Source organism: Musca domestica, unplaced genomic scaffold (assembly GCF_030504385.1).
Source record: "Musca domestica strain aabys unplaced genomic scaffold, Musca_domestica.polishedcontigs.V.1.1 18, whole genome shotgun sequence".
Lineage (NCBI taxonomy): Eukaryota > Metazoa > Arthropoda > Insecta > Diptera > Muscidae > Musca > Musca domestica.
Window position 1 is genome coordinate 10,916,073 of NW_026712238.1, and position 118,799 is coordinate 11,034,871.

The 118,799-nt window shown below is 35.1% G+C and overlaps 12 protein-coding genes across 13 annotated transcripts; 8 read left to right on the top strand and 4 right to left on the bottom strand.

Moving 5' to 3' along the window:
• Positions 1-4,425: 4,425 nt before the first annotated feature.
• LOC101901539 (glutamate--cysteine ligase) lies at positions 4,426-11,035 on the bottom strand. Its single transcript, XM_005188243.4, has 4 exons — positions 10,885-11,035; positions 7,292-8,862; positions 4,912-5,093; positions 4,426-4,831 (listed from the first exon to the last, which is right to left on the bottom strand). The coding sequence occupies exons 2-4, from the start codon at positions 8,858-8,860 to the stop codon at positions 4,729-4,731; spliced, it is 1,854 nt and encodes a 617-aa protein (XP_005188300.1). The 5' UTR covers positions 8,861-8,862; positions 10,885-11,035; the 3' UTR covers positions 4,426-4,728.
• Positions 11,036-14,594: 3,559 nt separating this feature from the next.
• LOC101901375 (glutamate--cysteine ligase) lies at positions 14,595-50,054 on the bottom strand. Its single transcript, XM_005188242.4, has 4 exons — positions 49,035-50,054; positions 19,933-21,608; positions 17,598-17,779; positions 14,595-17,521 (listed from the first exon to the last, which is right to left on the bottom strand). The coding sequence occupies exons 2-4, from the start codon at positions 21,604-21,606 to the stop codon at positions 17,344-17,346; spliced, it is 2,034 nt and encodes a 677-aa protein (XP_005188299.1). The 5' UTR covers positions 21,607-21,608; positions 49,035-50,054; the 3' UTR covers positions 14,595-17,343.
• Positions 50,055-52,151: 2,097 nt separating this feature from the next.
• On the top strand, positions 52,152-54,737 carry LOC101889320 (nudC domain-containing protein 1). Its single transcript, XM_005188258.4, has 3 exons — positions 52,152-53,860; positions 53,916-54,126; positions 54,189-54,737. The coding sequence occupies exons 1-3, from the start codon at positions 52,772-52,774 to the stop codon at positions 54,674-54,676; spliced, it is 1,788 nt and encodes a 595-aa protein (XP_005188315.1). The 5' UTR covers positions 52,152-52,771; the 3' UTR covers positions 54,677-54,737.
• A 1,955-nt stretch (positions 54,738-56,692) lies between these two features.
• LOC101901099 (N-chimaerin) lies at positions 56,693-60,272 on the top strand. The gene is made up of 4 exons (XM_005188240.4): positions 56,693-56,941; positions 57,269-58,528; positions 58,614-58,719; positions 59,836-60,272. The coding sequence occupies exons 2-4, from the start codon at positions 57,337-57,339 to the stop codon at positions 59,993-59,995; spliced, it is 1,458 nt and encodes a 485-aa protein (XP_005188297.1). The 5' UTR covers positions 56,693-56,941; positions 57,269-57,336; the 3' UTR covers positions 59,996-60,272.
• Positions 60,273-60,434: 162 nt separating this feature from the next.
• On the bottom strand, positions 60,435-63,823 carry LOC101900920 (serine/threonine-protein phosphatase 6 catalytic subunit). The gene is made up of 5 exons (XM_005188239.4): positions 63,543-63,823; positions 63,352-63,480; positions 63,131-63,289; positions 61,206-61,360; positions 60,435-61,142 (listed from the first exon to the last, which is right to left on the bottom strand). Exons 1-5 carry the CDS (start codon positions 63,705-63,707, stop codon positions 60,839-60,841), a joined length of 912 nt encoding a protein of 303 aa, XP_005188296.1. The 5' UTR covers positions 63,708-63,823; the 3' UTR covers positions 60,435-60,838.
• A 202-nt stretch (positions 63,824-64,025) lies between these two features.
• On the top strand, positions 64,026-66,302 carry LOC101889144 (uncharacterized). Its single transcript, XM_005188257.4, has 3 exons — positions 64,026-64,418; positions 64,514-64,878; positions 64,958-66,302. Exons 1-3 carry the CDS (start codon positions 64,299-64,301, stop codon positions 65,976-65,978), a joined length of 1,506 nt encoding a protein of 501 aa, XP_005188314.1. The 5' UTR covers positions 64,026-64,298; the 3' UTR covers positions 65,979-66,302.
• A 320-nt stretch (positions 66,303-66,622) lies between these two features.
• On the top strand, positions 66,623-74,801 carry LOC101888962 (uncharacterized). Its single transcript, XM_059120828.1, has 10 exons — positions 66,623-67,133; positions 67,728-68,124; positions 68,299-68,507; positions 68,577-69,291; positions 70,844-70,944; positions 71,037-71,463; positions 71,532-71,877; positions 71,946-72,149; positions 73,302-73,872; positions 74,141-74,801. Exons 1-10 carry the CDS (start codon positions 67,005-67,007, stop codon positions 74,699-74,701), a joined length of 3,660 nt encoding a protein of 1,219 aa, XP_058976811.1. The 5' UTR covers positions 66,623-67,004; the 3' UTR covers positions 74,702-74,801.
• LOC101888785 (transcription factor grauzone) lies at positions 70,711-73,946 on the top strand. Its single transcript, XM_011296173.3, has 5 exons — positions 70,711-70,944; positions 71,037-71,463; positions 71,532-71,877; positions 71,946-72,149; positions 73,302-73,946. The coding sequence occupies exons 1-5, from the start codon at positions 70,819-70,821 to the stop codon at positions 73,906-73,908; spliced, it is 1,710 nt and encodes a 569-aa protein (XP_011294475.1). The 5' UTR covers positions 70,711-70,818; the 3' UTR covers positions 73,909-73,946.
• A 2,967-nt stretch (positions 74,802-77,768) lies between the features above and the next one.
• Positions 77,769-81,211, top strand: LOC101888608 (zinc finger protein 888). Of its 2 annotated transcripts, none has more exons than XM_005188254.4 (5): positions 77,769-77,980; positions 79,162-79,492; positions 79,572-79,899; positions 79,969-80,196; positions 80,531-81,211. In XM_005188254.4, exons 1-5 carry the CDS (start codon positions 77,861-77,863, stop codon positions 81,093-81,095), a joined length of 1,572 nt encoding a protein of 523 aa, XP_005188311.1. In that variant the 5' UTR covers positions 77,769-77,860; the 3' UTR covers positions 81,096-81,211. The 2 variants fall into 2 exon arrangements, with proteins under 2 accessions (XP_005188311.1, XP_058976914.1); XM_059120931.1 differs by lacking the exon at positions 77,769-77,980 and adding an exon at positions 78,080-78,900.
• A 1,098-nt stretch (positions 81,212-82,309) lies between these two features.
• LOC101900745 (PHD finger protein 12) lies at positions 82,310-86,322 on the bottom strand. Its single transcript, XM_005188238.4, has 6 exons — positions 86,158-86,322; positions 85,762-85,952; positions 85,221-85,666; positions 84,679-84,938; positions 82,920-84,595; positions 82,310-82,853 (listed from the first exon to the last, which is right to left on the bottom strand). Exons 1-6 carry the CDS (start codon positions 86,203-86,205, stop codon positions 82,679-82,681), a joined length of 2,796 nt encoding a protein of 931 aa, XP_005188295.1. The 5' UTR covers positions 86,206-86,322; the 3' UTR covers positions 82,310-82,678.
• Positions 86,323-87,040: 718 nt separating this feature from the next.
• On the top strand, positions 87,041-87,678 carry LOC101900568 (uncharacterized). Its single transcript, XM_005188237.4, has one exon. It carries the CDS (start codon positions 87,110-87,112, stop codon positions 87,563-87,565), a length of 456 nt encoding a protein of 151 aa, XP_005188294.1. The 5' UTR covers positions 87,041-87,109; the 3' UTR covers positions 87,566-87,678.
• Positions 87,679-90,205: 2,527 nt separating this feature from the next.
• Positions 90,206-94,352, top strand: LOC101900396 (cell cycle control protein 50A). Its single transcript, XM_005188236.4, has 8 exons — positions 90,206-90,328; positions 90,392-90,465; positions 90,631-90,902; positions 92,441-92,648; positions 92,707-92,906; positions 92,963-93,098; positions 93,156-93,321; positions 93,804-94,352. Exons 2-8 carry the CDS (start codon positions 90,408-90,410, stop codon positions 93,847-93,849), a joined length of 1,086 nt encoding a protein of 361 aa, XP_005188293.1. The 5' UTR covers positions 90,206-90,328; positions 90,392-90,407; the 3' UTR covers positions 93,850-94,352.
• Positions 94,353-118,799: the final 24,447 nt, after the last annotated feature.

A 118,799-nucleotide genomic window follows, 5' to 3' on the forward strand; every position in this document is an offset into this window, starting at 1 on the left:
TCCAGATACAGTAGTCCAACGGATTGGTATCCGGAGATTTTGGTGGCCATTGTGCGCTGAAAATGAAGTGAGGAACCTCAATTTGTAACCATTCTTGGGTGGCGCGTGGTGGTGGCGATGGTGCTGAGTCCTTTTGGAATGTCCAAGGTCTACGGCCAATATGTTTGGGTGTCCGAGGCTTTAATACACCCTCCAGAATATTTTCGCGATAATATTCGGCATTTATTCTGATGCCACGGTCGATTAAGTCGAGTTCTGGTGCCCAACCGAAGATGTACATTTTCAGCTGACCTCTTTGGCAATCATTGGGCAACGAATGTTTTCTCATCCGGGAAAACCAACGCTTGTAAAAAATACAATGAGCTGTCACTGGAGCAATTTTAACAGCTGTCGGACAAGTGGCTTAGAAATAACAGCAGTCTGAAGTTGGTTGCAGTTTTTTCATTTCACCTTGTACAGAAAAAATCGGTTATCGGAGTAAAAACTTTTACATTATTGCAATTCTGGAACAGGCAAAATATTTTTCCAATGAAAATAGGGCTCGCTGTGATGGAAAATGTATATATGTACCATGGTAGAATAATACAGGTAGTCGCATCAACACAATGAACTGTCAAACCAATTTTAAAATTGAAAATTTTTAATGAACAATTTTTCACATTTTGAAAAATTAAATTATTAAAAAAACATTTTAAAATTGTTTACATATCAACATTCTTAAGCGTTGATACATCTACTTGTATTATTCTACCACAATATGTACCTTACTAATGTATTTCACAACTAAAATGTTGTCCATGTATCACACGATGTGTGCAACTTCTACATATGGAGCATTTGACACCGCATATGTAAAAAACATATCGTATGATAGAGCCTTTACAGAAGTGTTTGCTACTACCTTAAATAAGTTTATCGTAGGGTTATATATTATTATTTATTGGAGTAATTAGATTTCATGTCTCCAAAAAGTCCTTTCCGGTTCCCATTATTAAAAACATATTATGTTTCAACTATAAAACGTGCAGATTCGACCTTGAATGTTCAGCATCAATTGTTAGACATTGGTCTAGACACATAAAAAATCCCCAAAAATTCATTATTATATGCATTTTATTAGTCACAAGACTCAGAGACAAGACAAAGAATATTAATTTTTTTATAAATAAAACTAGATCTCATTTGAAGTGTATAGACACCATATTATTATTATAATCATTTCTATTTGTTTAATGCTAATGAAAGACACGTTCTGAATCAAGCAACCGTCGTCTATGCAAAGTGCATTGACTTTAATGTTGGCGTTATAGAAAGAGAGCGACAGAGAAAGCGCTTCTTCTTCCATTTAAACTATAATATGTGTCGAAACTAATTTTGGATGCATATAAAAATTAATGTGTCTAGAAGCAGAATTTAATTGCTCTAAATATCACCTGCAAACGAAAGTGTGTTAATAATACTAGTTTAAATATTGGAATTATTGGATAAAATTACTGGATGTTGTTGTTTACGAATTGTGAGTCAATTCTTTCTGTTTACTGATTGGTAAATAATTTATTCGAATAACCAATTTTTTTTTCGTGAAAGGTGTGCTCATATGTTACAACTTGTCCTAATTGAAAAACGAGTTGGGGCTACTGTAAACAGGCCCCTTTTTGTATTGCATGCAATAATATTGGATGTATTGGTTTCATTTCGTTCTATTGTTTGTATAGAGTATATACGAATTAGGCAGGGATTCTAACCGAAAACTTTGATGAAAATTTTAAAATGTTGTCTGTTGCTTGATTGACTGAAAGTGGTGATATCAATGTTTGTGTTTTATGCACCAGCGTAGTAAAAAAACGACAAATAGAACTGTAGAAACATAACTATATGTGAATACGACAAATATAAATAAAACCATTAAAATGGCGGCCAATACCATTTTAGAAGGAACGTGATAATTTTTCAAAAACTTCCGAAAACTGAATGAAAACTGTTATATGGAGACTATACGAAGACGTGATTTTTTTTTGTCATATGCTGTAGTACCAATTACGAACTTTAAATACGAAATTTGTTACAATTCCGGTGAATAATGTCGCACAAATCATAAAAATACCGAGTATTGGGAGCTACCGTCATATGGGGGCTATACGAAGACGTGGGTCTGCATTCAAAAATGTTTGTCATAGCCTTTAGCACCCATTACGTTTTCAAATACGAAATTTGAAATAATTCCGATAAATAATGTCGCTAAAATCATTACTGTCGCTAAAACATTACTAAAATCACTACTGGTAAACTATGCATATATGCAAAATTTTAGCCTTCTATCTCAATTCGTTCGAAAGATAGCGTGATTACAATAGACGGATAGGCAGACAGACGGACATCGCTGGATCTTAGAATTTTACGCTGATCCAGAATATATATACTTAGTAGGGTCTATTACGGAATGACAAAGTTAATATACCCTCCATAGAATGATGGAGGGTATAATGAATCCTTTGCTAAGGAACAGCCTGCCATTTTCTAAAGATTTATTCACATTTAAGTGCTGGAGTGCTCTAAAGACAGCCACTTGTGGTTTTCCAGCCAAATATAAAGAAATCACACTATCACGCTTGAATTCCATTACGAATAACTTTTATTCAGGAAAATTCTCACCAAAATGCTTTTGTATGAAAACTAAGGATTTTTTACTACAAATTTCCTTAATTTTTCTATTGAACTCCTTAGGTACTTAGAATAGATTTTTTCCACAGTCAGGTGCCAAAAAGGGACAATATCGGTCCACTCCATCAAGTACCTCCCCCACAAAGGGTCAAAATTTTGAATGATTCCATTCAGTTTTGGCACATGTCAATATTTCTATCAATACAAGATTTGTTATAAAGAAGGTAGAGATCGGACCATTCCTTCCAGCATCTCCCCCAAAAAGGGTCATTTTTTAATAACCAAAACGATTATATAAATCCGGTTTTCGTATTTTACACATCCCATTATTTCTACTAACACAAGATCTGCAGTGAAGATGGGATATTTCGCTCTACTCCTCCTGATACCTCCCCCACAAAGGGGCAATATTTTTGAATATCCATGAAGCTCATAAAGCGCAAAATTAACACCGATTCCATTCACACTTAGTACATTTCAATATTTTCATCAACACATGATTTGTGATAAAGATGGTAAAGATCGGACCATTCCTTCTAATACCTCCCCCACAAATGGTCAAAGTTCTGAATAACCAAAACCCTTATAAAATCCGAAATAAGCATCCGGTTCTTTTCAAATTTCACACATCCCATTATTTCTGCTAACACAAGATCTGCTGTGAAGATGGAATATATCGGTCCACTCTTTCTGGTATCTCCCCCACAAAGGGTCAAAATTTTGAATATCCATGAAGTTCAGACTTGGCAAATCTCAATATTTTCATCATCACATGTTCTGTGATAAAGATTGTAAAGATCGGACCCTTTCTTCGGGTACCTCCTCCTCATAAGGTTCAAGATTTTGAAAAACAAAACGCTCAAAGAATGCGAAATAAGCATTCAACTCTGTTAAAATTTCACACACCCAACTTTTTTTTGCTAATGCAAGATATGCTGTGAAGATGATATATATCTGCCAACCCCTTTGGGTGCTTCACCAACAATATGTATTTCTGTCATAACTTGCGAAACAAGTCGGCAAGCAATTTGCTATATCTAAATATTTATGTATTAAATAAAGTATAAAATTGGAATACTTCAGTCCGCTATATCTGTTACTACACGCATATTTCCACATTTTCCAAAAATTTGCACATATCTCATATAAAGTATAGGAAGTAGTCGAAATAGCCCAAATCTGGCACGTTGTAATATTTATATCAGTCTTAGATCAGATACGAATTGGTCAATATTGGCCAACTGCTTCGGAACCCCCCTTCATAAAGGGTCAACAGTTTAAATAATCATAACTCAAGGCTAGGAGTATACATCTGTCGGCAAAACCGACTGATACTATTTTACTTGTTAGTATTGAGTGTGGTATTATTTTGTTTTAAGACTATCACTTGAGCTTGATTGGGCGCCAACGGCACATATCAGTCTTAGATTAGATACGAATTGGTCAATATTGGCCAACTGCTTCGGAACCCCCCTTCATAAAGGGTCAACAGTTTAAATAATCATAACTCAAGGCCAGGGGTATACATCTGTCGGCTAAACCTGACTGATACTATTTTACTTGTTAGTATTGAGTGTGGTATTATTTTCTTTTAAGACTATCACTTGAGCTTGATTGGGCGCCAACGGCACAAAATATTTATACTACGAATATTTATACACGAGTATTGATGCCTGGCAAAGTAACCAAGTTGCCAACGAAACCCTTGTATTTTCAATAACTCCCAATTGAATTCAAATTGCAATAAAAAGCGTGTGACGCACATTTACTGGAATAACAAATAATTGTTATTATACATATACATATGTATGAATATATTTTTTTTAAAATTGTATTTGTTAATTCAAACAAGTCTTATACTAATATAAATTTCATTATAGAAAGTATTTACACACAAATACTTAGTATTTACATTAAAATCACGAGACCTTGAAATCTCCAAATTTTGTTCTTAGTAGTAGAGGTTTTTTGTGATTTTCACTTTGATGCGGGGAGGTCACAGCACATCGGGCAAAAGAAGTCATCGAACAAATACCGAAGCAGGGCACAATCCGTAAATTTGCCGTATCAACCAGATCTTAAAATTTGTTCGGCAAATTTTCCATTTTGAAGTTCCTGAATACGTTTCAGAAGATCATAATTTATCCGGTCACTGACAATGGAGTCATGTCTGAAGAAAAAGTGAATTGAAATTATTTAATTAAAATTTTGTAAACATTTTAATATTTTTATAAAAACAAAACAACTTACTTGTACTCTGGATGTTTCAGAACTTGTTCTCGTATCCATTGAGCGCCGGTTAGTATTTCACCCGAAGCCCGTTTTTGTAAATAAGTTAGATATTTTTCTATTGTTCCATAGGTATTGCTGTCAACGTCCATGGTTTCTAAATAACTGAATATTAAGGGTATCAAGCCTGGACATGTGTTGGACTGAAATTGAAAAATAACAAATGTTAAATTAATTAAATTTAAAAACAATAATTAATAAAAGTGGAGAAGCCTGACGTTTACTCGGGTGACTTTTAATAAAATTAAATAAGGGCAGAAATACATAAAGCACATATTTGGCTGGCTTAAGTCATCGGCTGGCTTCCTTGTAGATGAGCAAATGAGTTTTAAGTTGGCTTAGTTCGATTTTGGCCCTAGGCTCCTTTGTTCACTTCCGAAGAAGCCATCGGATGACTTAAGCCAGCCAAATAAGCGCTTTATGTATTCCCACCTTAACTATTCTAATAAAAATACTATTCAATAATTTATGACACATAAAAGTATTGCAAATTGTGACCCTTTGTGTGTGAGGTACCAGAAGGGGTTTGCAGATATATATCATCTTCACAACAGACCTTGTGTTAGAAAAAATGTTTGTTGTTTGTTTGAAATCTGAAGAGAGTTGGATGCTTATTTCGCTTTCTATGGGCGTTTTGTTTTTCAAAATCTTGAATCCTATGTGGGGGAGGTACCAGAAGAAATCGTCCGATCTCTATCATTTTTATATCAGGTCTTGTGTTAATTTCGCATTTTATGAGCTTCGTGAATACTCAAAATACTCTTGTGTTAGCACAAATAATAGGATGTATGAAATATGAAGAGAACGGGAGGCTTATTTCGGATTTTATGATCGTTTTTGTTATTCTAAATTTTGACCCTTTGTGGGGGAGATACCAGAAGGATTGGTCCGATCTCTATCATCTTTAAAAAAGATCTTGTGTTGTTGGAAGTATTTAGATCTGTCAAGTCTGAATGGAATCGGATGTTAATTTCGCATGTTATGAGCTTCATGAATATTCAAAATTTTGACCCTTTGTGGGTGAGGTACCAGAAGGAGTGGACCGATTCATCCCATCTTCACAACAGATCTTGTGTTAGTAGAAATAATGGAATGTGTGAAAGATATGGGGAACCTGATGTTTATTTCGGATTTTATGGTCGTTTTGGTTATTCAAAACTTTGACCCTTTGTGTGGGAGATACCGGAAGAAATGTTCAGATATTTACCATCTTTATAACAGATCTTGTTTTGATGAAAATATTGAGATGTACCAAGTCTGAATGTAATCGGATGTTACTTTAGGATTTTATGAGCTTTATGGATATTCAAAATTATGACCCTTTGTGGGGGAGGTACCAGAAGGAGTGGACCTATATTGCCCATCTTCACACCAGACCTCGGGTTAATAGAAATATTGTGATGTATGTAATTTGAAGACAATCAGACACTTACATGAAATTTTATAAGAGTTATAAATATTCAAAATTTTGACCTTTTGTGGGGGAGGTATTTGATGGCCTGGCCTAGCACTCATGGAAATATTAGGATTTAAAAAGTTGGAGCGAAAGCGGATTATCCTACCTCTTTCTGTGCAAAAAAATATTTTTTGGAAATTTCGACCTTTTGTGGGGGAGGTACCAGAAAGATCGAACCGATGTATTCCATCTTAATACCAGACCTTCGGTTTATAAAAATATTGGGATGTGTGAAATTTGAAGACAATCGGACTCTTACATCAAATTTTATAAGACTTGTAATTATTCGAAATGTTGACCCTTTGTGGGGGAGGTACTTGATGGAGTGCACCGATATTGTCCATTGTCGCACCTGAAGTAGCATTGACGCAAATATTAGGATATGCAAAGTTGGAGATAATTCGGATTATCCTTTCTCTTTCTGTGCAGTAAATTGTTTTCTTTGAACATTTTTACATTTTGTGGGGGAGGTACCAGAAGGAGCGGACCGATATGGCTCATCTCCGAAGCCGATCTCAGTTTGTCAATAATATTACGATGTACCAACTTTGGAACAAATCAGATATTACCTTCCAGAGTTATCGTGCGGATGGACGTAGATCGCTAGATTGACTCCAAATGTCCTGAGACGGATTTGGTCCAAAGAGACCTAGGGTCTAAAACAGTTATTTCGATGAGGCACGTTTTGGCCGTATCAAATGATATATACCCTCTCTAGCCATATGACTGAGGGTATAAAAATTTTTTCAGGAGAGAGTCACGTTCTGACTGACTAGCTTAGTTTCGGCTATTAGATGGTAATTCTGATTGCATTTTCAGCATTGGAATTGAATAACATAAACTCTTAACTACATCCTGAAACCCAATTATTCCATCACAACTCACCTTTCCATTAATAATATCCCCAATTGTCATTAATTCATATTCCTCCTCTTCATCTCTTCCAGCCTCTGTGTGATAACCATTCATAGTCTCGCAACCATTGTCATTACCACATCCATTACTTTCCATGCTGCCAGAAGTATTGAAAATATTACGGCGAAAATAGAATTTTCCCTGCCGGCATGCATCCCTCTTCTGGGCCGTCTTCATGTTTTCATCGACCCGGCTAATGGGCAGCAACAAATTCAGATCATATGCCAATATCACCCGGGTAAGTAGAATAATGAAGCAAACTACAGCGGCATTTTCAAAATCGCTTATTTGTACATCACAGGGACGAAATTCGACTCTCCAGCCAATGGAGGAGTTTGGTGGTGGTGGCTTGAAACGCATTGTCTGCCAATTTGTGGATTGGATATTTTCAAAATGATCGGTGTCCTCCTTGTCGTTCTGATAGACCTTTTCGCTGAGCAAACAAATCGTGTCACGCACAAACAAGTGGGCTATGTGTTGGGCCATTAGGTGGTCGACACCACCCTGTCTCAGGTGTTCATAGTCCCGTTGATGGTATGGCAGTGGTATGTCATTGTACTTTTCACCCTCTCCCGAGAGATATGAACTTATTGAGTCACAACGTGATTTGGGTATAAAGGATTTATCTTCTGGTGTGCGACAATCTACCGAGGAACTTATTATCTGCCAACGACAATCTGTCTCTGTTAAATATCCTCTGTAGATGGGGGCAGCTGCGGTCAGTGCCAACATTATGGGACACATTGTGGCCAATTGATCATATAGCAAACGGCCCTCTTGCATATTTGCCGCCTGAAAAGTGACCTGTAAACAACCACAACCCATGCCCAAACCTGTCGCATCCAGCAACACAACATCTGGTTCATTTATGGGGCTTCCTTCCACTGGATATTTGGTAAATTTATCCTTGAATACTTTAACTTTAATGGCCACCTTTTCACCTCTACGCATTCGAACATTCTTGGCAGCTGTCTTGAAACGTGGATGACCACTAAACGATGCCTCATCGGGATAATATTTTGACATTGTCACCGAATTTGGATTATTCGGTTGTGGTTTATATACTGGATAGGTAAAGTCCTCACAACCCAAACGGGGGAAATTTGTCATCGACAAAATACATTCATCGCGTTCCAAGAGATCCGTGACTTCTTCACGACGATGACGCATATTGGCTTCCAACATTGTGAAATGTGTAAGAAAACCCTCGAATGGTTTTCCCGGAGTACCTTCAATCATATACGCCCCGAACTCAGGACGCCAGAGTGCCTTACAAGCATGTGGATTAGTTTCTTCCTTTTCATTTAAAATATCCAACAATGACTGAGCCTTCAAAGCTACTTGGGCTTTTTTCTGACGTTCATCGAATTTAACTAAAATATATTCGATTTCATCACCCCATTTCAGGGTGTCGCCACTGCGATCCTTGAGTCGATGATAATGATTTATAAATTGTTCAATGCCATGACGACGCACATGATCGGCCAAGGCTTTGGTTTCGGGCCACGAGAGAGGTCTGCCTTCTGTTAAGAGACCCATTTCTGGAAAACAAAATAAAAATAAATAAAGTAAAAGAAAGATAAATTAAATAAAATTTTGATTTTTAAGAAAAAAAGTAGCCTTATTAATGACCAGGAACTACGTGGGAGGATATTTCTACAGAGCAGATGATGGGGACAACACCTGTTATTTCGTTAAATTTTACTCTAGGAAAAATTTTCTTTTACAGAAAAGTACCCCATTATCATCCCAATCATGAATATCCGAGCGGAATTCTATTTCCATTATCATTTTTTGGAGAGATATATGTAATATGCGAATATGGCAACGCGAATGGGTCTTTTTCGTACCTTGTGTATCCTATTTGTTGTATAAATTCGAGTAAATTTGAAGTTCTTTTGTTTTGTATACCCTCCACCATATATATTTAAAAAATATATTTTCTGTACAGAAAGAGAAACGGTAATCCGATTTTGCTCCAACTTTGCAAATATTTGCATCAGTGCTACGCCACGTGCGAAAATGGTCAATATCGGTCCACTCTATCAAGTACATCCCCCACAAATAGTCAAAATTTTGAATAAATACAACTCTTATAAAATGTGATTTATGAGTCCGATTGTCTTCAAATTTCACACATCCAAATATTTTTATTAATCCAATGTCTGGTGTTAAGATAGAATATATCGGTCCACTTCTTCCGGCACCTTCCCCACAAAGGGTCAAAATTTTGAATGTTCATGAAACTCATAAAACACGAAATTAACATTCGATTCCGTTCAGACTTGGCACATCCCATTATTTCTATAATATAATACAAGATCCTCTGTGAATATCGGATATATCGGTCCACTTCTTCTGGTACTTCCCTCACAAAGGATCAAAATTTTGCATATCCACGAAACTTATAAAGGGGCAAAATTTTGAATAATTATATCTCTAATAAAATGTGAAATAAGCATCCGACTCTATTCAAATGTCACACATCCCAAAAATTCTATTAACACAAGATCTGGTGTGAAGATGAGATATATGGATATACACCTCTCCCACAGAGGGATCAAAAATTTTTATAGCCAAACGCCCTTAAAATATGAAAAAGGCTTTCGATTCTTTTTAAACTTCACACATACCAATATTTCTACTAACACAAGATATGGTGTGAAGATGATAGATATCAACATACCCTTGTGGTGAGACCCCTTTTTGCCCGCTCCCTCTGATACCTCCTATTCCACAAAAAGTTGAAATTTTGATTCCAATAAATTTGAAACTAAATGTTCGATTTTCTTTGCATTTTGCAGGTCCCAATATTTTTATTATTATTAGATTAAGTGGAATACTTCGATCCACTATATTTGGCACCCCACGCATATTTCAACATTTTTAAAATAATCACATATCTCATATCAAGTAAATAGTCGCTATAGTCCAAATATGGTACGTTAAAATATTCATATCAGACTTATATCAGAAGGGAGTTGGACAATGTTTCGGAACCTCCCCCATAAAGGCTCAACATTTTGGATAATAAATTCGGATGCCAAAATATGTTTGAATAAAGGGACAATAGCTGAGGGTATACAATCAAAGAGGGAGATTGGAGTTTTATTTCCTTTAAACACCCTCCATTTTCGTTACTTTGCGATGTGAACTTTCAAAACGCCGATACACGTGTCTTCTCGTTTTTATAGCTTTACTTTCTTAATCTACTTCATTTTCTTTGTGATTATTGGAAAAATTCAATTTTGTTAGCACAGTGTTTTAGAATTACTCCCATTTTTATTCTTAAATTTTTAAAAGTATGTGTGGTTTGTAATTATATCTATAATTTTGGTTAGACGTTTTTTTTTTTGATAATGAGATGGCGTATGTATCTAAGTTGTGCAAGTATATATGTTAGTTTGTATTCCCCATGAAATCATCACAACACTCATTAAACCATTATATATTTTTCACTTTCCATGTACGTAATTTTTTCAATATTTAATCAAATAACGATTTCTTCCACATTACATAACATTCACTTAAATATTGTTTTTTTTTTTTTAATAAAAAATTACCTTTATTTCAAACAAAACAAAAAATAAAAAAATCAGTCACAATCTTAGAATTAAATTTATTTTTCAACACTTCAATTTAAATCCAAAGTCCCAGTTCTTGGTTAAAGGCAACACTTCACTTGCATCACTGTCCCTAACTGAAATAAATGATTCGTATCGAATAAATACCAGGTATTTATCTCGAAATTCGGTATTGTTTTCCTACCAATTCAAGATTGCAATTACAACTTGCTTTTGGAAGAATACAGAAATTGGGATATGAATATAAAATTCGGGTGAGTAGAAACACGTTTGGGATTTTAAAAAGAGCAGTCGGCGTCTGCAGCAGTGCATTAGAATGCAAAATAATACCTGCGGTGTTGTCGTCGTCGTGTGTGGTGTTGATGTGTTTTTGTCATCGTCGACGTTGTCGTCGTTTGGGCATTGCATATTGATAGGCAAGATATTGAATTGAAACAATAACAATTATTACTCCTCTCAGTTATATCGTAATTCTTAATTAAATAAAATTAAGAAGATCGGTAATTTTGGCCATGACTTGACAAACATTTTTGGAATAATTTAGCATTTGGCGTTGTTACCAACTGCCACAGATACATATATAAATATTTATTTTAAATTTCAAACATTTTCCAAACGTGTTCAAGAAGTATTCAAGCAATGTAGAAAATCAATAAGCGTGTATGTTTTGATGAGTCGAATAAATGATTTAGATAAGGGACAAAGTCTCCTTAGCGCATCGTATAAAATTCAGGGGCATAACAAAGAAAACACGTTTATTTTCAGTACTGGCTATTAATTAGGTCTGTACGAAGAGAGCTCCAATTATTTTCGGGACGAATTAGTATTCTTTATCGTTCCTTTTTATAAATGAAAAGTTTTTGAAGCTGGCAGTCTTTTACATGCAGTGGCGCCCAACGGAAGTACAAGTGTGAATAGTGAACAAAATATTGTTTTTTTTTTTTATTAAAATTTGCAAACAATTGGACTGTTGCGAATAATTTGTGGGCAATGAACACGGGAAAGTGTACGACAGAACTTCAATCACATATAGGGAAGATGTCGACAGATTTTTATAATTCAATTCGTAGAGTGCCATAACTGGTATCAGTAGTGCCATTCTGTTAGTCTGAAACAGAAGTGAAAGAATGTAAGACTTTTAAGTACCATAACCGATGTTCCCCTTATGATATCGAAAACAAGTAAAAAACGATATTTGAATACCCTTCACTATTTGGAACGATTTTGGCAATACCTAAATGCGAAACTTGAATAAAAAAATTCGGTGAATATTGTCGCTAAAATCATCAAAATTCCGAATATAGGGAGGTACCGTTATATTGGGTCTATACGAAGACGTGGACATGCACATACAATTTTCTGTCATAGGCTGTAGTACCCATTACGAACATCAAACACCAAATTTGAAACAATTCCGGTAAATAATGTAGCACAAATCGTAAAAATGCCGAGTATAGGGAGGTACCGTCATATGGAGCTATACGAAGACGTGGACCTGCATACAAAATATTTGTCATCGGCTGTTTGAACTTCAAATACAAAATTTGAAACAATTCCGATAAATAATGTCGCTAAAATCGTCAAAATGCCGAATATCGGGGGGCACCGTTATATGGGGGCTATACGAAGACGTGGACCTGCATACAACAATTTTTGTCATCGGCTGTAGCACCCATTACGAACTTCAAATACAAAATTTGAAACAATTCCGGTGAATAATGTCGCACAAATCGTCAAAATACCGAATATCGGGGTGCACCGTCATATGGGGGCTATACGAAAACGTGAACCTGCATACAACAATTTTTGTCATCGGCTGTAGCACCCACTACGAACTTCAAATACAAAATTTTAAAAAATTCCGGTGAATGATGTCGCTAAAATCATCAAAGTACCGAATATTTTGAGGTACCGTTCTATGGGGGCTATATGAAATCGAGGACTTGTACGGAAAATTTTCTGTCATACTGTGTACCATCCGTTACGAACTTAAAATACCAAATTTGAAACAATTCTGCTGAATAATGTCGCTAAAATCATCAAAATTTCGAATATTGGGAGGTACCGTTATATGGGGGCTATACGAAGACGTGGACCTGCAAAGACAATTTTCTGTCATAGGCTGCAGTATCCGTTACGAACTTTAAATACCAACTTTAAAACATTTCCGGTGAATAATGTCGCTTTAATAACCAAAATACCGAAAAAGAGAGGTGCCATTATATGGGGGCTATATCAAAACGTGAACCTACATCACCCATTTTCAATACCAAAAGTCCTGCAGACATAATACACATTTGAGAAAAATTTTATCAACCTGCTTTATTTTGTTCGGAAGCTAGAGTGATTTCCACAGACGGACGGACGCAAAATCGGCATAGAATTTTATGCTGATCAAGAATATATATACTTTGTAAGGTCTAAAATGTATATTTCGAGGTGTTACAAATGGAATGACTAACTTAATATAATATAATAAAAAAATTGCAAAACTAGTAGATTACTTCAGGATCTGGAACAGAGCAAATTTGGGTAGAAAATTGCCTTTTTATTGCCCGTGTCTTTCGGTTACTTTTCCCCATTATCAGAAATTAAGAACATCATTGTACGAAATGCCGAAATCTGAAGGTGAGAACACATAGAACAAGTTTTTACTGACTTAATACAACGGCTGGCTTCTTCGTAAAGAAACAAAGGGGCGTAGGATGAAAAACCGAATTTAAAATAAATCCGTTTGTGAGAAGATCTATTTTGTATGGTAAATCTGGTAGAGTTAATCCGGATTAAGCAATAAATCCTAATAATGTGGGTTAATCTGGATAAAATGTTATATCTAAAATATTTCCCAGCAGTTCAATAATCAGTTGTTTTGTAAACAAACTAATTTTTAGCTTTTGATTTTGTTTGTTTACCCAAAGGAAAAGTCCAGCAGATTATAAAAATAGAGTTAAAAAAGGAAGACACGCGTATCGGTGTTTTGAAAGTTTGCATCGCAAAGGAAAATTTCCCCACATTTCTTCTTTTTTGAAATCTTTGGATAAGGATTCAAGGAAATCTCATCCTTAATGCGTTTATCTTAGGTATATAGTTTATTTGGTAATAAAATATGTAGGTAACGCTTACGAAAATACCTATGCAACAAATGGTCACTTGATTTTTTTTTTAACTCGAATTTTTTAAAAACCCCCAAAATTTCGAAAAAGAGTCCATTAGGGGGTATCTTAACTTTCCAAAATGCTACAATTTGTGCTAATACCTTTTCTGGGTCCAGAGATTTCTCTTCTGGGTATTTTCAAACGGGTAAGCGAACTCAAGTTTTCTAAATTTAACTGTTGTTGTAAGTAACAATATTGCCTATATCGGGTAAGTTGATCCGGGTCTAGCCCGGGTCTTGAACCCGGACTTTCCATGTCCATCTCACTCAAGTAAAAATTTTCAAGTAAATTCATTTTTAATTTAATACCAGGCGAATGGAATCGAACAAAAAGTGACCTCAGAATGTTGGCAGCATTACTGTTTATCATTGTTTGGAATAAATGTACTAAACATCAAAGCATGCATTAGGGAGCTTGATAATTTTCACCAAATTCTAATGGCCTGGAAGTATGCTTTGAATTTAATTTCATTTCCGTACTGCATTAGCCCTCAACACTTAAATTTAAATTAATCCAATAAAAACCCCAAGAAAATAGTTTTGTTGCTTTTATTCATTTGTACAAATTTTATTTAGATTTTGTTTACAATGATTTTTTGCTCAGTTTTTAATTTGTGTTTTTTTTTAGTTATTGTTGTTATACCCTACAACACTATGTGTTGAGGGTATTATAAGTTTGATTGGCCCAAAAATTATGTAACACCTCGAAATATTGATTTCCCACATAGGAAAGTATATATGGATCTTCCTAGCTCGCCGAGCTGAGTCGATCTAGCTATGTATGTCCGTCCGTCCGTCTGTCCGTCTGTCCATGTTAATTTGTAATCACTCTACAGGTCGCAATTATGGCCCGATCTCACGAAATTTAGAATGTAGGTGGGGTTTGGACCAGAATAGAACCCTATTGCTTTTGGAGATGATCGCCAAATGTTTAGGGGTTGAAATGGACCAAATACTGAAAAAATGTCGGATTTTGCAGTAGCTATACAGGTCACAATTATAGACCAATCGACGCGAAATTTCGCATGTAGATAGAGTTTAGGGCGGGGAAGAAGCCTACTAATTTGGGTGGTCATCGGATAATATCTAGGTAAAATAGACCATATCTTTTGTGTTGAAAAAAAATCAAAATTTTTCATTTAACCGTGAATATTTTAAATCCCGGCGAAATCACGAAGCCATGACAAGGTTACTTCTGACCTTTACATTGATGTTGACATCCAACAAATCGGATATATAGCTAAATATGTGCGATATATATGTCTATCAAAGAAGATATACTTGAAAGATCTCTTATATGTCGAGAACGGCAGAACTGATTTCGACAATTCTTATTAATTCAGAATGGCCTCTTGGCAGGAAAGAAAAAACGTCTAAAAAAATCGCATAAAAGTATCTCTCTAAAGATGAAAATATTGATTTTGTAAAATTTTCTCATATTTTTTTCAATTTTGTCATATTTTTGGCATATTTTCATTTGGAATTAAACATTTGGTAATATTTCTACAGCTAACAAAACTAAGTAGTTAGGATATCAGGATGTCATATACAGATCGCATTTATGGCCCGATCCTTACGAAATTTTGCATGCAGATAAGATGAGGGTCAGAATAGAAGCCTACTCTTTTTGGAGATGATCGCCATATATTTAGGGGTTGAAATGGACCAAAAAACTGCAAAATTGTCAGCAGGTCGTAATTATCGCCCGATCCTCAGGCACATTTGAATGGCCATCCAAAAATATTCAATGTGTGAAATAGTTTGCCAACTTTTGTAGACAAAGTACGAAAATGTCCATTACGGTGACTTTTTTGGAAATCTCAAATACAGGAAAGACGCACTTCTGACTATTTCGTTAACGCTGATTTCGTTGAAGAATATAATCAAATGTCTGTATCTCATATAGATGCGTTTCAGTCAGAAACCAATAATAAATGTTAATCTTTTGCCACTTCTGGGAGATTATAGGTTTTTGGGTAATATTTGTTCCGGATCTAGGAAGCCATTTAAGTGCAACATCTACCAATAAATTGGAAATGAGCAAATTAGTTTAAGTTGCTATTATTCGAAAATTAGAGAACAAAACCTGATGGTTTTCTTTTATTATTTGTCACAATATCTTGTGGAATTCTTTCGAGTATCTCGCCTATATAAACTTTATCGTTTATTGTAGTGTTGTAGGGTATTCAACGGTCGGCCCCGCTCGACTGTAGCCTTTGCTTACTTGTTTTTGTTTTGATTTATCAAGTTTGTTCATAAGTTCAATTTTGTTTTTATTAAAGTTTTTTTGTTTGTTTTTCTTGGTTATACGTATTCGTGTGACATTGTGTTAAAAATATATAATTTATATAGGAATTATATTTTATTGTTGGTTTGTGTTTTGTTTTTAAGTAAATAAATAAACACTTAATGTTTAAAAGGTTTTAAATGTTTGTTTGTTTCATCGTATCCTGTTGTTGGTTGTTTTTTTTTTTTTCTATGAAATAATTTAACAAATAATAAAAAATTAATAACTAGTATATATGTATGTATGCAGCAATTATGTATGTGTATATAAGAATATATATGTATTTGTATAACTATAACATAAATCCCATCCTTGTTGCTGCTGCCGCCGCTTGCATTCAAATTTCAATCAATTGATCACTTTTGTGAAGGAAAGTTTGCAACGTCCTCTCATCACCAATTATTAGCCTATCAAGACTATATGCAGTTCGTACATTTGCTGATTCCAAGCTTAGGGAGGAGCTTCCAAAGTAGAGAAAAACAAAAAAACCAAACAGAAGACGCTTGGCTTTGTTTCCAACTTCACCACTGTACCTCCTATCCCTCCTGGTTAGCCTTAACTGATATTTCATTTAATTTAAAATAACAGTTATAGTCAGCTGAAGCCAAAATAAATTTGGTGTGCTATCCGTCTTTTGCTTTTTATGTGCGCTCATCACAAACAGGCCAGGCCAAAACAACATTTAACATTTTATCTTGTTTTCCAGCAGTTTCTTCTTGCATTTTCCTAATGTATTCTCTGTTTAAACGTCGTTGCTGTCCAGTTTTGGGGTTTTTCTTTTTTGTTTTTCTAGCATCATTTTGTTTTATGGCAATATTGCCTTTGCTATTTGTATTACGTTTTACTACTACTGGCTACTTGTTGCTTCATTTGTTTTTCCATCACAGTTATCACCTTCCGCTACGTCGTCGTCGTCGTCTTTGTCAGCATCATCAACATCCTCATCATCATAGTGTTTCTTGTCGTTACCATATTTAAAACTATCACCTACATTTGGTCATATGCTTTCACAACAAACATTCAAATGTTTCTGTATGGCCATTGGTATGAAATCTTTTGTTTTTGTATGATTGCCTTGGCCAAGTAAAGTTGGCTCAATAAGATTGCCTTTTTGTATGGCCTCGATTTTCTTAAGAATATCATAATTAATGCTATCGCTAACAATGGAATCTTTTCTGTAAAGTGACAAAGTAGGAAGAAAACAGGGTTATTAGTTTGAATATCAAAAAAAAAAATCTTATTAGGACTTACTTATAGTCAGGATGTTTCAAGACCTGCTCTCTCATCCAGGTGGCCGTTGTCACCAATTCCCCGGAGGCTCGTCGTTCAATAAAACGCAAATATTGTTCAATGGTGCAGTGAGTATCTGTATCGACTTCCATCGATTGTAAGTAACTGCGTATTAGAGGCACCAAACCGGGAAAACCATCAGCCTGAAAAAATAAGGAATTTTTTTATTAGATATTATCCAGAAAACTAACATTAACATATATAACAAGGGCCTCAAATCGCTAGAAATCAGAAAAACTTCCATGACCCCCCTAAAATACAAAATGTTGGTCTTCTACAATATGAATGTGTTTATAGAACTCCTTTCGGAGAACGGCATCATAGCGCTCCCTCATAACACCAGCGGATTTTTGCCAAGAGGGGAGATAAGTCATCCAAACAAAAAAGTATAAAACTCGCCAGCCAGATAGGCATTTCTACAGTGCGATATGAAAAAACTGTAACCAATTTCAGATTGCTGTCATTACTAAGCCACTCGTCCGACAGCTGTTAAAATTATTCTAGTGACAGCTCATTATATTGTTTACAAGCGTACAAAAGCAAAGTGGCAATTTTCCAGATAAAAAGTTATTCGTGATGGAATTCAAGCGTGATAGCGTGATTTCTTTATATTTGGTTGGAAACCCACAAGTGGCTATCGTTAGAGCTCTCCAGCATTTAAATGTGAATAAATCTTTTGCATCTCGTACCATCGCTCGTTACCGTGATACGACGTCAAGGAAGTGGACGGAAGACAACAGCAAAATCAGCAGAAATGGTTCGAAAAGTAAAGAAGCGACTTGATCGAAACCTGCGTCGCTGTGGCCGGAAAATGGCTCGTGAGCTGAACATATCGCAATATTCCATTCGGCAAATATTGAAAAATGAGCTCGGGGTAAAGCCATTGAAATTCTAAAAATTGCAAGAACTTACACCGCAGTAGAAAGAAAATAGACTCAAGAAAGCTAAAGAGTTGCTTCGTTTGGCCGAAAGTGGCGAACTGCCATATTTGTTTTTTTTTTTTTTTTTTCGATGAGAAAACATTCGTTGTTCAGCAGTTTGTAAACAAACAAAATGATCGTGTTAACTTGCCAAAGAGGTCAGCTGAAAATTCTGGAGGGTGTATTAAAGAATGATTACAAAATAAGGTTCCTCGCTTCATTTCCAGCGCACAATGGCCACCATATCCGGATACCAATCCGATGGACTATTGTGTCTGGAGTGTTTTGGAAAGCAAGGTTGGCGCAAAAAAATGCCAAAGTGTTGATCATCTCAAGCAAGCGCTTCGCCGGGAATGGGCCAAAATTCCGCAGAGCAGCATTCGGGCAGCGTGTAACGGTTTCATTGGCCGTTTGAAGGCCATAATTAGTGCCTAAGGTGACCAATTCGAACAAATCTAAACTTATTCTAGAATTTTATGCTATTTCCGACATTTCAACCTCCTCTGGTTAGCAAGAATCTCAGGCATTATACTGAAGAAGGCAAATACAATTAAATGCCACAAAGACCAACAATAGTTTACAGTGGATTTGTGACAATGTGAATTATACCTGTCTACTTGACTTGGCGTTCGGGCCTGCACACTACTCTGCATTTCTTTTATTGGTCTGCCAACTTAAACAACTGACAACTGAGGATTATGGATACACTCAATGGAAGAAACCGACTATTTATTCTTGGAGTGTCCGAAGACATCACAGGATTCCTAAAAAAACTTTCGTTGAATCGAATGCTGGATATTAAACCTATGGGCAAAAAATTCGACTGACAGTACTAGGACTATCCATACTGCTATCCATATCTAAAAAAGTGTCAATCTCTGGTAATAGAAATCGGTCCAAAATTGTAGGTGTCGCTCTACAAATGGCGAGAAAAACCCAAGTCTTGTATTTTAATGGGGAACAATGTCAATTTGTCCGAACTTGGTGCTTCGTAATGCTTCTACCCATCTCAATTAATGTTTGATGATGAACCATAATAATACTCATATAATACCATGGGTATAAGATCTTCACATAGAAAGGTTTATGGCAAAATTTTAACATTCATATTCATTTCCGCTTTAAAGTATGCTAATTATTATGAATTCTCAAGCAAACAACTGGTAGAAACTAGAAAAACAGGAAAAATGGATTAAAATTGTCAGAAAAGTTAACACTTCGTAGGTGGCGAGATCCTAGTGACCCCCCATAGCATATGTCTCTACACTCTCACTCTCTCTCTCTCTCCTTTCTCTCATTTGTAACCCAAGGCCCTTGTTTCATGACACTAATAAATCCATTGCCAACTTAAAAATGCCCCCTCCTCCTTTACTTACTTTGCCATTGAATATTTCCCCAATAGACATCAGCTCATATTCATCCTCCAGATCGCTGTTGTGATGATAGCCATTTGTACCACCAATCTGCATTTTAGCCTCACCATTATTAGCTTCTGTACCATTTGTGGTGACGACACTGCCATTTTGATGAACTGCTGCTCCATTGGCACCATTTGCCGCCGAGCCATTTGTATAGCCATTTGTCTTCTGCGTCTTGCGTACATTTTTGCGGAACCAAAATTTCTCTTTGCGGCAAGCATCACGTTTCTGGGCCCTCTGCATATTCTCGTCCACCTTGCTGATGGGTATGAGGAAATTCAACTGATACGACAATATGACCCGTGTCAGCAATACCACAAAACATACCAGGGCGGCATTTTCAAAATCACTAATTTGAGCTTCACATGGCCGGAATTCAACACGCCATCCAATCGAGGAGTTTGGTGGTGGTGGCTTGAAACGCATAGTTTGCCAATTGGTCGATTGGATATTTTCAAAATGATCGGTATCCTCTTCATCGTTTTGATGGACCTTTTCGCTGAACAATGACACCGTGTCGCGTATGAACAGATGGGCCACATGTTGGGCCAACAAGTGATCGATGCCACCATCAAGAAGATTTTCATAGACTTGCTGGTCATAGGTCAGCGGGACATCGTTGTATTGGTCACCCTCGGGCGATAGATATGAATCGATGGAATCATAACGAGACTTTGCAATACGGAATTTATTCTCTTTCAATGGTTTAAGGCCTCTTTCTTCTTGGGTGCGACAATCCACCGATGAACTGATGACGTTCCAGCGACAATCAGATTCGGTTAAATAGCCTCGATAAATGGGAGAAGCAGCCGTGAGGGCCAACATAATTGGACACAGCGGAGCCAATTGATCGTACAAGGTACGAGCCTCGGTTATATTGCATGCTTGGAATGTTAACTGTAGACAACAGCAACCCATGCCAAAACCCATAGCGTCTAGTAATACTACATCTGGTTCGTTGACGGGACTACCTTCAACGGGTAATTTTGTGTTTTCATCCTTGAATACTTTTAGTTTGATGGCCACCTTTTCGCCTCTGCGCATGCGTATGTTGCGTGTCAGAGTTTTGAAACGTGGATGACCGGGAAAGATGGCCTCATCGGGAAAATAGAGGGATTTGGCTGAACCATTGGGATCCTCGGGATTTGGATTGTAGATGGGATGTGTAAATTCAGGACAACCCAATCTGGGGAAATTCGTAATGGACATAACACATTCATCCTTGTCCAAAAGTTCGGTGACCTCTTGGCGGCGATAACGCATGTTGGCCTCGACCAAATTAAAATGGGCCATTAGACCACCAAATGGTTTGCCGGGAGTACCCTCAATCATGTAGGCACCGTATTCCGGACGCCACAGCGACTTAACACCTTGGGGATCGGCCATTTCTTTTTCATTTAGTTTTGCCAATAGACTTTGGGCTTTGAGGGAGACACGTGCCACCCGATTTTGTTCATCGAATTTCACAATAACATATTCCACTTCATCTCCCCATTTCAAGACGTCTCCCTGACGATCTTTCAAACGATGATAGAGATTTATGAACTGCTGTATGCCATGTTCTCGAACATGTTGGGCCAAAGCTTTGGTCTCTTCCCACGACAGAGGGCTGCCTTCACTTAATAGACCCATTGCTGAAATGAGAGAGTGAGATGAGAAAATTTTGGAATTTAGTATGGAGTTGAAGGATAAAGAATTTTTAAAAAATTATTTGAAATTGAAAATAAATTCTAATCGTGCTGAAAAAGTATTTGAAATTTAATAGAGTTTAGGCGTGGATTTTTAAATAAATTTCACAAGGATTTCAAAATGACTTTAGGCGTGGATTTTTAAATAAATTTCACAAGGATTTCAAAATGACTTTAGGCGTGGATTTTTAAATAAATTTCACAAGGATTTCAAAATGACTTTAGGCGTGGATTTTTAAATAAATTTCACAAGGATTTCAAAATGACTTTAGGCGTGGATTTTTAAATAAATTTCACAAGGATTTCAAAATGACTTTAGGCGTGGATTTTTAAATAAATTTCACAAGGATTTCAAAATGACTTTAGGCGTGGATTTTTAAATAAATTTCACAAGGATTTCAAAATGACTTTAGGCGTGGATTTTTAAATAAATTTCACAAGGATTTCAAAATGACTTTAGGCGTGGATTTTTAAATAAATTTCACAAGGATTTCAAAATGACTTTAGGCGTGGATTTTTAAATAAATTTCACAAGGATTTCAAAATGACTTTAGGCGTGGATTTTTAAATAAATTTCACAAGGATTTCAAAATGACTTTAGGCGTGGATTTTTAAATAAATTTCACAAGGATTTCAAAACGTTTGAAGGTCATAATTCGTGCGTATGACATTGTTCCAGTTTTTTTATCTCACCCTGTATATATTGGGAATTTATTGTTCAGTCAAGTGTAGATTATTGTTTTGTTTCTATTATTGTTTTCAAAAGTAATGATTGTATAAACAATTCAGAAATTATTACGGAATAAATATACAGGCATTGAAAATGTGGAGTGCCTGTTTGCCTTTCTTCCGATGGTGATAAACCAAATAGTATTGTAAAATTGTAATATTCCTTACAAATATTTAGTATTGAATTTATTTCATGTCCTACAATGAACAAAGAAATATCTAAGGCATCTCTTAATACCGAAAACAAAACAAACAAAAATCGACTAGATTTCGCGGGCAGACAAAAAATACGCAGGAAATATTAAGGCAATTTCGCAAAAATATTATAAATAATATTGCCATAAACAATTATGTTCGGACAAAACGGTTTATTGACAACGACAAATAATTGCATGCGAAATTGTCGCTTTAAAATAAACCAACAACAGCAAATTTGTTTGAAAAGAATATAATATTTAAAGAAAATTTGCAAAAAAAAAACAACGAAATTGCTCATCCATCAATTAATTGGCAAAGGTTCAGAGATGAGTATCGAGAAAAAGAGAAGAAAAAAAAAGATGCCAACAACAACACTTTTTTAAACAATTGTATTTTGAAACTTGTCTACCCACAAACAAATATTAGAAGCACAAACTAAAAATTTATTTACAAACAAACACTAAAAAAATGTGCAAGAACAGCAAATAAAACGAAACCGGCAACAACAACTCGACAGCTGCTGGCGCAGATAAATTTCTCTAAAAATACACCAACGAATCGCCTGACTCAATATTAGTTTGCCGACAAAATATTTTACTAATTTGTTGATATGTATATACATATACATACATATGTATATAGATTACCACCACAGTCATAAAACTCTCTGGAGGGGGTGGCAGACATGCGGTCAATCAATTTATATTCAAAAAAAATGACAACAACAAAAAATGCTTGATCGCATTTGAATGTCCGGACAATTGAATGTGCGACCATTTGATCCCAGATAATACAAAATGACAATCAATAATATTGAAAATTTCTCAATATTGTTAATTTTTCATCAACAATGACCACTATTATTGACGATTTTTAAACATAGCATTAAGAGCATTGAAGTAGAAGATCAGAAGAATTTTTTAAGGGAACAGAAGAACTGATGGCTTTCTTATAGAAGACAAAAAGCTCTTCGCATAGAAGAACATAATCTCTTCATTTGGAAGAGCAGAAGCTCGTGTCAAATAAGAACAGAAGAATTTCTCGAAGAAAAGCAGAAACTCTTCTATCTTACGAGAGCGGAAGCACTTCTACTAGAAGAAACAAGTAAGCAGTAAGTTCGGCCAGGCCGAACCTTGAATACCCTCCACCATTTGGAACGAATTTGGCAATTTTTAAGAAATTAAAACCGTTAAAAATACGACGACGTGGACCTGCATAGGCAACTTTCATCATAATATTCAAATGCGACACTTGAAAAAAACGGGGAATAATGTAGCTAAAATCATCAAAATACCGGATATAGGGAGGTACCATAATATGGGGGCCAAACCAAAACGTGGCTGTAGCCAGTAGTACCCATGACGAACTTCAAATACCAAATTCGAAACAATTCCGGTGAATAATGTCCCTAAAATCATCAAACTACCGAATATCAGGAGTTGCCGTTATATGGGGCTATACGAAGACGTGGACCTCCACTGACAATATTATGTCTTAGGCTGTAGTATCCGTTACGAACTTCAAATACCAAATTTATAACAATTCCGGTGAATAATGTCGCTAAAATCGTCAAAATACCGAATATCGGGAGTTACCGTTATATGAGGGCTATACGAAGACGTGCACCTATTCTTTTCATAGAAGAGCTTATGGTCTTCTTCTCATAGCTTAAGGTCTTCTCTTCGCATAGAAGAGCCAAAAGGTATTCGCATAGAAGAGCCAGAAGGTCTTCGCATAGAAGAGCCAGAAGGTTTTCACATAGAAGAGCCAGAAGGTCTCCGCATAGAAGAGCTAGAAGGTATTCGCATACAAGAGCCAGAAGGTCTTCGCATAGAAGAGCCAGAAGGTATTCGCATAGAGGAGCCAGAAGGTCTTCGCATAGAAGACGTGAAGGTAAAGAAGCGAAGTGATCGAAATCCGCGTCGCAGTGACCGAGAAATGGCTGGTGAGCTGGACACATCGCAATATTCCATTCGGCAAATATAGAATAATGAACTCGGGGTAAAGCCATTGAAATTCCAAAAAGTACAAGAACTTACACTGCAATAGAAAGAGTATATACTCAAAAGAGCTAAAGAGTTGCTTCGCGGGGTCGAAAGTGGTGAACTGCCGAATTTGTTCTTTTTTCGATGAGAAAACATTCTTTGTCCAGCAGTTTGTAAACAAACAAAATTATCGTGTTTACTTGCCAAAAGGTCAGCCGGAAATGTGCACATTCGGTTGGCCACCAGAACTCAAGCGCCGGCGATGGTGATGGTGTGTGCCACCATAACAGCTGATTGTCGCTCTCCGCTCATATTAATCGATCGTGGCATCAGAATAAATGCCGAATATTATCGCGAAAATATTCTGGAGGGTGTATTAAAGCCTTGGGCAAGCAAACATTTTGGCCGCAGACCTTGAACATTCAGGAATGGTTACAAAATGACGCCGTCCAAGAATAGTTACAAAATGAGGTTCTTCGCTTCATTTTTTCGGATACCAATCCGTTGGACTATTGTGTCTGGAGTATTTTAAAAAGCAAGGTTATCACTAAAAAATACCAATGTGTCGATCAACTCAAGCAAGCTCTTCGCTGGGAATGGGCCAAAATACCGCAAAGCAACATTCAGGCAGCATGTTGATGTGGTTTCATTGGCCGTTTGAAGGCTATAATTCGTGCCAAAGGTGACAAATTCGAACAAATCTAAACTTATTTTAAAATTTGATGCTATTTCCGACATTTTTGCTTTCATTCAATAAAATTTAAAAAAAATTAAAAATTATGGCGTTTGACTATGTTGTATTTTTTTTTATCTCACCCTTTATATATAGTTTTTTTTCTGAGCGTACTTCCTATATGTATTTATCTCCAAGGCATTGCAAGTTTAACTTCCTTCCATGGATGAACAACAATCTAATCAATATTCATGAATAAAAGTAATTGCGGCATAATCACGTGTATTAAGCACGGCATACGAATAGAGAGACAAGATTAGAAAAATACACATTACACTGAACAACTGCAGCTATGATATTCAACAAACTATCTTCAAATAACACAGGGCAACACTTTTAAGGTCATCGATTGCAGAAAATATCTATTTGGAATTTTCCGAGGCAAATGTTAGATCCAAGTGAAATTCCGCCCAAGCCTAGAAACTGTGTTTGTCATTGAAAATGTTCAGTGTTCCCTGGTGTAGTATTCGTTGGAATATTTTAATTTTATTTCATTTTAATGCCATAACAATTAGATTTGTTTTCTAATTTTTCTGCCTCCGGACAGATGTTTGCTTGTCGTCTAGTTTTTCATTAAATGGAAATAAAATCACGATTTAATTGCTAAGCTTGGAAACGCGAAGAATTAGTTAGGGAACAAAAAAATGCGCAGTTGAGTGATTAAATCATTACAAGCTTTGGTGTGTCTCTATCGACAGTTTTGTCGAATAGGAAAAAAAAAACCAATAGCAATAACAACAAAGTGAACACTTGTTGGAAGAATGTATTGTATTTCAAATGTTTCGGAAGGGGAAAAGAAAACAACGAGTGAGAGCGAGTGGTAGAGAGAGTGATTTCAACAATGAAATGCGATTCAACTTCGGAACATACATACCATATATATTTTAATTATATTTTATTTAATTTTAAAGGAAATGAAATAAAGTCAATGGAGAATGTGTTTTGCGAAATTGACATAACAATGACCTAATGGTAGCTGTGATATTTTATGGAAGGAGTTTAGGAAATAATTTAATTTGCTGACCTTCGGATATATGTTTTGTGAGGGGAATTAAGAAAACCCCAGTTAAAAGGCGTCAGTCGGTTTTTGTCGACAGATGTATGCCCCAGCCAATGTTCGATAATTTAAATATATTTTGACTTCTGTTTAGGGTTTTCAAATTATTGACCCTCTATGGAGTAGGTTCCGAAGGCATGGCCCAATATTGTCCATCTCGTATCGGACCTAGCTAAATATGATATAAATATTGCGACGCGCCAGGTTTGGACTATATCGACTACTTCCTTCACTTTATATGGAATATGTGACGATTTTTAGAAAATGTGAATGAGGCACCAGATATAGTCCACCGAAGTATTATTTTTTTCATATTTCATCTAATACAGATAAATAAATTGTTATGGCAAAATTACAAGAAAATCAAACAGTTATATCCAATTTCGCGCGAAATTATATATTCCGATAAGTTCCATATTCATCTCAGGTTGAAAGAAATATTTAGATATAGCAAGTTTTAAAGGATCGCTGATTTGTTTCGCAAGTTATGACAGATAAAAGTATTGAAAATTGGGACCCTTTGTGGGTGTGGTACCAGAAGGAGTTCGCTTGCTTTAACAAAAATGCTAGTATGTACGAAATTTGAAGAGAGTTGGATGCTTATTTCGCTTTCTTTGAGGGTTTTACCAGAAGGAATGGTACAATATCTACCATCTTCATAACAAATCTTGTGTTGATAGAAATATTGAGATGTGCCAAGTCTGGTTCGAATCGGATTTTTCGCGTTTTATGAGCTTCATGGATATTAAAAATGTTGACCCTTTATGGGGGACCTACCAGAAGGAGTGGACAGATATATCCAAACTACAGAGCATATCTTGTATTAGCGGATTTATTGGCATGTGTGAAATATGAAGACGACCGGTTTCTTATTACGGAATTAAGAATAGTTTTGGTTAGTCAAAACGTTGACCCTTGGTGCGGGAGGTACCAGAAGGAATGGTCCGATCTCTACCATCTTCATAACAGATCTTGTGTAGATATGAATAATGAGATGTGCCAAATCTGGGTGGAATCGGATGTTAATTTCACATTTTATAAGCTTCATGGATAATAAAAATGTTGACCCTTTGTGTGGGAGGTACCAGAAGGAGTGGACCGATATATCCCATCTACACAGCATATCTTGTGTTAGCAGAAATAATGGCATGTGTGAAATATGAAGACGACCGGATACTTATTTCGGAATTAAGAATAGTTTTGGCTAGTCAAAACTTTGATCCGCTGTGGGGGAGTTACCAAAAGGAATGGTCCGATCTCTACCGTCTTTATAACAGATCCTGTGCTGATGGAAATATTGAGATGTACCAAGTCTGAATGGAATCGGATGTTAATTTCGCATTTTATGAGTTTCTTGGATATTCAAAATTTTGATCCGTTGTGGGGGCGTACAAGAAGAAGTGAACCGATATATTCCATCTTGACACCAGACCTTGGGCTAATAAAAATATTGTGATCTGTGTAGTTTGAAGACAAAGGCCTCTTACATCACATTTTATAAGAGATATAATTATTCCAAATTTTGTCCTTTTGTGGGGGGGGTACATGATGAAGTCGACCGATATTGTCCATTTTCGCACCTGACCTAGCACTGATGGAAATATTAGGATTTGCAAAGTTGGAGCAAAATTGGATTATTCTTTCCTTTTCTATGCAGTAAAACATTTTTTTTTAATTTCGACCTATTGTGGGGAATGTACCGGAAGGACCGATATTGCCCACCTTCGAACTAGATCTAAGTTTGATAATAATATTACAATATACCAGGTTTGGACCAAATCGAATACTACCTTCGAGAGTTATCGTGAGCACTAGCTAGCCAGACAGACCAACAGTCGGACGGACGGACATCTCTAGATCAACTCCAAATGTCCTCAAACGGATTTGGTCCAAAGAGACCTAGTGTCTAAAAACGTTATTTCAATGTGGCACGTTTTGGCCGTATCAAATGATATACGTCCTCCCTCTCTAGCCATATGGCTGATGGTATAAAAAATAAAAAAAAATTATAATTGAATTGTTTTTTTTTTTTTTTAACGATTTCGCTTCCTCCCTCAATATTACAAAGTTATAAAACGTTTTTTAATTAATAATTTTTTCCCCATTTCAATATCATTTATACATCTTGCCAATAAGAATAAAAATCCAATAACAACAAACAACTACAATTACCATAAATTTAATGTTTTATTTGAACAATGAGAGAACGAACTGAACTAACGGTAACAATACAACAATGTATTCAAAATTCTATTCTATTCTAAAGTGCATAACAATCAAGAAAAAAATGTTAAGTTTCTAAAGTTCAGTTTTATCTTGCTGTAATAATTTCATTTGAATTTCTAATTAAAATACCCAAGAATACCTTAAGACAACAACAACAAAAAGCAACTGCAAATTGAAGTGAATTTTCACAAATTCACCTTGACGTTTCAAAAAATGTTTGTATGTACGTAAGTGGTGTCTAGTAATTAGCAATGGGTTTCTAAAAATAACACCATGACGATATTTGTTGTTGGTTTTGCATTTTCGATATTCTATGCAGAAATTACAAATATGATTTGCGAATTTCACAAAGGCATTGCAATGAAGGGCGTACAAATATCGCATGGGTCTGATGGGGGTATCGGTGAAATATTGTGGGAAAATGTTTTTTGCCCTCCACCATTCTATAGAGGGTTCATCAACTTTGTCATTCCGTTTGTAACTCCTCGAAATACACACGTCAGGCCCAACAAAGTATATATAAAGGGTGAGATGAGCACTCCAGCATTTAAAACTGAATAAATCTTTTGTGTCTATTGCCATCGCTCGTTACCGTGATACTGGTAGCGTAGCCCGACAAAGAAGTCAAGGAAGTGGACGGAAAAAACAGCAACATCAGCAGAAATGGTTAGAAAAGAAAGAAACGACTTGATCGAAGCCCGCGTCGCAGTGGCCGAAAAATGGCTCGGGATCTGAACATAACGCAATATTTCATTCGACAAATATTGAAAAATGAGCTCATCATCAGGCCATTAAAATTCCAAAAAGTGCAAGAACTTACACCGCAACAGAAAAAAAGAGACTCAAAAAAGCTAAAGAGTTGCTTCGCTTGGCCGAAAGTGGTGAACTGCCGAATTTGGTTTTCTCCGATGAGAAAACATTCATTGTCCAGCAGTTTGTAAACAAACAAAATGATGATCGTGTTTACTTGCCAAAGAGGTCAGCTGAAAATGTGAACGTTCGGTTGGCCACCAGAACTCAAGCGCCGGCCATGGTGATGGTGTGGGCCGCCATAACAGCCGATGGTCGCTCTCCGCTCGTATTAATCGACCGTGGCATCAGAATAAATGCCGAATATTATCGCGAAAATATTCTGGAGGGTGTATTAAAGCCTTGGGCACATTTTGGCCGAAGACCTCGGACATTCCATTCGCCACCCAAGAATGGTTACAATATGAGGTTCCTCGCTTCATTTCCAGCTTACAATGGCCACCAAAATATCCGGATACCAATCCTATTGTGTCTGAAGTATTTTGGAATGCAAGGTTGGCACAAAAAAATAGCAAAATGCCGATCACGTCAAGCAAGCGCTCCACCGGGAATGGGCCCAAAATACTGCAGAGCAACATTCGGGCAGCGTGTGACGGTTTCATTGGTCGTTTGAAGTCCATAATTCGTGCCAAAGGTGACCAATTCGAACAAATCTAAACTTATATTAATATGTGATGCTAGCTCCGACAGTTTTTGCTGTCATTCAATAAAATTTAAGAAAAATCTAAAAATTATGGCGCTTGACTTTGTTGGTTTTTTATCTCACCCTGTAGTTGTGTCAATCTAGTTCATAGTTCAGCACACCAGTTCCTAAAAGTATGAGTGATTTCATATCACTCACACGCGGAGTTTTCATACAAACGACCGGGGTCCGCGAAGCTAGATAAGGAACTAGTTCGTTCGAACTAGAGTGGCACAACTCTACCTTCCACCATTTGGAAAATAATTCATGTCATAGTGTGTTAATGCCGAATGTCGTGAAGTACTGTTACAGGATAACATGAACCTATATGGACAATGTTCTACCGCAGAAGGTATATGTACCTAAGACCTAAATAGATAATTTTTTGTCACAGGAGATATAACCCATTATAAAGTCAAAATACCAAATTTTAAGCTATTCCGCTAGAAACTGGCTAAAATCATCAAAATAACGAACATGGGGAAGTAAAATTATATGGGGCTATACGAAAGCATGAACATATATGGACAATATTCTACCACAATAGATAGAGCTCATTACGAATACCTCATTAAACCGTGGTATTAAATGTGAGGCAACACATTTTTAACGTCGCATCTTGTATGATATATGTATGTTCTCAGTCTCCATAGGGTTAATGATATAAATATATAGAGCGTTCTGAAGGTTCAATTACGAAGTATATAAAACTATCGTATTTCATACTTAATGGGCATTTTATAATAACACATTATATTGCTCATACGTGTATATAATTTAAATTTTTTTATGGGATTGTGTCATGTGCTTATATACATGTATGTATATGTATGTTAATTATTTGTCATTTTGTGCAACCATCCTCAGTCTACTTTCACACACATATGTATGTAAATACACACCCGCCTTTTATTACTATTCACATGATAAGCCGACCAAGAGAGATAGGGATTGGAGAGAGACAGAGTGAGAGAGAGAGCAGGCGACAATACATCAAACATATAATTTAGATAAGAACAAGTGTACTCTAGTTTTTCTTTTTTTTTGTCAGACAGTCAAGTTGAGTGTTGTGTTTGTTTTTAACACCAACTCATTTTCATTCTTTGAAATTGATTTCATTAAATTGCGTTTTTTTGTACTTTTGGTAGAAAAAACACCACTTGTTCAATTTGAATAAGGTGTGGACAAAAAAAAAGAATAATTGATCCAAGTAGCCTAAAAAGCAAATATTTGAATTGTGACTTTTGTAAGTATCTGAAATATATTACACATTTCAACTGCACAATTAAGGTATTTCACATATATGTGAATATTTTCCAAGAATTTCGATAGATTTGCTTGTTTTAGACCACACATGACCTCTACACTACCAACATGCCAACAATAATGACTACTACATGCTCTCTCCATTACAAGTAAGCTAAAAAGAAACGAGTTATTCCTAAAATAAGTGCAAGATAAAAAATACCAATATATGTACATTACAAGTAAAAAATGCAGTAAGTTCGGCCGGGTCGAATATCCTCCACCATTTGGAACGATTAAAAAAACCGTTAAAAATTCTGTAAAAATCTTAAAAATATCGAATATAGTTCTTAGAATGGGGTCTATACGAAGACGTTGACATGAAAAAACTGCAACCAACTTCAGACTGCTGTCATTTCTAAGCCACTCGTCCGACAGCTGTTAAAATTATTCCAATGACAGCTAATTATATTGTTTACAAGCGCATAAAAGCATTTTGGTGAGAATTTTCCAGAAAAAAAGTTATTCGTGATGGAATTCAAGCGTGATAGTGTGATTTCTTTATATTTGGCTGGAAAACCCCAAGTGGCTATCGTTAGAGCAATCCAGCAATTAAATGTGAATAAATATTTTGTGTCTCATACCATCGCTCGTTACCATGATACTGGTAGCGTAGCCTGACGTCAAGGAAGTGGACGGAAATGGTTCGAAAAATAAAGAAGCGACTTGATCGAAATCCGCGACGCCGTGGCCGAAAAATGGCTCGTGAGGTGAACATATCGCAATATTCCATTCGGCAAATATTGAAAAATAAGCTCGGGGTAAAGCCATTGAAATTCCTAAAAGTGCAAGTACTTATACGGCAACAGAAAGAAAATAGTTTCAAAAGAGCTAAAAAGTTGAATCGCTTGGCCGAACTGCCAAATTTGTTTCTTTCCGATGAGGAAACATTCATTGTCCAGTAGTTTGTAAACAAACAAAACGATCGTGTTTACTTGCCAAAGAGGTCAGCTGAAAATGTGCACCTTCAGTTGGCCACCAGAACTCAAGCGCCGGCCATGGTGATGGTGTGGGCCGCCATAACAGCCGATGGTCGCTCTCCGCTCGTATTAATCGACCGTGGCATCAGAATAAATGGCGAATATTATCGGAAAAATATTCTGGAGAGTGTATTAAGGCCTTGGGCACGCAAAAATTTTGGCCGCAGACCTTGGACATTCCAACAGGACTCAGCACCATCGCACTCAGCACGCGCCACCCAAGAATGGTTACAAAATGAGGTTCCACCGCACAATGGCCACCAAAATCTCCGGATACCAATCCGTTAGACTATTGTGCCTGGAGTATTTTGGAGAGCAAGGTTGGTACTAAAAAATACCAAAGTGTCAATCACCTGAAGCAAGCGCTTCGCCGAGAATGGGCCAAAATACTCTAGCGGAACATTCGGGCAGCGTGTGACTGTTTCATTGATCTTTTGAATGCCATAATTCGAGCCTTCAAAGACCAATTCGAACAAATCTAAACTTATCCTAACATTTGATGCTATTTCATTCAATAAAATTAAAAAAAAAAATGTAAAAATTTTGGCGTTTGTCTTTGTTGCCTTTTTTATCTCGCCCTGTAGGTTGCATATCCAGAAATCCATTTTTTACAAAACATAAACATATTAAATACGCCTTTGGAATGGACTATCGCCAAATTGAATATGTTATCCTTAACAAAAAAAAATTGAATTACGTTAGAAGATATATTCCTGCTTGATTATTTAATCTGCATTATTATTGTACAGCGTAAATAATCAAACCATTTGAACAAAAAATAGAAATTGACAAGACGTCAGAAATTATATCAATCATTGATATTGGGTATTTTCCACTTGTAGATAATAATTTACTGGCCAATGGTATATTACATACAAACATTGTTTGTACATATGAGTATAAATAAAAATAATTGTACTTTTCTTCGACGAGGCAAATAAATGACGACGTTATGAGTCAAATGCCAAGAGAATATTAGTTATGAAAGTACCGGGGCTAATTATAATAATTTAAGGTCGTAATGACGATACAAATTATGGGGTTTTTGTTTTTGAAAAAATATACTCTTTAAAGAGGTGATTCGTTAAGAAAATATCATCAATTCTGTAAGGGATTATCAAAAAATTGCAAATCTATACTAATACAAGTAAGAAAACTATAAGTTCGGCAGGGCCGAACCTTAAATACCCTCCACCATTTGGAATGAATTTGGCAATTTTCAAAAAAAAAAAAAATTATTCGTTTAAAATTCTGCTAAAATCTTTTAAAATACCGAATGTAGCTATTATATTAGGGTCTACACGGAGAAAGGTAGAAAGTTTTCGAAAAGTGTACTTATGTGCGCGAAAAGTACTGAATGGTACTAAATTTGGTACAATTTCGATTTGGGTGTACTTATTCAGGGTGAGATGAAAGAACTGTAATAACTTCAGACTGCTGTCATTTCTAAGCCACTCGTCCGACAGCTGTTAAAATTATTTCAGTGACAGCTCATTATATTGTTTACAAGCGTACAGAAGCATTTTGGTGAGAATTTTACCGAAAAAAAGTTATTCATTATGGACTTCAATCGCGATAGTGTAATTTCTTTATATTTGGCTGAAAAACCATAAGTGGCTATCATTAGAGCACTCCAGCATTTAAATGTGAATAAATCTTTTGTGTCTCGTACCATCGCTCGTACCGTGATACTGGTAGCGTAGCCCGACGTCAAGGAAGTGGACGGAAGAAAACGGCAACATCAGCAGAAATGGTTTGAAAAGTAAAGAAGCGACTTGATCGAAGCCCGCGCCGAAGTTGCCGAAAAATGGCTCGTGAACTGAACATATCGCAATATTCTATTCGGCAAATATTGAAAAATGAGCTCGGGGCAAAGCAATTGAAATTCCAAAAAGTGCAAGAACTTACACCGCAACAGAAAGAAAATAGACTCAAAAGAGCTAGAGTTGCGAGAAAATATTCTGGGGGTGTATTAAAGCCTAGGGCACGCAAACATTTTGGCCGCAGACCTTGGACATTCCAACAGGACTCAGCACCATCGCACTGAGAACGCGCCACCCAAAAATGGCTATAAAATGGGGTTGCTCGCTTCATTTCAAGCGCACAATGGCCACCAAAATCTCCGGATACCAATCCGTTGGACTATTGTGTTTGGAGTATTTTGGAAAGCAAGGTTGGCATTAAAAAATACCAAAGTGTCGATCACCTGAAGCAAGCGCTTCGCCGGGAATGGGCCAAAATACCGTAGAGCAACAATCGGGCAGCGTGTGACGGTTTCATTGGCCGTTTGAAGGCCATAATTCGTGCCAAAGGTGACCAATTCGAACAAATCAAAACTTATTTTAAAATTTGATGCTATTCCCGACATTTTTTGCTTTCATTCAATAAAATTTAAAAAATTGTAAAAATTATGGCGTTGCAATTTTTTTTTTTACCTCACCCTGCATATCTGTACGAATAGTGCTGAATGGTACTAAATTTGATATTGGGTGAAGGGTAGGGCCGGAACATTCAAATTTAATATTAAGGTTACATTTGCTGTCTGTGGTTTTGAAATAGTACACATTGTACGAAAAGTACAAAATTGTACTATATTGGTACTGGGTGAAGCGAAATTTCATATGGATGTCATGGTTGGTGTCTGTGGTTGAGAGAAGAAGGTGCCGTTGGGTGTTGGAATAGAGATGGAATTCTGGAATTTGGTATCGAGGTCACTGTTGGTGACTAGGGTGGTTTTTAACATGTCTAGTACATCTGTATAAAAATTTGTAATTGGATCTTAGGATAGAGCTGGAATTGTGAAATTTGATATGGTAGCCACTGTTGGTATATAGTTTTGATAGAAGCAGGAGAATTTGGGAATCGGTACTATGATTGTTCGAAAAGTACTAAAGGTTACTAAATATGGTATTGAGTGAATGTATACAGGTGGAATATGACATTGAGGTATCTCTTGGTATCTAGTGTCGAGATATGGGGAAAGATTTGGAACTGTGTACTCTAATTGTTCGAAAAGTACTAAATGGTACTAATTTTCGGTATTTTGATGATTTTAGCTACATTTTCAATAGAATATCTTCCTCTAGAGAATAATTGATCCAGGAAAACAAAAATCATGGATTGAGTCATAACTTCCTTAATGGAAATATCCAGTCTATCCGGTCAATGTATTCTCTCCCAACTGGAAAAAAAAAATTGGCGTAATTGATTGATGGCATATGTTTTCCTATTTACCCAGACACAGCTGTGTTTGCTGATATGACTGAAATTTTGGTTATTTGTCAACTTTTCTCCACCCTCTCTTCGACAGTTCAACTTTTGACACCATAAAATTTATCTAATCTTTGGTCTTGTTTGGTTTTGCAAATATTCCATCAAATTTACACATACATATGTTTATAAATAGATTCTCAGAAAGGAATGGAACCAACCTAATAAAGAAAAACCTTGTTAGGATAGTCATGCATTTATGATGACCAAAAAAAAAAAAAAAACACAAAAACCACATGGCAAAGCAAATTCGAAAAAAATATATAACCTTCATGTTTTTTTTTCTGTCTAACTATTGTCTTAGCAATGGCACGGGCGGACGGACAAAGATAATGGGGTTATTATCTCGAACCAGGAGGTAAATTGACTGATATAATTGTGAAAAGAAGAAAAATGTTATCAGCACGTATCAGAGATTAATAATCGGTTTACTTACGTGCTGAGGGCAAAATGCAAGAAAAGGAATTGAGTTCGGTTTTTTTTCTAAATACTGTCTGTGTGTGGAGGTGATTTGCAATATTTTTTTTCATAATGGGCATAAAACTGGCATTTATTGCGATTTCTGGAATGAGCGATTATTTTATTGAATAATTAATTGGTAAATAATGGAATTTTTTGCAATATTTAGCAGAACAACCATGAGCACTATAATTAGTCCTCTTTTATGCGTCACCTTTTATTTGAAACGGAGAATTTTCTATCGGATGCAGTAACATAAAATTGTCCTGAATGAAATCCAAATCGTTTTCTTTTTTCGGATTTTATTCATGACTTGTAGTCGCCGTCTATTTTTTGGTCCACCCTGTATTTGTTTGTTTCCGATTTATTATAACCGCGTTTCTGTTCATATTATACACGTGTTTGATTAAATTTTGTTTTCATCATTTCTGTTTGCATTCGCCATTCAATGTTCATTGAACTTTGCTGTTAAATATGACAAAAAAATACAAAATAAGTATTATATATTTATATGTGAAAAAAATTGCATCAACGATAAAAGCAAATAAGTATAGCAGACGTCTGACTGTGGGTGTCTGACCTAATAAACTAGAAAAAATTGTAGATAGAATATTTAAAAGAATTTTCTAAATATTGTGTAGCTAATGAAAATGACTCATGTGTAAGATACAAAAATGTTTGTATGTGATAAATTTGAAGAAAATTGGATGCTGATTTCGTTTTTAAGGGTGTTTTTTTTAAAAAAAATCTTAAACCCTATGTGGGGGAGGTACCAGAAGGAATTGTCCGATCTCTACCATCTTTACAACAGATCTTCTGTTGATGGTAAGATTGAGATGTACCAAGTCTGAATGAAATCGGATGTTAATGTCGCGTTTTATGAGCTTCATGGGTATTCAAAATTTTGACCCTTTGTGGGGGAGGTACCAGAAGGAATGGTCCGATCTCTACCATCTTTATAACATATCTTCTATTGATGGTAAGATTGAGATGTACCAAGTCTGAATGGAATCGGATGTTAATTTCGCGTTTTATGAGCTTCATGGATATTGAAAATTTTGACCCTTTGTGGGAGAGGTACCTCAAGGAGTGGGCCGATATATTCCATCTTCACAGCATATCTTGTGTTAGCAGAAATAATGGGATGTGTGAAATTTGAAGATAACCGGATGCTTATTTCGGATTTTATAATGTTTTTGTTATTCAAAACTTTGACCCTTGGTGCGGGAGGTACCAGAATGATTGATATGATTTCTACCATCTTTATAGCAGATCTAGTTTTGATAAAAATATTGAGATGTGCCAAGTCTGAATGGAATCGAATGTTAATTTTGCGTTATATGAGCTTCATAAATATTCAAAATTTTGACCTTTATGGAGGAGAAGTGGATCGATATACCCCATCTTCACACCAGACCTTGGATTAATAAAATTATTGGGATGTGTGAAATTTGAAGACAATCGGACTTTTACGTCGCATTTCATGAGAGTTGTAATTATTCAAAATTTTTACCCTTTGTGGGCTAGGTACCTGATGGAGTGGACCGATATTATCTATTTTCGTACCTGACCTAGTACTGATGAAACTATTAGGATTCGCAATGTTGGAACAAAATCGGATTATTGCTTCTCTTTCTGTGCAGATTTTTTTTTGAAACTTTCGACCTTTTGTGTGGGAGATTTCAGAAGGATTGGACCGATATTGCCCATCACCGGCATCGATCTAAGTTTGACAAAAATATTACGATGTACCAAGTTTGGATCAAATCGGATACTCCCTTCGAGAGTTATCGAGCGCACCAGACAGGCCGACAGTCGGACGGACGGACGGGCATCGCTAGATCAACTCCAAATGTCCTGAAACGGATTTGGTCCAAAGAGATCTAGGGTCTAAACCTGTTATTTCGACTGGGCACGTTTTGACCGTATCAAATGATATATACCCTCTGTAGCCATATGGCTGAGGGTATAAGAAGGTATTTAAAATTTCCGATTTAAACTCTAATGTATAAGAATTTTGTTACGGGACCTAATTTTTCATACTTAGTTTTTCTTTCGCATACATTCCGCTTGGGCATACATTTTACACTTTTACAAATTAAATTAAAAAAAGAACTTGAGAAGTGACAATTCAAAACTAATATCATTTTTGAAAAGAAATTCCTTCTCTCCAATCTCACTTCAAAGAATTGTGGAATATGTTTATACCTCTACCCATGTATTATTTACAAGGTTTTCCTAATAAGGAAATCATGATTTTTTTTGCTAATGATTATGGCCTTTTTTGTTGCTTTCGCTAGTTCCTTATAACGTTAAAGTACTTCTAGGAAATAACAATGCCTCTCTTGTTGTGTTGTTGTTTTTTTTTTTTAACAGATAATACTAAACATGATATGTCATGCAGCAACAACAAAAAAACATGTTCTCGTTGTTGTTGTGGTTTATGGTAGCCAACATAAGTATAAGTAGTAATCATGGCCAATAACATGTTTGGGAATTGAAATGGAAACAAACATGTGCTTACTTACTAACAATGAAATCTTTGAAATGTCTACAAATTTTTCAGTTGATAATAGACCATAGACAGATTGTGGTATAATGACAATAATTTTAATAACAAAATTACAAAAAAAAATCATATACATTTATCTGTATTGTCAGTAACATATGGACGCCAAAGTAAGTTTTTATTTAACATTTGTTTAATCCAAAAAAAAAAAAGAATTGAAAAGCTTTAATTACTTTTTTTTTCTCGAGTGTTACCTTAAGAGAAACTCAAAACTGAGACGAATGTCAAGGTTAATTTTTATTCTTGTCTGTTCGAGTTATGTTATTTAGGCCTTGAGTGTGTATGTGCACGAGTAATAAAAACACAAAAGAGGAGGAGAGAAACAAAAAACATAAACAGGCCGTCGTAACCATAAACAACAATCGCCAACAGTAATCTCCCCAACCTTTCACACTCACCGTCCCCGAGAACAACAATAACAACAACAACGACACATGAAAGACCACTTGCTTTACAGGGATTTTTATTTGATTTCTGTTCTCTGTGGTCGATTTCAGTTTACTACGATGGCCGTCCATGTGGTTTTTAGCAACAGAATAAAATGGGAAATACTTATAGGCTTTAGAATGGCCATTCATTGACCAAAATGAACTAAAATTAATTGTTGGGAATAACCGTCAAAATTTGTGAATCACATGTTTCATTAAGGGGGTTTCTGAATTGTTAACCATCTTTGTGTTGGATAAAACCGTCTACTAAACTAGTCATGATTTTCCAAAAATATATCTATAAAATATTGAAGTTCTTATTCTGCCATATAAAATATTGAAGTTCTTATTCTGCCATACAGGGTGAGATAAAAAAACTGCAACAAAGTCAAACGCCATATTTTTTACATTTTTTTTAAATTTTTTGTTTTTTTTTATGAAAGCAAAAAAAATTCGGAAATAGCATCAAATTTTAGAATAAGTTTAGATGTGTTCGAATTGATCACCTTTGCACGAATTATGGCCTTCAAACGGACAATGAAACCGTCAAACGCTGTTCGAGTGTTGTTCTGCCGTATTTTGGCCCATTCCCGGCGAAGCGCTTGCTTGAGATGATCGACACTTTGGTATATTTTAGTGCCAACCTTGCTTTCCAAAATACTCCAGACACAATAGTCCAACGGATTATTTGGAGAGATTTTGGTGGCCATTGTGCGCTGGAAATGAAGCGAGGCACCTCATTTTGTAACCATTTATGGGTGGCACGTGCTGAGTGCTTTCGGAATGTCCAAGGTCTGCGGTATCCAGAATATTTTCGCGATAATATTCGGTATTTATTCTGATGCCACGGTCGATTAATACATCACCATGGCTGGCGCTTGAGTTCTGGTGGCCAACCGAAGGTGCACATTTTCAGCTGACCTCTTTGGCAAGTAAACACGGTCATTTGGTTTGTTTTCAAACTGCTGGAATACGAATGTTTTCTCATCGGAGAAAACCAAATTCGGCACGAAAATGCTTTTGTACGCTAGTAAACAATATAATGAGCTGTCGCTGGAATAATAGCTGTCGGGCGAGTGGCTTAGAAATGACAGCAGTCTGAATTTAGTTGCAGTTTTTGCATCTCTTGTGTTCATAACATTAATGGATTTTGTGAAATGTAAAGAGAACCGAATGCTTATTTCGGATTTTATACTCGTTTTGATTATTCAAAACTTTGTCCATTTGTGAGGGAGGTACGGGAAGGAATGTTCCGATCTCTACCTTCTTAAAAACAGATCTCGATTTGATAGAAATATTGCGATGTGCATGAAATCTGATGTTAATTTCGCGTTTTATGAGCTTCTTGGATACTCAATATTTCGTCCCTTTGTGGGGGAGGTACCAGAAGGAGTGAGCCGATATATTCCATCTTCACACCAGACCTTGGCTTAAAGAAAATATGGGGGGAGGTTCTTGATGGAGTGGTCCGACATTGTCCATTTTCTAGCACTCATGCAAATAATTGGATTTGCAAAGATGGAGCAAAATCCGATTATGTTGACATTAAAAATATGGTATATCGGTCCACATTTTCGCATAACACCAATATACCGGTACCTCCCAATATTCGGTAATTTGAGAATTTTATACAGGCTCTATTCTATTCGGTATATGGACTCTTTAAGCCACATTTTCTAAGAGATTTGTTTTTATTTGGTTTCTAGCCTTTGGTGGCAGAACATTGACCATATTGGTCCACGGTTTCCATATAAAGCTACCGCCCAATATTCGTTATTTTTGAATTTTGCCACATTTTTTTACGAAATTGTTTGAAATTTGATATTTAAGACCCACAATAGATAACAATTCTTGAAGTAGAAAAATCTCGAACATAGGTTCACGTTTTGGTAATCCGCTTATATTCAAATCAATTTAATGGTATTTTTAGTTTAAAGTAGAACACTTTCGATTATTGAATCCATATACGTTTATGCATAAATGATTTCTTTAGCCCATGGTGGAGGGTATCGAAAGTTCGGCCTGGTCGAACTTTATATTTTTTAAATCAAATCAAATAACACGAACTGTAAAATCAACTCATACTCAAACCTTTTTGTTACTAAATTATTTACAATTGAAAGGATAAAAAAAACTAGGCTATTAGGTACAAATACAACCACACACAAACACATACAAAGGCTTGCTTTCAAATGTCACAAAGGGAGTAGGTAAGGAGTAGAAATTTGTATTTGTCACACCAACTAAAAGTTAGAATTTTTTTGTTTAAAATTAGAGCATTTTTATTTAAAAGTATTGCATGTTACAATCTATGTCATGCTAGCAAAGAACAAAAAAAAAAACACTTTCATGTTCATCCACCGTACAATGTAGGACAAAACCGACACAAACACATGCAAGCAATTATATTTTTGTTAAAATGAGTTAAAGGTAAAACGTTTTAAAAAATTCAAACTAATCGGAAATGTTGTTGCAATACCGAAATAGAATTCCCATTTGAAAACAATTTCAGGAATGGGGGTGTCAAAAGACAAAATATTGAGTTTTCATACAAAATTATGCAGTGGGTGGAATCACTACCAAATTTAAACTAAAAATAAATATCGTTATAAAAAATATTTATCGTTAGCTTAGATATCCACAAAAAATCTACAATATTGAAAAAGTTTTGTTCTGTACAAATGATATTGGTATTTTTATTCTGAATATTTCCAAAGTGAACACTTTGAAAATTTATCGACAATTTGTTTAGATTTTTGCAAAATAGCACAATCGTTAGCAAATGATTTCAAACATAGACAAAATTCTCTGTTCTCGGATCGTTAAAATTTACTGGATCGACCTTTAGATTGGGCGGGAGGGCGTTTTTATAACAATTTATCCTTTCTCTCCCTCTCTCTTTGATGGGAAAGTGTAAAACCAACGTTTTTATTAAAATTAATGCATTATAAATTTTCAATTAAAAGCTAAACGTAAATTCCACATTTCTTTGAAACACGTACACGACATTCATTTTGTAATGATGTCATTCGAATTTTTAATACCCCGACCTCCATTTTGCAAAATCTCAAAAAAATAGAGCTTAAATCCTAACAAGTAAAAAAGTATTTGGAAAAAAAGTGAAAAATTGAAAACCTAAAAACACCGTTTTAATGATGACCTCATACGGGGGCTATACGAAGACGAGAACCACCATAAGTAATTTTCTGTCAGAGGCTGTAGTACCCATTAAGATCTTCAAATACGAAATTTTAAAAAAAAACTATTCCGGCGAATAATATTGCTAAAATCATCTAATATAATAATATTGCTAAAATGGCTATACGAAGACGTGGACCTGCACAGACAATAATCTGTCATAGGCTGTAGTATTCATTTCGAAATTCAAATACCAAATTTTAAATAGTTACGGTAAATAATGTATCTAAAATCATCAAAATACCCAATGTCGGGATGTACTGTTATATGGAGGCTATACGTAGACGTAAACCTACATGGCTCATTTTCTGTCTTAGGCTGAAGTATCCATTACGAACTTCGAATACCAAATTTGAAACATTTCCGGAAAATGATGTCCCTAAAATCATCAAAATACCGAATATCGGGGGTACCGTTATATGGGGGTTATACGAAGACGTGGACCTACATGGTCCATTTTTCATACCAAAAGTTCTGCAGACATAATACACATTTGAGTGAATTTTTATCAACTTACTTCATTTCGTTCGGAAACTAGAGTGATTTCCACAGACGGACAGACGGATAGACGGACGGACTTTGCTAAATCAACATAGAATTTTATGCTGATCAAGAATATATACTTCTAAAATGTATATTTCGAGGTGTTACAAACGGAATATATAAAAAAACTGCAACCACCTTCAGACTGCTGTCATTTCTCGTCCGACAGCTGTTAAAATTATTCCAGTGACAGCTCATTATATTGTTTACAATCGTACAAAAGCATTTTGGTGAGAATTTTCCACACAAAAAAGTTATTCGTGATGGAATTCAAGCGTGATAACCACAAGTGGCTATCGTTAGAGCACTCCAGCATTTAAATGTGAATAAATCTTTTGTGTCTCGTACCATCGCTCGTTACCGTGATACTGGTAGCCCGACGTCAAGGAAGTGGACTCAAGAAAACAGCAACATCAGCAGAAATGGCTCGAAAAGTAAAGAAGCGACTTGATCGAAACCCGCGTCGCAGTGGCCGAAAAATGACTCGTGAACTGAACATATAGCAATATTCCATTCGGCAAATATTGAAAAATGAGCTCAGAGCAACATTCGGACAGCGTGTAACGGTTACATTGGCCGTTTAAAGGCCATATTTCGTGCCCAAAGTTGCCAATTCGAACAAATCCAAACTTATTCTAAAATTTGATGCTATTTCCGACATTTTTTTGCTTTCATTTAATAAAATCTTAAAAATGAAATGTAAAAATTATGGCGTTTGACTTTGTTGTTGTTTTTTTATCTCACCCTTTTTCTCATTTCCTTCGATTTTTAACATTTCTATTTCGGGATAACACAAAAATTCACAATCTATACAAATAGTATATATTAAAATATCGCCAATTTCATTGCAATTTTATATTCTTAAAAGTTCGATCCTAAACATTGATTTTTCTCCTTTCCTTTTGAATACATACCACATTCTATACGAAATAAATGTTTAACTAATTAAATTGTTTATATTGTATATGTATGTACATTGATATTTGTTAATGTAATGCGAATAAAAAAGTTTCCATTTAAGCACAATTTATTATCAACAACAAGTCGTTGTATACAACGAATGAGAGAATCCACCAACACTCTGTTAACTTTTCATTTCGAAATGTAAAGACAAAGGGATGTGAAAGCAAGTCACCATAGAGAATGCAATCCAAATGCTGGAAAATTTCAAGATTTTGAAAATTTTGCACTCCATTGTTATTCTTTTTATTGCAAAATTTTGATATATATACTCGCGGTTGCAATATCTTAAAGCGGTAATATGTTCTGTGGTACTAAGTAAAGCTGCATTAACAATTATTCACTATGTTCTTTACTATTTATGTTTTTTAAGTCCTGTTTTGTTATACAAATAATTGAAACAATCTAAATCTAAAAAAAAAAAAAAATTCCCCCATAGCAGCCAAAACAAAAAAAAAAACTTTAAAACAAAAAAAGTTTCTAAAATATTATTAAAACCCCTAAATACACGCAATATCGAAAAAACAATTGTACCATTCCAAATAAAAATTCAATAATTTATTACAAAGTTTCCACATTGTCATCCCTATATGCACATGCAACACATGTTTCAAATCCCACAGGTGTCCCTTTATTTCCCCCATATTCATTGATTTAAATGCCCTCATTTGCCTGGGAAAGTTAGTTGTAACAAAACAAGTTATGAAAGCCATTTGAATGTCACGAAAACAAAAAACTGAAATTTGTCCAAATCGTGGAGGAAGAAACAGTGATTGATATGAACTCAAGTGTTTTAGTTAGTGTAACGATAATAAGTATCTCTTTTTTATTTATTTATTAGGTAAAAACATGATAAGGCTCCTTAAGTAAATGTTTATTTATTTCAAATACGTAATTAATTTATATGGAGTGCAAAAAATTGCACCCGGTAAAAAAGAATAAATGAGGCAGAGAAGGGAGCAACGAACAATTTCCATATTAATTTGAAAAAAAAACTGATAAGTAAAAAAATGCGAACTTCAAACACCAAATTTGAAATAATTCGGTTGAAAAGTGTAGCGAAACCATCAATATAACAAATCATCAAAATACCGAATAATTTAAGGGACCGTTAAATATGTATAGCGTCCAAAGACCGGCATAGGCAATTTTCTACCATAGGATGTAGTATCTATTTCGAGCTCCAAATACCAATTTTGAAAAAACGAATGAAAAGTGTAACGCAAGTCAAGTCAAAAAGCTGGAAGTTCGGCAGGGCCGATCTTTGATTACCCTCTAACATTTTGAACGATTTTGGCAATTTTCAAAAAAATAAAATCCGTTAAAAATTCTGTTAAAATCTTAAAAATACCGAATTTAGCCGTTTTATTAGTGTTTATACGATGACTTGGACGACTTGCATAGACAACTTTTGTGATAAGCCATTACAATAGTCAAATGACATCGACCTGTCATAGCCTGTAGTATCCATTACGAACTTCAGATATCGTTAAAGCCATCAAAATACTGAATATCTGGAAGCACCGTTAAGTTGGGGCCATACGAAGACGTGGACCTGCACAGACAATTTCCTGTCTTAGGCTGTAATATTCCTTTCGAACTTCAAACACCAAATTTGAAACAATTCCTGTGAATAATGTCGCTAAAATCATTAAAATATCCAATATCGGGGGGTGGGATCTATACGAAGTCGTTGACCTGCACATATAATTTTCTGTCATAGGCTGTTGTACCCATTACGAACTTCAAATACCAAATTTCAAACAATTCCGGTGAATAATGTCGCTTAAATCACCGAAATTCCAAAACATGACCCATTTTCAATACCAAAAGTCCTGCGGACATAATAGACGTTTGAGTAAAATTTTATCAACCTACTTCATTTTGTTCGGAAGCTAGAGTGATTTCCGCAGACAGACAGACGGACGGACATGGCTAAATCGCTAAATAGAATTTTATGCTGATCAAGAATATATATACTTTGTGGGGTCTAAAATGTATATTTCGAGGTGTTACAAATGGAATGACAAACTTATGCTATGGTGGAGGGTATAACATTTTTTTCCTAAGAATATCGGGAGGTATAATTAAATGGGGACTATGCCAAGACTTTGATCTATATGAACAATTGTTTGCAAGAATATATCCTATATATTGGGAAAACAAGCTGCCAATTTACAGCAAATTCGGTTTTGAACTGTGACTAAAACAATCAAAAAATGGGAATTTTTCTTTCCAATTCACATTAAATTCCAAGATATTTTCCAGTAATTGCAGAACTTTCCATCCCTGCTCATTAGTAAATGATAAGAAAAATAATAAAAATGTTTATGATTTTGATAAAAAAAAAATAACATGCAACGACAATTCACTCCTTACTTAGAAAAATGGCCAGTCATTCAAAACAACAACGCAGTTTTTAGATCAAATATTTACAAATAACAACAACCGTGATATATTTTCATTCCGCAATGTAATATTTTAAAAAATTATATGACGACTTGCAATTCAAATGCTTTTTTTGAATCACCATATAAAATTCTATTCTCTAGCAAATGGTGAACAAATTAGAGATAAAGTTATATACAACTGATATGCATATTATAGATATATTATATTTCTAGATTTACGGATTCTCGAACCGACAAAAATCGGTAAAATAAAAATGCCAATAATTTCGGTCATTAACGAAATTTGCGATAAGTTAGCAACGAAATCAAAGTAGTCGCTAAAACCTACCGAAGACAACATTAATTTTAATTTAACTAACAAAATTTTAAGTTTAAAGTTACCGATTTTTGTCGGTAACACAAGAAATGAGTTAATGAATCCCACTACATGGGTGGTTCGGATCAGAGACGTACCAAAGATCTATTTCGAAGCTATTTGGGGGTCCAACTAGCAAATAATTCTACTTTTTCATCTAAAATTTACACAATCTGCATACGTCCTTGCTTTTAAATTAGTATATATATAAAATATTATTATATTATATATACAATATTTCTAATTCATATGTGTCTATAGATAAATGCATATGTATGTAGGTAGATACATTATATACTTTTATTTGGTTATCTAATAATTTATTTCGAAATTATTTTGCAAAGTCACGACTCAGAAAACAAAAACTGATACGCATATATATATTATCGCTATGTATATACTTCATTCATTTTGATAATTATTTCGTCATGATGACGCATGATCATCATGACTTTGTAAAATAAAACACGCAAGTGTTTTGTTTTGTATCCGATTCGAGGAGTGCATTAACTATTGATTTTAAAGTAAAAAGAAAACTATAAAATTGGAATAGCGTATATATGTATGTATCTGAAATATAATGAAATATTTATTTACATTAACAATTTTCACGATCCATGAGAAAGATACACACAACAAACAATTTCTAAGAAATTTATAGAGATCATTTTTCGTTTAAATGAATGGTTATTGTTGTGAAATGATCTAGTATTTATAAAGATTTAAAGTTTTTCTTCGAAGAACTTGAATGCGGGATCAAGAAAAAACTTCCTTTCTAACGAAGGATAACTTTCCCAAATAAAAAATAGAATAAAATTTGTGTTCAATTTGTGGCTTATATGAAAGGAAGTTCCGGAAGCCGAATCTATTTGAAATATGAGGTGCCTAGGAACTTCATTCAAATCGTTTCAATATGTTAGATGTAGTATCGACCCTATACCATTTGGAACGATTTTGGAAATTTTCAAAAAAATAAAATCCGTTAAAAATTCTGTTAAAATCTTAAAAATACCGAATGTAGCGTTTATGTTAGGGTCTATACGAGGACGTGGACCAGCATAGGCAACTTTTGTCATAAACCATTACAATATTCAAATGCGAAACTTGAATAAAAAATTCGGTGAATAATGTAGCTAAAATCATCAAAATTCCGAATATATAGAAGTACCGTTATATTGAGGCTATACGAAGACGTGGACCTGCACAGACAATTTTCTGTCAGAGGCTGTAGTATCAATTACGAACTTCAAACACCAAATTTAAAACAACTCCGGTGAATAATGTCGCTAAAATCGTGAAAATACCGAATATCGGGAGGTACCGTTATATGGGGGATATACGAAGACGTGGACCTGCACAGACAATTTTCTGTTATAGGATGTCGCATCCATTAAGAACTTCAAATACCAATTTTGAAACAATTCCGGTGTATAATATCGCTTAAATCACCAAAATACCGAAAAAGGGAGGTACCATATGGAGGCTATACCAAAACGTGGACCTACATCACCCATTTTTAATACCAAAAGTTCTGCAGACATAATACACATTTGAGTAAAATTTTATCAACGCACTTCATTTCGTTCGGAAGCTAGAGCGATTTCAACAGACGGACTGATCTGATCAAGAATATATACACTTTGAGGGGTCTAAAATGTATATTTCGAGGTGTTACAAACGGATTGACAAACTTAATATTATACCCTTAATATTATACCCTCCCTTCAATTTTTTTGAATATTTTTTCCAGTGGTAGGTATTTTCACCCTGATTCCGGAAAACTACTTCCTTCTTGGGGACCAATCCGTGATTCCAAATTTTTGACCCGAAAGTCCGGGTTTATGACCCGGATCCACTTACCCAATATAGGTTATGCAAGTGGAAAAAATCATATCTCTGAACCCAAAAAGGTATTTGGCATCAATTTTGTTGACCCCCATAATTGGAAACTTTTTCGACTTTTTGAGGGTTTTATAAAAAAAAACCTGGGCCCAAAAAATTGATAATATGACTATAACTTCCGAACTGCCTATATCGGGTAAGTGGTTCCGGGTCTAACTCGGACTTTTGGGTCAAAAATCTATGATACCAGGGTCCGTCCCCCAAGATCAAAATAGTTTCTCATAATCAGGGTAAAAATGCCAACCTCAAAAATCGAAGAGTTTTTACTAGAGTTGTTTCAGGTCTTGTTATTATGTTCTTGAATCTTATTTGTCTGCCACAACCAAACCACAACTAGGTTTATAGAAGACAAAAAATTGCAGACCAAAATTGTAGAAGGACCTCGTAGGAAAATAATTTCCTTTTCGTAGTCCCCTAAATTAATATCTAACGTCATTCAAAATAAAAAAAACAACAGATGTAAACCCGACGAAGACAATTAAAAAAAAACTTCATTATCCTCCTAACAATTTTACTTAAATGAAATAATAAATATTTAATTTAAAATAAAAAAAATTGAATAGTTTACTTACCGTAAATATAAAATGTAGGAAATTAAAAAACAAAACAAGACCAACTTCCTGTACACCAAAAATATCAGTGACTGTTTTTAAATTTTGTAATCTTCCGCCTTTGCAAAACTAGATAGATGACAGCCAAATTTCGGATGTCTTGGAATTTCACAATATTATTTGCACTTCAAACTCAAGAATATTTTCTTTTTTCTCAACAAAAACAAAAGTAACCAATAGGAATTTCTTCTGAAGGCCCCTGGATGTTGTGTTATTGCTGGTGTAGTGTATATTAATGACTGATGGTTTAGTTACTACCTTTCAAATATTTTTTCTATTAAGAGGGAACCATGAATATGGATTTATTCAATGACTTGACGTTTTTTTTCGGTTTTATTTCTGCGACGTTCTGAAGTCACTTTAATTATTCCAAATGTATGTATGAGTGTATGGGAAGGTACCAAAGATATCGGCCAACAGAAATACAAAATCACGTTACGGTAGCCAGAAAATAATGATGACCTCACCCCACACGTTGACGTCGATTTCTGTGACCCCAACGACAATAACAACACCAAAATGGTAGGAAGGAAATGTTATTCTTTTCCTCGCGGTTCTCTTTTGCCTCTTTAAACAGTGCTAGGCGCTATTGTTGTTCTGCAATTACTCTGACTGACTGCCTGACTGACCGTTGGCCAATGACCACCACAATTGCATGGGTACAATACAAATAGAATTGAATTTATTACGTGAACTTGTTGGATGAAAAATTTTGATTTTCTTTTCGCCTTGACCAACACTTGCAAAATGTTTTCCGTTTTCTTATTGGAAAATATAAACTTATAAGATTTTTTTTTGTTTTCGTATAACACTTTCGAACAATTTTGTAGATGCAACCGCGTGTTTTTTTCCTGTTCCGATTGAACTTGCGTTTCAGTATATTATCTCTCTACCGTGTAAATTCACATTTGACGACACCGGTCCGAAATATTGTGTATTTATCGTTGTTGCCGCATTCCAAAATTCTTCTGAAACGTTCTTCATGTAAGGGAGAGGCAGGTCGACTTTCAGCCTAATCGGTTGTGCAAATAATCGAAAAGAGTTCTGCCAAAACGGATTAGAGCGAAATCGATAAATGGTGCCAATATTTAACGCCAAAGACGGGGAATTTTGAAAATATTGAGTCAGACACACCAATGTCCCTCTCAAGTGCTAAAGCAATATTTTAATTTTCTCATGTCATACCCAACAAAGTATATATATTCTTGATCAGCGTAAAATTCTATGTCGATTAAGCGATTTCCGTTTGTCTGTTGCAATCACGCTATCTTCCAAGTGAATTGAGATAGAAGGCTAAAATTTTGCACACATGTTAATTTTGCCAGTAGGCAGTTTAATATAACGGCACCTCCCAATATTCGGTATTTTGGTGATTTTAGGGACATTATTCACCGGAATTGTTTCAAATTCGATATTTGAAGTTCGTAATGGATACTACAGCCTAAGACAGAATATTGTCTGTGCAGGTCCACGTCTTCGTACAGCCCCAAATATAACGGTACCTCCCAATATTCGGTATTTTGATGATTTTAGCATCATTATTCAGCGGAGTAGTATAAAATTACGAATTTAGAGTTCGTAATGGGAACTACTGCCTATGACAAAAAATTGTCTATGTAGGTTCAAGTCTTCGTATATCAGAACCTCCCTATATTCGATGTTTTGACGATTTTAGGTACAATACCCATCGAATGTGAATGCTACAGCCTGTGACAGAAAATTGTCTATGCAGGTCCAGGTCCAGATATAACGGTACTTCCATATAAACAGTATTTTTATCATTTAAGCTACATTATTCACCGTTTATTTCAAGTTTCGAATTTGAATATGGTGGCTTATGACAAACAATGCATATATGGGTCCACGTCGTATAGACCCCAATATAACGACTATATTCGGTATTTTTAAGATTTTAACAGAATTTTTAACGGATTTTTTTTTTGAAAATTTGAAAATTCTTTTCAAATGGTTTAGGGTATTTAAAGTGCTAAAGCACTTGGCCTCTTCCAGAACCTGCAAGGAAAAATCGGTTATCGTAGTGAAAACTTTTGCATTTATGCAGTTCTGGAACAGACCAAATATGTTGAAACTTTTGTTCGATACGGACCCGTTTAAGTACTTGGTATAATTCTTTTTAAATTTCCTCATGTTATTACAGATGGATGTATGTTTTTTCGTAGACAAATTAAAATGTAGACAATGGAATGCTCTCATCGCTTATTACTTACTGGCCAACCTTATGTGGCGTTTCTACTGCACTTGATTCGCTCTCTATTCGTTGTTTGACCCTTAACTATGAAAAAACTACTTAATTCTTCACACAAAATTTCCTGAGCGAACACTCATATTTGTACAATGTCGAAAAAATAAATTATGACATTTAAAAATTGAAAATAAAAAAAAATAATGAAATTTTGATAATTTTTGGGAAGACTGAAAATTATGAATGAAAACTACAATGTTGAATAGCGTATGTACATTCAAACGAAAGTAAATTTTGTTTTCTCTCTCATCCGAGGTACGCATATTGTCCACGAGTTGAAATTTTCACAGGAAACTGGAAACAAAAGAGGCAATATTTTCAAAATGTTTGTATCGGCAAAAAAAATGTTTGACAAGTGTCTCTCCAGCAAAATTAAAAAACAGAAAAATACAAAAAAATGTTAAAAATGTCAACATTTACACAAAAAGTTGAAAACATTAGTATAAATTCCCATTAAAATCAACAAACAAAATTTTTGAAAAAATGAATTATTTTACTATGAATTACGAATCGTGCCGTATGAACGGGTTAATTCGTGTGCCTAATTCTGAGAGCGAACAACGTTGTTCGGTTTTCAATGGAAACATGCTATTATATTGGCCATGAGGAGATCGAATAATTAATTTGACAACTCATGACAAAAATCGATTTATCGATTGCTAAAAATTGTTGATAATAAAAGTCGATACAACAAAAGTCGACATACGTATTCCTAGTTAAACCACCGGCCAAGGTAGATCTAACAGGTAACCCCATCGGCGAATTGCTACAACAAAGCAACTTTTGTGGTCCCCTCAAATGTCAAAATTGGCATCTAAGGCGAAAAACATAGATTCGCCATGACATTTAAAGTTTGCGGCAAATTTATTTCAACCAATCAGAAACGAGGTGTTTGTTTACATTTTATTTTGTGTCCCTCTCGTCGTAAACGAACGTCGCAATAAAAGTTTTTATTGTAAAACAAATAAGAGTATAATAAGTATTAATTGTAGTATTGCGATATTTTTTAAACAAAGAAACTTATAATGACTATATTTTACTGGTTTAAACCGAAAGTTTTCCGGAACTGCAAATGACAAGAGTCTAATTCTTGCACTACTTCCCGTGATGTGCTTTGGGAATCTTAGATATTGAGGCTAACTTAATTCTTAAAGCTGCACTCCATTCTAACCTCCTTCCTTCATGTTCTTTTAATTTTTTACTGGTTTCACTCTTAACTTACTCTTAAATTATTTGAAATATTATAAAAAGGTACTTTTAGGGAAGACAACATAAACAAATTTGTTGTTGCATTCATTTAGGGCGAATTCTTCATTACAACAATTTGTTTTGACATTTAATGGTGCCGTCAGCTGGGCTGATGCGATTACCTAGTACATCTACCTTGCCACCGGCCTTTCTCTAGACAACATTGCCAAACACTAACATCAAAACAATGCCGAAAATTGTGGAATTACGACAAGATCGTGCATTAATACGATCCAACTTTGATGGCTATAAATTGTCATTGGAGCCTGTGCCATTGATACGTCAGGAACTCAGTGCGGGTCCCTTGAAAGCTACACCCAATGATGACCAGTATTCCCTTCTTCATGTGGAGTTATTTTCTATGCAAAATTTATTGGTTGTAGATCCTTGGTCACGGAATGACTCGTATTTTATCAATAATTTGGGTGAAATACTTCGGTGTTCCTACGACGAGAACAGGGGCAGGCCGAACCCATTGCAAGTGGTATATCGATTGGTTGAAAGAAATTCTGTTTGTGATGACGATCAACCTGCTCGTCCCATATGGAAACCGAAAGGTGAATACAATTACACATTCCGTTTCATTTCGGAAAAATATTGTGTGCTTTGTGATGGTTTAAAGACTTTGCATATTCTGGAAACTGGGGATCGCTTTAAGACACAAGAATGGCAAAAAGTGGCTTCCACAGCTATTTCCGGGGATAATATAGATCCGGCGGAGTCCAACTATGTGATATATGATGCCCGATTGGACATTATACAGGAACAAAAACAAATATCCCTTGCTCTTGGTCACGTTCAGAAGGTTGATTCCCAAACACTCGAAGGCGGTTCCACACACTTTATGTATTTGCACTGGGCCAAGTTGTATCTTAAAGAACAGCAATGGCAGTTTGAAGTGTTGGATACGTTAGAGGGCAAGGGTTCCCTTTATTATTGTGCCTTTGAACCACGCAGTGAATCTTTAGTAATAAGCTCAAATCGTGAATTCATTTGGCGTTCCAAGAAATCAAATGACGAGCCTGTGCCAGAAGAAAATGTCGATGATTGTAAACCACAACTTCATGACAAACCAGAAAATGAAATTTCTGGGTTTTCCTGGTCACAAACCGATGAAGATATTGTGGTGAAATTCAATGAAATCCCCGATGCTGAGAGAACCGACTACAACATAAAATGTGTGTCAAACAAAATTACGGTCAAATATAAGGAGACCATTTTATTAGACTGTGAATTGAAAGAGAAAATTGATCATGATTTAACAACATGGACCATGGTAAGTAGATTTTGTTGAAAATTGTAACCAGGGCCTTAGTTTTTTTCTTCTCCAGGAAAACAATTTCCTACAAATTACTCTGGTAAAACAGGACTCCGGCTTATATTGGCCATCATTGTTGGCTAATGATTTGGGTCCAAAGGAAAACACCGATGGAAAGCAACAAAACTGCCTGCCAATGGAGCAGCAACCTATTGCAAATTTGGAAACACCCATTGAAGATTGTGATTTTCCCATGGGCATGGCTGAGGAAGAGATTACGATATGTATGTAATGCAAATTATCTTGAAATAACAAGTAACAATATTTTTCTATTGACCTCTTCCAGCTCGTTATAATTTAGTTAGCAAAAGCATAACACATTCCGTCATTATGAGTTCAAGTCCACCATTGTTTACAACTTCTTTGCGACCCGGATTTCCCATGGCCATTGCCACCCGACAAGATGTTGATTGTTCGTTGTGGTTGCAACAATTCAATCCCTCCAAACCAGACGAATGGTCCTTAAGACACGAGGGAAACCTGCATGCATTTGCCTATGTACAGGCCTCAAAGCAGCAAAAGAAATTCATGGATTGTTCACCAGATTTGGGTTATGCCATAATTTCGGAATCTCACCGACATGTTTTTCTGTACAAATCAAAATACGACACTGCCAGTGGGTTGAGGAATCGAAATGGGCCACAGGTTAGTATTGGCAAACAGCATTTAATAACTTTAGAGGATGCCGGAGAAGTCTTGGGATTGACAACATCAAATGCAGTGGCTACGCTCTTGACGGAAAAATGTGTATTATTTGTTCAAATTGATAGTTAATAAAGATGTAAAAACTAGTAACACGAATAAACTCGAGTACGATTGAACTTTTAAGCCCTTAGATCGCCAGGTCTAGAAAATGTTGTTAAGCGTTACTGCATCGCTTGTAATATCTTGGAAGCGATATAAGGAGCACGGCAGAATTGTTTTCTATACGGTCGAATGTAGAGTACCCGATCTTATTCGTTTTTAAAACACGAACATCTGTGTGGTCGTATTTACATCATAATGGTATTGGGTTTATCTGGCTATGAAAAATTTATAAATTTGTGAAAAGAGAGCTGTTTAAGATTCTTCAACTGATAGTTTGCAAATTATTGCCGGATAAATTGATAGCAACTCTTCTTCCTTTTTGAGTATCCCTTGATTTGCTTCTGTGCAACAGATTGGAAAATATTTTTGTTTAGGAGAAAAAAAGTTTGCTAAATTGGAAATTATTCCATTTTGTGCGATTCGTTTTGTTTAATCCCATAATTCTGCTTGTTTTTAGCTGATTACTTGCAACTTTTTCAGGAATTTCATCTGTTTACTTACTTTTTTACTCTTTCAAAAAGAAGTTCCCAGACAATTCCTGCAGAAAAAGTAACCAGACAGACCTAATGGTAATGGGCCTGTAGGGTTACCTACCCGCAGGGTGAGTTTAAAAAAAAATGCAGCAAAGCTATTTTTTAGTGCCAACCTTGCATTCCAAAAATTCTCCAGACACAATAGTCCAACGGATTGGTATCCGGAGATTTTGGTGGCCATCGTGCGCTGAAAATGAAGTGAGGAACATCATTTTGTAACAATTTCTGGGTCATGTTGGAATGTCCAAGGTCTCGCGACCAAAATGTTTGCCTGCCAAAGCTTTAATACACCCTCCAGAATATTTCCGCGATAATATTCGGCATTTATTCTGATTCCACGGTAGATTAATACGAGCGGAGAGCGACCATCGGCTGTTATGGCAGCCCACACCATCACCACGGCCGGCGCTTGAGTTCTGGTGGCCAACCGAAGCAGCACATTTTTAGCTGACCTCTTTGGATGTAAACACCATCATTTTGTTTATTTAAAAACTGCTGGACAACGAATGTTTTCTCATCGAAGAAAACCAAATTCGTCAAGCGAGCCCATTTTTCAATATTTGCCGAATGAAATATTGCGATATGTTCAGCTTACAAGCCACTGCGACGCAGGTTTCGATCAAGTCGCTTCTTTACTTTTCTTCCGTCCACTTCCTTGACGTGGGGCTACGCTACAAGTATCACGGAAACGAGCGATGGTATGAGACGCAAAAGATTTATTCAAATTTAAATGCTGGAGTGCTTTAACGATAGTCACTTGTGGTTTTCCAGCCAAATATAAAGAAATCACACTATCACGCTTGAATTCTATCACAAATAACTTTTTTTCTGTGAGAATTTTCCATAATTTTAACAGCTGTCGGGCGAGTGGCTTAGGAATGACAGCAGAAATGACAGTTGGTTGTAGTTTTTTCATCTCACCCTGTATATATAAAATGTCAACATATATATATAAAAAGTTCAAAACATGGAAGAAAATTTTTAAATGAAAGATAAAATAAATCTTTGGAAAAGAAACAATAATTTCTTATATTATTATTAATGCTAATTTCGTGGCATTACTCTCTCAGAAAGAAGTTGCCGGACGATTCCTGCAAGAAAAGAAACCAGACAGACCTAACACATTGCCAGTCAGTATGTATATCCGAAATTTTGTAACATTTCTAGCAAATTCTTATTCGAAGTCGTCTGTTACCACAAACATTTGGCAAAAAGAGCGACTGGAGGAGGAATTTTGACAGTTCTTTTTATTTTGTCAAATCAGCTGATTGCTTGTTGGTTTTGGAATTTTAGCAGTTCTTTTGACAAATCATTGCTTACTGTTTTAAGAGCGATGCAAGTTGTCTCTTTATTTTTTACGGTTCTCTTACAAAAGAGAAAAACACTATCTTGCACTCTGAGAAAAATGTTGCAAGATAATTTTTGCAGGAAAAGTAAACAGACAGACCTATTTAGGCGATACACTCCGTTTGACGTTTCGGAATGCAATACAACAACACAATTAAGTCAATTTAACTTTTTACAAATTTGTTTGCGAATTAGAAAAATGTAAAATAACTTTACATTTTATATAAAATAAATGTTTTCAAATGTGGCAGTGTATATGATTATAACATTTAGTCCTGGAATGCAAAAGAAGAGAAAGCAAATAAGCGGATGTTGTTTTTGAACTAATTAAATCGTGAAGAGGTGGAACAAGGTAACAATAGAAATTTGTGATTGATTTCAGAGGCTTGGAAGATACATTTAATACGCTATTGTATCATTTATACAAGATTCGCTTCATAGTCTATTATTGGACTCAGTACTCAGATGTGATGTGACTAATGGATTCTTGGTAAAACTAAAATTACCTTTATTGATTCATACCAATAGACCGACCTGTTTCCATATTACTCACTTTCGTGCAAATTAAAAACTAATTCCAAGAGGGCATCAAATTTAATACTACATTGTGTGTTACATTAGTTATGTGATTTAAAAAAAAAATAATGTTTTTCACATTGTTTATCTTTTCTCTCTTCAGATTGATATCTTGTTGATTGATTTGCCAAGTTTACATAAACCTATGTAAACAATATAAAAATAATAAGAATGTCTGCGGGGAAAGAAGAAAAGACTGAAACTGTACAGAAAGTATGGAAGCCAGAGCTGTACAAAATCCAATTGGAGGCACCCACACCTAAACCTTTGTACACCAATAAATTTCTAACCAATCACTTCGAGAATGAAGAAAAAATTCCCAATTTCTACGGTAGTGAATATCATGGATGCATGAGTCACAAAGAAGCTGAAGAATTGCTGAACAATAAAGTGGATGGCTCATTTCTTGTTCGCAAAAGTCCTGGTGCTGCGGACTATTATACGCTAAGCGTGCGATTCAATAAGAAAACGAAGCATTTTAAAATTTACTTTAAAAGTGGCCAGGGCCATTATCTGCAGGAGCAATCCAAACATTTTGATAATATTCATGATCTAGTTGCCGATGGCCTGGTAAATTTTTATATGCAGCTACATGCCGGACCCATTATCCAGGAGATCAATCAACAAACCGGCAATTGTTATCAGCAAAGTCCTTATATGACTCTAAACAGACGTAAATTACGGGCCCTATCAAATGATTTACGCAAGTCACTTGTCAATAAAACCAATGACAATAAAAACAATTTAAATGATGACAACAACGAACCCATGGTGGAGTCAAATAAAACCACATCAATTGTGGATGGTTGCACTGAAAGTACGACTAAAACATCGGATTATGGTGATACCTTATTGCCGTTTGTTTACGAAAAGGCACATGCATTTAAGGTGCACACATTCAAAGGACTCAATTGGTGTGATATATGTGCCAACTTTTTATGGGGTTTCACGGCCCAGGGTGTACGCTGTGAAGACTGCGGCATAATTGCTCACAATAAATGTTCAGAACTGGTGCCGGCAAAGTGTTTACCCGATTTGAAGAATATTCGTGGGGTTTTTGGCACAGATTTAACGACAGTTGCCCAATTGTATCAGTGTTCAATACCCTTTGTAGTGCGACGATGTGTTGAGGAAGTCGAAGCTCGTGGTATGCTACAAGAGGGAATCTATCGTGTGTCAGGATTTGCCGATGAAATCGATGCCCTGAAATTGGCCCTAGATACCGAAGGCGAAAGAACAGATATGTCGGAATCAGCTTACAGTAATATAAATGTCATTGCTGGTACACTAAAATTATATTTACGTTTGCTGCCCGTGCCGCTGATAACATATCAGGCCTATCCCAGTTTTATGGAGTCATCAAGTATGTTGTTTAAGAGTAATTTTCGAAGATATTTCTTGGTACCAGGGGAAATATATATTGGATGTATTTTATTAAATATTTGCAGGAATTAACAACCAGGATGATCAAATTAAGCATATGAGCGAAGCCGTAAAAAGACTCCCAATGGCCCACTATGCATGTCTAAAATTTATGATGGAACATTTAAAAAGGTATATATATTTAAAGATCCCTGATGAAAATAAACTAGTTAAAAAAACAGTAAGTTCGGCCGGGCCGAACTTTGAATACCCTCAACCATTTGGAACGAATTTGTCAATACTCCAAACAATAAAATCCGTTAAAAATGCAGTTAAAATCGTAAAAAATACCGAATGTAGCTGTTATATTGGGGTCTATACGACATAGGTAACTTTTGTCATAAGCCATTACAATATTCAAATGCGAAACTTAAAAAAATCGAAGAATAATGTAGTTAAAATCATCAAAATACCGAATATTTGGATGTACCGTTATATGGGGGCTATAAGAAGACGTGGACCTGCACAGACATTTTTCTGTCATAGGCTGTAGCATCCATTACGAACTTAAAATACCAAATTTGAAACAATTCCAGTGAATAATGTCGGTAAAATCATCAAAATACCGAATATCGGGAGGTACTATTATATAGGGGACTATACGAAGACGTGAACTTGCACAGACAATTTTCTCTCTTAGGCTGTAGTATTCATTACGAACTTAAAATACCAAATTTGAAACAATTCCGGTAAATAATGTCGCTAAAATCATCAAAATACCGAATATCGGGAGGTACCGTTATATGGGTGCTATACGAAGACGTGGACCTACATGGCCTATTTTCAATACCAAAAGTCCTACAGACAGAATATACATTTGAGTAAAATTCTATCAATCTACGGACAGAGGGACGGACATCACTAAATCGAAATAGAATTTTATGCTGATCAAAAATATATATACTTTGTGGGGTCTAAAATGTATATTTCCAGGTGTTACAAACGGAATGAAAAACTTAATATACCCTCCATACCGTGGTGGAGGGTATAAAAATGGCAAGATGAGAATTCGAACTAGGATGTTTGTTTATCGCAGTTTAAAAAATGTGCAATATAACCATTCCGATTGCAATTTGATATATATTTTTGGCTATAGCTGCTCTATCTAAACATTGGAAAATTACAGTGAACTCGATTGGATTAAATGAATTTTAAAGGAATCATTTTCATGTGAATTCAATTTGTCATTCAAATTCTATACTTAAATATTATAAAAAAATACTAAAAATGATAATCATTTCTTTACAGGGTTGCTTCTCACTATGCTGTCAATAAAATGAATGAACACAATTTGGCAACAGTATTTGCACCCACATTGATTGCCACACCTCAACATCTAACGAATTTAACAGAAGAAATATTCATGCTGTCATCTCTAATCACACATTGCGCCCTTATTTTTAATTAATTCTCGACAATACTTTAATTTTATATAAAAATGTCAGAATATATTCAGCCTATTAGTATATTTAAACCTAGCACCAAAGTATTTATAACAAAAGAATAATTTTCTCCATTGAAAAACTCTCCATATACACCGGATTTACCCCCCACCCACATCTACACACATGACCCACTCATATTTACTCATAGAGCATTTATTTATGAATAGCATGTAGATTGATTTTGTACTTTTATATATATTTATATGTACAACAAATAAATACAATGTCTATTTACAAGTATTACTGTTGAAAAATTTTTCTTTGGGCTTTAAATATTTCAGGAATGTGAGATAGCCACGTCAAGACTGAAATAATTTCAAGTAAACGGGCATGTAGCTTCATGGCAAATCCGTTGAAAATTCCTTATTAAAAATTTAAAAAATTATTACGGCAAGTGCAATATAAACGTCTTATATACAAAATATTTATTTCATTAATTTTTCTTGTCTACAAAATCAAAGCAGAACACAATATCAATTGAATACACCACCATCATCTTCATCATTATCACCCATATTGTGCAAGGAACAACAGAAATTAAAAATTTAAGCTGATAACATATGAAATATTACATCTGAGACGCCTCAAAAGTCTTAATGTCTTACAGTAGATAGTTGTGTTGGAAGTGTAAAAAAATTAAAAAAAAAAAAATAGAATACTTATTTATTTAAATACAATTTGTTATTCAAACTGTGATATATGTATATGTGTTATATAAAGGCAATATTCATGAGCATTACATGCAAACGTAAATGCCTGTTAGTAGCTGTTGTGATTTGTTCTATTTTTTTTTTCATTTGGATATTTTATAGGAAATATGGTGTTGTGTTGTGAGGTGGTATAACACGATCTGTTTCGGGGACGGCAACAAATATTTTCGTTGTGCGATCCTTTGCTGTCTGGAAATTTAGCATTGCAGCAACATTACCACAACGATAGCAATAATTTGGTGCAGACCAAACGGTTACTAATTTACTATCGAACATATATTTTATGCCCTCGTTTACCAGTTGATGTGCACGGCAAATCAATTCCAAGTTGTTAATTTGCATAAAATCTTTGGTAACTAATTGTCCGAAAAGCCAACCGGCTCCTCGTGGACTCTGACCCCTAAAAAAGAACAAACATTTACATTATATTCTATGATATTTACATTACTTATATTTTTCATACCAGTAATCCATTTCTTCGGGATCGGACCAAACTAAATCACAGAATGCTCCCTTATAAGGGATCTCACCATTCCGATCAATGGTCCGGATTTGATCTAAAGTAATAATCTCAGGACTCAAGCCACCATGTACGCACAGAACTTCTTCGTCAATAATCTGTGGGGAAAAATTAACGCAATTAAATAAGAGTAAAGGTTGTCTTATTCAACCATTCAATAATTTACAAATATTGCCCAAGAACTATTAGAATTCTATCCTACCAACTAGGCAACAAGTAAATACAGGGTGAGATAAAAAAACTGCAACAAAGTCAAACGCCATGGTTTTTACATTTTTTTAATTTAATTGAATGCGAGCAAAAAAGTCGGAAATAGCATCAAATTTTAGAATAAGTTTAGATTTGTTCGAATTGGCCACCTTTGGCATTAATTATGGCCTTCAAACGGCCAATGAAACCGTCACACGCTGCCCAAATGTTGCTCTGCGGTATTTTGGCCCATTCCTCGCGAAGGTGATCGACACTTGGGTATTTTTTAATGCCAACCTTGCTTTTAAAAAAAACTCCGGGCACATTACTCCAACGGATTGGTAGCCGGAGTTTTTGGTGGCCATTGTGCGCTGGAAATGAAGCGAGAAACCTCATTTTGTAAACATTCTTGGGTGGCGCGTGCTAAGTGAGATGGTGTGGGTCCTGTTGGAATGTCCAAGGTCTGCGGCCAAAATGTTTGCAGGTCCACGGCTTTAATACCCCCTCCAGAATATTTTCGCGATAATATTCGACGTTTATTCTGCTGCCACGGTCGATTAATACTAGCGGAGAGCGACCATCGGCTGTTATGGCGGAACACACCATCACATTGGTCGGCGCATGAGTTCTGGTGGCCAACCGAAGGTGAACATATTCAGCTGACTCCTTTGACATATTCAGCTGACTTCGTTTTGTTTGTTTACAAACTGCTGGACAACGAATGTTTTTCATCGGAGAAAACCAAATTCAATGGCTTTACTCCGAGTTCATTTTTCAATATTTGCCGAATGGAGTATTGCGATATTTTCAACTCACGATCCGTTTTTCGGCCACTGCGAAGCGGGTTTCGTCAAGTCGCTTTTTTACTTTTCGAACCATTTTTGCTGATGTTGCTGTTTTCTTCCGTCCACTACCTTGACGTCCGCCTACGATACCAGTATCACGGTAACGAGCGATGGTATGAGACACAAAAGATTTATTCACATTTAAATGCTGGAGTGCTCTAACGATGGCCACTTGTGGTTTTCCAGCCAAATATAACGATATCACGCTTGACCACTGGAATAATTTTAAAAGTGGCTTTGACGAGTGGCTTTGAAATGACACCAGTCTGGAGATGGTTGCAATTTTCTCATCTCACCCTGTCTAACACCACATGAAGCATAAAACACACATTCATCCGGAAAACAGAAAGAAAGTCCTACATTACGTTTAGTAGAATGAAACTTTACACTGATTATAATGCTTACGGCTGACGTCAAAAAGCACAAAAATAAAATTAATTTTTTTTAATCTCTAAATATTTACTTTATATCGAATGTTCACTTTTCTGAACATTAAAATGTTGATAAGTGGCTAAAAACTTATAAGGTGTATTAAACCAATTCTCCTTCAATGGCGTAGTTATTTCCCACCCATATGAAAGCTTTCAAATATGGCTCGTTACAATATAGTAGCAATAGAGTCAACAGTCCTAGATGTCGCGTCTTCGGATGTTAACAGTTCATAAAATAGTTTCCGTTTAAATGCATTCTAGAATGTCTTTCGTGACTTGGCAAAAATATTTAATAGATCTCTATTACTCATTCTTTCTATCTGCAATATTATCTAAAAACTTCGATACCCGGATAAACATAATGTCAACCCCAGATGTATAAATATCAAAAATATTTACTCACAGCAGCTATTGCCAGTAAATCGAACACTTTGCAACAATATTTCCAAGCATTTGCATTGCCATACTTGCTGAAACATTCATCATAGAAACCATATACTTTTGTTATCTGGCGAGATTCATGGTTTCCTCGAAGTAGTGTTATGCGATCAGGATAACGGGCCTGCAAATATATAAAATGTATGCCATTTTATAGAGCAAATTCCATATTTTGTTTAAACATACCTTCAGCGTTAGCAGACGTGTCAGTGTTTCAAGACTATAATATCCTCGATCAACAAAATCTCCCATAAATATGTAGCTTGTGTTCGGTACAGCGCCGCCAATTGAGAATAATTCTTCCAAATCATAGAACTGCAAGTAAAATATTACAAATGAATACGCCCATATTACTAATTTAATCTTTACCAGCATACCTGACCGTGAATATCTCCACATACTGTCACTGGTGTACTGACAGGTTGTATATTTGATTCTTCCAAGAGTATTTCACACACAATATCACAAAGCTTCTTTAAATCATTTTCCGGTAAGTACCGACAATCTTTTACTATTTCAATCCATCTGTCTAAATCGGTCATGATCCTGTTTGTTCCTTCCTTTTATTGTCGTTTATTAGCAAAATATCGCAAAAAAAATGCGTTCTCAATCACCTACTGCTGCTTCTTCTTATTCATGAGCAAGTAAATACACATTGATTACACATTACAAATAGGGTTTACAGGGCATGTTTAGTAAACGCGTAAACGGGATATTTTGGTGCAATTTTTTCAATTAAAACACTGGGGCTATAGTGCTTGGTATTATTATAAATGAACTGAGGTAACTTCTTTCGAGCTGTGCACCACGACAAACATAACAAATTTAGTTCACAAATTTATAAATACCACTACTAACATACTATTTTGATTAGCAAATCACGATTTGCTAGCCATTGAAATAGTAGCGTAATATCCAACTACTAACGTAAATGTATTCACTAATTTCTAAAATATATTCCATCTGGTCCTTGCAAAACTGTGGGTTGTTTACATTCTATGCTATCAATTCAATGTGAGTTGCAAAGCCTAAAAAGTGTTTATAGTGAAAAATTTATGTGTGTTGAAACATCAAATACTTTATTTTATTTAAAATATATTTAAAAGATTAAAAATTAATTTAACTTTATAATCATGAATTGTGAACTATGCTTGTGTCCTATACGAAGGACCAAATCATACAGCATATATGAAGAGTTTTTCGACGACAAAAATCGTTTAGTCGATGTAATTGAAAAATATTTACAAATGGAGGTGAGAGATATTGGTGGTTGATTGCTATATATTGATGATATTAATAGGATATGTGTTTGACATGATACTCATTGACCGTTTTTGTTGTTTTAAAGATAAGAGTAACTGGATACCAATCGGCTTTGCTATGCCAATCATGTTATACACATTTGGATGATTTCCACAAGTTTGCCTTGTTGATAAAGGAGAGGCAGGAATCATTGACAAATGTCAATATACCCGTAATAAAATTGGAAAGTTCCGATGAGGAAGAAGAAAATGAACAATCATATAATGGATATATACGAGACTCAGATGTTGTTGTGGAATTCCAAGCAGAGGGAGATGATCAAAGAAATGGTAGTAAAACTACCATGCAATTTGGCGACGATGAACTTTTAATTCCTAGCAGTGATTTTCAAAATAATTCCAACTACTCAGCATTTGAGCAAATGTCATGGCTATCAGGTGAAGATTCTAGGTGAGGATGAAGTTCTCCGTAATATCTTACAAAAAAAAAAAAAAATATTCCTCTTTTGACGTATTATTTTCCTTTCCAGATCGAGGACTTCTTCCAAGGCACCAGTACGCAAAACCCCCTACAAAACCCACAATCCAGAAGATCGTTCTCGTATAGTTGAAGCCGCAAATCGTGGAGATGATTGGTCAGCATTAGCTTCTAGGCTGGGTGTTAAATATAAAACTGCCTACACCTGGGTTTCAACCAGTCGCAAAGAGATGTTTCTCAAAAGTGGAAAAATGTCCTTTAACGAAGACGAAATAAAAACAATAATCCTTTGGATAGAAGAAAATCGTCGATTAACACTAAAGGAAATTGTTGCTAAAATCAAAACCCATTTTAATAAGGATGTTTGTGTCTATTTCGTTGAGTGTACTCTGGAAGGGCGACTTTATCATTATCAGCGATCTCAAGACTATCATCCGCATCTGGTGAACACCCTTGAAAATAAAACAAAACGTTCGGAATTTGTAAAAACTTTGGAGTATTATATGGATCAGAATAAGACCATAATTTGGTTGGGTGAAACAATTTTCAAAATGTTTTGTCGTCGAGCCAAAGGAAGGTTTAATACCAATTCTGCATTTTTTGCAACATGTGATCCCACATTGTATATGATGGGTGCTATAACACAAGATGGTGTAATCGGTCTTAAACGTAGTCGTGAACGTTTGCGACCTGAAGAAATTTTCAAAGATTGGATACAGTCTAGCAAATGTGATGTTACAAAATTAGTTATTGTATGCGATAATGATTATTGTTTCTCCGAACTAGATGAATACTTTAATAATTCCGACGTAACATTACTATTATTAAGTCCTTACTCTTACATGCTAAATCCATTGGAATTCATTTGGAATAGCATAAAAGTAAATGTTAAAAGTCAATCTCATATTTCCCTTTTTAACCCGAACGATGTTAGAGAACAGCGTTTAATATTCGCTGAGAAATGTATCGATGACCTATTGCCTTTAATTACAAAAGATGATTGTATCAAGGCTATAGAGAATGTTAAGAAATGTCATAACGATATACTGGACATGCAGGATATGTCAGTTTAATAGGTATATTGGTGATAAGAAGCATGCTTACACCTTTTTATTTGAGATATATGTATTAATGCAAAATATAGTATATAGAAAGATATATTTTTATGTTAAAAATATATAATTTATTGAGCGTATGCATATTTATGTTTTTAAACCTTAATTTTATTATAACATATTAATTTTAGCCATTCATAGAGAACTATATAAAATAAAAAAATACAATGTTAGTACAAATTATTTATTTAAATTTGAGATTTCTTTTTCAATTTAACAATAGTTTTTGGTGGAGAAGTTCATTAACCTGTGACAAACGACAGTCTCATTACAGAAATTGATTCAGAGATATATCTGATATTCATGCAAATAATCTATTACAGTTATGTATTTGTCATTAAAGAATAGTCCTGAGAAACAAAGTATAACCACAGATATTCTTTAAAAGACGATTCCTTAAATGGTTCCTTAAAATTCGTCTCGTCCTCGGTCTACTATTTGTGAAATCTTTATTTGATTGGACTTGTAAGAAGTTACTGTATAAATTCTACTGGGAAACGAACACTGGTAAAGATAACACAGTGTGTTATGTACTGTAAAGTGACAACAAATGAACTCTGCATTTTCTAAAACCACAAGAGTACACTACATACTACATACATTCAGGAAAGAACTTGAGTAGACTTTCCCATGGATTTATAAATAAGTAAACGAAGCCCATTGTAGGAGAGAAATAAATACTTTTTAAAAAGAAAATATTTGTTATTGACGAAAATAGTGCACAGTCTTTCGTTTTTACAAAATAGTACAAATTTCGGTTTCAAATGGCAAGTCGATAAATCGATTTCGAAAATCGACTTCATAAATTTATCAATGCAAAAACAGCTGTCATGGTCATCATTCGACTTTTTGTTTGGCTTATCAAAAATGCGATTGGTTCATTAGACGAAAGTCGAAATATACGTACCAATGATTCTCGATCGACGAATTTTCAATTTATTTTGTAAATACACGAGAGACGAGTTGTAAATAAAAGAATACATCATGGTTTGCCGTTTATGTTTGTCAGAGCCATCAAAAGAATCAACTGTAAATCTTTATAAAACTACAGATGATAATATTGTTACTGACATTGAAGTTCTCAATTTAATAGAGAAGTATTTGGAAATAGAGGTATGTTTGCTTGATCTCATGTACAACTGCAAGTGGAATATGAATATTAAAATATATAGTATTGATATTTTACAAGATTTTTTAAGAAATGAACACGCAGGCGCTTTATTTCATTAATCGGATAACAATATAAAATGTTCATAACCTATCATCAGACCTTCCAGACACATATTTTTAAAATAATTGGACCAAATGATTTTAAATTTGCCGGTCTTTGCCCGGGTCTTGAGATTTTCTCCTCTGGGGTATGTCCAACACTGGGCTTGAAATTTCCTCCTCTGGGTTATGTCCAACGCCGGCTTCGCGGGACAATAGTTTTTAAAGTAGACGGCCTTCGGCCGGGTGTTGAGATTTTCTCCTCTGGGTTATGTCGCACACCGGCTTTGCTGACCGAAAGATTTTAAAGTAGACGGCCTTTGGCCAGGGCTTGAGATTTTCTCCTCTGGGTTATGTCCAACACCGGCTTTGCAAACCAAAATTTTTTAAAGTAGCCAACCTTCGGCTACTTTCTGTTACTTTGTTGGTAACAATTTTGCCATTTTTCGGAAGTTTTAATATTCATAACATAGCACTTATGTTTTTTCATACACTAAGGTACCACAAGACGATGTTGTATCGACAATAATATGTACTGACTGCCATAACCACTTGATGGACTTCCACCTGTTTCGTCAGAATGTTCAAGAAAAGCAGAAAACATTGGATGTTGGCCGGAAACAGTTAGAAATAAATGAAGATCAACAAGTAGAATATAGTTTATTTCGAATTCTTGACGATGTCGCAGATACAGACAGAGGAAAAACAAATAAAATTTGGAATAATGAAGAGGAAGAGGATGGAGATTTTCTCATGGATATAATTAAAGACGAAGTTAATGAGGGCAATGAAGATACAATGGATTCATATCTGAAATGTGACGATGATAAGGATGAAAGTCGGGTTGAAAACGAACATAACGACTCCCTGAACGTGGCCAGTCATCATTCAACAGGTAAGTTCAAAAACTTTTTTGAATATTCTTCTAAAGATCAGTTGAAGACATAGCAGTATAGAAATTCAAAAGAAGTAGTGAAATAAAAATAAAAATATATCGCCATTATCAGCTCCATAAAATACCAACTACAAAAATAATGTGTAATTAATCCATATATTTTTTTTGTTTTAGAAATCGTTACCGGTAAAGCTGAAAAACTTAAGATGTTTACAAGCCGAACACAATTTGAAAGGTTAGTCAAAGAGCTAAAGAAAAATCCAGCACTTGATAATTATCGCAATGTCACGGACTCCGGCAATTTTAAAGATCGTTGGGAGGAACTTGCCATCGTTTTAAATAATCTGGGAACAGCAAAACGACTTGGTGATGGTTGGATCAAGGTAAAAAAAAAACAATCAAATATATTTTAAAGAAAAAATTATACAAACCTATTCTAAATTTATTCATAGGTTTGGCGGGATATGAAATTCAAGACAAAGAAAAAAGTATGTGCCATCAAAGCAGCCCGCGAAACTAAAGGGGTGCAGGTAAAAAAACTTACTGCTTTGGAACAAGAAGTAGCAGAGATGTTCAATTGGCTGTCAAAGAAACCAAATTCCAGCAAAAAATCTTCTTTATTTTGTCGAACGAATCTTCCCTCAAGGCGAGGGGTTTCTGCAAAGCCAACGAGTACACAATCAAATCAAACTGAAATAGCGGATGACCTCTCAGAAGAAGAGCCATTAACTAAGGAAAAAGACGAAAGGCCTATTGGCAATACAAAAGAACCGCATTCAAGTACTGCTCACATCAACGCCCCAGAAGATAACAATTTAAAATGTACCAAAGAAAAAATTGTCTTTAGACTAATGAAAGCTTTAGAAAGCAAAAAATCATTTAATTCGACAAAGCACAGCCAAGAAAGTAGTACTAAAGAGGAGACCAAACCAGCATCATGCAATTGCGGAAAAGCAGATGTGATATGGGAAATTTTCGAACTATTAAGTTCAGTGAAACGCAGCCTTTTGGAATTCAACAACTATCACAAGCAGCTATTGGAAATCGAAGAAAGAAAACTAACCTTATTACAGACAAAAAATGAAAGAGAAGAAGATATGCACAAAAGTGATGTCAAACTTAAAAATCTAGAAATTCTTATTAAAGAAAAACAATATCATGATTTATGTAAAACATAGAAATATAACATACTTTATCTGTAAATATTTTTCTCTACTTGACTAAATAAGCCACTCGTTCTAAGCCACTCGTTCGACAGCTGTTATAATTATTCCAGTGACAACTCATTATATTGTTTACAAGCGTACAAAAGCATCAGAAAAAAAGTTATTCGTGATAGAATTCAAGCGTGATAGTGTGATTTCTTTATATTTGGCTGGAAAAACACAAGTGGCACTCAAGCATTTAAATGTGAATAAGTCTTTTGTGTCTCGTACAATCGCTCGTTACCGTGATACTGGTAGCGAAGCCCGACGTCAAGGAAGTGGACGAAAAAAAAAAACAAAAACATCAACAGAAATGGTTTAAAAAGTTAAGAAGCGACTTGATCGAAACCCAGCGACCGAAAATGGCTCGTGAGCTGAACATAACGCAATATTCCATTCGGCAAATATGGAAAAATGAGCTCGGGGTAAAGCCATTGAAATTCCAAAAAGTGCAAGAACCGTGGCATCATAATTATATTATCGCGAAAATATTCTGGAGGGTGTATTAAAGCCTAGGGCACGCAGACCTTGGACATTCCAACAAGACCAGCACGCGCCACCCAAGAATGTTTAGAAAATGAGGTTCCTCGCTTCATTTCCAGCGCACAATGGCCACCAAAAACTCCGGATTCCAATCCGTTGGACTATTGTGTCTGGAGTTTTTTTGAAAGCAAGGTTGGCATTAAAAAATACCAAAGTGTCACCTCAAGCGAGCGCTTCGCCAGGAATGGGCCAAATTCCGCAGAGCAACATTCGGGCAGCGCGTGACTTTTTCATTTGCCGTTTGAAGGCCATAATTCGTGCCAAAAGTGACCAATTCGAACAAATCTAAACTTATTCTAAAAGTTGATGCTTTTTCCGACATTCTTTGCTTTCATTCAATAAAATTTTGAAAAAAAAATTACAGATTATAGCGTTTGACTTTGTTGCAGTTTTTTTATAGCTTGCGGGGCTTTGGTCGGGGCATAAAATAAAATTTCCTCCTCTGGGTTATGTTCGCTGACCAAAAGTTTTTAAAGTAACCGGCCTTCGGTCGGGGTTTGAAATATTTTACTCTGAGTTATGTCTAACACCGGCTTCGCGGACCCAAAGTTTTTAAAGTAGACGGCCTTCTTATATATCTGCATCTTCGATCGAATAAATCGAAACAAAAGCGCCACAAGATAATCCAAGATATTAAAAATAACAAAATGCCTGAAACTTTTGAATCTTAAAAGTCATAAGAACATAGCTTAAATCGGTGCTACGAATTTTTAGAAGTATCAATAGCTCCTTCTCCAAGTGTCCGCATATTGGTAGGCCAGCAGTTGTGGCTCCTTAGTTGAATATGGCAAGCCCAGTACCAAATGACACATCATATGCTGTTACCACTGCACAGTGATTGAAAATGTCAGTAAGAAGAAAATATACATATCTTACGACGTTCTGATGAGAAGAATTTTTTAATTTGTGATTATTGCTAAAAAATACAGGGAATTTTTAGTTGAAAATGGTTTGTCGATTATGTCTAAAAGACGTGCCTGATGAATCAGTTATAAAACTATATCATGACATCAATTCTTCGGCAGAATCAATAGAAATGGTGAAGCTGATAGAAAAGTACCTGGAAATTGAGGTTGGTAGAACATTGTAGTTGTTGTAACCAATTATGTTTATTGGTATTAAAATGCGCAATGTTTAATATACAATTGATTTATATTTGATTAGGTTAGAGATGATGATGTATTCTCAACCACTATATGTCAGGATTGTCATGATCATTTAGATGATTTTCATAAGTTTTGTAAGGATGTTGCCGAAAAACAGTCTATACTTCGCAATGAGTTTCTTGAGGTGCAACTTAAAGTGGAGTCTCATTGTGACGATAGCCAAGATCCTCAAATGAAGGAAGATAAGAAGATCTTGGATAGTCAAGTTCAAAATGTCGATGTTTGTGATTCCAAGGAAATTGAGCAGGCCATGTTTGAATGTCCCATTGATTTGCTAAAAAGTGAAGCGGACGATGATGAAAAGGAAGAACAAGAAGTGTTTGAAACGGATGTTCTTGATGATATGGATCTTAACAGGGAAGAAGAAGAAGATGTGTTTGCAGACAGCGTTGATAATGATCCGGTGGACATGAATACATCGGAAGGTGGGAGAAAATTTTTAACGAAATTTAAAAGTGAAATCATTATTTACCATCTATTCAATTGTTTTCAGATGACATGCCTTTGAGTAAACTGAAAGCTAAAAAGAAAAACACCACAGCCAGGCGAAAGCGGACAAGCACCAAACCCAAGGTAGATAAAGAAGTCAAAGAACCAAAGGAACGCAAAAAGAAAGGTGAACGAAAAAAGACTATGTCAGCCCAAGAAATTATAGCTACATCTATTGAATTAAAATGTGATATATGTCAAGTCAAAGTGAATACATGGCGTGAATTGAGACAACACTTTTTGTTGGCCCACACAAGAACACCCTATATAAAATGTTGTGACACTGTATACGAAAAGCAACGACCCCTGGTGGAACATTTGCTATGGCACAAAAATCCAGATTCATTCAAGTATGTTTTTCGTTTGCAAATTAATTGTCATGCGATTTTATTAATGTTGTTTTTTCGAATTATTTCAGATGTAAACTATGCAATGAAGTCTTTTCGAACTCAAGGGACTTAACATCTCACATAAGCAGCCAACATCCGGATAATGTCGATTTATTGGAGACATATGAATGTGAACATTGTTTTAAACATTTCCGCAACTATACGATATTCCAAAATCATTTACGCACCCACAGCAAGGATAAAGACATTGAATGTCAAATATGTAACAAAAGGTAAGCCCGTGTGTAAGTTATAAATATTTGTTATTAACTTTAACAAGGTAACAATCGTGATATCACGAAGGGACCAAATATAGTTATTGGTTTTGATGAAATAAAAAATTACTGATTTGGTATGCGAATTATAGATAGAAAGCCGACTAATTAATAATGTCAAATATACTTTAAACCTTCAATAGAGAAAGGATTTTTTAAAGGTATAGAAATAAATATTTATGTATTTTAAAGTAGAATGTATTTTAAAAAATGTTAATGGATATATGACAACTTACATGTCTTGTACAGTAGGAGATACTGTCTACTGAAATACTATAGAAAAAGTTTTTTTTCATAACAGTTAAACGTCTTCTACGGTTAGAGTAAATTCTTCCAGAGATTTTGGCTTTACGGGGAACTTCTATAGACGAAAAATCCCTAGGTCTTTAATAGATGTCTTGGAAAAAATACAATACCTTCTACAGCTCTTCTCTAGGCAGAAACATTTATGAAGGTCTTAAATGATTTGAAAATCTACATGTTATAATAACATCCTCAAATCTATTTCAGTTAGTTATCCTATGGACATTAAAGCCATTTTATATGCCACACCTATAGTTAGAGGACATCCCTCAAATCTTCTATGGATGGAAGACCTAAAAATTTTCTCCAAAAATTTTCCACAAATAGAAGACTTCTATAAATAGAAAAGGTATTTAAGGATTAGTTGGAAGTGGCCTTTCAAAAGTTTTAATAACTTTTCAAATTCTATAGATAAAATAAAACCCTTGCTGGCCCATAGATAGAATACCTTTTACTGGTGTTTCTTAGATTAAGACCTTCTGTTGCTCTATGTGTCTCGGGAATATATACAGTTTTCTGAGTTTCAAAAGGTTGAAATGTTTATATTGGCTATAATTGGATAAAGCAATACAGGACTATGGCATTTCTACTTTAGTCTGGATTTTTAAAGGAATTATAGAACAATATATATAATTATAGTTTTGAAGTAGCACTTCTAATTTGCCATGTTCGTAAATGTACGATAACCATGTATGTTTCTATCACAGTTTTTATATACTATGTCATCTTCTTTTATATGTATATATGTATGCAAGTTAAATATGAAGAAGAAATTAAAATTAAATCTCATGTGTATCACCACCACAGATTAGAAACCGAATACCAATTACGACGTCATATTGATTCCTTTCACAAAGACATGTCTATGCATATTTGTGACATTTGTGGTAAAAAATTCAAATGTAAAGATTCCTTTAAAAGACACTATCAGGTACATCAAGGTATCGTCGAGCCCGCTGTACAATGTTCAATATGCAAGTCATGGCTTAAAAATCAGCACAGTCTACGCATACATCGTTTCGTTCATGAGGAGCATCCCAATTCGTGCAATGTATGTGGAAAGTTGTTCAAGACACGGCACACATTACGCCGGCATATGAAATACTGGCACGAATTGGAGCGTAATTTGCATTGTACCTATTGTGATAAGGTCTTTCGACAGCAACGCAACTTGGAAGAACACATGGCCACGCATACGGGAGCCCAATTGTATACGTGTCCCCATTGCGGCAAGGAATCGAGATCCCGATCAAATATGTATGTTCACATTAAACGAGTTCACCCCAAAGAGTGGTGGCAATCGAAAGTGGAACGTTTGAATTTAGATCCGAATACTGAACATCCCGAAATAGAGAAATATCGTCAACAACAACATGATGTATTAAAAATGTATGATAATTTTTTATGTAAATAAACTCCAGTGTTTTTAAATATTGTTTAAAAAAAAATAAATATGACATTGTTTTACTCGTACGAAATAATGGTATAGTGTTAGGATCTTTTACGACATGATTTTACTTGATAGTGATATAAGATCTTGTTGTTTTCTATATTCTCTTGATACGAAATAAATCCAGATCATCAATTTTGTTTGCCATTTAATTGTTAATTACATTTCTGTCTTTCTACAAATTAATTTCACCTAGATGTTCAACGATAATTTATATCAACATATCTGTGATATTTGTGGTAAAAAATTCAAATCGAAGCCGGCTTTTCAGAAACACTACGATGAACATCAGGGTATTGTGGAACCAGCCGCCCAATGTTCCATATGCGGGGCATGGCTTAAAAATCGCTTCAACTTAAAAGTCCATTTAACCATACACGAGGATACGGAATTTTCTTGCGATATTTGTGGAAAATTACTTCAAACGAAAAAGAATTTGAGTCGCCACAAAAGATATTGGCATCGTTTGGAAAAAAATCTCAAGTGTAGTTATTGTGAAAAAATATTTCGTGAAAAACGCAATCTGGACGAGCACATGGCGACACATACGGAAACGCAACTTTATGCATGTCCCCATTGTGGCAAACAGTCACGTTCAAAATCGAACATGTATGTACATGTTAAACGTCAGCATCCCGAGGAATGGTTGAAATCGAAACAGGAGCGTTACAAAATAAAACCAAATTCCGATGACAAAGAACAAAAGACTGCCGTAGAAAAGGTGGGAGTAACGAACGCTGTCGAAACTCCGGTATAGAAAATAACTTTTCATTTTTAGCATTTAACTAATTTTTTTACTAAATGGACTAATTATAGTTGTAAGAATGTTAATTAATAAATACTAGTTTTTTACTTAATTTCATGTTGTGTTGTATTATTGCTACCAACATCAAATGGTAAAAAAATAACTCGTAGCTTCCCAATGCGGATTAATGTAACGCCTGTTGATAAGATACTGTAGGACACTGGTTTAGTATATACAAAATTCACAGTTGATATTTAAAAACACAATAATCCGGAATAAATTTCAAGATAAATAAATGAAATTTGGCATAGATGTTTATAGAATTCCTCAGATGTTTAAATATATAGCCGCCATAAGACGGTACCTCATATTTTGGAACATCTCTAGTTTAGTAAAAACTCTTCGATTTTTTCCGACATTATTTCCAGAGGTAGGTATTTTTACAGATTCTGGGAAAACTAGTTTTTTTCTTGAGGACGGACCTGGAAACACAGATTTTATAGATATCGATTGAATGCTTATGAAAATACCTGTCTAACAAGTGGCCCAATTTCTAACCAAATAAGCTGTAATTTGGAAAAAATTGGTCCATTTTTCGGTTTTTGTAAGGTTTGTTTTTCAACTTCAAATCGAATCAACCGATTGGAAATATTGCATATATATTAGGAGAAGTATGCAATATAGGTATTGCAACATATAACGTATCTTCAACCTTTAGAATAACTGATTTGGCCATGAATGAAATATTTTCATGGGGCAGCGAGGGGCTTATAGCCGTGATTTGGGATAAGTGGTTGGAATATGACTAATTATCTAGCCCGGTTGGTAAGCAGTCTATCTATCAATTTCATATTCGGTGAAAATAATTTAGACCACTGTAAGGACTAAGATATGGAACCTATTCAATAACTACATTTTTCTAAATATCTGTAAGTTTGCTTTCAACCTTTACACAGTTCTTAAGACGGACCATAGCAGTATGGTCCCTTTGTAGCCGGCCTTTGTAATTAGAGCCATTAAAGCTTGGTTGGTTTTACAAACACTGGAAATATACCAGTCACTTTTGAGACCCATAACTCGGGAAATATGGACTTCCCCAAGAACAAAAATGTTTTCAGTGGCCGGCATTTTTGCCCTGATTCCGGGAAACTATTTTTTCCTTGGGGACGGACCCGGGATCCCAGAATAAGGTTTAAGCACAAATTGTAGCATTTAAGAGTGTCAGCTATAATTTGACATCAATTTTTCCACTGTTTGCAGGTTTTATAAAAAATTTGGTTCCAAAAAAATCGATTTGACTATAACCGCTTTAAATAAACACATCATGTGACAACTTGTTGGATAGGTATTCTCATAAGCGATTGCTGGAGCTGGAAAACTATAGTTTTGTAAAAACTTTTTCTTGAGGTAGGCATTTTTACCCTGATTCCGGGAAACTATTTTTTTATGGGTACCGATATAGACAATATCGTCATCGAAAGCTTATTAAAATATCTAACCAATAAGTTGTCACATAATGGGGTAAGTGGCCACGGTTCGAAAGTTATAGTCAAATTGTTGGACCCGCGAAATGCAACTTTAAAAAACTATATATCGGGTAAGTGGATCCGCGTCTAGCCCGGGCCTTAAACACGGAATACCGGGTCAAAAATCTGTCGACCTGGGTCCGTCGCCCAAAAAGAAAATTGTTTCCCGGAATCAGGGTAAAAAATGTCTGCCTCTGGAAAAAAAAATTAGAAGAAATCGACGTTTTTTCTAAACTAGAGTTATTCCGGTGAATAAAATACTATCCGTTTGACTTAAGCTGGCCATAGACGAACGATTTGTTGGTGTGATTTGCAAATTTATTGCTGCGATTTATTGCATATCGTTTCTCCACACACGCTCGAACAAATCTGCTACAAATATGCTACGAAGCGGATGATGTTCATTTTGTGTTTGAACTTCGGTTTGTGCTTCTGTTTGAATTTTGTGGCAGAAAATTTTTTATTTAACAATTGGTTTTTTCTGTTGATAGGAAACTTAAAAAAACATGTGCGACGATGCAGCGGCTGATACAGCTGCGCTTTTAATTATATATACATGTTTCGACATGGAAAATAAAAAACAAAAAAAGAAAAAAACCCCAAAAAATGAAAAAGAAAATGGAGTGAAGAGTGGCTGCTCGAAAGAAAAAAGCAACCTCTTTCCATTTTGTTACGAGTTTTTCCCATGATTTTTGTTTTTCTAATTTGTCTTTATATTTTTCACTTTTTGTTTGCCAAATGGCATTTTCATTTTTTAACACATCAAAAAATTCTATCATAAAGTCTTTGCTTGCCATTTTTTGTATGCACTACACGACCTTTCGTTATAATGGTTGAAGAGCAACTGAAATGGCAAAATGGCTTAAAATTTGCGCAGTAGCCCACACACGTATGATTTGTTCGCAAACTACCCCACAGACGTAAAAACGCGACCACAAACCCAACAAATTGCTCGAATTTATCGTTCGTTTATGGCCAGCTTTACCTATTTCTCGGAACACGTAACAACACAAATATTTCGAAATCACAATTACAATTTTTCACCACTTTGATTAGCAAGAAAATAAAAAATGTATGTTCACGTTTGTTTTTATTCGAAATCAATTGTCGGAAAACGAACCAATCATGATTGATTTTGATTTTTCAAAGGGCTCTTTAGACTGAAAAATATCAAGTGACATAATAATCTATAGTTTACACAAGATTTATTTACATGGTGACGCAGTTATCTTGAAAAAAGAATGTCGCTCTCTTCTATTAAATATATGTTCTCCTTGGAAACACTTTACACCAAGAGTTTGAGCGAGCAAAAGTGGAACAACATCAAATTTGACATTACTTACCAGCAATAATACAAAGTTAACAAACAGCATTATTATTGCAAACAGCATTCTTATTGCAATTCATCATAAAATATGAAAACACACAACATTTGAACATATGGCATTACATTTCGAATTTTTTGACTCAGACATCTCCTTGCAACCAATGACTAAGTAATGGAACACGCCTAATATTAGCTAGAGAAAATCAATCAATCTGTTACCACTCTCAAGTGAATGTCATAAAAAGAAGAAAATATACACATCAGTAGACCATTAACTTTTTTCCTTTTTCCGGATAAAAGAAAACACTATTTGGAAAAATGGTTTGTCGATTGTGTCTAACAGATATTCCTCAGGAATCAGTTATAAAACTCTTCACGGACGTTCACGATGGAAAGGAGGAAGTTTTGGCGTTAATTGAAAAATATCTGGAGATTAAGGTTTGTTTTCCTAAAAGGAAAAGAATTTAATTACTACAATAATTGTGTTACAATTGGGGCAAAAGTCATTTATATTGTCGTGGGACCGGACCATGAACTAAGATTCCTTAAAACTATAGGTGTGTCTGGTTACCCTAAAATTTGTAACAATTGTTACAAATTGTTACTGGAAGTCGTCTGTTAACCCAAAAGTTCTGCAAAAGAGAGCGGTTGGAGAGAGAAATTTTGACAGTTCTTTCAGTGAGAGTTTGCAAATTCTTGCTGGAAAAATTTCTTCTTGCAATCACTTGCAACTCTTCTTCTTCTCATCCATCGACATTCAATCAGATGTTTTCTATTGTTTGTTTATTTATTTTTGTGCTTTCAATTTGAAAATTTTTTTTGGAATTAGCAAGACTAATAGTTTTTGGAGAAAAACTTTACAAAATGTGAAAAACGTAAATGTTAATATGTAATAAGAAAATAAAAGACTATTTCTAACATTTTTATTTAAAAAACTTGTAAAATTAGTATTGCTTCCTTTGTTTTAATTCTCCTTATGGGGGACAAATTGGTTTGTTTTGATTTGATCAGCTGATTAGTTGCAAGCTTCTGCAGGAATACCGTCTGTTTACTTTTCGCATTTTCCTTGCAAAAGAGAATAAAACTACCTTACTCTCTCAGAAAGAAGTTACTGGACAATTCCTGCAGGAAAAGTAACCAGACACACCTTATGAATTACCACTGCAGCTGGAATACGCAAAAGAGAGCCAATTTAATAATTCTAATTGGAATGACAGCTGTATTAGCTACTGTAGACCAGGCTATGAGTGGATGGAAAGAATACAAATAGACCCGAAGTTATTTTCTCTAAATTATTTCGGAAGGATATAGAAAAAATACAAATGGGGATATGGCACTGCAATGTCCAAACATTAAAAGTTTTAGATATCGACTTCCAATTACTTCCTCATACATACATCTCACATATTTATTATATTTATTTACATACATCTCATATATTTATTCTTCAAAATTCTTGATCGAATTAGAATTTGTTATACAAAATCATTAAAATAACTTTGCTTAACCAGCTACACTCCAAAGAAATTATTTGTATCGTGAATTGATTTATTTTAAAAATACTCATTATTATATATATTAATTTTTACCGAACTGATAATTTCCAATTTCTTTTTAAGATTCTTCAGGACGATGTCATATCAACGACAATTTGTCGGGATTGTCATGACCAATTGTCTGGTTTCAATCAATTCTGCAAAGATGTTAGCTCTAAACAGTCCAATCTACAAGATCAATATCTAGGAGTTCGACTGAAAACAGAGTGTCAAGATGATACAGACGATAGTTACTCAAATGATGCAATATTTGAACCATCCATTGATCTCGTTAAAACCGAGATGGATTTAGATGATGATGAAATTATCACTGGAGATGTTTTGAATGAAACGGAAATAGCAGAAGATGATAATGCTGACAATGATTACATGGATGATGATAGTATATCGGATGGTATGCATAAATAACTTTAGAATGGAAAATTATCTTATAAGAAATTATTATAAAACCAACTTGTTTATATTTTTTTCAGATGACATGCCACTGATAAATCTCAAATGTAAAAAGACCAAATCCAAAGCAAAAAATAAAACCAATAAAACTGACCCAAATAAAACAAAACAGTTCACAAGGGAAAAGAAACAAAAAAGTTATCTATCAGCTCAACAAATTATATCTGCATGCGTAGAGCTGAAATGTGACATCTGTCAAAATCCAGTTAATACCTGGAAAGAACTAAGAGAACATTATTTAATAGCTCACACAAGACGTCCATACATTAAATGTTGCAATAGTGTATTTGAAAAGCAAAGGCAATTGGCTGACCATTTGATTCGCCATAAAAATCCTGATAAATTTAGGTAGGATCACAAAAATGCCATGAGAAGGGATTAAGATATATATATTATTATTTACATGATTTTTTACAGATGTAAGCAGTGTGATGTGGTACTTAGTGATCTGAAAGAATTGGCAAATCATATTCAGACCAAACATCCAAACAATACTGAATCCTCAGCGACTGAATATCATGAATGTCCACATTGTTCCCGACAATTTCGTAGCTTTAAGGCATACACCAATCATTTGCATAAGCATAACGCAACTGAGGAAGGAGGTAAAAAGAGTCTGGGATGTCTTATATGCAGCAATAAAAAGTAAGTCCTTATATCAATTAAGTTTAAACCGGACAGAAGGTTTTCTCGTAAGGTTTAATTATTCTAAATTCTAAATCAGAAAATATACAAATAACCTGTTTATCTAAATCGATTTAAAGCAATTGTAAGAAACGAAATATTTTATAACCTTTGGGTTTGAATAGAATCAAGGCCGCTTTTTTGCAACCACGGCTTTGGTGCCTATTCTTGCCATTTAGTTTCGATTCGGTTTAGATAATCGGGACAAACCAATTAAAACCGTTCCAGTATACGTTAAATTTTAACTTAATTTGAAATGTTTCATAATATTTACATCTATTTTTCTTCCAAACAGTTTCGAAAATGAACAAGCATTGCGACAACACATTGACACCGAACACAAAGATATTTACTATCACATTTGTGAGATTTGCGGTAAAACATTCAAAGCTAAAGAATCGTTTAAGAAACACTACGAAACGCACAAGGGAATTGTTGAACCCCCCGTTCAGTGTACCATATGTCACAAATTTTACAAGAACTATGATAGTTTGCGCCTACATCGTATGCGGCACGAAGAACGTCCGCGTTCATGTGAGATATGTGGACGTAATTTTACAACACAACGTACCTGGAAGAAACACGTACAGTATTGGCATGAAATGGAGAAAAATCTGCCGTGTACGCTATGCGATAAGGTGTTTCGTGAGAAACGGAACTTAGATGAACACATGGCCACACACACCGGTGCCCTGTTGTATGCCTGTCCACACTGTGGCAAAGAATCACGTTCGCGTGCCAATATGTATGCCCATGTTAAACGTCAACATCCCGAAGAGTGGTGGCGCAAGAAAATGGAACGTTTCAATTTAGATCCAGATACATTAAAACCTAAAACATTGCCGCAGGATGGACAGTAGTGAAATTCAGTATTTTTTTTAGAAGTTCCATTGCTTTTCATTCCCAACAATATTTTGTTGAATGCTAGAAATAATCATCATCATCAGAGTTAAAATAATAAAATTTATTTATTTAACATTTTGTATTTAGTTTCTTTCAGATTAGGAATAAACTAAACCAATTGGGGGCAATTTAAAGAAAAACATGAGCGAAATATCACCGGCCATTGCAACGTGGATCCATGACTTCTAAATGCTTACTGTAGGCTCTGCCAAAATGAGTAAGAAATTGAGATGGTCGAACATTTGCCCTGCCACTGTCCAACTTACATCAATTTGAAACACAGGCTTGTGGGAGGACAAATAACACACGACCTGTCTTCATTCTCTAACGCCGAGCCAACAGATTTCTTTATCTAGCCAGAAGATTTAAGTGGCTTAAAACGACACGATGGATTTTCTCCTCCCTCTTTCTCACATTTAGAATGAATACAGGGTGAGATGAAAAAACTGCAACCAACTTCAGCCTGCTGTCATTTCTAAGCCACTCATCCGACAGCTGTTAAAATTATTCCAGTGACTGCTCATTATATTGTTTACAAGCGTACAAAAGCATTTCGGTGAGAATTTTCCAGAAAAAAAAAAGTTATTCGTGATAATGGTAGCGTAGGCCGACGTCAAGGAAGTGGGCGGAAGAAAACAGCAACATCAGCAGAAATGGTTCGAAATATAAAGAAGCTACTTGATCGAAACTCGCTTCACAGTGGCCGAAAAATTTCTCGTGAGCTGAACATATCGCAATATTCCATTCGGCAAATATTAAAAAATTATTACCCCGAGCTCATTTTTCAATATTTGTTGCCACCACCTACTCTCTCTACTCTCTCAGAAAGATGTTGCTGGAAAATTCCTGCAGGAAAAGTAACCAGACACACCTAATATAATGAGCTGTCACTGGAATAATTTTGACAGCTGTTGGACGAGTGGCTTAGAAATGACAACAGTCTGAAGTTGGTTGCAGTTTTTTTATCTCACCCTGTATACTTCTACTAAAATCGATCAGTGGATTTTAGATTCAATATCCCATAATAATTTAAAAAACAATTAAATTATTCTCAAAAAAAATCTTAAAAATGTATTTTCAATCAATGTATTATTTTAAAATAACATTATTCAGAATAATGTGAAAATATTTATGAATTACTGTGTACTTCTGAAATATATATATATATATGTTTTTTTTATTTTTTTGGGATATTGATAATTTTAATATTGTTTTCTATGTACATATGGGCATGTACAAATTATTTACATTAAAACGCTAACATATATACAGTGTCAATCGACTGTATACCAACATCTACAATTGTTGTCCATATTTCCATATCTTAATCTATGCAAAACAATTTTAAAACAGTTCTAAAATCATGTTAATCATGAATGAATAGTTTGCTTTTCAAAATTACTTACAAGTGATTTGATTAAAATTAAAATCAAAAAAATATATGTATGAAAAACGACAAAATTATTTCAAATTTTGTTTGTTGTACTTTTGTGTGTGAGATGATTTCGTTAGGAGCATTTTGAACGGGCTCTCTGGCTATTTATCCCTGGCCATTGCAGGTGTCTGCTTTAGGTATCGAGAAGACAAATGCCAAACATCCAAAACGCACAAGCGAACCATGCTGCAAAATAGCTGTCCCTTCCCAGGCACCCTTTATCATGGGTGTCTCATCGTATGGTGAACATTTGCAGTCCGGTTTTTGGGGTGGTGCCATTCTGTAAAACATTTTAATACAAAATCAATCTCAAAATACCAATTCCATACTACTATGCTCAACATACCTTGCCGTGTTATCGAGCACATAATAATGACGCTGTATGCCTCTTCGCTTATCCAAAATAGCTTGAACTTTACGTTGCAATTCAACATCTTCAGCTTTCAGTTTTTTAGCAGGTGTGGGTGGTGGTTCAGTAAAATCGCAGGAATACAATTGACCATTGACCTCTGTACCATATTCAGAGTAATTAATCAATTCATAGGTTTTTGTAAAATCATCATAGAAAATTGTGGCATGCTTGGGAGATATGCGTCGGCAATAGCCAATGACAGATAAATTGACGTCCACTCCCATATTTGAGTCGCCATAGCCAATGTTAATGCTGCGATATCGCATAAAGAACGACGAGTGCAGTTCAATGTTGCTAAACCAACGATTATCTTCGAGGATATCGCCCAGAGGAGTTAGAACAGCTCTGGCACGTATTTTTCGTCGCAGAAGCTTCAATTCAAGTCTGCTGGCTATTTCGTATGCCTTCTCTTGATCGGTATACACACGTGGTGTATATTTTTGTTCCTCTTCGTCGGCGGCCACAATTGCTGCCGCAGTGGCTAATGCGGGGTGTAATTGAGGCATATCTTCACTAGTGGAATTGGGCTGCGCCAATATAGATGATGTCTCCCCGGTGAACATTATGCTTAATCGCCGCACATCAGTTGGCGAGAGAATAGCCGATGGAACTGGAGGCGGCAATTGTTCTCCCGAAACTTGATGTGGCAGCTGATTTAACTCTCGAATACGCTTAGCAGCTGTACGATTTTGATATTGTCCAACAATTTCCGGGTGATCCTGCACGAGTTGTTGCAAACGTTGGTAAGCCAATTTCTTTATCAAATCCACATCTAAATATTGAAGTTCTGCATCTATTTGTGGATCATATTTTGTTTCTTCATCGGAATCATAGCCACCACTTTGATTAAGGGGTTCATTTTTAACATGCTCTTCTGGCGTTGTCTGTGTTTGAGCTGACTTTTCCTCCTTTTCTTCAGGCATTACTTCAAGTTCGGTCTTGATTTCAGTTTCTTTCACAAGCGACAAGTGACTTGTCGAATTTCGTTTTGAGCGTTTAGATTTCTGTGATGCTGTTTTGCTGGCCGATTTATCGGCATCCTCATCCTGTGAACCATCATTGCCTTCTTTGTCTGATTTTAGAGATTTTTCCTTGGACTCAGTTGGTGTTTTACTATCCTCCGGTGATGGATCTGCCTTCTCAACATTATCATTGTCTTCTTTTTCCTCTTGTTCATCATCTTCACTGTCACTGCTGCTACTGCTGCTCAATTCTTCTACACGTCCCAATTCTTTTTGTATTTCTCTAAATTTAGCCTTTGCCGTCTTCAAAGCCTCCAAGTCCTTAACCAATGATTCGGCGACACTCTCTTTTGATATAACCTCTGGAGAACTAGGCAAGCATTTGCGTCGTTTAACAATGTCGTAGCGTAGAGTTTCTCTTAGCGAGGGTAATAGGGGAGGCGGATTTTCATAATGATATTTAACCATGGGAGGTACTTCTATAGCCTCTCTGGACTTTACCGGCACCTTAATACGAAATGGTGGATTTTTCATATGTACACGACGAAAAAAATCCATTTTAACAGCCTCGTGATCGAACGGCTGTGAAAATTTGTCCCACAAACGAACACGTTCCGTTGCTGAAATACTCGACAGTAGATTGTTGTCCTATACAAAGTAAAAAAATAAAACGGACAACATTGTTGTTAAAAAGGCTCAAATCTGTTTTTTTTTTTCTTGCTTAAACATACAATAAAATTTTCCACATGATTTGGGCACATCCACAAGCCAGTTGGCAGTGCCGTCATTGGAGGATCTAAGCAATCTTGGTGGAAATATAATGGACAATAATCGCAGGCTACAAGTGGTGCTTTTTTACACGAACGATGACAATAAAAGCATGTTTTGGCTGGCAAGGGCACTAAACCCTGGGAATCCAACTCGAAAGGTTTGGAATTTCTTCGATAATTCGGTTTTTTATGGTTATTGCCATTTTTTCGTATAGGCTCAACTGCAATGAGAATAAATGAACATTTTAGTAGTTACAGAAATTTTGGAGCAAATATCAGCTCTTCAGTGGCTAATTGTAAGTTTAATCCCTGACAAAATAAAACATATTATAATTTAAAAAAAGATAGAAGACTTTAAACTAAAAAGGTTTAAACATAAACATTGATCTGTTCTTTCTGATTAAATTAAATATTAACAACAATTATCATCAACAGTCAAAGATATTTCCTATTCCAATCTTAAATCTAAACGACATTCATTTAAATCTATAACCCAAACTCACTTTTGTCATTGCCCGGAAATTGTGTGTGAATCTCGAGTTCTCTGGGCAATTCAAATTGCTTTGGATTTAATATACTTGCCGCCTTGATAAGTTCGTCTAAGGGCGTGGGCTTTTTATTTGGATCCAATGCTCTCTGTATACCAACTGGTAGTTTCGAAAGATATTTTTCTGTACTACTCAAATCACTGCAAAAGGAGGCACGACTACTACTGCGTTTACGCAAATGACGAATTTTCAATGGAATAGACTCCAAATCACCGCCAGCGGATGGAGTATTAGGTCTTGAACTGGCACCAGCTGCAGCTGCTGCCACTGCTGGTGTTGTAGACGTACGCTCCACGGAGCTCGATTTCGATGAGTGTGAGGGAGCGGTTTTTAAGGTCATGCGACAATTGTGACATAACCACTGACCACTGGGAATATCATCTTCGGTAAGTGGAGGATCACTGCAATATAATTTAAGGTTATGTGTTATATATACATGCCTGTACTTGAGAGGAGAATAATGTTGCCCATGCACACAAGCATTTCCTTTACTTACTGGCATTGCAAATGGAAACTGGAGGGACAACGATCACAGCAGAGCAAGTCACCACCTTCCTCGCATGCATCGCACAAATCATGGTTATGGCCTCGGCCAGGTCTCTTGTAGTAGGGATGCTTCGTAGCCGTCGGGCGAACGCCTAATTTTTCATCCTCAGTTGGCGGTGGTTTTATCAAATTTTGTATTTGCTAAGGAAAAATAGAACGATTTTCAGTAACGAATATTTCCCAAATATTTAAGACATCCATGAAATAATGTTAAGTGCTACCCGATGAAAACTATGGGAAATGTGTATTTCCCACTTTTTTCTCATTGCACCAGAGTTGCTTTAATGGCCCATTGATTGGTCTGTCTGGCTTTCACTTTGACTTAATCCACATTTCGTACACTTACCTCCATAATGCTTAATTCAGCATTAGGATTAGTTTCAGTTTTAGACATTGTCCCAAAAGTTATTTCTCTATTAATGATTTATTAATAAATAAATCGTTTGTTATTCTATCTATGGACAACAACGTTAAGGACTCCTTCTTGCATGCAGACAACGAAGCCTAATATATTACTCGCAGACGGCGACTCACAAAGTACAGACAATCAGGCACGGCGTGACAAAAATTTTTGCCGACTTGAGGATGACTTTCGGAGCAGCAGAGAAATAATTTAATTAAATAAATAGTATCCATTACGAACTTCAAATACCAAATTTGAAACAATTCCGCTAAATAATGTCGCTAAAATCATCAAAATATAGCAAATCGGGAGGAACCGTTATACGGGGGATATACGAAGACGTGGACTAGAGCCCCTTTTTCAATACCAAAAGTCCTGCAGACATAATACACATTTGAGTAATTTACTTCATTTCGTTCAGAAGCTAGAGTGATTTCACAGACGGACAGACGAACGGACATTTCTAAATCGACATAGTATTTTATGCTGATCGAGAATATATATACTTTGTGGGGTCCTCTATACTATGGTGGAGGGTATAAAAAGGCTATTTTGGCTGACTTCAGTCATCGGCTGGCTTCTATGTAAAAGAACAGTGATTTTTTATTTTGATTTAGTGCAATTTCTAAGCTATTATGTGAAATGGTATACGTTTTACGTAAACACTTGTAAAACTTGAAAATTCTTGCATGTAAAGGAAAATTGCGAATGTATATGTCACACGTCAATATAAAAGTGGCCTTTGAGAAGAACAATCGACGTTGTTGACAAATACTACGCCGTCCAAACATGTATAATCGACAGTGTTTTCTTTTTGTTTGTAAATGACGTTCTATTCATAAATATTCTATTCCTATTCCTCTATAATTAACAAAGTGATTATTTACGAGAAAAAATGTTTTCATTTTTCACCAAAAAGGCACAGAATCCAGACTCCCCAGTTATAATCCAAGGTCCATCAACAACAAATGACTCGCAGAGCAACGGCGCAGATGATTTCATTTTTGTAGAGAAAAAAAGCGATGGCCCAGAGCAGCCAACACCACCTCAGCATCCCATGTATCCACAAATACCACCGTCTGCAGGAGCATATGGGTCTCCATATCCAAGGTATCCCTATGGGCCTCCACCAGTAACTGACACAAACAGTGTAGCGCAAAACCATCCCGTTCCCTATGTACATGATATACCGTTCGTCCTTGCTCCCCAATTATGTACAAAGTCAACTTTTGATGATACACAAACGCAAGTCGATGGAATATTGGCTTTCCTAACAAGACAAATGTCGGTCACCGAAGAGGAGGAATATAATTTCTCTTTGGAACGGTCCATACAAAATGAGTGTTATTAATGTGCCATATAATGGCGAAAGCAGTATGGGTTTGTATGTTCCGCATTTCTACAAAAATTCTCAAAATAAAGCTTATATTTAATTTTTAAATAAATGAAACTAAAAACCAAAAATTATTTTGTTATAGTTATATACATTGGAGTTTCTCATCTCAAGTAAGTAAACCAGAAGGAAATAGTTTTAAAACTACATCCACACATTATAGTATTAAAACCAGTAAATGATTAATCATTCAGTTGATATGAAACGGTCATAAAGGCGATCAACTTCAGTTATTATTCTGATATGTTATCATGAATCCATGTCTCAAAGGGCGATGTAACAGGCAGTCGCATAACCGCTGCTAACTGACCATGAAGTGGGAAAATAAGTTATTTTAGTTTTAAACAAAAATATAACAATAGAGACATGCTTGGTGACGCGTTAACTGGTTTTACTTATTTTGGCCAATACTATATGTTAACCCTTAATAGCCTGGTGGTCCCTTCAGGAACCTCAACTTCAGAGACTTGTTTTTCAAAACTGTTACATTTTTTGCGCAATGTTTATTCAGCAAATATTCTCTTTATAATGTATGCCATATAGCGAAAAAGAAAATCATATGCTTTTCGGTGCTGAACACCTGATTTTTGACGTTTATCAGAAAAACACACAAAAGCTTCAAAGTGAACAAGTCGTGCTTTTTCAAATTGATTGAAATCAAAACTTTTGCTCCAAAAGAACCAAATAAAATTAATTTTTATTATTTGTGCACTATATTAAAACCATGTAATTATCTTTTTAGCAATATAATTTTTTTTGTTGGTGTTTTTCGTGTAAAAGTCCTTCGGTCCTTCAAAGAACCAGTAGGCACTCATTAGAGAAGTGAAATTCGTTAGTGCTTTAGCGCCTTTTTCTAATTTTAGTGTAAATGTTTAATTTTTCATAGAAAAATGCCACGTAAATACAAAGATTTTACCGCGGCTAAAGAGTTTGAAGCATTCGTCAATAATTTTGAATGGTCAATAAGTGAAATTGGCGATATATCAGATTTGACGACGAAAGTCTAGACGATCCCGATTTCCATATAGTGACAAATGATGATGCGAATACCATGTTTTGGACAATGAACCAGACTTGGGAGCAGCAGCAAATATTGTGATGCGGCTTGCTCGTAAAGTTCCGCTTTTCAAGAACTACAGAATTTTCTTCGAACTATTCCTTTATTGGCTTATTTACGCACCCAGGGAATCTATGGGCTTGGAACAGTTCAACGTAACCGAATTCCTGGCTGCAAATTGCCAGAAAAATTACCCAATCGATAATTACCCTGCGATAATCCACGAGTACAACAAGTACATGGGAGGTGTTGATCTTAAGGATTCGTGCTTTGGTAGAAGCCGCATAAGAATAAAATCGTCTTATGTACATGATAAATGCGTGGATTTTATATAAACGCCAATTCTCTTCATCTCCTCGTACAGATAAAATGCTGACTTTCCACGAATTTATCGCAGACGTCAGAAAAGTTTTAGTAAAATCTGGCACACAATCCATAAGGAAAGGACGTCCAAGAAGCACTGGAGGATGTGAGACCCCTGAAAATGTGCCAAAACGAGTTCGGGTAGTAATGCCGCCTAGTGACGTGCGGTTTAATAATCTTGGGCACTTCCCGAAATACTTAACAACAGGCAAACCTCGTTGTAAAATGCCCAATTGCACATCTAGAACAACAGTGTATTGCATTAAATGTGAGGTAGAACTGCTTTCTAGAATACCATACAAAACATTGAATAAATGAACTGAAATACGTATATAATTTAAATGAAAATAAAAAAAATTCATATATAAGCCATATGCATTCTACTTGTCAAAGGAGAGCCTGGTGGTTCTTCAAAGAACCAACACACAAAACCTCCCCTAAAATGTCCAAAACGCAAAATTGTGAAAAGTCGTAGAACAAACGTTGTTAAGGGTCCTAAAATACAACATATAAAATTTTTTCATTGAAAAGAAAAAAGTCAGGCTATAAAGGGTTAAATACTTAATTAATGCAATAGCCTTGGTACAGTTACAAAGGCAATCTCATTCTAAAATTACCTCGTCAAATTTAATATCATTGAAATCAGGTTTTCATTTCTAATTTGAATGGATTCAGAAACAGATGTTTGCGCAATTTTATATTTTATGTACAATTTTGAATAAAATTGTCAACATATGATTGCAACTCCAATAATAATATCTCAAATACACGCTGATCGATTCTCTTAATAATTGATTTTGAAAATTTATTTTTTTGAAACAATAAATGCAAATACAAAAAACCTGGTAGCTCCATCATACTTTTTTATTGTGATATGATTAAACCCATGGTAGAAGAATATAGGTAGTCGCATCGAAACAGCTGCAAGGACAATGAACTGTCAAATCAATTTTGGAATTTAAATTTTTAAATGAAAAATTATACAGGTTTGTAAAAATTGTTAAAAATGCATATCATAGCAACCTTGCTGAAATAACAATCTCCGATTAGCGTCGCATAAGAAAACATATAAAATCTACTTATCTTTGAAAAGAAATAAAAATAGAGGGATTATATTAACTTGTTGAATTTTAAATGAGTTATTTATGGGGCTGAACCCCCCATGATGTAACAAGGACTTCGCCGCCGACAAAAACAGAATAAAGTGATGCCGCAACGCCTTTGTGAAAAATACATACGGCTTTGTATTATATTTGTGTTTTTGCAGACAAGGGGTTACATTTTTCGTCGTTGATTTATTGGTATTACATTGTTTTCTTTTACTTATTGTCAATTTACTAATAAAATATATACTTTTCCTCTAGTTATTTATATGTAGAAATGGCTTCGCAGCCTGTAGAGACCCAAGGGCTGCAGCAAAAGTCCAAACGACCTTCAGGTAAGAAAATTGTCTATTAATGTACGTGAGAAAGAAAACAGTTGAATATTGGTGATTAATTGTTGGGAATTGATGGGGGTCAATAATATGACTAACAATGTAAACGGAAGTAACATTACTTTTTATCTTACTATTACCAATATTTATGTTATTTGTCTCTTTCAGATTCTGCCTTTAAACAGCAACGTTTACCAGCATGGCAACCTGTTCTGACCGCTGGCACAGTTCTACCAACGTTTTTCATCATCGGTATACTCTTCATACCAGTCGGTGTAGCTCTATTGTACTTTTCCGATGAAGTTAGCGAACATGTTATAGACTATACAGATTGCCTTAAAGTTGGCCAAAATAATGTTACATGTTCGTATTACATTGAACAGAATCCAAGTTCAACATGCCAGTGTGAAATTACTTTTACCCTAGATAAAGATTTTGTGGTGAGTAGTAGGGTCCACATACATACATATATGTAATAAAAAATAGATAACTATTTTTAGAGCTTATTGAATATTAATTGTTGCGATTAAATAATTCTTATCTTTGAGATATACCTTGGCACACAAGAAACTTTGGAGTAGAGCATAAATTTGTTGATAGATTTTAATTTTCATTAAAATCTCTGTGAAAGAATAACTAAATTAATAATAATCTGCAATCTTATCAAATTGTGACATATTGGATAGTACATGTCTTTGGTATTACTCACTCCAAGTTTACTTAAGATTAAAACCAGTAAAGAAAGTCTTAAAGTCGGGCGGGGCCGACTTTATGATACCCTACACCACTTTGCTGATTTAGTAGAGCTCCGCATAAAAATTAAAAAAAATTTTATAGGAGAATTCAATCATACACGCTATGATTATAATTTAAAGTTCAAAGGACTAAATATGCCGATGCATTTATATCTTTTAAATTCGGACTTTTTTGCCCAATTGGTGCACAATTAATTTGAAATCGGATAAAAATATATATGGGAGCTATATCCAAATCGAAACCGATCTCAATAAATTTTGGCAAAGATATTTCTGAGCTGTATTTCATATATTGCCCTGAATATCGTTGTTACGGAGTGCATATTACGGCTGTGGGTAACAAATATGACAAATCGGATGAACAGTATATATGGGAGCTATAGCTATATCTGAACCGATCTTCACCAAATTTGACATACTAGCTCAGTTCGGTCGTAAGTGCCAAATTTCATCCAATTTGGACAAATATTAGACGTTTGGTGCACAATCAAATGTAAATCGGACGAAGTTATATATATGGGAGCTATATCTAAATCTGAACCGATCTCGATAAAATTTAGCAAATGTATTTCTAAGCTGTATTTGGTATATTTCCCCAAATATTGTTGTTACAAAGTGCATATTACGGCTGCGAACGACAAAAATAGCAAATCGGATGAAAAATATATATGGGAGCTATAGCTATATCTGAACCGATTTCGATCAAATTTGGCATACTTATTTTTAGGCTTAATTTGGTTGTATGTGCAAAATTCCGTACTATTCGGGCTGATATTACACGTTTGGTGCACAAAAAAAGGCAAATCGGACGAAGATATATATGGGAGCTATATCCAAATTTTGACCGATTATCTCCAATTTCAATAGGGTTCGTCCTTGGGCCAAGCAAATGATTTGTGCCAAATTTCATCTGGATAGGGCAATAAATGCGATCTGTACTTTGTTTACAAAAATACATGGACAGACGGACGGACGGACAGACGGACGGACGGACGGACGGACATGCATAAATCGACTCAGAATGTGATTCTATGCAGATCATCAAAAGGAACTATGGGTCTATCTTATTTCCTTTTGCCTGTTACAAACAAATGCACAAAGACATAATACCCTGACCACCTTGTGGTGTAGGGTATAAAAACGTTGTTTTGCTAAACCTGTAAAGCTATAAATTTTTAGGGACGCAAAACTTATTTCTATTGCTTTTACATTTATGTTTTTAGGGAAATGTTTATATGTATTATGGCCTTAGCAATTACTACCAAAACCACAGACGATATGTAAAATCTCGCGATGATGATCAACTGCTTGGACGTTTGTCACAGACACCATCCACAGATTGTGTACCATTTGCCTATGAAGATGATCCGATAACTGGTGTCCAAATGCCAATTGCTCCATGTGGTGCTATTGCAAATTCACTTTTTAATGGTAACATTAAATTGAGAGAAAAATAAATTAAAATCTAATGAAAAAATTATCGTTTCAGATACCTTGTCATTAGAGTATAACAACAAATCTGTTCAATTGCTAAATACTGGCATTGCATGGCCCTCGGATAAACAAGTGAAATTCCGTAATCCTCAAGGTAGTCTAGAAGCAGCTTTAGAGAAATTTGCCAAACCTAAATTTTGGAGCAAGCCATTATGGAAATTGGATCCTGAAAATCCCGATAACAATGGTTTTCAGGTAAGCCATAATGGAATGAAAATAAGATGGATAATGAGTTTTTTATTTTGTTGCAGAATGAAGATCTAATTGTTTGGATGCGTACCGCTGCCCTGCCCAGTTTCCGTAAATTATATCGACGCATTGATCATAGTAAGCCCAATTTTGAAAATGGCTTAAAAAGTGGACCTTACAAATTAATCATAGATTATCGTACGTACATTTAATATACATTTCCCTGCAATTCGTAAAGCATTTTTTTCTCTTTAGGATATCCCGTTTCGGCCTTTGATGGATCCAAGAAAATGATTTTATCCACAACATCATTGCTGGGCGGAAAGAATCCATTTTTGGGCATTGCATATATTGTTGTTGGCTGTATCTGTCTTATACTTGGCATTGCATTGTTGATCATACATATCAAGTGTAGTAAAAGGTTTGATATTTTACCATAAAATTATTTTATTTCGTTTTTTTTTTTGAATGAGGGGAATTGCACCACTAGTGGACAAGCCCCAATTTAAGATTACTATTTCATTTTTCAGTTGCATTTATCGAAAACAATAAAAATCATTATAACAAAAAATGAGAAACAATGTTCTCAATTCTGTTTGCACATTCATTTATATGTAATCACTGGTATTGGTCATATATTCTACACGGAAATCCATCGGAACAATGGGGAATTTATGCACAAGTTTTATTTACGTGCAAAAAAAATTAAATAATACAAAATTCGATAGTTTCGATTGGGGATAATTAAAAATTTCTAAAAAAATTAAATTCGAAAATGTAAAAAAAATCAAAAAGGATCTCCAAACATTAGTCTCGGGTTTAATTTTATTTTTTAATTTACTATTTTATTTCATAAATATGTTTAAACCACAAATTAATAATATGTATTTTCTTTTATTACAGCAATTCGGAAATGATCAATGTTAATCCTCGTACACCATATTCATAAATGATCACAAAAAATCCAAAGAAAAATCCTGCATATGTGTATGTCTGTAGTATGTGAACATGCTAAAACTATTGCCGTATTTCTAAGCAGTCCGGTCCTTCATTGCATTGTGTTAGTTTATAAAAGACGTATATACTACGATATAACGAAACAAATAAATATTATTAGATGTTTTAATATGATTCTACTGAGAAACTGTCTAGTGTCTTACTATAATAGTATTGTTTATATTTGATAAGCATTTGTTTTTTATTTGAATTTCTTTTCAATTTACTTTAATCTTACACCTAATTATTTTTTTAAATAAGATTGTCGTTTTGTAAAATCTAAATGGTATTTAAATTCTGCTTACCTCTTTTCTTAAATGGGGAAAAAATGTCTATGTGTAGTTTTTTTTGCGATGACATTTCATTGTTATAATTGTTGTTTTTTATTATCATATAAGCACATAATTTATAAATCACTTGTGATCTTTTTAATAAACATTATACAAACCAATTAAATTTGGTTTTCATTGATTTGAAGTGGGATAAAATAAACAATTTATATGAAATGAACATAATATAAATAAATGTTTTCCATTTTTACAATGGTTCTGAAAAGTTTTGCAATCTATAGAAATCGTATGGAACTTTCTCTTAAGAAACTACCGATATAGCCCATCTTCGAACTTCGAACTTTGTCAAAATGTTTACTTATGAATTCATTGTACATACACACACAAATTAGTGATGGGAACCTGTTTTTTATATCCTCACCCATATGGCTACAGAAGGTATATACAATTTGATATTTTGACCGTATCAAATTGTCGAAAATACGGCCTAGTCGAAATGACGGTTCTAGACCCTAGGTCTCTTTGGACCAAATCCTTTCTCTCACAGGAAGTATCCGATTTGGTCCAAACTGGGTACATCGAAATATTTTTGTCAAACTTAGATCGAGTTCGGAGATGGGCAATATCGGCTCCACTTCGAAATTTTCAAAAAATATATTTTTTGCACAGAAAGAGAAAGGATAATCCGATTTTGCTCCAACTTCGCAAATCCTAATATTTGCGTCAGTGCTAGGTCAGGTGTGAAAATGTACAGTAAGGGTCCACTCCATCAAGTACCTCCCACACAAATGGTCAAAATTTTGAATAATTACAACTCTCATCAAATGTAATTTAATTATCCGATTGTCTTCCAATTTCACTCGTCCCAATATTTATATTAACCCAAGGTCTGGTGTTAAGATGGACAAAATCGGTCCACTCCTTCTTATACCTCCCCCACAAATGGTCGAAATTTGCAAAAAAAAAAATATTTTCTGCACAGAAAGGGAAGCAATAATCTAATTTTGTAAATCCTTATATTTGCGGCAGTTCTAGGTCTCGTGCCAAAATGGATAATATTGGTCCACTCCATCAAGTGCCTTTCCCATAAAGGGTCAACATTTTGAATAATTATAACTCTTAAAAAATATGATGTAAGAGTCCGATTGTCTTCAAATTTCACACATCCTACTATTTTTATGAAACAAAGATCTGAAGTAAGACGGAGTATATCGGTCCACTCATTCTGGTGCCTCCCCCACAATCGCTCAAAATGTTGAATATCCATGAAGCTCATAAATTGCGAAATCAGCATCCGATTCCATTCCAGATGTGGTACGTCTTAATATTACCATCAACACAAGATCTGTTATAAAGATGGTCGAGGTCGAGTTCAAAATTTTGAAAAACATAACGCTCAAAGAAAGCGAAATAAGCATCCAACTCTCTTCGAATTTCACACATACAAACATTTTTGCTAACACAAGATCTGTTGTGAAGATACTATGTATCTACGAGCCTCTTCTGGTACCTCACCCACAAAGGGAAAACATTTTCAATACTTTTATCTGACATAAATTGCGAAACAATTGGACAATATTGACCCATTCTTCCCAAACCTACTCCATAGAGGGTCAAGAGTTTTAAAATTCATAACAGAAGACAAAATATTTTAAAATAATCGAACATTGGCTGAGGGTATACATCTGTCGGCAAAACCGACCGACACTTTTTTACTTTATATGCAGTTAAATTACAGAAAATATTTTTCTTAATTTTACCTTTGCATTATCAGGATATAATACATGGTCTGTTCCAGTACTACTTTTTTACTTGTTTTGCAGTTAAATAGACAAGGTAAATTACAGAAAATGCAGTTATGGGTATGCTTATGATTTTACTTTCTTAATTTTACCTCGGTATTATCACGAGATAATACATGGGGCTTAACTCTAGTTTAGTAAAAACTCTTCAATTTTTTCCAGTGGTAGGTATTTTTACCCTGATCCCGGGAAACTATTTTTTCTTGGGGGACGGACCCGGAAACCCAGATTTTTGACCCCAAAATCCGGGTTCAAGACCCGACTAGATCCGAATACAATATAGGTATCGTTAGAAAGCTTATGAAAATACCTATCCATCAAGTGGTCACATGATAAGTGGACAGGGTTCGGAAGTTATAGTCAAATTATCGATTTTTTGGACCCGGATTTTTTATAAAGTCCAAAAAGAGTCCATTATGGGGGTCAACAAAATTGATGCCAAATTATAGCTGACACTCTTACCTATCCAAATTGCTATAATTTGCGCTAATCGGTTTAGGACATACTCAGATGAGAAAATCTAAAGCCCCGGCCGAAGGCCGACTACTTCCAAAAGGTATCCAATTTAGAAAACTTTGGTTCGCGTTAGCCGGTGTGGGACATACCCAGAGGAGAAAATCTCAAACCCCGCCCGAAGGCCGACCACTTACAAAAGGTATCCAATTTAGAAAACTTTGGTTCGCGTTAGCCGGTGAGGGACATACTCAGAGGAGAAACTCTCAAACGCCGCCCGAAGGCCGACCACTTACAAAAGGTATCCAATTTAGAAAACTTTGGTTCGCGTTAGCCGGTGAGGGACATACTCAGAGGAGAAACTCTCAAACCCCGCCCGAAGGCCGACCACTTGCGATACCTTTAGAAAATTTTGGTTCGCGTTAGCCGGTGTGGGACATACCCAGAGGAGAAAATCTCAAGCCCCAGCCGAAGGCCGGCTACTTACAAAAAATGTCCAATTTAGAAAACTTTGGTTCACGTTAGCCGGTGTAGGACATACCCAGAGGAAAAAATCTCAAGCCCCAGCCAAAGGCCAGCTATTTTCAAAAAGTGTAAAATTTAGAAAACTTTTGTGGTTCCAACGACTGCTACCCGAAATAAACCTTTTTTACTGAAAACATAATTTTAATGAACTGGTTAGGATCGGGTTATGCGGATGGAAAGACCCATATCTCTGGACCCCAAAAAGGTATCAATTTTGTTGCATTTTGGAAAGGTAAGAGTGTAAGCTATAATTTGACATCAATTTTGTTGATCCCCATAATGGGCCCTTTTTGGACTTTTTGTGGGTTTTGTAAAAAATCCGGGTGCAAAAAATCGATAATTTGACTATAACTTCAGAACCTTGACCACTTACCCCATCATGTGAAAACTTGTTGGATAGGTATTTTCATAAGTTTTCCAAAGGATATTGTTTATATCGGGTAATTGAATCCGGGTTCAGACCGGATCTTGAACCCGGATTTTCGGGTCAAAAATCTGGGTTTCCGGGTCCGTCCCCCAAGAAAAAAAGTTTCCCGGAATAAGGGTAAAAATACCTACCTCCGGGAAAAATTTCGAAAAAATCGAAGATTTTTACTAAACTAGAGTTGTTCCTTTCACTGAATTAAAAAGAGGTTCCCATCTCTGATTTCTGTGTACAATGGATTTATAAATATAAATTTTGACAATGAGATGTTGTCAAACGAATAATTTTGAAAGGGTGGAATTTTTTGTGAGGGTGGAAATACATAAAGCGCATATTTGGCTGGTTTAAGTCATCGGCTGACTTTTTCGTAGATGAACAAATAGTTTTAGGTTGACTTAGTTCGATTTTGGCCCTAAGGTCCTTTGTTCATTTCCGAAGAAGTCAGCCGATGACTTAAGTCAGCCAGATAAGCGCTTTATGCATTCCAACCTTAATTCTACCATGGGTAACAACATGTTTACACTTACTAAGTCGAGGGGATTTCAATTGTCAATTGCATTGCCTATAAGCGAAATTAAATTGGCTCTAAAATCCAGTGGATTTTATTTAAATAAATCGGATGATGTTATAATATGCTTTTTTCAACAATTTTTACAAATTTCAATAATTTTTCATTCAACATTTTCAATTCAAAAATCGGTTTGACAGTTCATTGCCCAAGAAGCTGTGTCAATGCGACTATCTGTATTCTTCTATCAGGTTCAGGTTTCAATTCAATGGACCATCTCCGCAAGGACATAACTTACAAAACCGGTTTCAACGAATTTATCTTTGGCACTTACCATATTCTCACGAGCTTAAAGATATCATACAAAGGTAAGTTCGGCCGGGCCGACCATCCCTCCACCATTTGGAACGAATTTGGTAATTCTCAAAAAAATAAAATCCGTTAAAAATTCTGTTAAAATCCTAAAAATACCGAATGTAGCCATTATATTAGGGTCTATACGACGACATGAATAATAAATAAATAATGTCGATAAAATCAAACTACCGAATATCGGGAGGTACCGTTATATGGGGGCTATACGAAGACGTGGACCTGCACAGACAATTTTCTGTCGTAGGCTGTAGTATCCATTACGAACTTCAAATACCAAATTTGAAACAATTCTGGTGAAAAAATGTCCATAAAACCATTAAAATACCGAATATCGGGAGGTACCGTTATATGGGGGCTATACGAAGACGTGGACCTGCACAAACAATTTTCTGTCATAGGCTGTAGTATCCATTACGAACTTCAAATACCAAATTTGAAACAATTCTGGTGAAAAATGTCCATAAAATCATTAAAATACCGAATATCTATAGGTGCCGTTATACGGAGGCTATACGAAGGCGTGTACCTGTATGGACAATTTTCTGTCATAGGCTGTAGTATCCCTTGTGAACTTCAAATACCAAATTTGAAACGATTGCGGTGAATAGTGTCGCTAAAATCATCAAAATACCGAAAAGAGGGAGATACCCTTATATGGGGGCAATACCAAAACGTGGACCTATATGGCCCATTTTCAATACCAAAAGTTCTGCAGACATAATACACATTTGAGTAAAATTTTATCAACCTACTTCATTTCATTCGGAAGCTAGAGTGATTTCCACAGACGCTAAATCGACATAGAATTTTATTTTATTTTTTTTATTTTATATTTTGTGGTTTCTAAAATGTATATTTGATGTGTTACAAACGGAATGATAAACTTAATATACCCTGCATACTATGGTGGAGGGTATACAAAAGAAGCGGCGCCAAAAATATTTAAAAGAAGAGGATGTGGAATGGGCTGGAGGACTAAATACAATCCATTTTCTATTGATTTCATATACTAAAGTTACAAAACACAAAAACAAAACAGAAAAGAGAAGAAACACAACTAAAGAATTCGTCAACCTATCCCAACCTCCTGGCGCCCTGACCCCAACAAAATATTACAGCAACAACAACTACAACATTAACATGCTAAGGACTTTTGTACGATGAGGGAATTTATAGGCAAAAAGGACAACGACTACTTAAGGAAACGCATGCGCTGCTGCAAATACGCCAAACGACCTCGTGTGTGAGTCCAACATCGTAAAATACAATAACAATAACAACAACAACAAAATCATGTATATATGTAACCGTGTATATACCACTCGTGTACACGTTCATCACATCATCATGACTATAGCTACGTAATCATCATGTTCATCATTGCCATCATTGTTGTCGTTTTTCCATTCCTTTTTGTTGGTTGGAAGGGGGAGGGGGAGAGCACCTAGACAGAGGACGAAGTAGGCATGTTTTTGTTCCATCGGGGAGCACGCCGAATCGGGGCTCGAGGATACTTTGTTTTGATTTTCACAGGAAAAAAGAAAACATAACGTAAAAAGGAATCGTATTTCATAGTGTGCATCAGAGCTAAACGCGACACAGGAAATTGTGGCATTATTTTTCTCTTGGCTTTTCAAAACAGGACGAAAAAAAAACAAAAAGAAATAATACAAGTTTTAATTATAACAGACAAGGCAAGTGACAAATTGTTGCAAGGAATGAAAAGAGAAGAGAATATGAAATTATTTAAAATATAAAACATTAACATTTTCCATGCAAAGTGAGTGTGAATTTATAGTATATAATAGAAATAATAATAATAATATTGGCCCTCGAAGTAGTACAACGATGACTAGTATATAATCGGGTATATACATAATACTATATATATATACTATTTATATATGTATGTTATGTAGGCAAACAAACGTGCAGGCACACACACACGCACATATGTATATATTTTAATAATGTTTATTATGGTGTTGTTCTTGTTGTTGCTGCAGTTGTATATAATGCTCTAACGCTCCTGTTCCATACACCCGTGTACCGAACTATTTGTTTACAATTAAATAATTTGTTTTTTAATAAAATAATAATTTAAAGACATGAAGAGTGACAAATAATTCCCAACATAATATAAGCAAGGAAAAAGACATTAAGTAGAACTTTTGATACACTACCCACCAATGGATAATGAAAACATTTGGAAATATACATATTTTCAAATACGAACGTTCCGAATTTTTTACAACACATTTCAAACTTTCTAACAATTCCAAATAATCCAAAAAATCCCTCAAAATACCGTTGTACCTTAACATGAGGACTGTATCGTAACGTGGACATGTGTCGAACACTTTGTGCAATGATGCTAAATATTAATGGACAATTCTAAATGTGCTTCGGAATGAAGCGATGTTCTCATGGTAAAATTAGGAGGGTAAAGTCATTTCCAATTAGTAGATCCATCCCTGCATTTTCTGTAATTTACCTTGTAAAATTTCACTGCAATGTAAGCAGGTTCCCATCTCCGATTTGTGTATTTATAATGGATTTATAAATATACAGGCTGAGATGAAAAAAATTGCAACCAACTTCAGACTGCTGCCACATCTAAGCCACTTGTCCGACAGCTGTTAAAATTATTCCACAGACACCTTATTATATTATTTATAAGCGTACAATAGCATTTTGGTGAGAATTTTTCAGAAAAAAAGTTATTCGAGATGGAATTCAAGCGTGATAGTGTGCTTTTTTATATTACCATCTCATGGTAAAATTAGGAGGGTAAAGTCATTTCCAATTAGTAGATCCATCCCTGCATTTTCTGTAATTTACCTTGTAAAATTTCACTGCAATGTAAGCAGGTTCCCATCTCCGATTTGTGTATTTATAATGGATTTATAAATATACAGGCTGAGATGAAAAAAATTGCAACCAACTTCAGACTGCTGCCACATCTAAGCCACTTGTCCGACAGCTGTTAAATTTATTCCACAGACACCTTATTATATTATTTATAAGCGTACAATAGCATTTTGGTGAGAATTTTTCAGAAAAAAAGTTATTCGAGATGGAATTCAAGCGTGATAGTGTGCTTTTTTATATTTGGCTGGAAAACCACGTTAGAACACTCCATTTAAATGTGAATAAATCTTTTGTGTCTCAAAAAGGTTCGAAAAGCAAAGAAGCGACTTGATCGAAACACGCGTCGAAATGGCCAAAAAATGGCTTGTATGCTGAACATATCGCAATATTCCATTCGGCAAATATTGAAAGATGAGCTCGGGGTAAAGCCATTGAAATTCCAAAAAGTGCAAGAACTTACACCGTAACAGAAAGAATATATACTCAAAAGAGCTAAAGAGTTGCTTCGCTTGGCCGAAAGTGGAGAATTGCCGAATTTGGTTTTCTCCGATGAGAAAACATTCGTTGTCCAGCAGTTTGTAAACAAACAAAATGATCGTGTTTACTTGCCAAAGAGGTCAGCTGAAAATGTGCACCTTCGGTTGGCCACCAGAACTCAAGCGCCGGTAAACATTTTGGCCGCAGACCTTGACATTCCAACAGGACTCAGCACCATCGAACTCAGCACGCGCCACCCAAGAATGGTTACAAAATGAGGTACCTCGCTTCATTTCCAGCGCGCAATGGCAATCAAAATCTCCGGATACCAATCCATTTGACTATTGTGTCTGGAGTATTTTGGAAATCAAGGTTGGCACTAAAAAATGCCAAAGTGTCGATCACCTCAAGAAAGCGCTTCGCCGGGAATGGGCCAAAATACCGCAGAGCAACATTCGGGCTGCGTGTGACGGTTACATTGGCAGTTTGAAGGCCATAATTCGTGCCAAAGGTGACCAATTCGAACAAAACTAAACATTCAATAAAATTAAAAAAAAATAAATAAAAAACAAGTTAAAAAGTAGTAAGTTTGGACGGGCCGAACTTTGAATACGCTCCACCATGTGAACGAATTTGGAAATTTTCAAAAAATAAAATATGTTAAAATCTTAAAAATGCCGAATATAGGCGTTATATTGGGGTCTATACGACATGGACCTACATAGGCATTGTTTGTCATAAGCCATTACCATATTCAAATTCAAAACTTGAAATAAACGGTGAATAATGTAGCTAACATCATCAAAATACCGTACATAGGGAGGTATCGTTACATCGGAGCTATACGAAGACCTGGACTTGCACAGACAATTGTCTGTTACAGCCTGTAGCATCCATTACGAACTTCAAATATGACATCTCAAACAATTTCGGTGAGTATTGTACCTAAAATCGTCAAAATACCGAATATAGGGAAGTACTGAGATATGGGGCCTATATGAAGATCTGGGCCTGCATAGACAACTTTCTGCCATTGGCTGTAGTATCCATTACGAACTTCAAATACCAAATCCGAAACATTTCCGGTGAATAATGTCGCTAAAATCGTCAAAATACCGAATATCGGGAGGTACCGTTATATGGGGGCTATACGAAGACGTGGACCTTCACAGACAATTTTCTGTCTTAGGCGGTAGTATCCCTTTGGGAATTCAAATACCAAATCCGAAACATTTCCGGTGAATAATGTCGCTGAAATCACCAAAATACCGAATATTGATAGGTATTGTTATATGGGGGCTAAACGAAGACGTGGACCTGTACAGACAATTTTCAGTCTTAGACTGTAATATCCCTTTGAAATTTCAAACATTAAAGTTGAAACTATTCCGATGAATAATGTCGTTAGAATCATCAAAATTCCGAACATCGGGAGCTACCGTTATATGGGGGCTATATGAAAACGTGGACCTATATAGCCCATTAACGAACTTAACCTGTCTACTGGCAAAATAAACATGTCTGCAAAATTTTAGCCTTCAATTTCGATTCGTTCGAAAGATAGCGTTATTACAACAAACAGACAGACAGACATCGCTAAATCGACATAGAATTTTACGGTGATCAAGAATATATATACTTTGTTGGGTCTTACATGAGTATTTCGAGGAGTATGGTGGAGGGTACAAAAATGTAAAAATTATGGCGTTTGACTTTGTTCCACTTTTTTTTATCTCACCCTGTGTATGGTGCTGTAGACTATCATATAGTCTGCCCCGACCAACTTTTGTCCTTTCCACATTTGTTTATTTTCGAAAAATATTTGCACTTTAGTGTAGCCTAAAAAAATCTCCACATACATCGATACTATGAACCATCATCATCTACATACACTACTACTAAATGAATAGGAATTTTTTGGTTCCGTTGTATATATAACTATATGTTGTTGCAGTGGGTGGCCGTAGCGTTATTATTTCCTTGTAGTGTTCTATGTGTCTGTGACTCAGTCCATGGACATTGTGTGGTGGATACAATGATGAGTCTATTTTGCCTAAATACATTTGCACGTGACCCACTAAATAAAAGACAACATTTTGTTTTTGTTTTGAAAAATTTCCCAGCAATAAATCCGTCTTCATTATTCTTACAATGGGGACATAATATCCGACAGGGAGGAACCCCCCACACACACAATCATATGTAGTTAAATGTTTGTTAATTTTGTCGGTAAGTTGGCCAAATATGTAAATGCCTATGTAAATAGTAAGGGTAATTGGGGAATATTGTAAGTTGAAACCCAAAACAATACGGTATGTACTCGTATGGATGTATGTACGTCTGTAGATAGGTATATTTCAATTAATTCAAACCGGAGTTTATCCTTGAAAATGTTTATTTGTGTGTGTGTGTGAGTGAGTGGCTTGAGTTTTGTTATAATGATAACTTTGAACTTGTCCTGTTATACATTCGCAAAATATGCCTTTTGCGGGGGGGTCAGTGTTAAATAAAGTCCTATATTTTTTGTGTGTCACTAGGCTATCCGTTACAGCTCCCTATGAATAATTCAAAGCGATTTGGGACAAAATATTTCATAAATGGAAATTTCACGAAAGGGGGATAAATAAAATATGATTTTTTGCAAGTGGCTAGAGGGTGGCATAAATGTGAAATTGTTTTTATAACTTCCACCATAGTAGGGAAGGTATATTAAGTTTGTCATTCCGTTTGTAACACCTCGAAATATACATTTTAGACCCACAAAGTATATATATTCTTGATCAGCATAAAATTCCATGTCGATTTAGCGATGTCCGCCCGTCCATCCGTCTGTGGAAATCACTCTAGCTTCCGAACGAATGAAGTAGGTTGATAAAATTTTACTCAAATGTGTATTATGTCTGCAGGACTTTTGGTATTGAAAGTGGGTGAGGTAGGTCCACGTTTTGGTATAGCCCCCATATAACGGTACCTCCCGATATTCGGTATTTTGATGATTTTAGCGACATTATTCACCGGAATTGTGCCAAATTTGGTATTTGAAGTTCGTAACGGATGCTACAGTCTATGACAGAAAATTGTCTGTGCAAGTCCAGGTCTTCATATAGCCCCTATATAACGGTACCTCCCGATATTCGGTATTTTGATGATTTTAGCGACATTATTCACCGGAATTGTTTCAAATTGGGTATTTGAAGTTCGCAATGGATACTACAGCCTAAGACAGAAAATCGGTCATGTAGGTTCAGGTCTTCGTATAGCCCCCATATAACGGTACCCTCCGATATTCGGTATTTGGATGATTTTAGCAACATTATTTACCGGAATTGTTTCAAATTTGGTATTTGAAGTTCGTAATGGGTACTACAGCCTATGACAGAAAATTGTCTGTGCAGGTCGATGACTTCGTATAGACCCCACATAAAGGTACCTCCCGATATTCGGTATTTTGATGGTTTTAGCGACATTTGAAGTTCATAATGGATACTACAGCCTATGTTAGAAAATTGTCTGTGCAGGTCCGCGTCTTCATATAGCACCAATATAACGGTACCTCCCTATATTCGTATTTTTGACGATTTTAGGTAAATTATTCACTGGTCCACATTGTCGTATAAACCCTAATATAACGGATACATTCGGTATTTTTAAGAATTTTTAACGGATTTTATTTTTTTGAAAATTGTCAAAATCGTTTCAAATGGTGGAGGGTATTCAAAGTTCGGTCCGGCCGAACTTACAGCTTTTTTACTTGTTTAGTGAGGTTACTGTTGGTGAGGGGGTATATTTGAAAATAACCTAAACGGATAGTGTTTATACCCTACACCGCATAGTGGTAAGGGTATTATGTCTTTGTGCATTTGTTTGTAACATGGAAAGCCACACCCATAGTTACTTTTGAGGATCTTCATAGAATCACTTTCTGAATCGAATTATGCGTGTCAGTCCGTCTGTCCATGAATTCTTGTGAACAAAATGCAGGTCGCATTTATTATCCGAATGATATGAAATTTTCCAAACAATATATATTTGGCCCAAGGACGAACCCTATTGAAATTGGTGATAATCGGATCAGATTAACATTTAGCTCCCATACATCTTCAACCGATTTCGGGAAAATTGTGCATCAAATGTGCTAATATAAGTCCAAATGACCTACATTTTGGTACATCCTACAGAATTCAATATCGAAGCAGGTACATCAAATTTGGTGAAAATCGGCTTAGATATATCTAGCCCGCATATATATGTCTCATCCGGCTTGGGGTTTTAAGTCCCTCACATACGTAATATGCACTGCACAAGAATGATATTTGGTACCGGACAGATACTGCTCAAAAATACCTTTTTCAATTTTACGGTCGACACATCCGACCGAATTCAATCTAGAAGTGAAAATCGGTACAGATAAAGCACCATATATTTGTTTCATCCGATTTGGTGTTTAAGTCCCTCACATTCGTAATATGCATTCGACAACAATTATATTTGGTACAAGATATCTTATAGATCAAGATTGGTTTTTTTTGTATATGGCTAACATATATATCCATAATCCGATTTCAGGTTTATTGTGCAAATAATGGCTCCACGTTCAAGTTTCGGTATAGACCCCATACAATTGTACCTCCAGATATTCGAAGTTTGTAATAGGTCCACACCTTCGTATAGCCTCCAAGGTGTCAAGTTCGAAGATGGGCTATATCGGTCCACGATATCATATAGCCCCCATATAACGGTATCCCCCAATATTCGGGTTTTTTCAATGGAATTGCCTAAGAATCTACACAAGGTTCCTTCCTTCTGAGTTCTCTACCCCCTGAAAGAGTACTGTGAATATAGGTCCACAATATCGTACATCCCCCCTGTAACGGTACCTCCCTATAATTGATGATTTTACCTAAATTTTTCGATGGAATTGTCTGAAAATTCACACAAGAAGTTCTTTCTAAGTACTTTACTCGATGGAGGAGAATTGTCATATAGGTCCTCGATATCGTATAGCCCCCAAATAACGGTACCCCCGATGTACGGTATTTTGATGATTTTAAGAACATTATTCACCAGAATTGTTTCAAATTTCGTATTTACAGTTCGTAACGGGTTCCACAGCCTATGACAATAAATTTCATATACAGGCCTACGTCTTCCGGTATCTCCCTATATTTGATGGTTTTACCTACATTTTTCAATGGAACTTTCTGAAAATCCACACAAGAAGTTCTTTCTAAGTACTTTACTCGATGGAGGAGAATTGTCATATAGGTCCTCGATATCGTATAGCCCCCAAATAACGGTAACCCCGATGTACGGTATTTTGATGATTTTAAGAACATTATTCACCAGAATTCTTTCAAATTTCGTATTAAGGGTTCGTAACGGGTTCCACAGCCGATGTCAAAAAATTACGTATACAGGCCCACGTCTTCGCATAGCCCCCATATAACGGCAAAAAGATGTTTACAGTGAGTATAATGTTGCAATTTCCGAATATATTTTTCATAAAATTCCTTATTTATTTCAGAGACAATCTGTTGCTGATGTTGATATTTTGGATATGATTCAAGGGGATAATCTTGTTCCCACACCCCCATAAGACTAGTAGACCTAAGAGGCTTTCGGGAAAATGTTTATCTATCAACAATAACAGTACCGTAAGACTTGCAATACTATGAGATTTTAACATTTTGGTGTAAGTAATATTTGCTCTGTTCCAGAAACTGCAAGAATCTACTATTTTTAATTTTTTGATATCACAAAGGGAAAATTGGTCCTTTTTGCAGCATTGCACGTATGTATTTACTAAATACTCAGTGGCGCTTTTATCAGCCGAATTTGAATTTCTTTGAATCCATGTTTTCCCCTTCAGACAGATATGAATATTTCCAAGACTGTACTGAAATTAAATATAATTTCATGTTTATTTTATTTCGTACTTATTCTTTTGATACAATGCCCCCAAATTTGTTATCAGACTGTGGAGAAGCAAAAAAAAAGAAAAAAAAAAACAATTTCATTCAGATTTATTAAGAACAGAAAATATGAAAAAAAAAAACTTTATTCTACATAGGAAGATATGCACTAAATCGTTACATAAATATCAACAGAGTTGCCATTGCCATCCAGATATTTTCTATTTTTACCACGGCAAAGGTACAATTACAAGGGAAATTTCATGCAATCGTACGAGATTTTTTTGGAAATCGTACGACATTTTTTATATTTTTTTCTTAGATATAGGCGCACAACTGGCAAGAAATTAACCTTCATTTTTTTTTGGAAATTTTCATTTTCCATTTATATTTAAAGCTGTAAAGGGAGAATATAATCTGAGCCGGAAAAGTAAAATAATATATTACTTTTACACTTCCCCGGATTTAGTAAAACCAGTCAAATAAAACCCTTTTTTGCCTTCTGTGCAAGGATAAACCTTAACCCTAAAAATAAGCTCTAACGTAAACATGCAATTAGCCTCTGAAACATTTAAAAAAAGAGATGTTAAGCCCAGTATCTTAAGGAGACTTTCTCGGTGATTTTAGTTATTGGTAGAAAATTTTAGTATTAAATTCCTACCAGGACATTGTTTGCGTAAGTTTTCGTTTTAGTCCATATGGCAGACATTGTGAAGATTTCTGACAACATTTTTCAGCTGGTTATTATGGGGTTTTGTTCCTTAAAGGCTGACTTAAAATAAAACGATATTCGAGGACTACGCAACAACCGAAAGCACCCAGAACGTTTCCTTAAGATGAAGGATGAACCCTATTGAAATTGATGATAATCGGATCAGATTTAGATAAAGCTCCAATATAGCTTCAACCGATTTCGGTTTAATTGTGCACCAAATGGACAATATAAGTCCGAATGACCTGAATGAACCGAATTCAGTATAGATATAGCTATAGCTCCCATTTATAGGTGAATTTCGGGACGTACGTTTTGTAGAACTCGGCTCCGATATATATTTTTTTAATAGAATCCTTCTCGAAGTGATATTATACACTCTATAGCAACGTTATTTTTTATAAAAGATTAAAATGCCTCCATCAAATTAAGTGAAAATTGATTCAGATTTGGATATGCCTCCCATATATAAGTTCCCCCTGAATCCAAACTATAACTGCTCTAAAGCCCAATGTTGATCTACTTCTTTTGTTATGGGAGCTCTACTAAATATGCATAGTGATGTAGGGTATCATTCTATGACATAAAATTGCCTATTCAGGCTCAGGTCTTCGTAAAGCCCCCACATATCGGTACCTACCTATATTCGGTATTTCGATGATTTTAGATACATTATTCACCGAAATTGTTCGAAATTTCGTATTTGAAGTTTGTAATGGGTACTACATTCAATCACAGAAAATTACATATTCAGGTCTTCCCATATAACCGTACCTCCCTACATTCGGTATTTTTGTGATTTCAGCGACATTATTCAACGGAATTATTTGAGATTTCGTATTTGAAGTTCCTAATGGGAACTTCAGTCTATGATAGAATATTGTCTACACAGATCCGTGTCGTCGTATAGACACCAAAATAATGGTAACTGTCTATATTCGGTATTTTTAAGATTTTAACAGAATCTTTAAAGGATTCTATTTTCAAGAAAATTTCAAAAAATCGGGCGAGACGAATTTTTAATATCCTCCACCATTGGGTAAAGAAAACATTTTTATATAGAAGTATCTTAATTCAAGTGTGTTCCACTTAAAACTACAAATACCAATAACACCTTTTGTATAATTCAGTTAAACATTTCAAAAAAAATCATAAATTGAGTGAGTCCGTTATATGGGGCCATGCCAAAAAGGGTACCCATTTATACTACAAGGATTATTATCTATTGCAAGTTTTAAATGCCAAAAATTCCGTGGGTAAATTGGATTATCAAAATACCGAATATCAGTGGATACCATTATATGGCGGCTATAGCAAAACCTAGATATTCAATGTCCTGCCACTGGAGCGAAAACCCATTAAAACTACAAATACCAATTTTTAGACAAATCCGTGAATAATGTGAAAAAAATCATCAAAATACCGAATATCGGGAAGGCTCGCTATATGAGGGCTATACGAGAACCTGTACATACAATGTTCCGCCAGGGTTTACGATAAATATTTATTGATGGTGGAGGGTATAAAAATAAACAAATGGTGTAACCTTTCTTAAATATGCCACTTGCACGTAAATACTTCGCGAAAAAAATTGGCAAATAACAAATGAGACAACGTCTATTATTCTGTCATGGGCATAGCCCTCTTATAACGTAAACTTCAAATTAAAGGAATTTTGGGGATAGTCCAGAAAATACCTACGGCCATTTTTATTAGTTTAAAGGGTTTTTAAAGGTCTCCCATCAATAGGAGACTTTTGAAAAATATTCGTCATAGAAGTATATTAAAAAGGTCTCCAATCCAAAAAAATCCTTAGAAGACTTTTCTGCTTAAAAACGCCCCCAATCCATAGAAGCTCATAAAAGGTTTACAATCCTTAAGCGTCATTTAGGGGGTTTCCTAAACACAGAAAAGCTTTGGTAAATCCATGGTACAATCAAGAGGTATTTTCTGAGAGTGTTTGACTTTTGCCAATTTTGTGTTTGTTTTTACAGTTTCATTTTTAATAAAAAGAAAAAAGTCAATGAGTTTTTGCCTTTGTTAAGGCGAAGATCATATGTTTTATGATTTATGTGTTTGTTTTCTCTTTCGAGACGAGCTTAATGATCTGATATTTGCAGTGAAAAGGAAAGCCAATGTTTGGAAGAAATGTCCAATTCCGGGCCCTCATTTTTTTTGATGGAATTTTTAAATGGATTAAAAGGTGCGAAAAAATCCAGAATTCTTAAAAAAATCATCCAAACTGTTCAATCTTTCAATTCTTTTTTTTTTAAGAATTCTGAAATTGTTCGCACTTTTTAATGCATTTAAAAATTCCATCAAATAAAATTTGAATTATTCAGTCATGGAGCGCACATAGCCTCAGGGCTGTATCTCAATAGTTTTACGAATTTGCTTTATCTTTACCTCCTTATACATTGTACAATGGGTGGATCTACTATTCATAGAAGAAATTTAACTTACTTTTAGAATATCTCTAATTCATAGAAACCCATATGACTCCCTGCTTTTGATAAAAATATACCCAAATAGAAAAAAAATCTTAAAATAGTTTTTTTCCGACAAAAACCAATACAGACCATTTTTCCCATAGTTTTTTTAAATATCCCGAAAAAAAGGAAACACTGCATAGAAATCATAAAAGATAAGTGAAATAAAAACTAGCCTGCAGATCTATAATCCACCCACCCATTCGAGGCAATGCAATCAAAAGGGGAAAATATATGTGACAAATAGCTAGCTCGACTCGGCTAAATAAAGATGATAACCACTAATTCTTGTGCAATGACGTGTAGGCGTGGTTTTGCGATAAGCGACCAAAATAAAAACTAAAACTGCGAGCGGCCACACATACACATACACACCGCGCGGATTTCATATACTATGTATCTGGACAGTGGAAGTTAGCCGCACATTTCTGCGGGTCTTTCGGATGGCGACGACATACATCAGTCACTCAGCCGCAGAAAACCCATCTTGTAAACATATTATTATTATTATTTGTACCCACATCTACACACATACATAAGTGTGTGTGTGTGTAGTAAGCATATTGAAATGCTTATCGGAACCGCATTTAATACGAATAGAATCTCCAGCATTCGAAATTCTGAAATTATTGGATATTTAAGTCTCCGTTACGTCTTTGCATTTCCTCAGTCGCAGTTCGTGTTTCCTTCGACATTGTTTCAACGGAGAACAAGTGGATATTTTATTTATCAAAAAAAAAATATATATATAAGTATATAGTGATCTTGCAAAAAAAAAAAAAAAAAAATTAAAAAAAGATATTGTATAATTGTGAAGTGTTTTTTTTTTTTCATTTTGGAAAATTTCAAGTCAGTCCATCATTTGGCAACATAGCTGTTTTAAGATTGTTAGCTGCCTTGTGAAGGGCTTCCTTGTAATTTGATCTCAACAAAGAGTGTAACAAATTAATAAAAAAAAGATAATAATTTAATGTTTATGCGGAGAATTATTAAATATTAAAGGACAAACTGCTCTGTTCTTTGTTTAAACATCCGGCAAGGATATTCTACAAAAGGATTGCCAGGATTTTCTAAAAATGTGTAGATAGACTGCTCAGTTTTTTTTTTTTTTTTTTTTTTTTTTGAGACCAAAGTGCATTTGAATTTCAAATAATTGTCCCAAGCAAGTGGCTCTTATAAACGCAGCTGCACCCATCTTTACAACAGATTTTGAGTATTTAGACGTATTGGGATGTGCAAACTTTGAAAAGAAAAGGGCGATTATTCTGCATTTTTCTGAGGTTTATTAGTATACAAAATTTTTACCCGTTATAGTGGCGGTACCAGAAGGAGTTATCCGTTTTTCTATTGGCGGAAATTATGATTATTCAAAATGTTGAGCTTTTGTGGGTAGAAGGAGTGGGCCGATGTATCCCATTTCCACACTAGATCCTATATTGATGCTGTTCAAAATTTTGACTTTTGGGGAAGGCACCAGCAGGATTAGTCCGTTCTATCCATTCTACATATCTGATGTCTTGTAGGTAGAAATATTGGGATCTACGAAATTTGAAGACAATTGTTCTCTTTTTCATATTTTATAAGAGATATTTTTATCCAAAATTGTGAACCGTTTTTGGTACTGGAAGAAGCTGGCCGATATTGTCCCTTATCATACCTGACCGAGAACCGGTACAAATATTGGGTTTTATTTTGAAGCAGTTAGCCAATATATTTCAATCTTCGACACAATATGTGCTATTGTTTTCTAAAATTTGATACACTTTTTAAGTAGCCGGCCAAATGAACCCTTTTCACATTGGGGTTTTCCGCTGCGGTACGTCCAACCCTTGCCACGCGAAACAAAGTTTAGGAATAACGAAGAAAAAAGTGCAATTTGGGAATTTTCGGGACCCCAAGCCACAGGAAGTACGGGTTTCTCCATGAAAAAATTTATGTTGTTTTAGTCAGGATGTCCAACTCTTTCCACGGGAATCAAAGTTTAGGAATAAAGAAGAAAAAAGTGCAATTTGGGAATCTTCGGGACCCCAAGTCACAGGAAGTACGGGTTTCTCCATGAAAAAATTTATGTTGTTTTTTTTCAGGATAAAAAGACCGATCTTCGATAAAAATTCACAATTTAAAAACACAATTCAATTCCTCCAGATCAGAATATAGGTTATGGTTAGATCGAATAAACTTAAACCATTATTATTATGGAACACTTTTTGAGAGAATCATGGATAGAGCCGACTACGTAATATCGTTAATCATTCAGAACATTTGCAATGGCAGAAGAATACAGGTAGGTGCATCAACGCTTAGGAACATAGATATGTCAAAAAGATAATAATTTAATGTTTATGCGGAGAATTATTAAATATTAAAGGACAAACTGCTCTGTTCTTTGTTTAAACATCCGGCAAGGATATTCTACAAAAGGATTGCCAGGATTTTCTAAAAATGTGTAGATAGACTGCTCAGTTTTTTTTTTTTTTTTTTTTTTTTTGAGACCAAAGTGCATTTGAATTTCAAATAATTGTCCCAAGCAAGTGGCTCTTATAAACGCAGCTGCACCCATCTTTACAACAGATTTTGAGTATTTAGACGTATTGGGATGTGCAAACTTTGAAAAGAAAAGGGCGATTATTCTGCATTTTTCTGAGGTTTATTAGTATACAAAATTTTTACCCGTTATAGTGGCGGTACCAGAAGGAGTTATCCGTTTTTCTATTGGCGGAAATTATGATTATTCAAAATGTTGAGCTTTTGTGGGTAGAAGGAGTGGGCCGATGTATCCCATTTCCACACTAGATCCTATATTGATGCTGTTCAAAATTTTGACTTTTGGGGAAGGCACCAGCAGGATTAGTCCGTTCTATCCATTCTACATATCTGATGTCTTGTAGGTAGAAATATTGGGATCTACGAAATTTGAAGACAATTGTTCTCTTTTTCATATTTTATAAGAGATATTTTTATCCAAAATTGTGAACCGTTTTTGGTACTGGAAGAAGCTGGCCGATATTGTCCCTTATCATACCTGACCGAGAAACGGTACAAATATTGGGTTTTATTTTGAAGCAGTTAGCCAATATATTTCAATCTTCGACACAATATGTGCTATTGTTTTCTAAAATTTGATACACTTTTTAAGTAGCCGGCCAAATGAACCCTTTTCACATTGGGGTTTTCCGCTGCGGTACGTCCAACCCTTGCCACGCGAAACAAAGTTTAGGAATAACGAAGAAAAAAGTGCAATTTGGGAATTTTCGGGACCCCAAGCCACAGGAAGTACGGGTTTCTCCATGAAAAAATTTATGTTGTTTTAGTCAGGATGTCCAACTCTTTCCACGGGAATCAAAGTTTAGGAATAAAGAAGAAAAAAGTGCAATTTGGGAATCTTCGGGACCCCAAGTCACAGGAAGTACGGGTTTCTCCATGAAAAAATTTATGTTGTTTTTTTTCAGGATAAAAAGACCGATCTTCGATAAAAATTCACAATTTAAAAACACAATTCAATTCCTCCAGATCAGAATATAGGTTATGGTTAGATCGAATAAACTTAAACCATTATTATTATGGAACACTTTTTGAGAGAATCATGGATAGAGCCGACTACGTAATATCGTTAATCATTCAGAACATTTGCAATGGCAGAAGAATACAGGTAGGTGCATCAACGCTTAGGAACATAGATATGTCAAAAATGTTTAAATGATTCTTTAAAAATAAGTAGATTTGTACATGGTACAATGAGAAGGTAGGCCAACTTTGAAAAAATTGCAAGTATAGAGGTCTACCTGTTTGGCTTGTAATGTCAGAATTAGTATCAAAACAATAAAAAATCAAACAACTTGTTGCATTTATTTTAAATAAATAATTGAAAACCGCGATAATTGAATGAATGGTCAACACTTCTTTTCAAAATCATGTACTATATATCTCTAAAGGATTATTTCGCTACAAAAACTCTAGATTTTGTCGATGCATACGTTGAAATAAACATTTTAAAAACACCCGAATTTGAATATTTTCTGAACAATTTTTTTGTTATTGAAAAGAAGACACATACATAAACAAATAAAGATGACATATTAAGCCAGGAAAATAAAAAAATTAAAATCATATGGTATCATAGCCCTACCTTGATATCATTGTACCATGGTTTGTGGCATGGTAGAAGAATACTGACAGGTATTCTTCTAGCACCGACACACCTGCTGAGACAATGAACTGTCAAACCAATTTTGAAATTGAAAATTCTGAATGAAAAATTATACAAATTTCAAAAAATTATTGAAAAATACATATCATAACAACCTCCGATTGACGCCGGATAGAACATATACAAATCCATGGTACAATGATATCAAGGTAGGGCTATGATACCATATGATTTTAATTTTTTTATTTTCCTGGCTTAATATGTCATCTTTATTTGTTTATGTATGTGTCTTCTTTTCAATAACAAAAAAATTGTTCAGAAAATATTCAAATTCGGGTGTTTTTAAAATGTTTATTTCAACGTATGCATCGACAAAATCTAGAGTTTTTGTAGCGAAATAATCCTTTAGAGATGTATAGTACATGATTTTGAAAAGAAGTGTTGACCATTCATTTAATTATCGCGGTTTTCAATTATTTATTTAAAATAAATGCAACAAGTTGTTTGATTTTTTATTGTTTTGATACTAATTCTGACATTACAAGCCAAACAGGTAGACCTCTATACTTGCAATTTTTTCAAAGTTGGCCTACCTTCTCATTGTACCATGCCACAAACATTTCAATTCACAAGATCAGTTGAAAATTTGAATTGTTTTTAAATGTAAATAAACAAAGCCTTCTTTTTATTGTGACAGTTCATATGAAAGATTGTATTTGACAAACTCAGTTACAGAAAATGCGGTAGTGGGAATGCTTATTTGAAATGACTTTACCTTCATAATTGTACCATGGTTTTGAACAATAAACCCATGGTAAATTTTTTAGTGATCCCTTACTTAAAATATTTATATTCCACAGCAAAAAGTTGCTACTACTTTTGTCTCACATTTCCTATTCATTGGCTGGGTCGATCCATGTATGTATTTCTTGTTTTAAAAAGTAAAAACAAAATATTTTCCAAATCAAATAATCATTCCCATCTCTGCACTTTCTGTAATTAACCTTGTCAAATTTCAATGCATAAAAAACAGTTCCCAACTCTAATTTTGTGTGTATACAATAGATTTATGAATAAAGATTTTGACAATGAGATGTTGAATAATGCATAAATTTGAAAAAATTGTAAACAAATGATTACATGACTTTACCTTCTTAGTTCTACCATGATTAGAAGAACCTTACCTATGTTAACCACTTTTGGCATTGAATTTAAAGATTGAACAGTTTAACCATATTTATGAATTTACATTTTCAAAATAAGGAAAAATATCAAATAAATGAAAATAAACTTGTTTCATATAATTTTGAATAATCCTGACAGAAAGCTAGCATACCCTCAGGGCTGTATATCTGCAGTTTTACGAAGCTGTTCTACCTCCTTTTGTACCATGGGTAGATCCATATTTTATTCATTGTGCGAATTTTTTAATATAAATATAAAAAGGCTTACATTCTAATGAATCATGAAACTATGAAACTTCCATAATTCTGATTCACATTATGCGGTTTGCAATTAGAAGCCACAAATACTAAAATAGTTTATATAAAAACAACCATAATGAAGTAACATAATCACAACAGATTTTATATTTTAAAATAAAGCGCAACCACATGCAATATTTTGTGGAGATTGGACAATAAATTTAACTTTTAGCGATGCTTGGTAGCTTTTTGGTAATATTGATTCCTCAATACAGATTAGACCATATTTTTACAAATATTCTATTGACAGCTTCTCATTGTCAAAATTTATATTAATAAATCCATTCCATGTACATAAATCACAAATGGTCATATGACAAAGGACGGCTGCTGCCTGCTGTTGCTGTCAAAGTCCAATGTTTTGATTTAAAAACAATTTTAATAAAGGCCTCTGATATGACAACGCGTAAATATTTAATTTATGAAACATATTAAAATAAAAATTAAAATAAAAAAAAATTAAAACAATTTATAAAGGAGTAAAGATGAGAATGCATAAAATGTTTTTACTGGCTTAAGTCATCGGCTGGCTTCTTCGGAAAAAAAACAAAGGAGCTTATACTACGTTTATGTTGTATGGAATTTAGAAAGCCTAATCGGCTCAAATTGTCAATTACATTGCCTATACCTCAAATAATAAAGGTTAAGCCCAGAAAAAGCTTTAACGTAAAAATGCCTTTAGGGTCTTTTGTTCCTCTACGAAGAAGCCCGCCGATGACTTAAGCCAGTCAGAAAAGCGTTTTGAGTATTCTCACCTTAAGTTTTGCCGGGCCGTACCATTTTGAAGAAATACGGAAAATTAAAAAAAAGGAAAAAATAATTAAATAAAGAAATAATAATAAAAAAATTAAATCCGCTAAAAATTCTGTTAAAATCTTAAAAATAGGGAACTTTAAATACGAAATTTGAAAAAAAAAAATCCGGTGAACAATGTCGCTAAAACACCAAAATACCGAATATAGGAAGGTACCGTTATATGGGGGCTGTACGAAAACGTGGACCTGTATATGCAATTTCTATCATAGGCTGTAGTACCCATTGCGAACTTCAAATACGAAATTTGAAACAGAAATAAAGAACATGAAAATCATAAAAAATATCGAATATATAAAATATAAAAAATATGGTGGCTATACGATGACTTGGAATTGCATAAGCAATTTTTGGTCATAGAATGTAGTACCCATAAGGAACTTCAAATATGAAATTTGAAACAATTCCGGTAAATAATGTATCTAAAATAATCAAAATAGCAAGTATATGGAGGGACCGTCAAATGGGGGCTATACGATGACTTGGACTTGCATAAGCAATTTTTTTGTCATAGACTGTAGTACCTATTAGGAACTTCAAATACGAAATTTGAAACAATTCTGGTGAATAATGTCACAAGAATCATATAATATAGAGAGGTACCGTTATATATACAGTCAATTTTCCGCCACAGACTGCAGTACCCATTACGAACTATCATTAAGAAATTAGAAACTGTTCCAATGAACAATATCCCTAAAATCTTCAAAATATCGAATAGAGGAAGATACAGTTATATGGGGGCTATTACTAAACGTGGGCATATATAGCCCATTTTCGAAACCAATAATCCTGCAGACGAAACACACATTTGAGTAAAATTTGAATAACTTACTTCAATTCGTTCGGAAGCTAGAGTGATTTCCACAAACTCAAACTGATAGACGTTTACAAAGTACATAGGCGCCATCTATATTTCACGATAACAATATAACAAATTTAATATGAACGTAACATTTGTTTGACAACATATAAGATAAATCGTCCAACCTGTAAATGAAGTTCACAATAACACAATTCGACTTTGCGACATGAGCATACTGACGTATACTAATCATTAATTGCCTCTATCATGGTAGAATTAAGAAGGTAAAGTCATGCAATCACATGTTTACAATTTTTTTCAAAATTATTTAGTCGACAATATCTGAGACAATCAGAGATGGGAAGCTATTTTTTATGCAGTGAAATTTGACAAGGTAAATTAAAGGAAATGTAGAGATACATAGTCTGATTTGATATACTTTATATTCTTAATTTTACCACGGTCTCTATGTTTATTTTTGTAAACATCAGCTGAGCAACATTTTTATCTTTCCAAAGGTTTTTCTAAACACAGTGGGTTTATCATGGTATAAAGGTTATCGCATCGACACAGCAGCTGGGACAATGAAGTGTCCATCCAATTTTGGAATTGATAATTTTGAATGAATAAATATAGAAATTTGTAAAAATTGTTGAAATTGCATACCATAAAAACCCCCGATTTGTGTCGTATAAGAAAACAACAAACAAACATTTTTTACTGGCTTAAGTCAATGGCTGGCTTAGTCATTAAAGAAAAATATAGTTTAAGGTTGATTAAGATATGGTAAGCATAAGCATTTTGGTATCATGGATA

Coding starts and splice junctions, on each gene's coding strand:
- LOC101901539 (XM_005188243.4), bottom strand. CDS start 8,860: ATGGGTCTCTTAACAGAAGGCAGACCTCTCTCGTGGCCCGAAACCAAA. Junction 5,094..7,291: donor GGGATATTATTAATGGAAAG/GTGAGTTGTGAT, acceptor TTTCAATTTCAG/TCCAACACATGTCCAGGCTT. Junction 4,832..4,911: donor CTGAAACATCCAGAGTACAA/GTAAGTTGTTTT, acceptor CTTTTTCTTCAG/ACATGACTCCATTGTCAGTG.
- LOC101901375 (XM_005188242.4), bottom strand. CDS start 21,606: ATGGGTCTATTAAGTGAAGGCAGCCCTCTGTCGTGGGAAGAGACCAAA. Junction 17,780..19,932: donor GGGAAATATTCAATGGCAAA/GTAAGTAAAGGA, acceptor TTATTTTTTCAG/GCTGATGGTTTTCCCGGTTT. Junction 17,522..17,597: donor TTGAAACATCCTGACTATAA/GTAAGTCCTAAT, acceptor GTCACTTTACAG/AAAAGATTCCATTGTTAGCG.
- LOC101889320 (XM_005188258.4), top strand. CDS start 52,772: ATGCCGAAAATTGTGGAATTACGACAAGATCGTGCATTAATACGATCC. Junction 53,861..53,915: donor ATTTAACAACATGGACCATG/GTAAGTAGATTT, acceptor TTTCTTCTCCAG/GAAAACAATTTCCTACAAAT. Junction 54,127..54,188: donor TGAGGAAGAGATTACGATAT/GTATGTAATGCA, acceptor GACCTCTTCCAG/CTCGTTATAATTTAGTTAGC.
- LOC101901099 (XM_005188240.4), top strand. CDS start 57,337: ATGTCTGCGGGGAAAGAAGAAAAGACTGAAACTGTACAGAAAGTATGG. Junction 58,529..58,613: donor CAGTTTTATGGAGTCATCAA/GTATGTTGTTTA, acceptor AAATATTTGCAG/GAATTAACAACCAGGATGAT. Junction 58,720..59,835: donor ATGATGGAACATTTAAAAAG/GTATATATATTT, acceptor ATTTCTTTACAG/GGTTGCTTCTCACTATGCTG.
- LOC101900920 (XM_005188239.4), bottom strand. CDS start 63,707: ATGACCGATTTAGACAGATGGATTGAAATAGTAAAAGATTGTCGGTAC. Junction 63,481..63,542: donor GTGGAGATATTCACGGTCAG/GTATGCTGGTAA, acceptor TTTTACTTGCAG/TTCTATGATTTGGAAGAATT. Junction 61,143..61,205: donor CCCGAAGAAATGGATTACTG/GTATGAAAAATA, acceptor GTTCTTTTTTAG/GGGTCAGAGTCCACGAGGAG.
- LOC101889144 (XM_005188257.4), top strand. CDS start 64,299: ATGAATTGTGAACTATGCTTGTGTCCTATACGAAGGACCAAATCATAC. Junction 64,419..64,513: donor AAAAATATTTACAAATGGAG/GTGAGAGATATT, acceptor GTTGTTTTAAAG/ATAAGAGTAACTGGATACCA. Junction 64,879..64,957: donor CTATCAGGTGAAGATTCTAG/GTGAGGATGAAG, acceptor TTTCCTTTCCAG/ATCGAGGACTTCTTCCAAGG.
- LOC101888962 (XM_059120828.1), top strand. CDS start 67,005: ATGGTTTGCCGTTTATGTTTGTCAGAGCCATCAAAAGAATCAACTGTA. Junction 68,125..68,298: donor GGCCAGTCATCATTCAACAG/GTAAGTTCAAAA, acceptor TTTTTGTTTTAG/AAATCGTTACCGGTAAAGCT. Junction 72,150..73,301: donor TGTCAAATATGTAACAAAAG/GTAAGCCCGTGT, acceptor TCACCACCACAG/ATTAGAAACCGAATACCAAT.
- LOC101888785 (XM_011296173.3), top strand. CDS start 70,819: ATGGTTTGTCGATTATGTCTAAAAGACGTGCCTGATGAATCAGTTATA. Junction 70,945..71,036: donor AAAAGTACCTGGAAATTGAG/GTTGGTAGAACA, acceptor ATATTTGATTAG/GTTAGAGATGATGATGTATT. Junction 71,464..71,531: donor GGACATGAATACATCGGAAG/GTGGGAGAAAAT, acceptor AATTGTTTTCAG/ATGACATGCCTTTGAGTAAA.
- LOC101888608 (XM_005188254.4), top strand. CDS start 77,861: ATGGTTTGTCGATTGTGTCTAACAGATATTCCTCAGGAATCAGTTATA. Junction 79,493..79,571: donor TGATGATAGTATATCGGATG/GTATGCATAAAT, acceptor TATTTTTTTCAG/ATGACATGCCACTGATAAAT. Junction 80,197..80,530: donor CTTATATGCAGCAATAAAAA/GTAAGTCCTTAT, acceptor TCTTCCAAACAG/TTTCGAAAATGAACAAGCAT.
- LOC101900745 (XM_005188238.4), bottom strand. CDS start 86,205: ATGTCTAAAACTGAAACTAATCCTAATGCTGAATTAAGCATTATGGAG. Junction 85,667..85,761: donor AGTTTCCATTTGCAATGCCA/GTAAGTAAAGGA, acceptor ATTATATTGCAG/TGATCCTCCACTTACCGAAG. Junction 84,939..85,220: donor ATTTCCGGGCAATGACAAAA/GTGAGTTTGGGT, acceptor TTCTCATTGCAG/TTGAGCCTATACGAAAAAAT.
- LOC101900568 (XM_005188237.4), top strand. CDS start 87,110: ATGTTTTCATTTTTCACCAAAAAGGCACAGAATCCAGACTCCCCAGTT.
- LOC101900396 (XM_005188236.4), top strand. CDS start 90,408: ATGGCTTCGCAGCCTGTAGAGACCCAAGGGCTGCAGCAAAAGTCCAAA. Junction 92,649..92,706: donor TGCAAATTCACTTTTTAATG/GTAACATTAAAT, acceptor TTATCGTTTCAG/ATACCTTGTCATTAGAGTAT. Junction 93,322..93,803: donor CATATCAAGTGTAGTAAAAG/GTTTGATATTTT, acceptor CTTTTATTACAG/CAATTCGGAAATGATCAATG.